Here is a 144,179-nt window from a genome sequence, read left to right on the forward strand (position 1 = left end):
TTTTGTTCTTCACACACACACACACACACACACATTGTTGTCTATATTTCTGCATATCATCCATTTATGAATGTTTGGGGTATAACGCGCCTATGTATTCATTCCTTTTAGATATGCAACAATGGGTGGATAGCTGGGTCATGTAATAGTTGTATATATTTACTTTTCCAAGGAATAGCTAGACTGTCTTTCAAAGCAACTATACAGTTCTATCTTCCAACCAGTAGACTGGGAGTGTTCAAAAATTTCCAACACTCATCACTTCCTTTTTAATCATAGCCATATAGATTCACATTTCACTAGTGAATAATGTTGAGGGGCTGTCATGGTTTTGACCTTAAAGGTCTCCTCAAGGCTGTCGGTTAGAGGTTTAGTCACCAGCCTGGGATGCAAGGAGAGGTAGTGGATCCTTTCAGAGGCAGGGTTAAGAATGTAGGATTTTCATAGTGCACCTTAAATCTACTCCCTCCCTCCAGCTTCTCTCTCTGCTTGTTGGGTGACCAAGAGGTAAGCAGCCTCTGCTGTGCACTCCCCGCTGGGATGTTCTGCCCCTTTCTAGCCCCCAAAGTTACGGTATCAACTGACCACATGCCATGATCAAAATCTGCTCTGATCTTTATTAATAATTTCCCTCTTTTTGCTGTCATGAGGCTTATCTTGTTGTTGTTTCCTGAGGTCCTTGGAAGGACAATGATTAAGATCTTCCTTATTTTTTTTGAAAAATATATCATTTATTCTTGATTCAAATGCAGCAGAAATCAAACTTGTAAACTGAAAGGGGCTCTCATAGGAAAGAGTGCTAGTAGATTTAGTGTGGTTTTGTTTGTGGCCATTTGAGTAAATTCCCAGGAGTGGGATTGCTGGTCATAAAGAAGCTGTATGTTGAGTCTTTTGAGGGACCTCCATACTGCCTTCCAGAGTGGTAAGACAGGTTTAAATTCCCACTAACAGTGTAATAGCATTTCCTTTTGGCCACATTCCCACCAGTATCTGTTATTATCAGATTTCTTGGTAATAGTCATTCTAACTGGGTGAGGTAGAGCCTCAATGTTGTTTTGATTTGGATTTCTTCTATGGCCATAGATGTTGAACATTTCTTCATGTTTTATTTTTTGATATAGGTGTATATTGCAATAAAGTTTCCTATTAGAACTTCACTGAGTATATCTTACATTTTGGTATGTGGTATTTCTATTTTGTTGTTGTTAGCCATGGGGCTTGAACTCGGAGCCTGGGCACTGTCCCTGAGCTCTTCAGCTCAAGGCTCTACCACTTGAGCCACAGCGCCACTTCTGTTTTTTTCTATATATGTGGTGCTGGGGAGTTGAACCAGGGTCTTCTTACATGCCAGGCAAGCACTCTACCACTAGGCCAAACTCCCAGCTCCACTATTTCTATTTTTTTTTTTTTTGCCAGTCCTGGACTTGGGCTCAGGGCTTGAGCACTGTCCTTGGACTTTCTCAAAGCTAGCACTCTACCACTTGAGCCTCAGCACCACATCCGGCTTTTTGCTATGTATGTAGGGTACTGAGGAATCGAACCCGGGTCTTCGTGCATGCTAGGCAAGCACTCTACCACTAGGCCAAACTCCCGGCCCCACTACTTCTATTTTTAATTGAAGATATTTTAAAGTTTTCTTTAATGCCTTGATTGTTTAAGAGCAGATTGTTCATTTCCACATCCTTAAATTTTCCTAAATTTTTCTTGTTACTCATTTGTAGTTTTATACTAGTGTTTTTTAGGAAAGATACTTCATGTGATTTCAGTCTTCATAAATTTGTTAATATTTGTTTGTGATGTAACAAAGACTGTATTCTGGAGCATGTTCTGCATAAGCTTGAGGAGAATGTATATTTGGCTGTTCACTTTAGAATGTAGTGTTTCTTAAGAAAACTTGGAGGACATTCTGATTGCTTAATTTTTATATTTTACCTATTATTTTCCTAACCAGAAACATCAAAAGACTGTCTTTATTCTGTATTGATTATGAAACAATTGGAGAGTCGATTGTGTGAAGATGGTTGATACTGGCTTTCTCTAATAGTTGTGGGAGGTAGTTTTCTCAGACCAGTTGTTTGTCTTCCATCTAGTGGCTTTCAACTTCAAATATTTTCTGTTCTCTTATTCTTCCCATTCTTGTGAGCACTTAGCTTATTTTTCCCTTTAATTAAGTTTCAAAATAAATAAAAATGTATGCATATGCTTAAATTTTCTGCTTTAAATTTTAAAATTCATGTCCAGTATATATACAGTGATGGGCAAAGTACTGATTGTAAGTTTATAGCTCAATAAATGTTCACACAAATCAATAAATTCCTGTGTAATCACCATGCAAATTGAGATATAAAACATTTTTATCACTGCCTACACGAGTTCCCCATAGTTAATCCCTGTTTGTTAGTTCAGCCATCATCAAATAATTTGACTTGCTCATTTACTTTCGCCGATGTGGCAGGCGCCGGCAGAGGAGTGAAATACCGGAGCTGTCTCTCACAGCTTGTGGTTGTGTAATTTCTCTCACGACTAGAAATTGGCCACCGTAGGACAGTTTGTACCATAAAATCTAGAAATCCTACCACTCAGAAAACCAGCACTGAGTGTTTGTGAGCACACCACTGTCCCGGCTCATTCTTCCTTCTCTTGCTGCAGTGTGGGCTGGGCAGCCCAGGAAGGCCTGCTGTCTTTGTTCAGTAGACGGTCCTTGGCTATTACGAATAAAGCTGGCATAAACGTTCTGCTTCATAGCTTCTAAAAACAAATGTGAATATTAATTTTTTGTGAATCTACTCATTTCTCCTGGGTTTATATATCCTCAGAAGTGTAATTGCTGGGTCCCAAGGTAAGAGCAGACAGATGGCTTTAGGGGCGATGCTGTGAACGGGTTTCCAGAAGAGGAGTTGAACCCCTGTGTGCTCTCTCCAGCAGCAATGTGGCCTGTTGCTCTCATCACCCTGGCATGCTCAGTCTTCCACGTCACTTATTCTGTGACACCTGGTGCCATTGCTTGGTGACTTCACTTTGATTTCCTGAAGAGTCATGATTTCAATTCATCTTCTTGCATTTATGATTCACTTGTCTTTCTTTTTCTTTGCTTTTTTTAAAACTCGCATGACTGGTCATATGCCCAACTTAAACATGTGTTTTAGAAATATATTCTGTATATACATCTTTTGTTGGCTAATGTGTTAGTTAGATGTACCTTCTTCCACTTGGTAGCTTTTCACTGATGCTACTGGCACCCACTAGAGAGAAACCAGGCAGGCTTTGGTCCACAGGCCAGACTCGCACACAATGAGTTGTTTAACATGAAGGTCCAGGATGCCAAGGCTGGGATGTTCTGACATGTCTGTGTGAAAGAGGACCAAGCTCATGGACCTTAGGACATGGCTGTTACGTTGAGAACACTGGGCTTCGTTGGGTAGCCATTTTATCCTAAGCTGCACCCTAAAATGTAATACATTCTAAAAACATTTTACATGCACAGGCTTAATGCTGTACTTGCAACAATTTGGGACTTTCAGATGTTTCAATTGTCTCAAAAATTAATTTATGTGGAAGACTTCTCCCCTACCCCCTCAAAAATGCCAAATGCTGCAGAAAGGCAAGACTGCTTTACAATTTTATATTGTTCAACAACAATTAAAAAAAACATTTCTGGCTCACTGGTTGGATATTTTGCACACAGATGATTTTTTTCTAAGTTCTAAAACAAACTGTGGTTTAAACTCAGGGGCCCCAGTGAGCATTCTCTCCCCAGGGGGACTTTATACAATAGTCAACCAGACCTTCGAGGCATCTGGCTGTCAGCTGGGAGCTCGGTCTGCAAGGGCTCCTTCTGCAGACAACCATTCTTTCTGCCTTCAGTGCTGGCACCCTCTCGAGGGCATAGAAGAACCACTGAAATGTGGTAGAATTGCAGCAGCTTTGAGAATTTGCCTGGTTTGGATGGGTGAGGGCAGGAAGAGTTGCATGGAAGTTAAGGAAAGGCTAAAATGTGCTGGAAATAAAATGGATAAGCAATAACATCTGGAAATTGATTTTAAGAAGGCAACAACTGAAAGTGCATCTGGGGAGGAGAAAATAGGACCCAGATTGCCATGGACTGAAAAGACTGGGGAATTAGAGGAAGTTCTTGTAACAACAGCGGCCGTGTGGCCTGTGATATATACCAGGAAGCAAACTTACTTTGGCTTCCTGGCCAAGAAATCTTGATTTGTATTTCAGCATGCTTTCTCAGCCGTGAAATATGTGCAGGAAGGAAGCCCAGAAGAGCCAGAAATTCCGGTGGTAAGTAAAGATGGCTCTGCTCTCAGAATACAAGAAGGGGCAGAGCAGAGATGACCTCTAACCGACAGACTGTTGGGCGGAGTACGCCAACCTCAAGGCACATCCGTGTCTTTACATTCTGCCCATCACCTCACTAAAATACTTTGTGAGTTGTGGATTGTGACACCATTAACCTGTTCAGATGATACTGGCCTGTGGTACAGAGTTGAGAACATTTTTTTTTCTCCATTCAATCATAAGTCAACTCTTGAATAATAGCCACATCTGCACTGTTGGTTATCAAGCACACCATCCCCACATTCCATAATCATTTGAAATCAGATGCAATTTTCCATATTTATCCACTCTGTGAGCCCAGCATGGTGCAGTGAGTGAACTTTGGTGTTCTCGTTAAGTCATGGAGGAGTGAACCTGTAATGCAATGTTGAGATACCCAATGAGTCTGTGCTATCGAGTCACTGGGATGACAGCAGGAAGACTTCCAGCACCGTTTGCTAGTATTTATTTATTTTCATTTTTGGTTTTTGTCAGTCGTGGGGCTTGAACTTTGGGCCTGGGTACTGTCCCTGAGTTCTTCAGCTCAAGGCTACTGCCCTACCCCTTGAGCCACAGCACCACTTCTGATTTTCTGGTTGTTAATTGGAGATAAAAGTCTCATGAACTTTTGTGCTCAGGCTGGCTTTGAATTGTGATCCTCAGATCTCAGCCTCCTGAGTAGCCAGGATTACAGGTGTGAGCCACCACGCCTGGCTGCTAATATTTATTTTGGACATTCAAAGTCTGATCAGAATCGGGCACTGGTGGCTCATACTTTTGATTGTAGATCTCAGGAAGCTAAGATCTAAGGATCAAGGCTCAATGCTTCTTGGGCAGGGAGGTTCATGAGACTCTTACCTCCAGCTAACAACCAAAAAGCTGAACGTGAAGCTGTGGCTCAAGTGGTAGAACACTATCCTTGAGCAAACAAAGCTGAGGGAGAGGGCACCCCTTACCCCCCTCCCCAAACAAACAAAGAAAACCAGATCAGAACGCCTTTCACTGTTGATGTGATGGGAACATTTGTCCAGAACCTGGTCACATCCTCAGGAGCTTCGCTGATTTCTTTCCACTGAAGTTGTGTGGCTCTTGGTAATCCTGAATCTGGAAATCGAAGGACACCATCTTGAAATTCCTATCTGTAAAGCAGTTATGACAGAAAAGCCATCTGTTTGGAAGGCACCTTTTCTTTAAGAAGAGAAACGCCACGATACACAAATGCTCCCTATTGGGAGTTACATGGGATTTTCCAGCTTTCCTATTCATATGTGGAAGTACTAGGGACTCTTCCCCCACCCCTGATTTTCCCTCGAATGTGGCTGTTATTTGGAGATAAGACTTAGGAACAGTTAATTATGTTAAAATGAGGTCATTAAAGATTTTATGATTCTTTTTTGTGAAACATTTATGATTATTAACTCAATATCCTTGTTATAAGTCTATTCCAATTTTATATTATCTCAGGTCATTTTCTTATTCTTTGTTTTTCCAGGAATTTATCATTTCATGTATGTTGGCACATATAATTGTTCATAGAATTCCTTTATAATTATTTTTCAGTCTATAAGATTGATAATATCTTTTGCTTTTTTATTTAAGTAATTTGAAGCCTCTCTCTTTTCTTTCTTGGTCAGTTTTATTAAAGGGAGCCAGTTTGGTTAATTTCCTTTATTGTTTTTATGTTATTTATTCAATTTGTCACTTGAGCCATGCAACCAGCCCTTTTTACTTTGGAGTTTTCAGATCCAATCTCATGCTTATTCCCAGGTCAGTCTTGGGTTGTAATCCTACCTAGCTGGAATTGTACCGTGTACTGCCAAGCTTGGCTTCTTTATTGTGATGATGGGTTTTCCTGGCATTTTTTTTTTTGCATTCTATATGGTCAGCTTATAATTTTCCTGATAGTATAGCCATTTCAGCTCTCTTTTGGTTATTTCTTGAGTGGTACTTTCAAAATGTTGATACCTTATGTTTTAAATGTGTCTCTCACATCTTAAATGTGTCTCTTATGTGCAGTATATTGCTGCATAAAAATTAGTTCTTCAAGCTGGGAGCTGGTGGCTCACACCTGTAATCCTAACTATTTAGGAGACGACTGAGATCTGAGAATTACAGTTCAAAGCCAGCCTGGGCAAAAAAGTTTGTGAGACTTTTATCTCCAATTAAGAACCAGAAAATCAGAAGTGGTGCTGTGGCTTAAGTGGTAGAGCGCTAGCCTTGAGCTGAAGAGCTCAGGGACAGTGCCCAGGCCCAGAGTTCAAGTCCATGGCTGACAGAAAAAAAAATCAGTTCTTCTAATCTGTATATTTTAATTGGAGTGTTTAATCTATTTATGTTTAATGTAATCACCAATGATTTATACCTATATTTTGCTTTATGCTACTTATAAAGGTTAATCCTTTTCCATCTCTTCTTCCCCTGCTTTCTTGTGCACTAAACAAGTATTTTCTAACATATTAATTAGTTTATCTCTCTTTTTTTTTTGCCAGTTCTGGGCTTGAGCTCAGGGCCTGAGCACTGTCCTTGGACTTTCTCAAGGCTAGAACTCTTCTACCACTTGAGCCTCAGCACCATTTTTGGCTTTTTTCTATGTATGTGGTAGCAAGGAATCGAACCCGGGTCTTCATGCATGCCAGGCAAGCACTCTACCACTAGGCCAAACTCCTGGTCCCTAGTTTATCTCTCTTAAAAAGTATCTGTATATCTTCAGTTATATTCTGAGTGATTTTCTTTGGAGAACCACTAACGTGTACCCAAACAATATTTTCTCTCTAGTTTTCATTATGTTATTTTCATAAAAATGCATCCATTACTGTATTAGTTTACTTAATTAATTTAAGTTCACCTTGAAGGCTCTAATGGTTGTTGTAGGATAGTTCTCAGGTTCATCTATTTTTTAAAATTTCTTTCAACAACAAGATCGTTAACTGCAGGCGTCTCTATAATGATGATTAGGAATAACTGATAAAATGAAAAACCAGCCATTGTTCTTCCTTGAAAATTTTCTTTTGAAATATTGTAGTTCTTTTCTTCTGAACCAGTTTTAAAGGTTCTGTTGTTTTAAAAACGTTTAGAAAATCATTATGCTGTAAGTGCAATGGAAAAATCCTTCTTGAATGTAGCAATACTAATAATGAAATTATGAGAATCACTTTGGCCTTCAATTGTGAAATGAATTCTTTGTGAAATCAAATCTAGATCTATAAACAATGTTTGTTCTTAAAAACTGGACAAACAATGGAAAGTTTGGATAAAGGCAGAAAATAATTTCTGAATATTGAATGGTAAGATTGTCTTTCCTAACTCCTTTCAAAAATTTTTATGCACATTAATTTAAAACTCACACATGTCCATCTGTAGATTGTTTATTCACAAGTATCTGCCAGTTGGTCATTTACCCAGAGATAGATGTCACTGAAGGTACAACTGGTAGATTCTGGAATTATAATACTCTTCCAGGAGAAAATATTATTTCCCTTGAATAGTCTTAGATTTGTAGAGTGAATCAGTTGGTATTTGCATTTACCTGGGATGCAGGAGAATGTGAAATAGTCTTGGCCCATGGAATGCCTGTGGCCATGGGTTACAGGTCCAGGGTCAACCTCACTGTACACTACTCTCAGCACGGGCATGTACATTTCCCTAGCCTGGGAAGCAGGGAAATAAATCCATTCCTTCTGACCACCAAGGAGCTAGCTGCTTCCATACGCATGTGTTAACCACGTCAGGGCCAAACATTCATTGTAGGTCTTTCTCAAGAAGATAGCTTTGCTCAAAGTCTTTCTGGAGAGTTCCTTCCTGGCTTCACTCCTTAGAAAATGCTCTCAGACACACAGTGACTACCATGAATGAGCAGCTCTTCCGTTTAAGCAAGGTATTTCTCCTTAGCTAACTAAAACAATAACTTTTTTTAAAACAGTCACATTTTAATTCCTGAATTTTACAGTTCAGCATTAATATCACCACATGTATACAAATGGTATAAAACAAGTACAGTGGTATTTTTAATACAAAATAAACATCTGTTTTATGGAAAAAACTATACTTTGTATCTACACAGACAGTCCATCTTTTCCAAACAATAGCCAAAATTAAAATGAACCACAAAATTTCCAAACAGGGGAAACTGCTTCAGTTTAAGCTACTCTGGGAAAATGGACCCATAACACATTACAAAAGGTGATCTAAAGACTATAACTGGAATTACTATTTTTTTTTAGATTTTATTTTTCCCAATGTGCGTTGTTAAATTGTAGTTTGGGGACATTTTTTTTCCTATCTCAGCATGATCTCAGATCATAGATGAGCAAACTAACATTAAAATATTTACGGTAAAACAATCCCTTTTATAAAGTCTTGCTAGGTGCTGATGGCATACACCTGTAATCCTAGTCACTCAGAAGGCTGAGATCTGAGGATCAAGGCAGAAAAGTCCCCGAGAGACTAATTTCCAATTAATTACACAAAAACCAAAAGTGGAGCTGTGGCTGAAAGTGCTAGCGTTGAGCCAAAAGCGCTCAGGGACAGAGGGCAGGCCCACAACAACAACGAAAATAGTCTTCCCGTGGAGACTTGCAAGATTGAGTATCTAGTCCCCTCCACAAGTGGAAGCTGGTATGAATTTGGTTTATTTCTTAACTATGGGGACTCTGTTTTGTAAAGTACCTAGAAAAGAAGGTTAATAGATGGCAATCCATCATTGACCATTTGTGGATCTTAACCCATAATTCTCAGGGCTTGAAATCAAGTCTTTCCTGTTCATGAAACAAGGAGGTGATAACCCAAATGACCCGTCTGATTCATCTCGACTCTTCCTGAAGGCATTTCTAAAACTAACCCAGTATGATTTCTCAGAAGTCTTGATGGCGGAGCTGCTTTTCTGAGTCTGTCCATCTGGCGGGTTACCTGAGATCTGGTTTATTTACTTCTTCCACTAGATGGCAGGACTCAGCAATGTCACATTTGTCCCCTTGGAGCAGAGTGCTTGGAAGGGTCACCTTTGCATGCAGGTCAAGCAGTTTACCCCTCCGATGCCTCTGGTTTCTATAATTACCTCAGTCCACATTCCTTCTCCTAATGCAGTTTATTTTCCCAGGCTAACAATGCCTGGAAGTGAAGACTGTGTGTCTTTGCTTTTGGCATCCTCCCTCCCTCACAGAACTGATTTTCATCACAGCTCTTTGACCAAAACATCTGCGGTTTCTTGTTTTCAGGAAGAGAAGGGAGTTTGCTCTACACTTTAAAATGACAAAGGGTAGAGCCATTCATTTGCATGAAGGGAGAGTGTGTTTGGGCCTGAGTGGAATGTGAATGCCTAAAAAGAATGAAAAGGAAAGGTATTGAGATGGGCACAACGCATGTGCTTCCTTGAAATATTAGTGGCTTGTGGATCCTTGGGGCCAAGTTATGTTCTGCTAAATTTTCATTATTGAATAATGGCCTTTTTGGCTCAGGATTCAATGTGAGTGGCATTTGGGTGAGGTTGGCTAATTGAGAGATTAGGCAGGATGTCTTTGAAGTCATGTCATTAAATACAAGTAGAAAATATTTTTCCCAGCTATCTGGAAATAAACCAGCAAGGAGGTGGTGGGGGGAGCAAAAAGAAAAGGTCAAATTGCCATAAACCCTTTTGGCTTTTGTTAAGGACATTTGTGAAAAGCGTCACTCACTCCCTGATAAATGGAGCTTGAATTACGTGAAATAATCCTTTGGAATTAAGTTAATGGGTGGTCTTTAGTTTGCTACTTTGACACTTGGGTACCAATACTTAATATTCACGATTAAATCCAAGGAGGAAAATGCTTGAAATTATAATCTTCTCTTGTCTTTGGAGAGGAATCTAGTTTCAGCCAAACTTTTCATTTCACCAACATATTTGAACCTTCCTTAGTGGAGAGCAGGGAGAGTTCCAAGTACAACTAAATGTTTACCTTTGGTTCACTTGCTGTAGAATGTGGCAGGTGTGCAGATGTGTTGCCAGTGTACAAAGACAAGGATCCTGCTTCTTCCTCTCAACAAAAGCCTGCAGAATGCAGACCTAGCTGCTGAAAAACTGTAGGCACAGAAACTTCCCAAATAGAGTCCAGTGTTTCCTGGGCCTCTCCTGTGACTCTCTGACCTTCACAGACAGATGCTCTTGTTTATAGACACCTCCCAGGAAGCTGGTCCCAAGTGCACAAATCCTGTTGGGATTTGTGAGGGTACAGCAGTGCTAAGTAGGTGGAGGCTGGTGGGTTAAAACCCGAGCTGTTCTAATTCCTCAGAAAAAGCGAGCAGGAGCAACTCCTGCCTCTCATCCCCTGTAGCCCTTGATTTGGCCCCAGAAGAGGAATACTGAAGAGAAGTAACTTGTGTACTGACAGGGACAGAGAATGAGATGAGGGGATGTTTTGAGGCTTTGATTTCAGCCAGGAAAGTTCAAAAATGCTCTCATAGCTGAGAACAAAGTCATCAGGGACAGGTCTCTGAATTTCACATTGATGGCCCTTCTACCTTACCATATGGTACACTATCTGCCTGTCTGTCTAGCTATCTAGCATGCAACGTGTATACGATATATACACTATATGTGTATGCATATACATATTCTATATCATGCTGTCTATGCTATATGTATGTAATATGTGTCATATAAATATATAATATAGTATATATTATATACTATATACTATATTATATACATAGATAATATATAAATATATTACCTGCCCATCCTGCTTCCTGCCCCTTCTGCCCTGAATGCACTCTGGACTAAAGACAAGTGAGGAGGAAATGTTACCGGAAAAGAATATCTGATGGGGAAGCCTTTGTACTCTGATTCATGACGTGCTTAGTGACTTTTTAGTCACTGGTTGTATCTTCCATGAGGGAGATCATCCTGAACTTGTGTCTAAATGAAATTTTCTCTCCTTTTCCACTGTTAGCATCACCACATGCAGGCGTTTGTGCTTGACACTTTAGACAGTGCCATATGACCCTGCATGTGCTTTGGAGAATGGCAATTTAACCTAGAGACTATTAGTAAGCCAGATCTTTGGTAACAAGCTAAACACTGTGTGTATGCACTCACATGTCCTAGAAGAAAGGCTTTGGGATGAGATGCATTTGTTAAATTTGTTCCAACCTCTATTAAATATGTGAGTTTGGAAAAGTTGTTAAATCTCAGTGAGAAGCGGCTCGCCGTGGTGCACCTCTGAATCCTGTGCACCGGCCTGTGCATTCACACACACACAGTGGGGCTCTGTGCCTGCCACACCTTCCTGCACTGACTGTGGGAGGATCCACTTCCACACAAGGGAAAACAGGGAAGCCACATTTCCAACATGCTGTCTTCTTTGTGATTTCTAGACACAGTTCATGGGCAAAATTTCTGAAGAAATTGCAGTTTCAAATGATTGCACCCTTTCCCCCAAGAAACTCTGGGCAGAAAAAGCAATGGTTACCGACAGCTCTGTGAGAGGATGAGGGGGCGGGGCTCATGACTGGGGAGGTTTGAAGCCAATCTGGGAAAAAGTCAGCTGTGTCCAATCTCAGTGAGCCAGGCATGGTGGTGTCCTGATACATGGGAGGGGTGGGTAGGAGGAGAGCTCAAGTGGAATAGCTCCAAACCTGAGAAACCCGAGGACAGTGCTCAGGCCCTGAGTTCAAACCCTGCGACTGGAGAAAAAAAAGGTTATATTCCTGCCTATTCTGTAGAAATCTACTTTCAAGATAATCAGATCAGAGTGTTACAATATTAAAAAAAAAACACAAAAAAACCCCCGTATATTGCAGGCCAGAAGGAGTTTGAGAATCTAGAGATGACACACAGTGACTTTACAGCAGAAGAGTTCAAATTCAAAGCCCTTAACATTCATCCCACTCTGCATTTCAGGAAGAACAGTTCATGGTCTTTTTCTTCGCCTTTGTCTCCTCCTCTTTCTCTTCCTCTTTCTCCTCATCTTCCTCTGTGTTACTACTTCACCTTGACTGGACAGAACCAACATTAGTAAGATGGATACTTTTTTCCCTTGTCCTCCAGTAGAGACATGAGGTAAGACAGAAAACAATAAAGACTGACTTTCATAGTCTGGACTTCTTATATTCCAGTTAATGATAAATGCATACTGATGGTATTTGGGGAGTAACTAAAATAAGTTTGGTTTTTTTCTTTGCCAGTCCGGGGGCTTGAACTCAAGGCCTGAGCACTGTCCGGCTTTTTCTGTGTGTGATACTGAGGAAGGGAACCAGTTCTTTGTGCATGCTAGGCGAGCACTCTACCACTAGGCCAAACTCCAGGCCCCAATTCAAGGTTTTTTTTTTTTTTTTTTTTTTTAAACAATTGCTGTTAAATCAAGAGATACATTTCTTAAAGGTATAGGGCAAAATTTCACTTGCATGGATTGTTTTGATGATTGCCTAAAGCTGAATCCTTTAATGAGATTCCTTGGGCTTTACAACTATGAACTAAAGGTTCACAGGCCCGCTCTGACCACATCTTCTCTCTTACCTGTGTCCTGTATCTCTTTCCGGAGCAGACTTGCTGCCAAGCACTCCGGATAGGACATCTGCAGCAAGGACTGTAAAGGAGGGTTCTGCCCTGAGTTTGAAGGTGTTATTTTTCCCAGGCTTTGATTTGTCTGGCATTTTCTGCCTGGCATTTTGTCCTTTTCCTTTGCAAGGCACAGGCGTGTTCATTGCTGACGAGGTCCGGAGGGCGATGAGGCTGGCTGGGTTTATTGCTTCTGGCAGATTCACGGTGTGATGTGGTTTTACTTCCTATTTGAGAGCATTTCTGTGAGTCCCGTTCTATTCTCCAGTGAGTCCCCCTTGCTAGCTTATATATATTAGGAAAGAAACAGTGAGAATCCCAAAGAAGGAAAGGGACTTTAAAAAGTAGATTCTTGAAAAGAGCGAGCAGTGGACCCAAGGAAAACCTAACCCTAGGAAAATGCAGTAGGAAAGACAGAGCACAGGACAGCTGCTGACATGTCAAAGTTACCTTTCTATACCATGCAGGCACTGGAGAATTGGCAGGCATCACTCCCTTGTGTGTGTGTGTGTGTGTGTGTGTGTGTGTGTGTGTGTGTGTGTGTGTGTGTTGTGAATGCTGTCTCTGAGCCTCTTTGTGTTCAAGACATAGCACCATTTCTGATTTTTGAGGGGTTAATTGGAGATCAAAGTCTCATGGGGGACTTTTCTGCTTGGGGTTGGCTTTGAACTGCCATCCTCAGATCTGTCTCCAAAACAGCTAGCATTACTGGCATGAGCCACTGGCAGCCAGATTCACTCCATTACTCTTTTTTTTCATATTTTTAAATTGTAATTAATAGAAGTGTTACATTATATTCACCAGATAGAAGGTGCATTATTTACAAACATTGATACCCTTTCTTCACTCCATTACTCTTAAAGCCAACAGTAGGTACAGTGATAACACCAGTGGTGAGACTTACAAGAGACCTGTGGGTGGCCTGTCCAGCTGTTTCTCACATTGTTTTATCTAAATTAAAGAAACTATGCAGCACAAGGTACAGGTCTGTGAAGATCAACCTGGGCTGCAGGAGTGGCCACTGTGGCTCAAAGAGCAGACACTGGGCTCTGCCATCCACGACCCAGCTTTGTGCTCAGCTCAATCCCTGAACTCTTAAATATAGTACAAGGTTCACGCTCTAGTTTTTTTTTTCATCTCTACTATAATAAAGTCACAGTAGATCATTTCTAGGAATGATCTACTATGACTATTCTAGTTCTATTTCCCTAGATGAAGATAAATTTTTGTCTTAAACAAGGCACCATTTGGATGTTGAAAAGCAGATTCTACACTTTGAGGAAGTCCCTTATCCAAGCCAGCAGTTTGTTCAGATGTTTATACTTGGTTTACATAACCATTCTCTTCTCAAGCATGCAGCTAACTAAAAAAAATATATTGCTTTCATCACCATCATTTCTATTTTGAAACAGAAAATTCTCCATGAAAAGATTCAGATGGGTGTGTGCCTCTCATGCATTGTGTAACTGCACAGTGTAACAAGTCTAACAAAACAGGAGTCACTCACTGGATACTGTATGCCAAATCTTCTTGAATGTTATCCTAAACACAAATATGTGTTACATTACTTTAAAAGAGGCTTCCACATGGCTATCTGAATGAAGTGTGTATGTGTGTGTAGAGACAAGGGCCTTAGCTGTCCTGGGTTGTGTGTGTTGTGTTGTGTAGGTGTGTTTGTATGTAAGTGCGTGTTTGTGTGTGTATTGGAGAGGTGGACAAGGATCCAAAGAATAACTGCATTTAGAGGGGAGAAATGAAATGGCAGATGTTTTGCTTCTTTTACTTGGGACTGTGATTCCCCCGCACATTTCTTTTATGTATACTTAAGGAGATCTTAAAACCAATGAGACAAACTCAAGTGCATGGGAGAGGGGGCAAAACACCTGTGAGAATATTGTACTTAGAAGAGTCGCCGCTTTCGGGCTCTGAGTTTCTAGGTTGATTGTTCTTCCAGAAAGATCAGTAGCTTGTCCTCAGGGCCTTTTGACCTTTTTCTGTGCCAACTATGTGTTTTTGAAATATTGTAGCGGTTTTTAGTATGCATTCTACAAATCCTGCTTTTTTTTTTTAAAGAATTTTGGAATGGTTTGAGGATTAGAGAAAAGTTGGGGATTAGATAGGAAGTTGTGCTTAGGTGTTTTGCAAGGGTTAACATTCACATCGCACAGCCCATCTGTCAGATCTAAGACATCAATCTTTTTTTATTGTTTTTTTTATTGTAATTAATAAAAGGGTTACATGATATTTGCCAGATAGAAGGTGCATTAATTCACATACATTGATACCCTTTCACATGTCTTGGTACCATTACCCTCCCTCTCACCCACCACCCACTCCCTGTCTTCGTTTTCCCCCCTTCCCTATCAAATTTCAAATAACCAAATACAAATAAATTCAATATATCAGATAACAAAGTGAGATACTGTAACAATATGAGATACCCAAGGGACAGCAAAGGAGATGAGAGATAACATAGTACATTAAGGACAACAATCATTCGTTATATGGCTTTTGTTTCAGTATCCTGGAGGTCCTTTCAATTAGCCTCATACTATATGGCCTTATGTATCAAGGTTTTGCTCTATTGCAGATCTCTGCTAGTAGAGCCCAAGGTTTCTACTGATTATGACAAATGAGGGAAACCATTGAGCCTAAGTTCCTTTGAGTCTGGCTTACTTCACTTAATATGATTTTTTCTAAGTCTTTCCATTTCCTAACAAATGGGTCCATGTCGTTTTTTCTGACAGCAGCATAGAATTCCATTGTGTACAAATACCACAACTTGTTGATCCACTTATCAACTGAGGGACATCTAGGTTGGTTCCATATCTTTGCTATGGTGAATAATGCTGCAATGAACATTGTTGTGCTAGTGGATTTAGTATGCCCTAGATTCTGGATGGTTGGGTAAATGCCAAGTAGTGGAATTGCTGGGTTATAGGGGAGTTCTATGTTTAGCCTTCTGAGGCACTGCCATACTGCTTTCCATAGTGGTTGAATGAGTTTGCACTCCCACCAACAGTGCAGTAGTGATCCCTCCTGGCCACATCCCCTCCAGCATCTGTTGTTATTAGTTTTCTTGATCCTGGCCATTCTAACCGGAGTGAGGTGGAATCTTAGAGTTGTTTTGATTTGCATTTCTTTTATGACCAGAGATGTTGAGCATTTCTTCATGTGTCTATAGGTCATTTTTGTTTCTTCTTCAGAGAAGACTCTCTTTAAGTAAGACATCAATTTTGACATGTTTCCAGGAAGGAAATTCTGGCCATTGTGCCCTGCTTACCCATCTCTCCACTTATCTCCTTCTCCATTCCAGAATCCCACATGGCATTAGCCCATTGCTATATGGAAACGACCAGAAGGGCCCCAGGACAGGCTCACCAATGCCTCTCACAGGCATTTATCTGCATTGATCTGCCCTTTATCTGGATTTTCCACGCTGTTCTAGAAGCCATGTTGCACAGTGACTAGCTGGACTCTGCTTTTTAGATGGAGCACTGCTTCTCTTTGCCAATGTCATTGGTCCTCCACTGCTTCCCTTTGCCAATGTCATTGGTCCTCGGGCTGTGAGCTCTGCAAGGTGTCCTCCAGTCACACTCGCAGAGGACAGCTTCAAAGAGCAGGAGAGCTGTTCTCTGGGAAGAATACTGGTGCCCTATTCAGGCAGTGGAGTTTGGCCTACATAGGTTTGGTGGTTTTCTAGTAAAGGAGTCTTGAAGCTTCTGTTCAGAGCTAAACAAGTGAGAAGCCTCAGCGGGGTAGCCATTTGGGACACTCCTGCCTTTCCAGGCCCACCTGGTGTCTGGCAGGTAGTAGGCTCTCAATAAATATTTGCTGAATGAAGGAATTTGGAAAGATGAGAGGCTGCAGAGCTGTGGGAGTACCAGCAGACAAGGCACACCGGGCTTGGCAAAGAAAAGGCCTTTGGCCGTCTCCGTCCCCACCCAGGCAGCCTTGGCAGCCACGGGGGATCCTCTCCAGTGGGTAGCTTGGACTTCAGCAGTGGTTCTTAGCTGGAAGCCTGTCCTCACTACATCACACCTGGCTACATTTCCAAGATTAATGAACAGCATCTTGTCAGGTTTAATATATCGCCCTACGGGAGTTTACTTTGACGATGTAATCATAAATTCCCCGAGCTGCGAATTACACCTTTAAGGACTGAAAATGAAGTTGTAGCAGGAACTGAAGAAATAGGAATCACTGTAAAAGGTAAAAAAGAAAAAAAAGTGCCAGTTTTGAGAGAAAACTGTAAATTTTCTAGAACATTAGGTTTCAAAAGAAGGATTACACACAGACTAAACAAAGTAAAAGTCATAAAAATTTAAAGACACCACAAAACATAACAAAAATAAGATCCTTTTTAGTTATGACAGAATTCTAAAAGGAAACTTACACCAAATTATGCCACCCAAGCAGAGTCATTAATTAACCTAATGAGAAAATATGTTCCATTTTCATGGCCAGAGCCTGTCAGGAAGCCTCTGACATTTCAAATGGGAAAGAAATGAGGTAAAATGACCATACACAGAGTTCTAAACAGTTTAAATGTTAGCTTATCAGGTCAGGAACTCCGAGGTACTTTCAATAATCTCCTTAGTGATCCCCTAAGGAAAGTTTTCTTTTCACAATTGTTGCATAAATAAATGTGGATTACAAAAGCAGTATTGGGAGAAAGAAGTGGAAGGCAGGGACCTGGCAGAAAATGAGGATGAGAATGTTAAGTAGATGCTTAGCTACTGACCTCTGGGCAGAAATTCTCCAGATGAACTTGAGCAAAGAGCAGAGAGAAAGCCAGAGCCTTCCTTTATCCTGGCCTTCCAAAGCTATATTAATCCAAATAAAGACTGAGACTATTAAAATTGGTATTCTGAAACAGAACTGCAACAACCAAAATACATCTACTTGATCTGGGCAGGGTATTTTAAAGTCAATTCTTTTCTGTTTCTGAGTTAATTATGTTATTGCCAAGATTGTCTTGGCAACCAAAACTGGTTGCTTATCTTACAACCAAAATTGCCTTCTTTTAGATTGTCAGTTTTTCTATGTTCTTCCTTCTTGAGCTCCTCAGTATCCTCAGATCTTTCTGCTACTCTTAATGAGTCTTGAGCCTAGGTAGGACAGAGGAGTGACTTTTGGACAGCTCTAGGTGCTTTCTTCTTTTCCTCCTAGAGCTGGAGCTGATAATATTTCCCAGATATTTCACAGATGTTGTTTTCCAGGATTAATGAGGTCACTGGGGGAAGAGTGCTTTGAGACCCTTAGGTGAAAAAGGTTAGAGAAGTCTGACATTATTTAGTCAGTGACACTCAAACTGCTGCACGCTCTTGTACAAGCCTAGTTAGATTTGAGGAGGAATTAGTTGGGGGTTTATGTATTTCTCCCCAAGATTACTCTTAAAGCTGAAATTGCAAAGTGGTCCCAGTTGTGAAAATTGAAACCGGAGTAGGTACAAAGGCTCTACGCCTGTTCACAGGCGTTCCAGGTGGTGGTGTGAGGCCTGGACAGGCTCCTGCTTCCACCTTCTCTGGTGACCCGTGGCTCAACCTGACCTTCTGCACTTTCAGAGGTGATAGGTGGTTAACGTGGTCTTGGCAGTTCTCAGCATTCTAGCTCAAAAATCTGAAGCCAGAGATGTTTCGTTCCGCCTATGCGTGCATCTCCATTGTACCGTGTTTTCTTAGGCCTCAGAGTCCATCAGCTCAAATCGCCAGAAGAGCTCAATAACCTGCCCACTGCTGGGCTCCCGTGCTTAGAATTTCTGATCCAGGCAGTGTAGAGTGGAGCGATGATCAGTTCCAGGGGTTGGAGGTGGGGCTCAGGTGGGTGGACACCAGCCAGTGAGTGAAGGCTCTCCACACTGAGAGCCACTGAGGGTGGGCAGGGATGAAACCAAGTCTGATTTTGGACCAGGGCATGGCTGTTTGCCGAAACTCAGTTCAGGCCCCACGTAGACATGTTCCTATCAGCACGTGAGTTTCACAGGATTCTCGGTGACTGGTCTGGATACTGGGATTTGAGAAGCCCCGCTCTTGAAGCCCCTGTACATTATTTACTTACTGTTACCTAGCCATCTGTCAGTTTTTCCTGGCATTTCAGAATGGAGAGCTTTTGGAGCCATGAAACTTTCAGCTTGATTACAACTCTGAATGTGGCCAAGGAACCTCCAAGAAGGAATCGAGCGCCAGAGTCTGGCCTCTATTCACCTCTCACTCATGTCTCATCAATGAGTCGAGTTATAAAAATGCCCAGGGACTACAATCAAAATGCCCAGGGACACTGACAAGCTTGCCCTTAACACAGGAGCGGAAAGCCCAAGGACAGACTCTGCTATTCTGTCATCAAAACACGGCCAGGCCTTTGGAGCCAGAATCGCACGAGCCACGGTCAGCCAGGTTTTGGCCCCACTGTGTAATTCTATAAATTCCATACAACAGAAATGTCAATACTGCTCTTGGCAGAGCCGGCTGGGGCTCTCTGTGTACAGAGGCAGGTGTTCAACATCAAATAACACTGCCTTGGACCTGCACAACCCAGAGAAAAATGTAAATGAAACTCAAACAGTTATGATAGGAACCAGTGGACCACCCAGTCCACATCCAGCTCCCCTCCCAGCCCCCCTCTGGCTGCCTCCCTCCCTACCCCCTTCTCTGCTCACAGAGCAGAGCTCCCCGTCCTGGGAGAGCCTTTAGAATCCCAAATAGTGATTTCCCCAAAACAGACCTCCAGTGCAGCAGGTGTTGGTGGTGAAGCACTCCTCCCCCTCAAGGGCCCATCCCACCAACACGGGGGTGGAGGGGATTCGAGGATCAAGTTCACTACATGGGCAGGTTTTTCTACAAACCTCTGGTGTGCTTGCCATTGGTTTGCATCACTCTAGCAAGTCATTCATTCATTCATTCATTCATTCATTCATGAGTACACCACCAGGATAGTGAGGAAGAAAGGTGAGACTCTTGTGAGAGGGAAATGGGTGTAAATTAGTAAACAAGAGAACAGTGTTGAGGGATCTTGGGACGAGGTGTCTTGGTCACCATTAGGCCCTGTTCGGAATTGGAAGTTAAGGACACGTGGGCACAGCCATTTGGGCAGAGCACGTTCATGGCAGCTGTGGCTCTCTCAGCTCATGGCAGCTGTGGCTCTCTCAGCTTTTCTTCTGATGTCACTCCATTCTGTTGTCCAGTAGACCTGGGAGCTCTTTATCTGCATCAGTGCCCAGTGGCCACAGGAATGGCATCGATGAGCAGAGCCCTGGAAGCAAAGCCATGAAGAGATGGGCGGGTATTGGTGTGGGTTAGTGTCTGCAGACTATCCCAGAGCTTTCTAATATACTGAAAATGAAACCCAAACTCCTCCTCAGTCCCACAAGACCTGGAATAATTTTTCCTATTCACGCCTCTACCATCTTTCTTCTCCCAGTACTTGAGCCATTCGTCATTCCATGGGACCAATCTTTTTCCTCCCTCCAGGTCTTGGTGTTGCGTTCTGCCCGGGATGCAGTTCCTTAAATCCTTCATTTCCTTCTCCCGAGACGAGATTTCTGGAGCCTCCTTGTTGAATGTGGCTCTTGCTTCCAGTAACTCTGTCATCACCCTGTTCATATCCTTCCCAGCCATTCCATTTACCAATTACAATGTAAAAGCCTACTCTGAAAGGGAGCCATTTACAGCACAAGCAATCATTCAGTTATAGCTTACATTCCTTTCTTTGGGACAGGAGTTGAGCAAGGCTTGGCAGAGCAGCTTCTCCTCCAGATCTCCCATACACATCTAGCAGGAGGTGATGAGCTGGGTGAAGCACTTGTGCCCTTGCTGCCTGGGCACAGGTGGCATCCAGCCACTGTGATGCCATCCTGGTCTCTGCAGTTGGGCTAGTTTCGCTTCTTCAGAACAGGGCGACATCAGAGTGGCGCAGAGCTTGTGTGGTGGCTGAAGGCTTCACAAGCCAAGGGTTTCTGCCAGCAAGGACCTGGGACATCACCTTTCAGAGGCACTTGCCAGGACTTCCACCTTTTTACCGGCTTGGATTTACAGGGGAGGAGACAAGGCCCCGGTTCTGAGTCTGGGATGACTCAAGGAGAGCTTGTGGGACAGAAGGTCTTACTGAGTGAATCCTTGGCTGATGCCATCAGTCACAATGTAACTGAGGAGATGTATGATTACAGTGTCTGCTGGAAATGCCTCTGTGAGATTTCTCTCTTCAGGGGCTGGGGCCTCATCCATCTTGACTCTTTCTACCTCAGAGTTCTTCTGCATCCTTCTGCAACAACTGATTAGCTCAATGTGGGTGAAAATGCCCAAAGGTCAAGATAAATCATGTTTCTGTTCAATGATTTTTATGGAACTAAGACTTTTTAAATAGTGTTTCTCCCTTGATCCACCCTTTTTCCATAGGACTGAGCAATAGCTACATAGCTTCAGTAAGATGTTGCCTTCTTCCTTTTGAGTTGACCCTTATCCAGTGCTGTTCAGTTTTCAGCCTTTGGTTGTTGGCTTTCTGGCCTTAGGGACTCATGACCCTTCTTGGAGACGCACTCCATGCGGGTAAGAGCCTCACACCGTGCTCGTGCTCTCTTCATCTGAATCATGTGTTTTGAGTAGCACTGCACTTTCCCCAGCACAGCACAATGATTGCGTGGAAGGAATTCTCAGCTACAGGTGCCAAATGCCATGTTGTTGATGTCTGATCGCCTAGCTGGAAAACTAGACATTTGGCTAGTACACGTCCATATCATTCTGGGATTTTCTGATGAGACATCCATATACTTTTTCAGGTGTTTTCTGAATGTTTCTGGCTTTGCTTGGCTTTCCTTAATTAGCCTAACTCTGTGCCGTGTTTGTGTCAAGTGGGGTGGCTTAATTGCTCATCAGGAATTGGGACGCAGGTGGAAATGAGGAAGAGTAAGTTCAGACAAAAGTTTCCAAATGCACTTCTGAAATTCTAGTTGGGGATCAGTCACTCAGCTCCTGAAGGAGTACTGAGGATTCTCAGAAGGTGATTACCATCGTCACCGATGGTAATGCAATTGTTTACCTTCCTTCCACACTGAGAATCGAAGTGCATTGCACCATGGAGTCAGTCTGGAAGTCTGAAGCGCTGATCTAGAGAAACCACATCTACCAGGCCTCCTTCTGTGGCAACATGCCTGTGTATCTTTTTCGGAGGGAGTTTGACTTAGTAGAAAATTGACTATGTTACGCTTAGAGCAATACGCCAAGGCCATGTTGTTGTTGGCGGAGCCAACCTGCCTGCAGGCAGCCTTCTGAATCTGAGGATCTGCTCTGTGTGCTGTCTCTGCTTCTAGGAAAAGTAGCTCACAAGCCCAAAGAGGAGCAGCAAGAACGAACTACACAGTTAAATATGCCAAGAGACTTACATTCCAAGCTCGTGATACTCACGTTGCTGGTGGATGGGTGACTGCTTGGCGGGCTCCATTGTGCAGCAGTTTTGAGCACTGATTGTAACAAAAGCTTGGAATCTTTACAATGTCCAGGGTGACAAATGATACTGGACTCACAAATAAAAAATTCACCTGGAATCATATCTATGATACAAGTAAGATCTCGCTCTTTTCTCTTAACCGAGGCCCACAAAAGAGGCCTTACATAAATAACCAAAGAGGACTGGATTTAAGCCAAAAATTTCTTTGCCTGCTAAGTACTTTCATACACTAATAGTGTTATCTCCATGTCTGGATATTGTTTCTCCTCTTTGATTCTAAGCATATGTGACAGTGACGAGCTTGCCTTATGCACCTTTGTTTTCCCAATAGAGTCCAGTCTAATCATTAGTAATCATTTGTCAATCGAATGGTACATTGCAAGTCCTCTTAACATGACCCTATGCTGAACCCAACGCTCCTCCTGCCAGTGTTAGGCTTCCTTGTGTCAGGAAAAGAAAGTATTATAGGAAAGAAACATCCGGATTTATTTTCTATCCCTTCTTTTCTGGCTTTTGTTCCTCCTCTCTTTCCCTTCTTCCTTTTCACTCCTTGTAGAAATGGAGGGCTGTGTTTATTTGGCTTTTGTTTTAATGGGACATTATTCTCACCACTTACATTAGTAATAATTGAATCACATTGATAGAAAGGCTTTTTTGACTTTAATCTAATATTACAGAGAGGAAAGTCAATTACTTGAGCACAACAAGAGGTCCTAAGATAAAATAAGCAACAACAACAACAAAAGGACAAGCTTTTACAGCAAGCATCTACTCCATCAATAGAGACATCCGAGGTAATTTTATGTTTTTACCTGAAGCAAATAAATGTGGAGGGGAGAAGGGAAGATATTGAAAGTAGATTAAAAAAGAGTTCATATCCTCAATAATACTGCTCTGCTTTGTGAGGCTAATGCAGTAGCCCATCCACGTGACAGCTTGGTGTGTCACTCTGCTTGCCTTTGGAAAATCTGTGTGAGCTTCATTTTTACCAAAGTTGGTAACACAGAGTCCAGCAGAAAAAGAGCAAACTTACCGACAAAATGTGACTGCATGGTTGTATATTAAACTCATCATCAGAAAGAAATGTTTAAAAACAAGATGAAAATAAATATTACCATTAGCTTGGCAGTCTTACTTGGGAGGCAATACAAATATCTAGAAATTGAGAGTAATTAAGTCATCCTAGCCTTAATTAGTTTCTTCTATTAATGGACAACTTTAAATCATCTTCAGGTCCCTTCCTCTTTTTTTCTTTCTGGAAGTCATAAATTTTGTTTGTGATGCAAATAAGACAATTTTATGTGTTAGACCTCCCCCAAAGTGTGTGTCCATGGGGCCCTGTCACTCAATTATCTCACTTGAAATTTAAAAAATCTAGCACTTATTCTACTTGATCAAATAGGAAACAAAGCACAGATCCGATTCTTTGCACATGTTGAATTTTCCACGTCTTGAATATGAAACATGAAGAGGGCCACTGACCTGTGAGTGCTCAGTCTCTGACTCAGTTTCCATTGTTGCTTCTAGACCTTCCTGCTATGGCACTGTGTAGTCTTTATTACAGAGAGCCTCAAAATACAGACCCAGACTAAACTTAAAAGTCAACATTAAATCAGAGTCTAGCCTCTGACCTTCAGTTTCATTCTGATGTCAAAAATGTGAAGAACGACCATTATTTCATCTATCCAGTTATATCTGCTCGAAGCACTTTCTTTGCAGGCATATGCTATTCTCTTAAACTGCAGGTTATAGTTTAGCTTAGGTACCCATTTAGGGATTTTCCTCTTATTCGTGTCACGTAATTCTATAATTTCTTATTGTAAAAGTCTGGCAGTTTCTTTTGAGAGTTTGGCTGGTAAATCGAGGTGCCTGGAAGGTCGCTGCTCAACAGCAGTGGGTGATACTGCAGCTTCGGGAGTTCTTGAGTTTATGAGAAGTACCGTCTCCCTTTCTACTTAGAACAGCACAAAGTTCATCTTCACATGCTCCCCAAGTGATGGGGAAGGTGGTGTTCAGGCTGAGAAAAGCTAGTCTAAAACAAGGGCTGTGGAATGGAACTGGGTCACACAGAGCATCTGGAGTTGAGGACCTGAATAATCAATGGGATAGTTAGTATTCTGGTGGGTTGTCCGTGATGTCTGCTGTTCAAGGTTTTTGGCACTAGAGGGTGACATTGGGCTTCTTCAGAAAACAAATGGCATAGGCTGGGAGTTTGGCCTAGTGGTTAAAGTGCTTGCCTAGCATGCATGAAGACCCGGGTTCGATTCCTCAGTACCACATACATAGAAAAAAAAAAAAGCCAGAAATGGTGCTGAGGCTCAAGGGCTAGAGCTCTAGCCTTGAGAAAGTCCAAGGACAGTGCTCAGGCCCTGAGCTCAAGCCCAGGACTGGCAAAAAAAAAAAAAAAAAAAAAAAGAAAACAAATGGCATCTTCAAATGGCCTACTATGAGACTCTTGCGTGGTCTTGCTTGATAACTCTGCTCCGAGTCACCAATCATGACAACATTAACTTAAAATGAACGGTATGTCAAACCCTGTGCTAGGTCTCTACAGAAATTACCTTACGTGGTACTTAGAGGGGGATTATTGCATTACTTTTTAAAATGAACACATGAGAGCCCAGGAAGGTCCAGAGCAGAGAACCCACCAGGTCTGCCTGAGGAAGAGCTTGGTTCTGCATCTGTGCTGTGTTCTAGTTCCTTCTCTCAGTAGTCCTCTCGGGTTGATTCTATTAAACAATTACAATAGAACAATGAGCTTAGTTGACAGGGCTGTGTACATTTGTGCTGCCCTTTCTCTGGAGGCAGAGTGATTGGGTACAGAGGCTCCAAGCTATTCTGTGCAATTCAGGACATGCTAATGGCTAGCTAGAACGTTTCAGTCTTAAGCAAATAGAACTAAATGTGCCTCCGTGGCATTTTAGCATCATTGCAGGTATGTTTACAATTCTGGGCGGTGTAATTTTATCTTGGTGTTATAACAAAGTGGTAAAATTCTGCTTGTCGAGACTTCTAGGGAGACAGTGTGGCAATCTCTTATAAAACTCAACGTGCATGCACTCTTGTCATAGGCTTTGAACACAGGGCCTGGGCTTTTTTTGCTTGAGGCCAGTCTTCTACCCCTTGAGTCATAGATCCACTTCCAGCTTTGGTGTGAATTGGAGATAAGAGTCTCATGGACCTTTGCCCAGCTGGTTATTAAACAATTAAGATTGTGTATTTTTGCACTGCACTTGCGGCTGTCAGCCTCCCAAGGAGGTTGGTCCTGATAGGTCTGAGCTACTGGTGCCTAGTGCACCATGTTTTTATGAATATAATCTTCTAACTTTGATCAGCAATTAAAGTCTTTGCTTTGAAGCCAGAGTGGAAAACAAATCCACACTCACAGGGTTTTTTTGTGTGTGTAATTGCTCAAACTTGGTAACAACCGAAAGATATCCTTCAGTAGTGGAATAGAGGAAACTGAAATGAGTATTACTAAGTTAAAAAAAGTAGTCCAGTCTTTAGTAGCCATGTGCTCCATGATTATAACCCAAGAGCATTCAGAATTTCGGGTCGGGAGGAATGGAAAGACAGCAGGGAAGATTTTTCTAGTAGTGGAGCTACTTAGCCATTTATCACAAGACACAGAACGTGTAACTCCAAGAGCAAACCCAAGAGCAAGGTCAGTGACTCTGAGTGGCTCTAACATGTCTTTGTAGACACATGTCAGTCACAGCACATTGGACGTGGTTGTTGATAATGGCAGGGATAATGGGCATGTAGGAAAGGGGCGTATTGGATATTCCCATACCTTGTGTTCCATTTTACCGTTCACCTAAAGCTGACTGTGTGCATGTATGTGTCTATAAATGAAACCTACCTTCATGTAAATACCTAATAAGAATCATACAAAAGGAAATAATTGGTAGTAAAATTCAACAATGCGGAAGCCCATTTTCCATTTTTGTTTTTGTCTTTCATGGTCTGTTTCCATTTAAATATATATTTGAACTCCAGTCCTGGGTGCTGTCTCTGAGCGCTTTGCTCAAGGCTGGCACTCTTATACTTGAGCTACAGCTTCTCTTGGTTGTTAATTGGAGAGAGGAATCTCCTAGGCTTTCCTGCTCTGGCTGGCTGCAAACCTTGATGCTTCAATCTCAGCCTACTGAGTAGCCAGGATTCCAGGCATGGGCCACTGGTGCTTGGGTTCATAATAATACTACCACTTGAACACTTCTTTCTCTAAACGGTCCATCCCAGTTTCCTGCTTAAGGTTAACCTATCTTTTGCTGGAGTGCACATTACATTAGCAATCCAGCTTAAGTTTAATCTGAACAGACAGCCAAAATGTAGCGTGGGAGTTTCCTAGCTTGATGTTATTGCTGAAATAACAGCCATTACTGGTACAACACACAGCCCCAGCATCCTGGGAGCTGTCAGACCCGCACACTTGGTGTTGTGGTAATATTCTACTCAACTGAGCCCAAGTCTGCAGCTAACCATTAGGCAATGCTGTACTTTGGGTCTGGAATGTCCCCTGTATAAAGTCTTGATCCCCGTTTGGCAGGGTGGGAGAGTGGAGCTACTTCAGTGGGTGGGTGGAGCCTGGTGGGAGGTTTGAGGCCATTGGAGGTGTGTCCTCTGAGGGGATCATGGCCTGCGGTCTCTTACTTTCTCTCTTTTGCCTCCAGCCATGGGGTGAGCAGCTCCTCTGCCTCACACTTCCACTGTGAGCTGGGTCACCAGCAGCCCACAAAGCAACCAGGCCAACTCTCCACAAACTGAAGCTCTCAAAAGAAACTTCCCTCTTCATTGGTTGCTTGGGTCAGGTATTTTGTCACCAGTAGCAGAAGGCTGAGACTAACATATTGTTGTTCGTTTTGGAAGCGGGAGGTTATGTTTTCTCTGAGTCCAGTCTTTGAACTTGCGCATGGATTAGATCTTTGCTCCTCTAAGTGGCCCACAGACCTGCAGATTTAGTACAGGCTTGGAGTGTGGTAAAGACAGTCAGACCAAGGGACTCAGCACCTGTACATTAGCCAAGTCTCTGAGTGGCTGATGGCACCTGATGTGGAGACTCTCTGTCTTATAAGATGAACATGAGGTCTCCCTGTGTGTGTAGCTGTTCTGGAGAAATAGAATCGTGTGTTTTCCTACCCCTGCCCCCAAATTCAATGTTGATATTACTACCACCACCAGCACCCCCGCCACCTCAGAACTTCAGGATGTGACCTTATTTGGAGAGAAGACTTATAGAGGAAATCAAGTTAAAAAATGAAGTCATGAGAGTAGACATAATCAAGTATGGCGTGTGTCTATGTGACCCGGGGCAGGCACGTGTATGGGGAGAAGGTGAAGATACAGGGAAATGATGGCAGATGCTTCTCTCACCTTGCCTTATAAGGATCCAGTCCTGTTGAAGGCTTGGGGTTAGATTTCTAGAACTGTGATGTCCTAAGTTCCTCTGGTCTGAGCCACGGACTGGGGTGTGGAACTTGCTTAGGGCAGTTGGAGCAGATGGATCTCAGTTCTGCTTTCTTTGAATCTTGAGCCACCCGCCTTTTAGAAAACGTCAGTCAGGCATTTGTGCCCTTCTGTGTCCCCAGAGTCTGCTATTGTCCATTTGGTAGTGTGCTGTGGGCAGTCCTCTGTGGACATAGTTCAAAAAGGGATACCATGTTTGCCAAACCAGACAGGAAGGAGCGAGGCGGAAGCAGCAGCCCCCCCTTGTGGAGGGCACTTGCTGAGCAGGAGTGACGAGATGGACCGAGAGATCAGCTAGTGACTGGAGATGGTGACGGCTGATTAGGAGCCACACTGAGATGGGAGAAACAAAGGGAAAATGCAGATAGCACACCAGAGAAAGCAAAAGAGGAACACAGGGAGAACCAGGGAGGAGGGGGAGAAGGCGCAAAGGACAGAGAAAAGTGAGAGTATGCAATGGCGTAGGAGATACACTCCTAGCTAAGATGGTTAATTCTGGAGATACAATCCACATGGATTTTGGAATTAGGATATTTCAGGATGCATTTCTTATTTGTTTATTTTGCATAAGGAAGCTATTGCCAGTGCAATGAGATACAACCGATACTGGGCTGCCTGATTGGTTGAAGGCCCAGGCCCAGGATCTGTAACTCTTGGCTTTAGCCCTGGTACTTGCCAGTCTAGCTGGCATGGGTGGCTTTTGGTAGTTGTAGATCATAGAGCAGAGTGTCTATGATAAGCTAAATTACTTTACATGAAGCACATGGATTTTGCATCAAGGAGTTTTAATTATAAAGCTATAAATATGTCAAAGGGATCTGACAACATCTTATTAAGTTACAAGAGTGAGCTCAAGTAGTTTCTGATGCTGGCGTGGTCCCAAGAATGAGTTTTACAGTTAGGACTTAGGCGGCCTTCCCCTCTCTCTCCCTGCCCTCCTTTCTCTTTTTAAATTCTGTCTTAATCACAGAAAATATCACATGGAAATCAATTAAAGGTAAACTTGTGAAAATCAGAATATTTCATCCAAGTAGTTTTTCCTTCCAACTCAATTCTGAAAAAAAAAATCTGATGGAATTAAATGTCTGGTATTTTAAATTGTATTTCCATTTGAAATAGCTCGTTAGCTTCAAAGTTTCCTTATTAAGCGAGCAGGCATATGCAGAGATCAGCCACATTCAGTGTCAGGAGGTCTGGTTGTGATGGTGTCACGTGAGCCATGAGAATTCTCAGAGTAAGAAAGAGAACAAAGCCCTTCCCCACACCGCTTGTGCATATAGGATTCCTGGCCTTGCATTACTCTGACCACATTGAGATCCAACATATGGTTGGATTCATATCATGTCCCATTTAATTGTCTTTTTTTTTTTTTTGCCAGTCCTAGGACTTGAACTCAGGGCCTGGGCACTGTGCTTGGGCTTCTTTTTCCCCTCAAGGCTAGAGCTCTGCCAACTGCGCCACAGTACCACTTCCACCTTTTTTCTGTGTCCCGAGCAATCGAACCTGGATCTTTGTGCATGCTAGGCAAGCACTCTACCACTAGGCCAAACTCCAGGCCCTAACTGTATCTTCTTTTGTCTTTACTTTTCTTCTCATTTTTCTGCTGGGGACAGAGTCCATGACCTTGTGCATGCTAGGTGAGTGCTCTACTGCGAACCGCCTTCCCAGCCCTATTGTCCCTTTCTAGCTGTCGCTTCCTCTCTCCCCTCATCTGTGGTCAAGTCACTGTTAGGAATATCTGTCAATCACAATATGACAGGGGGTCATGGCACAGGGAGTTTAGAGCAGGGATCTGATTTCACCATGAGAAACAAGGGACAGGGCAGGAGCTCAGAGAGATGCCAACAGCAAGCACACGCTCCCATCCCAGGCCCGTACATCCACATTATTATTTTATTCAAGTCTGGAAGAACTTTTCTAGGTCTGCAGGAATTCAAAAAGTGCAAGATACCCACAGTAGGGGAGGAATGACAGGGGCCAGGGCACGCAGTCTCATGGCCGGAAGGATGGCGCCTGGGCTTCCGGAACCCTTGTGGGAATCAGCTAGGGAACGGATTTCATGGTGTCATGGTCGCCCAGGTTCAGACTTCTAGGAGCAACCAGAAGTCTGTGACACTTGGTCTGTAAGGACCTGGTCATACGTTTATTATGAGACATAATGACCTCTTTCTAAGACAGCTTTTTCTCTCAGTGGGTCAGTGAGATGCCTTTTCTTCGTCCCCAGCCTCTAGAAAGAAATGGGGCTTAGAGGAGAGCAGATTGCCACTCTAACAGGCCAGGTCAGACACATACCCTTGGTAGGATTAACTGGAAGCCAAATGGCAAGAAGTGCGAGGTGTTTGCAGCCCTCCACCCCCCACCCAATGGCCCCTTACAGTCTCCTTCCCTCTGAATACTTATCCCCCTGAATAGGCCAAGTGCTCTCCTATCCCTTTCGCTTGGTTGCTCTTATTTATTTGAGCCATTAACTTCTAACAAATTTAAATCAATGGACATCTTCAGAGCTGTCTATTTATACACCGAAACTGACTCTGACATTGGCATCTATTTGGGGTAAAAACATTAAAGTTAGAACACTGAAAAATGACAAAAGACAAGAATTTTTTGGAAGTTGCTTAGGTATACAATATTTAAAATTAGTGTTTATATAATCAGTCTGAACATTTAGGAATTAAAAAAATTCTAAAATATAAAAATGAATTTTAAAATAGCACATATACATCAAGTCATAAGATAGTTTAATACATTTGATAACGTTAAAAGACACAAAAAACACAGCCAATCTAACCAAATTTCAGGCATGCATTTACATAAATATATTAAATTAAGAAAAATTATACACTTAAACATCCTTTTCACCTAAAAATCATTAAATCCACAGATCAACAATAAAACCAGTTCTCTGCATTTACCACTTCAAGATACAATCATTCTATTTTAAAGATAACGCAAACTCACTTGTTAGAATTTATATGCATTATACATATATTATATATTACACAGATAGCATGTATACATATGCAGTGTTTGTACAGAGAGATAAATATATATACATGGGTGTGTGCAGACATACAGATACACACGGGTGTTCTTTAGGCCATCTGTATTATCTATTACTGCTGGAGTCTAATATTGAGCTGAGTTGGAGCTACTTAGATGTGAAATAATCTTTTGCTTCCAACATGTTGATCATACTCAGAAGCTCATAACTCAGTCCTTATAAATGTTCTTGTCTTTTATGGCATGCAATCATGTAGGCACTTCAGTACATATTTTGGGAGATAAGGAGTGGGTAGATAGTAGAAGATGGGTCCAGAGAATGTTATGTCACATAACTGGATTAGATAAATCAGATGGGGCGGTCAAGATAGCAACTTTGTATATTATTTCATAGGAACTGTAACCAGTCCACACGACTATTCTGAACTATTCTGATCTTTTAAACGTGTACTGGCTTTACTCACTGTTTCAATGGTCTTCCGACTGATTTAAAGAACTATAAGCATGAACTGGTTTAGAATCTTTTGGGAATAAGGTTACACACAAACTGCGCTGACTTTTTACAACTTAAAAGAAATGAACAACTAGGAAAAACAAAATATGTTAGAAAAACTAAGGGAACTCATTAAAATTGGACAAAGTCAATCATACATAAAATCAAGGAAGATGTGGGCTTTTGCTTACTAATGATAATGACTTGATTATTTTTGCACTGTGATTGACAGGGTTTCTCTTAAGTAAATAGCTTATTGCTGTATGTGCTGGGAAATGAAGTTTGAAAAATCCCAGAGTACTTCAGCATCACTTATCTTGTTATTTTGCGTCGTTCTCAGTGGGCTACATGTCTGAACATATCCTATGACCACAGTGAGACCTGGGAAATGGTGGTCAGTTTGGTTTCTTCATAGTAGTCTTTTGAAATGGCCCCTATTCCATAGGAACAACTTATTCCAGGAAAGTCATGTCTCATATTTAAGAATATGAAGTCAAGATGTTACATAAATTTTGGCACAGACCATACCACACCTGATTACACCTTTGTTCATTCCTGTAAATGGAAACTCTAGATGAATTATTTTTTAGGGTAGAAGGAAATGTTTAAGAATTCGTTTCTAACTGTGAAGGAAAAGCTTATATTGGCCAGAAATTTTCCAGCACTGTTAATGTTTCGGTTTTTTCCCTGTACTACACGTACTATATATTTTTTTTAACTTAAAAGTTTCTAGTCAATTGAGATAACATTCCAAATATATATTTTGGAATGAAGTTGTAAGTAATGTGTATGTTCAAAACAAACAAACAAACAAAAAAGGGGAGTAAAACCCTGAATGAAAATGCTTGGCTTTATGAAATACTTGACAGGTAACATTAGAATTAATATTGAGTTTATACCAGGTTTTTAATGTGTCAGTTATTTGGCAAAGGGATCTGTAATTTATTTTCCAATTGATAACTATCCTGTACAGGTGGTACAGAGAAGCAAGGTGAGTGGTAAGTGTATCTTGGTTTCATATGTAATAAGGAATTTAAGAAAGTGCTGATCTCATAGAAGAACAAACCTCCCTATGGCAGCCAGGCAAACTGTCTCGAGGAGAAGCAGCTTTACAGAACTCTGGCAGGCTCCCATGAACACATCTCACTCTTCTAAAAAGTTACGGGAAGCCAATTTCTAAAACACATTTCAAGGAATAATGGGAATATCTAGATGCTTCTAGGCTTTTAGACATCATATTCATTATTGGAGGTGTGGCCAATTTTTACTACTGCGATGCAGAAAAAGAGAGAGAGAGAGAGAGAGCAACAGCAAACATGTATTTCAGGGATTTTAAAGGTAAGAATTTGGGTGCTGTTCCATCAGTAAATGGCACACCAACTTCCGGGAGATCTCTGCAAGTTCAAATGCCTTTCTCAGGATGGGAAAAGACTGCAGTCTTGGAGGAACTACTTGATTTAATAATCAGAGCCTTGGAATCATTACCTTCAAGGCAGTTTGATGGTGTGGAGACATTCAAAGGGAGACAGCAAGAGAGAGAGGGAAGGACACAGATGGTTTAGGCAACGTGCTGTACAGGTGCTCAGAAAAGAATTTGTTCATCAGCCAAGTACAACTTTCCGTGATATATTGTTTTCCCCCCTCTTAAAAATTTGGAGTTAGTTTCTCTTTTGTTTGTCAAAGCTAAGAGTCAATGGGAAGTTGGACTAATAGAAGTTTAAATAATGTTGGCTTTGAAAGACACTAGATACAGCATCTGACCTCATTTTTTTCAATATATATATTTATTGTTGGGATAATGTATAGAGGTGTTATAGTTAACATTTGTCAGGTAGTACTGACCTCATTATTTTATACCTAACTGTTGTAATTTACGATGGAGACAATGTCAGACATAAATTTAAAAAATTGTTGGCATATTGTTTTGTAATTACTTTCAAATAAACCAAAAGGAAGGAAATGACTGTTTTGAGACATAAATGGCAGAGAATAACTTTTTAACCAGGTTGTATGTATAAATTGCATGAGTAGATTTCTTTGCTCTTTATGAGACAGATCCAGTGATCTAAATATTGCTCTGTAATAAAATAATAATAACTACACGAAAATAAAATTCCACAAAGAAAAGGTATTGGAAGCACTTTTATCATCACTTAAGTCTTTTAAACCTTTCTTCCTTTTCAATTTAGTGATCTGTTAGTTTAGCCTTCATCTCATTCTTTTCTAAGAAAATAAGGTTCTGTGACTAGGGCGAGAGCGTGGAAGTTATAGAGAGGGGTAGCTTATCTCTGATGGCTTCATGCATACCTAGCTTCATTGCACATTCAATTGCTCAATCTTTAGAATGTACAAGGGGCTCAGTGTATACATTTGTCTTTAAAAAAATTTCATCTTTGTCTTACATATCAGCCTCATGCCAGGGGTATTTTCCTTCCATTGTAGATTATGTGCTTTACAAGTTGGGTATACTTTGCCTTTCATGTGATATACGATAGGGTTTTCCTTAGCCCACACAATTTAACTGTCCTGCCTTATCATGGAATCACTGAAGATAGATCTCTACTCATGCATGTAAAAAAATCTACTAAAAAACAAAAACAACAAAAAGATGACTGAAAGCAAAGGATCAGAGTGTTATTCATATGGCTGCATAGATCAAAATATGTGTCCATTAATTAGCCATCTCTCCTAAGAAAATAAGGAAATGATTCCAAAGAATTGACTTTCATAGGTTGAACGTCTATGGCTCTTACTACCTTCTTTTTAGACTCTTTTAGAATCTTTTCTTCTGGCAAGTCACACTAGAAAAGCCAATGGCACCTGGATGCATATGTCTCCCTAAGTTATTTCAAACATTTGACTTGGGGAAAAGGCTAGATTAAAAAAACCAACTCTGGGTCTGGCCCATTTATTAATTATAGCTTTATTTTAAATACAGCTATAATAATAAATAGTAGGACTAACAGCAATAGAACACCTTTCATTTAGGGGAAGAGAGGGAGAAATTAAATCTGTAAGAAGTAGTGCTTGATCTTTGAGGTTATACTGAATGTATAGCAGCATCCTTATTGTTTTCATTCCAGCTATGAATGAGAGAATGCGTAATAAAACTGTACAATTTGACAGATGTAGACAGCTGCCTCCCACACAAGAAGTTCACGTTTCGTTGTCACCCTCGTTGAATAAGGGACAGCTAGGTGGTACAGTCCATTTACAAAAATGGTTGTCAGGACATTTTTTTTTTAATTATAAAACTCTCTGTGATGGAATTCAGTAAAAAGGCTATGAAGAGAAAGCAACGGAGACAAAAGATTGCTGTTAACCTACAGATGCAGGCTACTGCATGGTTCACTGCAAGATTTGTCACAGTCTTGAGCCAATGGAGTGTTGGGACTAGAAGGGACCACCCCTTTTCTGGGGTAAGAGGGCAATTTGGTCTCCACGCTTATTTAATCCCAAGACTTCTCTGAATAGACTGTCAATTGAATCTAAATTGTGCAAAATTATGCATGCACTTTTTAATGCAGGCTATTGTTCACCAAGCACTGAACCAGGGTTTCTCAACCATTTCCATTTGGCATGAGGTCACTTGAAACTTAAGTAATCATATATGGAAACCAAGAGAAGTGTACTTAACCAGCGCTTCTCCATGGTGGCTCCTCTACAAATGCTTACTGTGCCTTAATTACCAACCTCTCACTTGGAAACAATAGAGAAATTTGGCTACCGTGACATTTGGTTGTTTTTAAATCGAGGCTCCTATTCCTAAGGTAAGGAGCCAGTCTGGAAGGTCCGTGTTTGCTGCATGGCATACACAATGCTACAACTTAAGATTTTTAGAGGGATGGGCGTTTGTATAAGAGGATAGGGGACCACGGGTGTGTGCTTTGGGACTTGTACAGAGAGACCTTATAATTTTGTGTAAATCCAAATGTGGAGAAGTGGCCTGGGAAGCCAGTGAGAAAAATGTCTATCCGACTTTTTGCAGTTTGAAGTTGGAATGACATGTCATTTCTTTTCAAAGCCTGAACAGAACATTTACAGGAAATTTATTGATACATTAATCAAAGACTATTTTCATGGAGTCTTGACATTAAAAGTCATACTTGCCAAGAATTTTTTCTGTGAAAAAATTGTACAAGTGACAGCTTACACAGCCAGGAGTTGCGAAACAAGTGAGCTCTTCGCCTGCCACGTTCTAATTACATAAACTCTAACAGTCTTGCTACGGTGAAAGGCACTTTACAAATGTTTAAGGCTGGAATTTTATAAGGACTGGCTGTTTTCTTGCTTTTTCATCCGTTGTTAATGATTACATGTTGGCAAAAGGACACATGGCTAGATTAGATCCACAGCACATTAAATACTGTTTGCTTTCTCACTCCCCTTCTTTCCAATTTAAGTTGGTGAAAAATGCAACTTTAGTATTTTTACAGGAGAAGGTAAAGATGTTTCATCTAAGTGATGTCTATATTATAAAAATAAAATATATAAATATGTAACACAAACCCAGTGCCTATTGTTAAATAAAATATACAATAAAGACAGGCCTTTTAGGAAGACTGATTTTAAAATAGGTTGTAATGATTTAATCATTAAGAAACATTTGAAAACAATCTAGAAATTAAGCTGAAGTGACTCGATTGCTCTGACAAATAAAAAGGAAGCGTGTAACATTGTATAATCAGACATATTGATAAAAAATGAAGATTGTAATTTTATATCAAGCTGCTCATTTAAAAATTCATCAAGGAGCTCTGAAGCATTCTCTCATAGATCTTTAATACAAAAATATTTCCTTTTTTATTAGGTCATCAGATTGCACAGTAACATTTTAAAACTCTATTAACGTTGATGTTAATCATTATTGATAGAAGATTCCTGGCAAGTAAAAAAAAAAAGTGATGAGAGAGAAATTCCATGATGGATCTGCAGTGGAATTTCTGCAGACATTATTCCACACGAGGAAGGATACACGTTAGCAACCCACGATGGGGCAGCCAGGGCGGCAGGGATGGGAGTGCGGGCGCCTCCGAGCATAGGTGGGCAAGCGTGCTGAGAGACACATGTGCTGAGGGTCTGCACATTTCTGGAACTCATTTTAAAATCGATTTAAGAAAATGAAATCAGGAGTGTGAAGCAGGATAACAGTCTTTCTTTTTAATGACAGGATTAAAAAATAAATGCCCACTGGAAAGGAATATTCCAACAGTCCCAGAAACTATACAATGTAACTTGTGAGGTCCAGCAAGTAAGATGTCATATCAATGATTTGATCAAGAATACCTGCCCGGGTCACTCTGCGGATGTTTCTGTCCACGTGTTCACACTGGGGTCCCAGGTATCCTTTTTTACACAGGCACTTGTTGGGTCTCACGCAGACACCTCCATGTCGACAGGCCGGCTCACATTTTGCTGGAAGAAAACAAGGAGAACCACAGTGTCATGTTCTCACTCTCTGTGTCAGAAACAGCACACAGTATGAGATCAGTAACTACTAGATGAAAGAGCCTGGGCAGGGAGAGGAGGAGGCAGGCAGTCTACTAGGGGTCCACAACTAGTCAGAGAATGAGAGCCATTTCTAGGGAGATCATGAGAAACATGATTGGCCCTCTGCAGAGTGGACTCTTGTCACAAAGATTTCAATCCTGCCACACCTCTGCTTCACAGGGGCCTTCGGGGAGCGGGGTCCTCTTCCAGGTAGGCCCTGTGGGAGGAGAGGTGTGCCCGGAGAAGGTGACCATCTGCAGCAGTTCCCAGGAGACACAGACAAGGTCCTGCTTCCTTTTGTGATGGGGGGAGGGGTGGAAGTGGGGGAGGGAGAGGGGGCATGGAGGGCAGCACAGCTGGGCTGAATCTGAAGAATATTCTGAGCAATCCTTTCCAGGGAATTTCTCTATGAAATTATCCTTTACCCTATTGATGGAAGAATACAAAAATGCACTGCTAGAATGAGGTAGAGATAAAGCATTGGGGATATTAATCGATTGCCATTTACTGACAATATCTATAGAGTGCAGTGCAGAATCAAGGTCTTTGATATATTTCCTTGTATTTTGAGGTGACAGAGTCATTCCACCCTTTCAAATACATTTATGAGCTAAACATGCTACTATTCATTTGGACTTTTCGTTTTTATTGGCAGAATGCTCTTGGATTTTAAGCAAGCTCCCTCCCAGATACCCACCTACAGTTATCAGTCATGGTATGAACATATTTGATCAGTTATTGATAATGCTATGAATATTAGTAAACTGCCAAAGCAACTTAAGGTTAAAATATACAAGACATGTGAATTTATGTTGATTTTTTTGTTGGCCATGGGGCTTGAACTCTGGGCCTGGGCGCTGTCCCTGAGTTCTTCAGCTCATTCTACCCCTTGGACCACAGCCCCACTTTCAATTTTCTAGAGATTAATTGGAGATAACAGTCTCACAGTCTTTGGTCTTTAGTGCCTGGGCTGGCTTTGAGCCTCTTGATCCTCAAATCTCAGCCTCCTGTGTAGCTAGGATTACAGGTGTGAACCACCACACCTGACATATGTTGATTATTTTTGTTAGATGATGTGTAAAGTAGACAGGTTGTAGCTATAATTTTGGGAAACAAATACACCAATAGAGTAAATAAAGAGAAGTACCTACAAGGTAGAAATGCTACTAAATATTAATTTGGGGTTTAAATTTTCAATGGCAGGGGGCACTTTAGTGTGTGTGGGGAAAAGTAGAAATCTAAAACATTCCTAATGGTTATTGTTGAACATATGTATTTAACATGGGTATCTTCAGCTCTTAAGTTTCTTTTTTTCTCATATTTTTATTGTAAGTAATAGAAGGGTTACATTATATTCACCAGATAGAAGGTGCATTACTTCACAAACATTGATACCCTTTCTCATGTCTTGGTCCCCATTTCCCTCCCCCCACCCCTGCCCCTCATCTTGTTTTCCCCCCTTCCCTATCCAATTTCAAATAACTAAATACACATATATACAATATATCAGATAACAAGGTGAAATACTGTAACAATATGAGATAACCAAGGGACAGCAAAAGAGATGAGAGATAACATAGTACATTAAAGACAACAATCACTCATTATATGGCTTTTGTTTCTATATCCTGGAGGGCCTTTCATTTATCAGCTCTTAAGTTTATAAATATATCGTTTTCTTATTTTGTATCAAGTATAACTCAACCATGGCACCAAATTGAGAAAATCTAATGTTCAAGGATAGAGTGACCCTGAATAAATATATCTCCTTGGCTATCTTTGATCAACAACATACCTAGTTGATGGTTCATGAGGGAGTGACAAACGGAATTTAAAAACCTCCCAGTATCCCAGTATACCTGTAGATCATTGCATTTTCCCTTTTGATTTAGTGACACTCTGAAAAACTCTGTGTGTGTGTGTGTGTGTGTGTGTGTGTGTGTGTGTGTGCATGTGTGCTTTAGCAAGAAAGCAAGCAGTAAAGCTAGGGAGAGCATTTATGGGGTGTCTGGAAAATGCCAGCCCTTGGAGAGACGGTTAGCAAACACGAAGTCATTGGTTGGTGTGAGGGCTTGAGGCTGAGAACCCCATGGAGGTGACAGAGTTGGGCAGTTCTCATTTTTTTAACCTTTAGAAAGGCCTCAGTCATGTACAGGTCTTTTATACTCATAATGAACTCACCTACGTGAACAGCTAACAATGAGAAATAGGAAAGGTGAGCATGAAGCTAACGGTACGTATCTGCACACTTCTGCACACTTGAGGACTGTAGAAACACCGGTGCTACGTTCCTGAGTCCCTCCAGGCAGCCCCACCTCTGGGCTTTTGGGTGGCAGCCGAGATACTGACCGATCCTGCAGAAGTCTCCCTCCCAGCCGGGGCTGCAGCAGCACCTGCCGGTGGGCGTGGAGTAGCCATTGCGACAAAGCCGGGAGCACTCGGATGTCAGCGTCTGTGCGGGTTGGATGGGGGCTCTACATTCTTCAGGCATCAGAGGTCTGTATCCAAAGACAAGAGATGGAGTTACATTTTCCTTGCAAGTCATTATTGGAAGAAGGCCAGGAATTCAGTATATTTACTGCTTTCAAAAGAGATCTTTGTTTCAAATGGATCCATCACTGCGTGCGCGCGCGCACGTGTGTGTGTGTGTGTGTGTGTGTGTGTGTGTGTGTGTGTGTGTGCGCACGCGCGTGCGCGTCCTGGGGCTTGTGGGGCTTGAACTCCGGACCTTGAACTCAGCCTGGGCTCTGTCCCTGTGCTTTTGTGCTCAAGGCTGGTATTCTACCACTGAGTCACAGCTCCACTTCCAGCTTTTCTGTTCTTTTTCCTTTTTTTGTAGTTAATTTGAGATAATAATCTCAGATTTTTTCTGCCCACGTAGGATTCCAATCCCAATCCTCAGAGCTCAGCCTTCTGAGTAGCTAGGATTACAAGCATGAGCCACAGGCACCTGGCAGGCAGCTCAGACAATTTATGAAAGAACAGAAAAATACAAACCAATGACAACCAAGGCAAGAATACAAGACATTCTAAGAACTACATAGTAATCAAAATTCATCAAAGGTAAGTTAATTGCAATGGTATTTTGTACATGGTAGCTAAATTTTCTTAAAGCAATTAAAGCTTCTCTGAAAATTCAGTTTACTTGGATATATCAATTGATCTCTTGTCACTGGCTGTGGCAATATCACAGGGCTGGTTGTATTGGTCAAGATAAGTACCTATTAATGAACAAACTCAGAATTCAATGATGGTTTTCATCTTAATGCTTTTTTTTTAGGTATCTTTCAAAATGATTTTTCCCTTTAATATTATTATTATTATTTTTTGCCAGTCCTGGGCTTGAGCTCAGGGCCTGAGCACTGTCCTTGGACTTTCTCAAGGCTAGAGCTCTACCACTTGAGCCTCACCACCACTTCCGGCTTTTTTCTATGTATGTGGTACCAAGGAATCGAACCCAGGTCTTCATGCATGCTAGGCAAGCACTTTAACCACTAGGCCAAACTCCTGGCCCTCCCTTTAATATTATTATTGTAATTAACAGAAGGGTTACATTATATTCGCCAGATAGAAGGTGCATTACTTCACAAACATCAAACTCATTTTTCTTGAAAGGTTATCACAGTATGATATTTGTATTACTTATTTGTGTTACTGAAGCAAAATTTAAGCCCTTTACATAAAGACCATATATAATATTTTATGTGCCTATATATCTTATGTTTATCTTGTGAAGAGAAAGAACATAAAAGTGCCAAAGAAGGCACCTTATTTGCAATATAAGAAAAGACCATGGACTTGCTCTTAAAGGCAGAGCTTAGTTAGATAATGCAAAACAATTATCTCAAAAATTAGAATATATTAATTTTTGCTTAGGCTTCAAATATAAGTCACAATTCTTGTAAATTTTTGTCATATGTATCAGAATAATCTGATGAGAGAGTTTAAAGTAATTTCTCATTATAAAACCCAGGCTGGCCTTGAACTCACAGTGCCACTGCCTTTGCCTCTCAGGGGCTGGCATGTCAGGCATGTACCATTATGCACTGCCTAGGCTTCATTAAAATTATTATCCAACTGCTATCCCTTATAGAAGAATCCAAGAAGCCCTGGAAGTCTTTCTGTGGTTCTTTTGCTTCTGTAATGCCATTCAAGCCTGTACTAGAGTAGCCAAAGCTGTTAGGGTCCTTAAGAACCATCATAAAGGAGGTGATCATTACAGGCCAGAGCTTATAATTTACTCTGCAGAAAAGTAAATATGCATGCCCTGCAGTTCTAGTTTTCTTGAGCTTGGTTATCTTGTTATGTCTCTATGGCAATATGAACAGTAATAATAATTTCACGCTTGGCCTCAAGCTGTTTCTAGTATGACTCAAAACCATATATATTACAAACAAAAATACTAAATACATAACTACTAGCTTTTCTTTCCAAGAAGACTCTCATTTTATGTTGAAAGCTCTGTGTTTTGCAACTCCTGTGGCAATTCTGAAAACTCCATTAATTTTATTCAGCCTCTTATTTAAATCTGGAAATGGTCAATTTATATAAAAGGTCCTTAAGACATAGACTGGACATGTCTCCATTCAGGACACATTAACAAACTTTTTCCATGTGTTCCCCCAGTGAGTCTTTTTGGAAGTAAGGGCATGGTTGGGCTAAAATAGACAAAAATTAAAAAAGATTATGCCAAGGAAAGTAAACACATTATCTTTCTTGCCTGCTTGCTGTTGTCAAATATCCTATATTCTCTCTATTTTTTCCTCATATTACTTTTGTTTGGGACAAGGTGGTGACATTCTGACCACCGGAAAAGCATCTATGGAAGTCTCTGAATCAAAGGTAACATTCTGTAGAAAGGTACTGTTCAAATCTCACCAGTGGCTGTAATCGTCTAATTCTGTGCATCTAACTTCTCTTCATTAATCACTGGTTTACTTTTCTTTCTGACTCATGCAAGAAAAGATAACCAGAAACAGAATATGTCAAAAGTATATTACAAGTTGATAGTGATATGAAATATGCAGGCACAGAGCTCATGTATGATTCCACAGATGCTTTACGAATGAACAGATGAATCATTTAGACCGAGAATGTAAAAATAAGTTAAAAGACAACTAGAAGATGTGGTCTGTTTGAGGCCCAGTATAGGAACATCAATTCTGTGTGTACTGGGAATAGAACTGAGGGTATGATAAGCAGGGACCAAATAGTGAAGGACACAGAGACTCTGCCCCTGCCCCTTGGCACTGAGAATGTGGCTCAGTGGTAGAGTGCTTGTCTAGCATGCCTGAAGCCCTGGGTTTGTTTCCTCAGCACCACATAAACAGAAAAAGCTGGAAGTGGCACTGTGGCTCAAGTGGTAGAGCACTAACCTTGAGCAAAAGAAGCTCAGGGACAGTCCTGAGCCCTAAGTTCAAGCCTGGGGGGGAGAGAGAGAGGGGGGGGAGGAGGGGGGAGAAGAGGGGAGAGAAGAGGGGAGAGAAGGGGGAGAGGGAGAGAAAGAGGGGGAGGGAGAGAGCCAGAAATAAATTTATTCTCCATTCTTTTGCTGTTGTTGTTCGATGATTTACAACTAGATCCTCTGGCTAGCTTTTACCAAGTATTCAAATGCATGGAAACTTAGGTTATGGAAGGAGTTCTAAGTTGTTGGCTTTGACTTGTGTTTGCTTAAGATTTTAGTAAATATCCATCTTTAGATGTCATTGTTTTATACTTGGTCTTGTATATTTAGTTTGTCAAAGACTATGAAGCTAGTCACGTAAACAATGTGGTTCCTGTGATTCTCTCCAATCTTAATGCAAATACTTGGAAAAAGAAAATTTTTTTTGAAAGTTGGTAGCTAATGTTCCTCATCTATTGTGTAAACAGAATCATCTCTCTTTTAACTATTACTCTATGAAGTCTCCCTTGATGGGAAAATTCACATGAAAGTTGCAGGCCTTACAGGTATTCCCCTTTTAAGAAACGTTAGTTCTGCTTCCTTTCCCTTCCTGTATTGAAATGAACATTTTCTGAGTGCAGAAGCTATGCACCAGATCATCTTCAAGCCTCTTTATTTCAACAACCCATACAAAACAGGGCTCTGACCTTCATCGAGCCCCTCAGGGGAAGTCACACATGGAAACACTGAACTATAACACAGTGTGGCCTTTGCTAGATACACAGATCCAGGAAGTATACAGATGCAGTAGCAGGTCACTCTGAGACAAGTGAAATGTTATCTTTTTATTTACAGTTTAGATTTATAATTGATGATGATAAAATACTTTGAGTGGCTTAAATGTTCTCTATTTATATACAGAAGTGATATTATGAACTAAGAAAATACCACCAATAAATGTTCACAAAATGCATATTGTAGTAATTTTTTAAAACCAGCACCATAAGAATGAATGTTTCCTATTGCCCCAAGACCAAGGGAAGTATATAGCCTATTGAAACTCACTGAATGAACGAAGAGTATGAAGATTTTAAAGGGTATGTCTTCTATGTGGCTGGGTAAGGATATTGGGAGAATGGGCTAGTCAAGTGAAAGCTATCATCAAAACTTAATTGCTATACTTTCAGATCATAAGCATAAAACTCAAAATACTTACATTTCTAATTGTTACAAAATTCTTCAAAGGAATAACTTGATTCTTTTTAAGTGGAGAGTTTGATGCTAACTTTAATCTTTGTAAGAAAAAGACAGGCTAAAATATCAAGGCAGACATGGCCTAAAAAGTTGTTCACTTTCTTTGTAATGGGATTAAAGTGAATGCTATTAAATTCACTTTTCTTGACAATGATTTTTAGTGAGCCCAACCATTCATCACTGGAAATGTTTGTGATGGTGACATTCTCCTTTCAACTGAAAGAGAACAGGTTCCTTTACCCATAAACTAAGGTGAAAAGGAGATGAAGCAGCATCCTTGAGCGTTATTTCTGTTGTCACCTTGAAATAGCCTTTCTCAGGAGTACCAAGGCACTACACATAAGCACCAGAAGGTAGCCTAAACAACCATATAAAGGATGTATTTGTGGAGGTTTAACTCAATTAATACTTATTTTATTGGATTGGAAAATTGTACATGGTCTAGTAAGGATCTGTTAAATGGTTTTGTTCTTCTGAACAATTACTTTTTAAGCTTTCAGACTCTTAGCTGATTGGAGTCAGAAGTAGCTTTTATTCTAACAAACATAGCCAAGAAGACCTTTGGGTTTGCAAAAAGAGAATATATCCAGCCCGTTTGCTGACAGTTCCCCCTGCGGCCCTCTAATTTAATTTGAATCAGAAAAATGTTATTTCCTCATATCCTCAGAAGACAATGACACACTGAGGGGATAGTGTAGAAAATTGCCCAACGCTCTTTAATATATCAAGCATTGTTTTCAGAGACTGAAGACATTTTCTTAGATGCCTACTTTGTCTTTGTTTACTGAGAAAACGGTTTGGCTATTTCCTGAAGTAGAGACGTTGGGAAGCACAGGAATTTATAATACATCACACACGATGGCTGTCTGTGACTGGGCTAAAAGCTAATGATGGGTGTCTCTGGGTGGTGGGATTATTGGTGGCTCTAATTTGGTGACATTTAGTTTAATAAATGAGTAAATAAATCAATAAATGAAGAGTTCTGGTGAGTTTGTGTGGAAGTACTGGAATAAGTGCTGCCTTTCAGAAGAAACATTGCAGAAATCTATTTTGCCTTTCATAAAATGTAGAAGGGTGTGTTCTGAGATTTTTTTTAAGTGTACAGACTTTACATTTATGGCACTATAAAACAAGAGGCATAGACTGTAAGTGATACTCCTTTGTAAAATGCTGGCTGGGGCCGGGAGTTTGGCAAGTGGCAGAGTGCTTGCCTAGCATGCATGAAGACAGGTTCGAGTCCTCAGTACCATATACATAGAAAAAGTAGGAAGTAGGGCTGTGGCTCAAAGGGTAGAGCTCTACCCTTGAGAAAGCCCAAGGACAGTGCTCAGGCTCTGAGTTCAAACCCCAGGACTGGCAAAAAAAAAATGCTGGTTGGGAGGTATTAGGAGACAAAACTGCCTATCACCTTTTTGGTAATCTCCTTAGCTATAATCACTGGGTAATGTGCATCACATTTATAAAACTGTTGTTCCTCCAGGCTTCCCCTCATCTTTCTAAGTTCAGGAAAACCAGGAGATGTAATCCTTATTACATTTGTTGGGTGGTCCTGGAACAGCAGCACTAGCAGGACAAGGGAGGGCCTTTAAGAAAACAACAGAATCTACCAGGTACCAGTGGCTCACATCTGAAGCCACTCCTGAGGCTGAGATTATGGTTCCAGGCCAGCTTGGGCAAAAGAGTCCATTAGACCACCCAAAAGCCAGAAGTACAGCTGTGGCTCAAGTAGTAGAGTGCCAGCCCTGAGAGAAAAAGCCAAGAGACCGTGCCAGACCCTGAATTCAAGCCCAAGAATTGGGTAAGTGCAACACACACACACACACACACACACACACACACACACACACACTATATATATATATATATATATATATATAGTTTTATGCTGCTTATACTGCAGGCATCTCATAAGGGTCTTGGAGCATATCTTCAGAGAATGGAGGACACTGAAGGCTGTAAACATTACAGTTCATCTTATGACTATGGAAAATGAGCATCTTCTAAATGTAAATCTGTTAAGACCTTCAGTAAAGGCATATGGTTACTTTTAAAGTGATATGCCTTCATGATGGTACACATCTGTAATCCTGACACTTGGGAGATACACGAGGGAGGATCATGAGTTCAAGGACAGCTTGGGCTATTTTTGCAGTACAGATCTTATCTCCAGAAGCCTCCCTACCTTCCAAGAAAACATGGAGTATTTAAAAATTATATTGTTTATTTTCAAAGTTATTATGTGACATTTTCTATTTATTTTGAAGTGGGCAATGGCACTATGTAACATTGTATGTATTACTTAAAATATTTACATCTGCAAATAGATATGCAAATCATGTTAAAGTATGAATAAAATTCTAGTTATACTAAGCTATTAAAATACATTATACAGCTGAGTGCTGTTGGCTCATGCCTATAACCCTGGCTACTCAGGAGGCTGAGATCTGAAGACTGAGGTTCAAAGCCAGCCCAGGCAAGTAAATATCAGAAAACTGAAAGTGGTGTTGTAGCTCAAAGTGGTCAAGTGCTAGTGAAAAAGCTCAGGAAAAGTGCCCAGTCTCTGAGTTCAAGCCCCATGACTGACAAAAAAAAATTGTACATGCATGTTGATCTATTCATTCAGTTTTGATTTTGATCTTGTCCCAGTGTTTTGTAAAGCATCTTCAGATGCTATGTCCCAGTTTAGTAAAGTTTTGTCACATGAAATATAATAAAGAATAAAATAAAGGTAGGCAAATAGGTGTAGATCTACTTCCCACATAATACATAGCACAGCAAGAATAAAAGGAGGGCAGGCAGATAGGGGCAAGACCCACTTCTGGTTACTGGATATGCAGAGTGATCCTAGCAAAAATGTGAGAAAAAAATGCTTCCTTGTCTTTTAGCCTTCAAACCCACCGTGCTGAATGGATTCTTTACAGGGAATATACTTGCTCATGACCTCTAGTGTTAAGAAATTCTGTCATGTTTGAAAACTAGTCCCTCGTGGAGCCTGTATCCCTGTTAATAGCTGAAAGGTCAATGGAGCTGCTAAACAGTTTGTATGACTGTCAGGGTGGCCGTGAGTGCACCACCTGCTGCAATCGGACTGCAGCTGGGTCAACAGGCACGGTGGGAATTTATCAACTTAGGGGGCCACTTGCATAAAACTTTGACTGATGAATTGGGACTCCACTGGCTTATGGTGAAAGCTGCTCTATTATGGATGGCTTTCTTTAGGATGGCAGAGCTGCCTGCCGCTCCACGGGACATATACGAAGAGTAAACAGAACTGATTTTCCCTTAGGAAGGGATTTTTGTTTTCTTTTTAATAAAAGCACTTCTTCGCACCCAGTGTTTATAAGGGTGGGCAGAAGGTGGGAGCGTCAGTGGTTGATCTTGGTCTCAGGGGAGCAGAGAATGATCATTTAGGCCTGGAATTGACATTGTTCATTTATAGACTTCAGAAGCAAATAGTGTCTGTGACCTGGCTGGGACTGCCGAGATAGAGTGAGACTTAGAACATAACAAGTAGATCAGAAGGATGATGAATAATTTGTTTTCCATATTCGTGGGGGAAATAAACCCTAGAAACATTTCAAAATTTAAAAACATCATTTAGTTTCTCCAAAACTAAAAAGAAATCTTCCATGATTATTAAGCGAAAAGCAAGCTCTGTTATATTGAAAAGAAAAGTTAGGAATCATATAACTGGAGGCCAAGAGTTTGGCCTAGTGGTAGAATGCTTGCCTAGCATGCACAAAGACCTGGGTTTGATTCCCAGGTACCACATACTCAAATGGTAGAGTGCTAGCCTTGAGAAAGCCCAAGGACAGTGCCCAGGCCCTGAGTTCAAGCCTGGGATTGGCAAAGGAAAAAAAATCCCTTAGGACCATTTGATTAGTTCTAAAAAGATTTAGTTTTAAAAAAAAAGTCAAAGGTATGACTTGAATATTTGAAAACTAGGTATTAAAAACTCAGTAAAGCTGAGTTTTGGAACTGAGAGAACTTCAAAGGTTGCGAGGTCACCTGACAATAATTCTGGAATACAAGAGTGAGCACTAAGCTGAGAAAACCTAAAATGTCTAAAATACACGAGTTAACTTGCTTCAGAGCCCTCTCCAGACACGAGGCAGAGAAAGAACGATCATCTGTCCTTTCTTTTCTTTTCCCTTTTTGATGGGCAAGGGGACACAATGTGGCCTCAAGGCCAGGGCACTGTGAAGACTGAGGTCAGTCCTAGAGACATTTTGGACCCGGTAGGCTGGTGAAGCCAGCTGGGCGACTGGCGTTGACTTGACCCCAACTCCATTCTACCATTACACACAATTAATTAATTAATTGCTCTCTCATTATGGCTATTACTGAAGGGTGTTCGGTGATCTGACATGGAGTCCGTTCATTCCTGAGCTATTTCTATAGGGAAGTGTTTTCCTTAAATAACTCCAGAGTCCTAGGTCAGTCTGAAGGAAGCCTGGCTTGGATTCTTTCATTTTTGAAATTTTCTTTTTGCTTTTATTATGAATGCTATCTTCTGATATTTATTAACAGGCTTCCTCACCATCCTTTTCTACTGTAAATGATTTGAATTTATGTAAATGATTGTGTAATTTACACCAAATTGTGTTCACAGTTTGAAATAACGTTAGAATCTCATCTGCTTTGCCCCAAATGAGATATTACATATAATTTCCTAATCCGGTCTCCCTCAGTGTGTGCAATACATATTTTAAAAACATATAACTTCACTAAGTATGAAAGAAAGCACTTATAATCTGGCATTTTCCTCCTCTAGGGTCATTAGCCGTTAGAAGTTTGAAAGTTATTATAAAACTTTATTTGAACAAGTTTGATGGCCCCTCCACAAGAATGCAGTTTGCCTTGAGTTAGATTTTTGATGACATGAAAAGTCCACCTATTGTATTTTTCAGTGGGTGAGGTTCTTTTTTAAATTTTGCTTCCAAAGTTTTAAACAGCTCTGACTTGACATCCTGAACAGTACCATGCTACTAATTAACTCGTGTTTCCAAAATAATCCTACTCACACATTGAATCATGCGCTTATGAAGAACTCCAGCCCAGCAAGGGAGAAATACTAGAATAATAAACATTGGCATCCACATTGACATAAGCATGAGACTGTCAAGAAATGCCGATGCAAACGTCAGTTTTCTCATAGTCAGTTGAATTTAGAAATGCATGCCTGTGTGCAAGGACAGTGTCTTTGGGCCTGGGCACTAGCCCCCACTCCTGAAAAGCAAACACAGACCCTAACCCTGGCCCCACGCATGACGTGACTCACCGGAAACAGGCGCCATCGTGAGAAGTCGGGCTTTCAGGTGTCACTCTGAGACCACCCTACTCGACAGGGCGCAAAGATCACAAAGCCAACGTCCCCCTGGCAACCCTGGTAATTAAACCCTAATAATGGGCTGAAGGTGTAAAATTCACCTCCACTCACTAACAGACTAAACAATCCAGATGAGGAGAGAAAGACCTTTTGTGAGGAGAGAAAATCCACTACTGGGAAGCGTGTGGACACACATCAGCTTTGACAGCATAATGGGCCCACAATGACTATTTTTATAACTAGCTGCATGGGATGAGAGTGAAATCCCAACACCTCATTATGCATCATTACAATGCGGCTGCGTTATGAGGTAACATGAGTTTGACTTCTGTTCTTTTTTTGGCCTCTCCTGGGGCTTGAACTCAGGGCCTGAGTGCTATTTATCTCTGAGCCGCTTTGTGCTCAAGGCTAGTGCTCTACCCCTGAAGTCACAGCGACACTTCCTGCTTTTTCTGAGTAGTTGATTGGAAATCAGAGTCCCAAGGTGACTTTTCTGCTCAGACTGACTTCGAACCATGATCCTCAAATCTGAGCCTTCTGTAGTGAGGATGACAGGCATTAGCCACTGGTGCCTGGCTGACTCCTGTTCTTAATGTTGTCAATGAGACTCCAATCATCACTTGTCTGACCATTTTGTGAATTTTCTCAAAGAGAACCTTGATTTTACTCAGATGGAACCCTCTCCCCACACAGATATGGACTACTAAACAGAGAAGGAATGATATCCACAAATGACATGTGATCTGAGGTGCTGCGGAGATACTTTTTGTTCTATAGCAGCCAGTGCCAAATTCTATTGTCTTGTGGTACAGAAAAGAGACAAGACGTGACCTTTTCAGGAAAGCATATATAGCTGACAACTTCCAAGTAATAGCTTTAAACTTGAACATCATCAATGCCTTTGATTCCCTTTTTTGGATGGTAAGGATTTCTTGGAAGAGACTGGAAACTCAAATAAGTGAATGCAGAAGGAACTTGAAATAGGCAGTGTGGTGCTGTGGGCAGTAATAAATATTAGTCTCCAATACTACCTGGTTGCATCTGTGAAGACCACTTAGGTTTTGTTTTATTTCCTTGTTTCTGAACTTATGACTGCATGAGCTTTTAGCAGTGTCTGATAGTTCAGCTCTCCCAGGTGAAGTTAACATTATTAATGAAAGCTCTGTGTGTGTGTGTGTGTGTGTGTGTGTGTGTGTGTGTGTGTGTACATGTGGAGAAGGGGGTTGGGAAGGAACAGGCGCAGATAAACATATTCTGCTGTTGTGCCAGTCCTTAGACTTGAACTTTGGGCCTCGGCCCTGTCCCTGAGCTTTCTTTGTGTTCAAATCTAGCCCTTTGCCACTGGAGCCACAGCACTCTTCAATACTAGTTTTGTTGTTGTTTTTAATCACTTTTTTCAACTGATTGTCTAGTCGGGTTTCCATTTATTTGTTGTTAATGTCAGGTGATTGTATGATGGGATTTCATTTTAATATGTTCATATATGCATACGATTTACCTTGATCAGATTCACTGCCTCCATCGCTCACCCTAATCCATTAAATCCCTTCCTAGACACAGCAGCAGCCTTTCCCGTTATCCTGTCACTCATGTTGTTCCCACCTTGTTCACCCTTTTTTGCTCTGTCTATCCTCCTCCCTCCCATTAGGACCCACCCCTCAAGCTGGGGCTAGCTTTGCATTCTCGTCATTCCATTTTTTTTTTTTTTTTTTTTTGCCAGTCCTGAGCTTGAGCTCAGGACCTGAGCACTGTCCTTGGACTTTCTCAAGGCTAGAGCTCTACCACTTGAGCCTCAGCACCACTTCCGGCTTTTTTCTGTGTATGTGGTACCAAGGAATTGAACCCGAGTCTTTGTGCATGCTAGGCAAGCACTCCACCACTAGGCTAAACTCCCCCCCATTCCATTTTTAAGTGTATATTAATTATTTAAAGAGCTCCCCCCTGCTATTGCACATGTGCATGTACTGTTTTATTTTGAACATGGATATTATTCCCCACCCCCTTTCTATCTTTCTCAGAACTGGGGATTTTGCATTTGCCAGGCAAGAGATCTATCTACCACTTATCACAAACCTGGATGAGCTGCAAGGCAAACATTCACTTGACTTAAAGGGATGAAAAAAAGAAACCTCACCTTTTTGGATCTATAATTTTGTAGAGTTTTCCATTGTGAGTCTGGGTCATACTTTTACTGCTTGATAAAATGTAAACTTCACCTGTTGGAGAGGAATAAAAACTTCATTTGCAGAAGGCCATTGCTGCCTCACCAGTACCACCTTTCCCTCCTGCTCTCTGCCTCTCCCCAACTTTTCCCTCTTCTCCCAACTCCCTTTTTTGCCCTCCTCTCTTTTTCTCTCCTCTTCCCCCTCCCTCCTCCAGTCTGTTCTCCTTCCTCCCAGCTCCTAACCCCACCCCTGCCCCTCACACATCCTCTGGTTGAGACAGTGTCTTAGGAGCCCACCTCATAGGGCATATGGATTCCTTTACTTCCACAAGCATTCCAGTCCAAGCAGGATGTGGACTATGGTAACACCATTCTAACCAAGCTCCCCACGTCTGTCCTCCTCTGTCTATTCTCAACATCCTCACTCGAACCACAGTCCTCCAGATCACTGCCTAATTCCAAGCAGCTGGCATTAGAGGTGTGAGTCACTGTGCCTGGCCTGTCTTATTACTTTTATATTTCAAGACTGGAAAAGCTACTTGAACAGAATACATTAACTGGATTGTTTTAAAACTTTCCAATAATTTTCATTTGCTTAGGCTACATTTCCAATAAATGGAGGCTGCATGTGTTATTCTTCAGAGTAGAACAAAGATTTGGGGGGGGACAGTGGGAATGGAGCTTGACAGACATAGTTTATACTGTACCTAATTCATCTTCTCCAAATCCCAGGATGTGACCTGAAAAATATCCTCGACAGGACCCACCCGTGCCGAGGCACAGCGGTTTCTCTTGCCATTGCTTTGTGACGGGACTTTGCTGGAGAGTTAGAAAATTCCTACAACGAAATCGTGCAGTCAGTCTATAAGGAAAGCGTGCCCTGGTCTGAAGTCCATTATGAAACGTTGAGAGTAAAGATAATTGTGGGGCTATGGACCTAGCTTTGGCCCACAGAGCATGTGAAAGATCTGTTATGTGGATAAGACACTTAGCGCTGCTGAGGCACTTGGACGGGTGCCAATGGAAGGCAGGCCTGAGGAAAGCCCTCCCCTGCCCATTCCAGAGAACAACCGGAGGGCAGTGTCCCTTCTGGGCTCCTGTAGCTGCTTAGCCTGTTCTCTACCTGCCATCCACCTGAAAATCAGGATTCTTAGTGGATTTCATCATGGGGTTCCTCATAATTACCTGCCATGTGACCTCAAAAAAAAGGAACTTTGTCCTGTGACTATCTATGTAGATAAATCCTGAAAGTTAGCAAAACTGAAAATCCTGCAACTTCCAAGACAGTTTTAGAAATATTTTCATTATCATGTAAAATAGTAGCTTTCAAATATTTATTTTTGGTGGTAAGTTTACACTGAGGGTGAAAGAAAGGGCCTAAACAATACGCAAAGTCTATCTGAAGACTTCTTTGTCCTTAGAATAATAAAAATCATTATTAAATAATATAATGTAATACATATAATATATAATTATTATACAGTAACAACAATTATTATCATTATTATCCTAGAAAGAATCTTCCTGTATAGCTTTGGCTGGCCTCAACATTAGTATCATCCTGCTTCAGTTTCCTTCAGAATTGTTTCATGCTTTTTTTAATCTATGGATCAAGCCTGTTGAAAGGCATCTCTTTAGAATGAAATTTCCAGACAGCGTAGAACGAAAGGAAGTTCTAATGTTCATGTGCATTCCGAGTGTGACCCCACAGGGGAGAAGGCCATGTCACATTAGTGTCGTGGCAGTGAGTGTGTAAGCTGATGGATCGATGTGGCATTTACCACCACACCCTGTGGTATCAAGGAACATACCCATTCCGATCTCCAAACACATAGCTTCCATATAGTCTCTCAGACTGGCAGCCTCGGTAAACAAATCCACCAACCAAGGGGCCGTTACTGAATGGCTTGAATTCTAAAAGCGAGGGCTCACTTTCTGGAAAGAAACAAAACATTTGATTAAAGGTACATCTTTCCATCGGGTTGGTCTCAGGGATGGGAGTTGAGCAGTGGATTCCCTGTCCTTTCAGCTCTGAGATGTGTCTTGCAATACAAGAGCTAGTTAGTTAGAATCCATAGACTTTGTGGAAATAGAGGCAAAATTAGAAGACCTCTGGGCAGAGTTTAATGAAATGAGAATGTTCTTCAGATTTTTTTTTGTAATTGACAGGATGCATCGAATTTCAATAAAATTAGGATATGGGTAGTTTGGAAGTCCTGGTGATAGGTTTTAAAATCTGAACAATTTGAAAAGACTTCACTTTTAACCATTGAATTTTTCTTGGTCAAAATGCGTCTGCTTATATTAAACAAACCAGACCTCTGTAAAATTATATAAAAGTTTAAAAATTAAAGTCCATATTTGTTGCTTATTTTAAAACACTGACACTTTGTTAAACCATACATTCACTTAAAATGTTTTAATCATTTTGTCTATCATTTGTGTGGCTAACAATTCCAGTAATTCCTTTTGAATTACATGTGTATAGTCATATGTCAATCTTTCCATACATGTAGGTGGAGACTTGAAAATATATGCTCATTGCAATGGAAAAGCTCTTCAGCCAGTTGCAAGTTAACATGAAAATTATTTCTTACACATTTAATGTAAAAAATGGGCACCAACAGGAAGTCTTTCATGCAAAACCTTTTAGGAAAATACAGCAATTTTGAACCACTGCTGTGTGTTCTTCACCAGCGATAAGAGAAGTTTGGATACACAGCCCCTCGGGGGGCAGCGTGATGTGAACTCTGGAGTCAAGCTACTCCTGTTCATACCTGTCCTTTATCACTTGCTGGGTGTGGTGACTGCCCTTCCGATGCCTCAGTTTCCCCATGTATACTCTGTGGTTGATTACAATGCTCACCACGTACATGGACACTTGTTCTGTGACTGGACTGAGGAAAGTTTCTATGTGCCCACCACAATGTCTGGAATGTATTAAGCGCTGTGATTTTAGAAGACATTAACATGTAGCTAGTCACACTGTAATTGGTTTCGTCTGAATCTCAATGTGTTCACAGAATTTGAGTTCATCTTCAGATATAGCCCAAATTCCAGTGAGCCTGTGGCTTATAGATTTTTTTCTTAGACCACATTACTCTTTGGTTTGCCTTTTTAAAGACACAAACACACACACACACACACACACACACAAACACACACACACACATATACACACATACACATGGAAATACCTGAAAAAAAATAAAGTAAAAATAACTGAATACCGCATGAACTAACACAGCTGCTTCATTCCTACTGTTGAATAAATAACTTTATGGAATAGGCAAATAAAAAGAGCAATCAGTTTAATAATCTTAATCTCCTATGGTCCTTGAATCATCATAATGCTAAATATATTACTTCCTTTAAAGGGAATATACATTAAAATATTAAATATACTAAGTGTTTTAGACTCACTGCTATACAAGTTTATATTTTTATGTTCTCTATAACCATTCTAGTAATCAGGTTATTAAAAATAATGTTAGATTATCCCATGACTTGTTTTTACAAGTCCATTTTGTACTGTCTTCTCTAAACTAAACCCCCTTCTAAAAATTTTTGTTATTATTTGTAATACTTAATTTTTCCTAATTGCTGCAACTACCATGTTTGGTATTAAAAAATTTATTACCTTTAAGACTTAAAAAAATTTCTCTGTATGCAAGATGTAAGGACAAGTTCTGTCTTCTAAACTAAGCAGAAATTGTCTATTTTAGTATAAGCTCTAACTTTTGAAGCTATTCAGTGATTTAAGATTAGGAGAGAACCATTCAAGCCATGGAAATGGAGCCAGAGAGAAACCTTGGCGCTTATAAGAGGTCCCACGTCTTTAAAAAGAGAGCCACTTGCCCGAGTGTCACTTGCCACTGGTCAGGCCTATATTTTTATGCATTCTTGAATGCTTGCTTTGCAGAATTTCCTTGATCATAAATTAATACACTGAAACTAACACAAAGTCAACCAAGTATGCCGACTTACCATAATCTTTGCCCTTTATTATCTGTAAGATTCGGACTGATGACCTGTTTTTTCCATTGGAATCAGAACAAAGTATGGTTAAGTTGAAGTGTCTGTCAGTGGGATGCCTGTCCACGGCGCATCTGCATGAGAGAAGAGGGAGAGGCCATGAATTTCCTCAGACTCCTAAGGTAGGCAGAAGCCCTGAACAGGCTGGCCAAGAGCCCATGAGTTCATTTACTTGGGGTTTTCTAGGAACTATTGAAGGGAACATTCTAAAGTGTTTGTGTATGCTGCTGAAATCTGATGATTCCTACAGTATGGTCCTTAGTTTCTCTTGCTATCTCCCTCCTTATGAATGTGCACGGGTGTCTTAAAACTTCTATTGGGTCAGTGTGGTGGCACATGCTTTTAATTCCAGGTACTCAGGAGGCAGACACAGGAGGATTGCAGGTTGAAACCAGCCCAGCCAAAATGTCAGTAAGACCCTGTCTCTAAAACAAGGTGGGTGTGGTGGTCCATGTCTGCAATCCCAATTACCTGACTGATGAAGGTGGAAGGCTTTGCAGTCCAGTGCCTGCCCAGGCAAAAATAGGAGACACCATCTCAAAATTGAACTTCTAAAGCAAGAGTACATAGGACCATGGCTCAAGTGGTAGAGCCCCAGGCTAGAAATACCCTGAGGACATGCCCCATTACTGAAACAACAGACAGTACCAGCAACAAAACAACAACAAAACCCTTTCCTATCTTGTTGTTAAGGAATCTCACATATATATTGACAAAGTAACAAAATAAGAATCAGTAAAAAAGAAAGAGAGAAAGAAACAAAGAAACAAAGAAAGAAAAGAGAAACAGAAAAGGACAAATTAGTGTCATCATCAACTTACATCTATTGCCGAGTATAGCATTAGTTGTTGTATTTGTTTTGTGGAATTATTATGCTTGAATGCTCAGGATTCTTTAACAAAGGCAATACGTGTTCCAGTTCAGGGAAATTGAATGGAGCTGGACTGAGTGATCCGTTGAGGTCTTTTATGCTGATCTGGGGACCTGCTGACCCTGGGTAAACCACTGTCTGTGAACTCCAGGTAGGCCATGCTCCTTTCTACTTCCTCACTGCTGGAACGGAACCTCTGACTCACTTCAAAACTGCACAAGTAACAGCGGCTCTGTGTCCGCTGGATATTGGTATCAATGACAGACTAGGGTTGCAGAAGAATGAAGTCAAATAATATAGCTGGAGTTCTTAAAAATAGGAGAAACAAGCTTATTGACATATTAGGCCAGGTAATCTGTGTGTGTGTGTGTGTGTGTGTGTGTGCGCGCGCGCGCGCGCGCGAGTGCATGCACGTGCTCGAGTGTGCATGTGTTTTGAGGGGAGTGTGAGGTGAATTACAGTGGGATCCTGGGCCTTTACCCACTGGACGGCAGTCATGTCACTCTGTCCTTAGCTCCGCCCTACCCCACCCCCAGCTGTGAAAAGCAAAATTGTTTCCAGATATCGAAAATGTTTTCCATTCAGAATCACTGCTGTAGGCCAGCAAGATTATTAATTATTCACCAACAAAATTAAATCATTTGACTATTAAATAAATCAATTTTTAAAAATGAGACTAGGTGCTTGTTCTTAAGAGACTTGAGAGTAATGTAGCAATTACTTAAGCATACAACAATTCTTGGCTCCAAATGGCTCCACTGATGACAGGGAAACTACAGGCCAGGCCTGCCAAAGTGGGAGGCAGTGCTTGGGTAGCACCAGTCTTCCATTGTCCCCTTCTAAGTCAGTGATTCATAGAACACAATGCCTGGCAGGGTCCAGGAGACAGCGAGGCTGTGACTTAAGGTGGAGCTACATCCTTCTGGAATGAGAAAATTTCTCTGCGTTACTTTTCCACTGAAGGTGGAGAGTTCTTGACAAAATAATAATAATAATGAGTTAGATTTCTTTTTGACAAAAAACAAATGGGGAAGAAAAGACCAGCCCTCCCAGAAGGAGAGTGGCCAGGGGCTATGAGCCCTTTTTGGTAAAATACTAGTTGTAGAGACGGCTTCTTGACCCTCGAAGCTACAGATTTTTAGGTGAAAAAGGAGCCAATCAGTGAACCTAAGCACAGTGGCGCTCCAATAGTGTATGTGTTATTGCCAATTTGTCCAAACCCAGCCAGTGGACATGGACAAGAGGGGGCCTTGCTGGGAGCTGGTGGCTCCTATGGAGGTGGCTGAGCAATGGAAAAGTGAGGCTCAAGGTCAACCTTGGTGGCAATGTTCACAGAATCCCTCTTAGCCCGTAACTGGACTATGGCAAGCCTGAGAGCCTAAGTTATGGGGGAGGCGGAGGCTGGGAGGGCTGCAGGTCCTGGTCCAATTGGGAAGAAATGACTATGAGGCCCTGTGTCTCTACAGGGGGAGGGCCTGGCATCCAGACAACGATGGGAAGCTGGAAACAGGCAAACTGCAATTCAAGTGTACATCCAGGCAGGAAGTGAGACCCTACCTCAAAAACTTCCAGTGCGAAGTGAGGCTGGAGGCGTGGCTCAGCTTTAGAGCACCTGTCTGGCAAGCACAGCGCCTTGACTTCAACCCTGGTACCCAATACACAAACCCTTGTGTCAAGTGAGCAGGGCTGGGTCATGGGCTGAAGCACTGGTGTCAGAGCAAAAGGAGTGAGGGGGAGGAAGGCGGAGGGGAGACTTCCAGCGCCTCTCCCTCTCTTCTGTGTTGCTCTGAATCTATCTCTGTTCTGTAAAATCATCTACAAATGAGAGGATGTGGGAGAGTAGATGCCAGGTACTGCCCAGTACTCCTGAGAAGCATCAGGGACTTAACCGTAGACAGATACTTAGCTCAGCACCCTACAGCAAGGCCCTCAACCCTTTGGCTTTACATTTTTCTAATCATTAGTTTCCTTCCTTTTCTGCTTTACTCTGTCTCTTTTCTGTTTAAGATCCTTCTGGAGGGAGGCAGAATATAAATGGTCTCCTCCGCTCCCAGCTGCCCATGGAGGCAGAGACCTGCTGTCCAGGCATCTTGCCTGCACATGGTCCACACAGCGCCTTTCCCTATTCTTTTGCACTTGAGGCTCAGGACCCCCAGGGAGGTTACAAGAAAGCTCCAGCAGGATGGTGGTGACTCAAGCTGCCCGGCATCAGAGTCCTGCTGTGTTGGGGGTGTCTGCGAGCTCTGAGCTCTAGGAATGGAATGTGACAGTCTCCTCCACATCCTGAGCCCACCTTCAGTATTCCCTGTCGAACAGACTTTAAGATCCACTGAGATGCCAAAAGGGAAATGAACTGTGGATGGGGGCTTTCATGGAAGGGGGATGAAGGGCACAGGGGATTATAAAAATAAAAAGGCTGAGAAACAGTCACCTTGCACATAGCGAACACGCAATAAACATTAAACAGCAAGAACAACTGAGCTAGTAAATGAATGAATGTGGCCCGGTTATCTTTTGTATGAATAACAGACCACAGGTGGGGTGAAGCTGTCATCACAGAATTTCTATATTATACTTCATGGTATTTTAAAAATAATATACCTAAGATTTTTCACTCTGCATCCTTTCAACTTTTCTTTTCTATATAGTATAACAAGCAGCCGGCCTGAATTCCTTTAGTATTTGTAATTTTTCCAGAGTAAACCGTTAACACTACATCATCCTGTATTAAGGGAAGCTATGTAATAAGAACTTCCAGGTGTCAGACACCCCACCTTGTGCTTTGTCTCTGGATTTTTTTTTTTACTTAGTTCTGACAGAATCCTGACAGCAGAGTTCTTCTGTAAGGGCTGTGGTACGAATGTGTTTTACAAAGTTCATGTGTTGGCAACTTAATCCCTATTGCAACTCACAATGTCAAGAGGTGAAATGCTTAAGGGGTGAATGGGTCATGAGGCCTCTGCCCTTAGAAAGGGCCTGCTGCTCATACTGCACACGTGGGCTGTTAGCCCTGGAGTGAGAGCCTAATGAAAAGACGGACTCTCTCTCTGTCTCTCTCTCTCTCCACCCCCTCTTTGTTGGTTACCCAGTCCATAGTAGTTCACTACAGCAGCACAAAACAGACTAGCACAATTCGTAAAATAATATTTAGAAGGGTTTAAGGAAGGAAACCCAAGGTTCATTATCTCTGAAAACGAGCGATGTGTTAGTTATCACCTCCAGCAGTTTGTACCGAGTAGTAATCTCCGATCTGAAGTAATTTTTTTCTCTATAATGTATCCTTTTCTTTTGGTCTAATCTGCTTCGTCAATGATTTACACAGTCATAGAAGAAAGGGGGGCAACGACTGGCTAGCCTGTAACCTGGTCTGATTCTGGAGGCATGAATTTAGGCCCTCACCCTGTCTGCTCCGTGACCCCTCAACCCCTTTCTCTTCCTAGCGCCGTGTGGTCCTTCGAAGCAGGTTCGTGTTCCTACCTGCCGGGGTCATGGAGCCCGTGGGCGAACACTTCTGGGGGCTGATTGGTGCTGTTGAAATGGGGGTTGCTCCGAGGTATGGAATAAGGCGCGTTGCATACATCCGTGTCCACGTCCAGTCTCAGCACCGAGCCTGTGAAGTCACTAGGATTGAGAGGGGGTGGCATGAATGCTTTACGTTTGGGTTACAGGCTGTGAAGTTGTGAGCGAGTGGAGAGCTATCCCCTTATCTGAGACAAAATCGTTCAAGTTCCCAATTCCATATGGTGGGACCTGAGACTGGGGACATTTGGTTCCAGATAGGACACTGGACCAAGACTCAGCTTGAAGGTGGCAGAGGATGGTGGCACCATTAGCACACTGATTGACTGACTGATTGATTTGCCAGTCCTGGCTTGAGCTCGGGGTCCTTGGGTTTTCTCAAGGCTAGAGCTCCAGCACTGCAGCCTCAGCACCACTTCTAGCATTTCTAGGTATGTGGTACCAAGGAATCGAACCTGGATCTTGGTGCATGCTAGGCAAGCACTCTACCACTAGGCTAAACTCCCTGCCCCTATTTTCCTTTTAAAATATCTGTCCTCTTCAATTTTTGTCGTCCATGAATGTTATGCGAAGGGAAGTGAAACATCACAGGAAGATGCTACCAAAAGCAGAGGTGTGGCTTGGGGCAGTGGAGGCCACAGGACACAGGCAGACGTGACAGCCATTCTTTCATGACCAAAGGAACACTGCCCCACCATAGGGTGACCCCTCTGCACTCAGCAGATACACACAGGACAACCAAAGCAAGACATTCACACCAGGTGAGGTGGATCAAAGTCAGCTCTTAACTCCCTGGCTCAGTCCCTTTTTCCTGGCACTGCTAACATGCTCTGTATCTCCAGGCACCCCATTTGCGGTGTCATTTACCTTAACCCATCCATCTCTTCCATGTCATCCAGTGTGATCATTCCATCGCCAAGGATGATGTACAGGAAGCCGTCGGGACCAAAGAGCAGCTGCCCTCCCAGATGCTTTCGGTGCAACTCCGCGACTTCCAGAAACACTCTGGATGTCCTCAGATCTACTTGGTGGGGGTTCTTCCTACATTGTAGAAGGAAAGGCAGTGGGGTCAGCAAAGATGCAGGGGGAACCGCCTCCCCCCACCCCCTGGTCCAGAGAGCAGCATGCAGACAGGAGAGCAGAACCAGCTTCCCAATAGGAAGTCTACACTTGCAGAAGTATACTATTGCAACGGAATCCGTAAAAGTCTATGAGTCCTATTCTTTGGAAGTAGCAGTGAACTTGGGGGAGATAACAGAGGAAAAGTAGGAGGGTCCATCTTTTTTTCTGTTGTTTTCTTAAAAACAAACATATAGGTAGTAGGTTTTCCTTTCATTGCTAGTGCTATATAGCTAAGGCTGTGACTTTTCACAAAAGCAAATGAGGAGATGAGGGGGAAAAGGAGATCACAAAATCTGTCTGCCCAGGGCCTTGCAGCCATACCTGGAGACTGTGTACTCCACAACTCTAAGGATGTGGTCGTGAGGCCCCCTGGCCCACCGCTCTTGGTTGGTGGTGTAAGACACGTACAGCTTTCCATTTTTCTTGTAATTGGGATGGAATGCAAGGCTTAACAATCCTCTTTCATCTCCTCCCTGCAGTCAAATGAAAAACACAAAGAATTGTGAAGTTAATTATGTTCTTTATTGTGTTTCAACCGGGACCCCAAAAGGGTTTCTTTCTTGCTTCTAGATAATCTTTGCCCAACCAACCTCTTTTCTTTCTGTCTGTCTTTTTTCTTTTTCTTTCCCTTTCCTTTCCTTGCTTACTGCACAAAAAAGGATTATAAAACATTTCCCTGTGTGGAACTCTTTAAGGACAATTTAAGAACAATCGTCTTGTTCTACCAATTGTGTGGTTATCTGTGGGCAAGAGTCTTAACACCACTTTTGTCCAGTGATTTGTGTATGTAATCTTGGGAAGCTAGGGAGACAAGTTTAAGTGTTGGGAGACATTCTTTCCTGAGTTACTAGGGTGCTTGTAGTTGATAGAAGACAAATAAAAAGGTTCATAATCAACAGTCACTTCTAATCCACATCTCCCAAACTGAAAATCCAGTGTGGGCTGCCAGTTTCCACTGTCTTGGCAATCATGTTTAGAAAACAGTTAAATTGCTTGTGTAATATGTAAACCTTTGTTTCAGCCGGAGGCACGGACATCAGCTGTCACTACGATGGTGGTCTGTGTATCACAGCTAGGTAACAGGCAGTCTTGGCCCATCTATATAGAAACGAGGTAGTTTTACACGCACCCCCTTCCCTGGCCAGGGTTTTCTTTATAGAGGGGTGAAGGGGCGGGAGGAGAGGCAGAGACCAGGGCCAGCATGGGGGTTGAAGAAACACCAGAGAGGAAAGCGGACACTAAGAAATAAAAGAAAAATCCCAAACAACTTTCTTTTGTTATTATCTGAATGTCAAGGATTGTATACATTAGGCATGCCAAATGCTATAACAATTAAAACATCATCATGTTCTTAAATAGAAAGGCATTTTATCTTTGTTTTCTGCTAATTCAGCTTGGTGAAACTCGATACGAGCTTAGCATTTGTTTTAGCCCACAAGTAGTTGAGGAATTTCTATAATGAAATCAAAGTATCTAAAATTATCTAGATCAGAGACTCAAATTTCATATTCTAGTAAGTCGGTGAACATTTTTCTCTGTAGTCTCAAGAGTTATCTACAATGGTGAAAAAAACGCTGACTGTCCATAATACATCACCTTATTAATCCCACCCAACTTCCCCACATCTGCACGACGCTATGAGAGCTTACTCCTGAAGTGTCAGAGGAGAGAAAGAATCTGCACAATTTCTTCGCAAGATCACACTGAGCGACCAATGGGAACTCTGGTGCTTGTGTCCCACTGAACAGCTCTCGTCACCAGCAGAACCTGGAACCATCTGCAGAACACTACTCTCAGTCTCTACTGACTTGAGAGTTTCAATTTGAGGAATACAAGTTAATGTTTAATAAACCTTGTAGGATTTGTTTCCTGGTTTGGAGCTAACTACGCCACTTTTTAGATATATAACATCCAGAGTGGAAGCACTCAAACTCTGATAAGTAATAAACTATTATTTATCACACGAGGACCCACATGACAACAATGTCAAGTTTTTGCATCTTGTACTATGCTAAATTTTAACTTTAGTCACTAGGGGAAAACTGTAATGACCAGGATCTTGGAATGAGCCTCTTGGGTTTTTTTGTTATGGTGGCTTTAGTATTGGCTTCGTGTTGCTATTTTTCTTCTTGCCTTGCCATTAAATAAAGATCTCTTGGCTTTCCTAGGAGACTCTGGGAGCTAGGAAGTGTAACTGAAGTTCAGCCGGAGAGATTCCCTTAGCACATTTAAGCCTCCTTGACAGAGTGCACAAGCAGACCCCGGCTGGGAGTTCATGTGTGATTAATCCCTTTCCTGAATATATTTCTCTCTAAAGCTGGAAGGGCAGGCTAAGCACTGCATGCCTGCCTGCTTTATTAGACGTTTGTATTCGTGGTAAGAAGCTTTAGTTGAAAGTCGTTCTTTGTACTTCCCAATCAAATCATTAAAAATACAATTTGGTTTGGATGAAAACCTGGTTTCAAGTTGTGCTGGTTGCTTTCCAGGAATTAGGGATGTCAAATTAACACATGCCATGAGGGCAGAGGGAACTGAGATTGGAACAAATCCCAAGGTCATGGGAGACAGTGGTCCCCTCCAGAGACCAGCTGTTGCAGGAATGAATGAAGGAGCATCGTTGACATTTATAGAAACTGAGTCAGATATCTGAACGACAGGGACATAAGGCAGAAATGCAATGTTAAAAATGTCAGTAATTCTGAAAATTTAAGGCCTATAGGATCGACGAGCTCAGCTAAAACTTAAAGTGATGTCCCGATTGGCTTAGAAAGTTGACTATTGAGAAGTTTCAATACTTCCATAACTCTATTGATGAAAAAAAGTGAATGCGTTCTATAAATGCCTCAGTCTGTCTCTTAAAGCCATCTTTACAAATTACCTCAAGGACCCCTTCCTGTCCAGAGATGAGGAAGGCAGGAAACTTTCCTGCGGGCCCAGGGATTAAGGTGCGGATAGGTTAACCTTTCCCTCAAGTCAGCCTTCAGAGTTTATGATGTCTATTTAATTAAAATATGTTACTGACAAATCATGATTTAACTTTCAAACACAAACATCTATTCTGAGGTCGAGGTCATTGTTCAAGGTCAACGTGAAGAAATATGTTGATTAGACATTAGGGGGGAACTTCTACCAGGGTCGGTTAGAGGTCGCACCCCCGCAGTGAAGCCTCGGTTCCAGGCTTCAGCAGGGCATTGTCTCAGCTGGACAGCCGGGCTGTCCAGAACTGGGAACCTGATGCTGGCAACTGGAACCAAGACTGGCTGCTGGCGAATCTCCGAAGCCCCTGCCATCCTCCTGTTATCTCGGCTCTCTCACCCCAGCTCTGGCTGTGTGTACCCACGGCCTTGTTCTGCTGTCTGAGGCCCGATTCCTAAGGCTCTCTTCTCTTCACTTTGTTTCAATATCTGGCTTTAGAGGATCAACAGAAAAGAGAAAGAATGAAAAGCCCCTGTGGCAACGCCCAGACTCTTTCCCTGACTGCGTTCCACGGCTTCTCTTCATGCAGGCTCGGAGTGAATGGAACTGAAACCAGGTGCTCCATTAGAAGTCTGGCATCAGGACCTCCTGTGAGGCACAGGTGGAGAATGAGCCTTTAACGTCTAGTGGAGCCACGCTGGCTAATGAAAGGGAAGAAAGTACCCGGAGAGAACGACACGTCGACCACTCCTAGTCCGGGGAAGCAGGCCTGTGGAGCACACTGCCTCTGCCATTCTGCTTGTGAAAACTTCTAACCAGGGCCCACAGTGTGCACTGTCATTTTCCTGTATATTCATGTTTCACTTTGGACTTCATTATTCACACGCAGCACTGTAATATTGTGTTTCTGGGAACACACAGACAACGTGGCTAAAATTGAACTGGAGGCCAGCTGGGTGACACCACACATGAAGTTCTGTGACTGCAGCCCGGCCCTTCCAGCATCATAAGCTGCCATTTCATCCTCCCTTCTGCTCTGGTCAGTTCTCCCAATACTGTGTCAGCTCTGGACAGCCTACACCTACTACAAAACTGGATTGCTGCATGACTTAAAAAGTATCTCTACACACTTAAGAACTTTGAGTCTGACCCGTGTTTCACAGGAAATCATTAATTCCTCCTTGAGGACGTTTAACTCCGTCTTCTCTCATTCAACTCCTTAGAATGAATTTCATGGGGTCCACAGTAAAAGAGATGAACTCCCTCTCAAAAGAAGAGTATTGATGACTCTAATGTAAATATAAAACCAAATCTACCCCAGACCACCATTGCTGGCTTTGAAGGTGGAGGAAAGAAGATAGAAACCAGGAAAGTCATATGGCTTCTAAAAAGTAGACAAGGAAAGGTAGCTGGCTTATCACCTGCAGCCTCTAGGAAAGAACCAGGCTCTGCTGACTTGTATGTTAGTACACGTGCCACATGTTGGCCTTTGACCTAGAGCCATGACAGCATATCTTATTTAAAACCCCAAAGTTTGTGGTACATTTTTACACCAGCAATAGAAAACTAATACAGTCTGGTATTGTTTCTGACAATTCTGCTACACGTCATTTCCTCACTTCTAAATGGCACGTTCCTCGATGACTTGGTGAGTCACCAAGTCTTCTCTTTCCATTCACAACACCGCAAAGCATAGACAGGTGAATGACAATGAAGGAAATGCAAGAACTTGCCTTAGAGTGAAAGTATGTCTTAGAGACAATTACAAAACAACACCACCCTGTTCTGACATTAATTCCTTTGGTTAAGCGACCAGTAGGGGCTGTTACTCGTTCCTCAATGCCTGAGGATGCTCTCACTCTTGTTGAAACTCTGCCTAATCCATCAAATAATTTAGTTTCCACATAACATAGCTCCTTTCCTTACTGTGGTCAGAGGAAAGAAACCTGGGTACTAATATAAAAATCAAAAGCTATGCAGAAGCCTGATGTCACTAGTGGTCAGTTCTGCAAAGCCCACGAAGGCCATTGTAAAATATTTCCATTTTCTTCCGGACTTAATCCTTCCCTCCATGATTACCATGCTCTGTTCATTCTTCCACTCCCTTAAACTCTTCTTTCAGGGTTTCCCAAACCCTTTTGTGAATGATGCCAAGCTTTAACATAGTCAACTGATGAACTCATTACATATAAAGCAAGAAGCATTTCTTGCTAGATTATTGACTTAACCTATGTACAGTCTAGTACCCCAGCCTCAAAATAGAGCAGAACACTCAGAGATCTTTGCATGGAATTTGTGGGGTTACTGAATGCGAGGGGGTGTGTGTGGGCGGGGGTGGGGGTGGTATAAATGAAAACTTGAGAAATAGTCATGTTGTAAGATTGTTCACACAGCTCAGGATGAAAATGACTGATATGAGAGACCACATGACCTTCCAAACACCATTTGAAATGAAAACAGAGTTGTGACAAAGGACAGAAGGGTTAAGTGCCATCAGCACATTCAATTGGTTGAAAAAGTAGTAAGACTTTCAAGGAGGGTCTGTGACTGTGAAGGAATGAGTTGTGCATTTCGATCTGATGAGAAATGCATTCCCATTCTGTGGAGGGTCCTCTCTCACTCTCTGCCATCCTACGCCAATGAGGACTTCAGAAAATTACAAGCCTGGCAAGGAAGATTTGAACTTATATTTAGCACCAGGCTCTCAACACAGCTTTGATGAATAACTCTCTGTACTTCCTCCAGATATTGGTGTGGTGTGTGTTATGAATAGTTTATCGATGATTTCTGAGGCTTAAACTAATGGGAATCATTATTCTGGGAGTCAAACCACGTATCTTAGGCTGTGGCAGGAATTTACTTGTTTTTTTTTCTAATTTGTTTTAAAAAATATAATGTTTATATATTCCCAAGTTAAACATAATGCAATGTATTTAGGAAGCAAAGACAAGAGTTCAGAGAAACAAGTCAAGTCCACCAATTGCTGTATTTTTGAATGTACTGATGGTAAATCACAATGACATTTGTCCCGCACCAAAAATAAACCGTACATAAAAGGCACTTCCAAGATTTATGACAGAAAAAAATGCATTTACATAGTGGCAAATAGCTGTGAAAATTACAGCAATCCTAATGATTATAGCTGGTGTTTATACACACAGCACGAACTGAATCCTGGGAAGATGGTTGTGCTCCCTTCACCTCTTCCCTTCTCAGGAACTCTTCTTAGAATAGTTCTCAAAGCATACATCGTTAACATATTGCCAACTCTACAAATATTGGGGAAATCGCGTTAGAAAAATGACATAATTCCTTTGACAAAGGGCAACGTGGAAAACACGTTAACATCTTTTAATGTTGATGATCATTTTATCATTGATTTTACTCTAGGGGTAAGAATGATATAATCTATTGTCTTGCAACTTAGAAATGTTTCTCTCAAAAGACTTTAAGATAATAAAGATGAAGAATTCCTCATATCTTACTAGTAACCATTTTAACAAACCAAAAGGGTACAAAAGTTAATATAATTATTTGGAATACTATATTTTTCTAGTGAAGAACCAATGAAATAATATAGACGCACAGAACTTCATTTCCCATTTTAAAGTTAAAAGTGCCAAGGTATAGTCTGATTATTGTTTTAAAAAAGAAAACTCAAGAATATAAAGTATCTTTCCTTCCTACTTCATCTGATTTATACCTTTGTACATGGAAAATATATTGTTTTGGCCAGAAAATGGATTTAGGATCATTTCGACAAAAGGAAAAAAGTCATAATATTAAACATAAATGCTTTTAACTGCAGCAAAAGGGTACAAAATTGTTTTTAGTGAATTTGACCTCTTGCTTTTATAAAGTTAGGTTTTTTTATGATGTGTAGCTAATACAGTGGTCATGCAGATAAAAGCATTATCTTCACATCATTGCGTAGAAACACGACACGGATACACCCATCACATTTTGCTACTCTTGCCATTATGAATTTCCTATTGTTACTCTAAATAAGAGCTCAAATTGACTTATATGAGAGCACACATTAAGCAATTAAGTCAGATTATTGCTTTGAAAAGGAACCTTGAAAAAAAGAAAGAAGGAAAAAGAAAAGCCCGAGCAGCTTGGACCACCAAGGAACACTAATAAATTTAAGGAAATATGAGGTTTCCTTCATGTGACTTCTCTTGAAAAGTTATGCAATAGATTGCTGGAACTTCAAGGTCACATAAAAATTATGGTACTTTTAAAATTATTTTCTTGAGCTGGAGTTTGTATTAACATGATTTATATGTCAATTAAACTTGCAATTCACCAAAAAAGAAAAATCAGATTCTTTGAATCTTTCACATTTTCATTAGCCACTAATTTTGCAAAATGATCTAATATAGGATTCATAGCAACTGAGCACCCAAAATACTTAAATATAAGCATTTGTTTTTTATGCTGGAAAATTAGTTCATTTTGTTGTTATTGATGTTTTGTGTCAGTACCAAGGGTTAAACTCAGGGATTCAAGGTCTTGCTTGGCTTTTTCCACTCACGACTGGCACGTGAGTCAAGTCTACTTTTTTTTTTTTTTGCCAGCCTTGGGCTTCAGCTCAGGGACTGAGCACTGTCCTTGGACTTTCTCAAGGCTAGAGCTCTACCACTTGAGCTTCAGCACCACTTCCGGCTTTTTTCTATGTATGTGGTACCTAGGAATCGAACCCTGGTCTTCGTGCATGCTAGGTAAGCACTCTAGCACTAGGCCAAACTCCTGGCCCTAAGTCTCTACTGTTTGAAAATCATTTTTACTGCAAAGTATCATGAATTACAAATCAGTATTTATAGAACTGCACTTCCCCATTTTCTATAATCAGGAAAATCTTGCTATGAAGATTAAGCCAGGGTGGGAACTCTACTCGCCTTTTAGACAGGAGAAACTCTAGATAAAGTCAAGGTTAAAGACCAGAGATGGTGTCAAATCAGAATGATTGCAGGATTCTGGACTTCCTAAACTCTAAAAAGGAAAAGGAAGTGAGGTGCACCCGAAACCTTTCCTATGTCCACTGGCACTGCACCCCATCCATTCACCTTTCCATGGCAGTTCTTCCAGTAGAACACTTATCCCCACAGGTTTTAATATGTGGAGTAGAAATGTTACTTTAAATATCTAGAGTAATATGATTTGGAACCAAAAGGCTGAATTCTGCATTCTTAGTTAACAAAAGGAAGGATCAAACCATGAAACACGGGCGAGTGTGTTCTAGGACGTCCCTAATTCCATCTACATTTCAAAATGGACAAAATGGATGACAAAGAAATGCTTCTTGTTCGATTTCCCCACATCATCCCTTGGAGTCAAATTCTAAACCAGATGCAGTATTTAAAGAAGTTTTGCTTTCTACGTCTCAGTCTCCATCTCTCTCTCTCTCACTTCCAACACCATCAACATTCTTACTCATCTTAGAGCTTGCTCTCAGATTTCAGCCCTTTACTCGGTCATGGTGCAGTTGTTTCTGCATCATCATACCTCAGATTCCCACTATTTGTATCATGGCATTGAAGAGCATGGACCTAAGATTTTAGAACACCTCAGTCTGCAGGTTGACTTCTTACTTGCTGCCATTTAGATTTTTAAGGTCTCTCTGCCTGTTCCCTCACTTTGAAATAAAAAGCCTTTCCTACCATGTCTGTTGTGAGATAGTTTAGGGGAGAATCTGGAACGATAGGGACAGTCACCCGTGTGCCATAGTCTGTGCTGTTGGGGTCCAGTTGGGGCAGAAGGGTTTCTAAAGAAGTGTGACTATACGTAAATGAACAGTTCAGTTTTGGAGAGGATTGTAACACTCAAGAATGAAGTGTTAATGGGAAAGAATCTCCGTGTGTGTGTGTGTGTGTGTGTGTGTGTGTGTGTGTGTGTGTGTATGTGTGTGATTTAGTTCAGGCTCGGGGAAGACCTCCCCCTGCAGATGGACACTCAGATGAGAAGGACCTGGAAGAGATTCAATTCCAGGGAGATAATCTGGGTCCTGAGCAGGATTCTTTGAGAAAAGAGGAAAGTAAGGGAACACATAAAATCTGGACAGTCTGACTCTTGCTCTCTAATGATTCGGTTGTCAGAACCTGAGTGCGTGGGTAAAGGTATGTAGGTTCTTGTGCATGGTTGAGGGGTAGTTTGAATCCTCCTCTTTTTGACCTTGGGGAAATCATTTAACACTTAGGTTTTTTTTTCTATTCTAAGGCATTATAATTTGTGTTTTACTGCTGCTTTTTGAAAAGTGAAAACCACAGAAAGCACAACTTAAAATAATAAGCTTTCCATTGTCATGCTCACATAACCTCCATTCCTAGTCCTTGCACAGTGTTATTTATTTTTATCATTTTACTTTATTGCTTTAATAACAAAGCTAAACTTTTTGATTCCTAGGTTCAAATTATTTCATTGGGAATCCAAGACCCTTCCAGGGTTTTATTTCAAGTTCCGTCCAGAATACACTTCAGTGCCTCCTTGGCTTTCACATTCTGGTGCCTCTACTTAGAAGGCCACACTTCCCTCTACTTTCTCTGGAAGAACTTACTGATCTTTAAAGGCCCAACTTGTACTCTCCTACTAAGTCCTTTTTGATTGAAGCTTAGCAGGCCTTTCCATCTTCCTCCTAGCATTTTCCATGTATTGCTAGGCCCCTACATTATTGCTCCCATTTTGTATTGATTCTACTGCAATACCTCCTCCATAACAAAAGAATCTCGTGGAAAACACATTTTAGTATTCTTTGACTCTGCCCAGGACCTATACTGGGTATATCTGCAACTCAGATGGGTAGACCTGTGGCATTCAAATACAAAAGACCTATACTTCTATTTCATGTAGTATGCATATATGTTCTATTTCACATAGTATATATGCTTTCACTCCATGCTTTCCTTTTTAAAAATAATGACATCAAACAGATAATTTTAAAAGATCTGGAAGTGGTACTTAAGGCTTCAGTGAAAAAAGAATGTAACAAAAAACATGTGTGGTTTGAATTTGTCAGAAACCATTATAAAATACCTTTTTCTAATACTGTCTAGGAGTGATTTACAACATATTGGTGTAAAATTGTTTTCAAATTGGAGATGAATCCAACTTCAGACAACAATTAAAGGTAATTATTTTCTATTCTGAGTTTTAGGAAATAGTATACTTACCACCATTTTTTTTCTCATGATGAATGTATAAAAGCAGTAATGTTATAGTCTAGTTTTGGAAGCATTTCTTAGAATAAATGTGGCTAGAAAACACCATGTGTTAAAGGATAACACTAGAAAATTTGTTATTCTTTGTAACTACTTGCCTAGAATTTCAGAGCAAAAACACTAATAAAAACCCCATCATTAAGTCATCTGAATAATTTTCTTTGAAATAAACTAGCAAGTGCAAAAATATTTATAATGTACCACATCATCTATGTGCCTTTCCATTGCTCAGGCTTTGGATTAAATTTAGTGAAGTTTCTTGTTTGCTACGAAGGACACCACTGGTGTGACATAAAACACATTAGTCTAAACCCTTGAGTCAAACTGTCTTTGCAAACTATCCATGTGCTGAGGTAGTTTTAGTCTCACTGGCAGAAACAATTGCATCATCTGATACAGAAGTTTTTGAAAAGATTTATTCATATTTTTTTGCAATCAAAACTCTTGAAAAGGACTGCATCTGTTACTGAAATGGGGTTGGTATCTAAGGCTCCAAATAGTATCTGCCTTTTCATATGGTATGGGCCATGGGTGATATTTACTATAACACATGGTACTTGAAGAAATAAGCACTCCACTGACATTTAGTTATGGGTTTTGGGGTGCTTACTCTAAATTCATAAAAATTTCTATGGCCTTCAGCCAGACCCATGCACAGACCCATGACAGCTTTGGCAGAGTCGTACACACAGGGAACTGAGAAATTCTGTGCCTATGAGAACAAAATTTCAACCTTTCTATTCCTGCATATTATGGCTTAGGGTGATACACTTCCTCATTCCTCCTCTTCTGCAACTGTTTCATGTGGCAGATCTCACCCAGTGTCTATCAGTTGCCCGGGACATGTGTCTTATGGAGTATGAAACTGACAAGAAAAGGGAACAAAAGATTCTCAGTTTCTCCAACTACCTTCATTAAAGCTATAATATGTAGGCATAAGTTCTAGCATATAGTCTCCCAATTTTTTTTGGCAGAAATATCAAACTTCCTGCTTATCAAGGGTGGGTAAAACCTTCTCTCTGCACAGGTGAGCCTCTCCCTAAGAGTTGCATGAATTATGCATGTCACCGTTTGACTGGTGACAAAATAATGACACGAAGAGGTGGGTAGGAAAGAAAAAAAGAAAGAAGGGATGAAGTGGAAAAGTTTAGAGGGGAGGAAAGGATGAAGAAAAGGAAGACAGAAAAGGAAGGAAAGAAGTAAAAAAAGGAAGGAAAGAAAAAACTGAACAGAATACTCACTAGTTGTACAAAAGGGCCCTCTGCCAACACCACACTAGGGACCTTCTAGCAAGCCTCCCATAACTCCTTTCCAATTCATATTGCTACTTAAGGGCAAAACAAGCAAAGACTCTTTCTCAGCAATATGCTGTTCCAAGATTGATCCACTTTTGGGAACAGAAGCTGCCTGGAGGAGAAGCATGGTCTATGTCTAACTTTGTGTTAGTTTATTGTGCAATGCTTGTACAAGACAGCAGAATTTAAAGTCAGTCCTGATTTTGGAACAACATTTCTTCAAATGTGTTTGTACGCTACGATTTTGGATGATGAATGGATGCACTGTCCCTGATTATTAGAATTATACAGCTAGGACATGAATCCTGGTTCTGTCAGCCTCTGAAATCCAGTGGGTCTTACAAAGGCAATCTTCATCCCCAGCAAGGCAGAAAAGGCTTTGGCAAATATCAAAGCAGGAACTTTCTCTTTGATAAAGTGGAGATGGTGTATAGGCCAGTAGGAAAAAGACGTCCAAAGGTTGCAAATTATCTCTAACCCTGACACTGCCAGTGTGCCTTATAGCTCTGAGCGGGGAGAGTGACAGAAGTATGTGACGGATGATGAGCAATGTGTAATCAGGCCAAGTCCCCACTGAAACAAAGGTTCAGAAGCTTCTAGCTTCCTCCCGCCCATATAAATCATAGAACTACAAGCACATCTAAGGCTCCAGAAAGCAGGAATCTTCTCTGTGAGAAGTGAATCAAGGAACTGCCGTAATCTCTTTCTATGACCGATAGCCAAGGGTAGCACCATTTCAGAGGCGTCTGTAGATTGATTCTGCTTTGTTAAGAATGCTGTGGCTTATGTTGAGCCAGTAAAGAGCTTTCTCGTTTCTTTTCATTCAATCATCTGTGTTTTTAATAACCTTTTAGAAATGGACATTAAGTCTATACTTGGAGGTCCCTGTTATTGTAGGAAATTTTTTTAGTACAATTTAATTTGAATAGACAGAGAACTAATTCCTTTTAGGAACATTTTCTAATTTCCCTTAATTCTAACATACCTTTTAATTCCCCCCATCCAAATTCCAATAGCATCTTTAGTATCAAGACACTCTCATCTTTTTTGAGAAATATTGACTTAACAGTACTCAGGCACTATTTGAACCAGTTTTTGTTCTTCAACAACTTTAATGTATTTCTACTTTTTTTTAAACCTTGTAACATTTGTCCCTAAGACTATGTCTCCATAATTTCTTGGCTCTGAAAAAATTCCCCTTTTTAAAGTTTGGTGTCATAATAATACTTCTTAAAGCCTCTAGGGAGGATAGTGAACTTAATTATATTATGGCCACTGCAATTTGGTAGGCCAGCCACACTCACTTCCTGAACCAAGTCCTACTCGACTCAGAGCGAATCCAAGAGCAACCTCTATGTTCAGCACCAAACTGTTCCAAGAAAGCAGTTGTTTATAGTATTGAGAAACTGCTCCTCAAAGCCACATCCAGTGTAACGTTCAGTTGGCAAAAAAGAAGGTTGTATGTTGTTCAACAGGGAAATCTGCCTCATTCGACCACCCAAGAGGGCAGCAAAAATAAGTCACCTAGTAAAGGTGGTCTTTATACAAAGGTCAAACAGAACTTTACTGGAAACTTTGGGCAGACTGGAAAGTCCAGGCTTAATATAGTGAACTGCAGAATTTAAAATGTGCTCCAGTTTTACTGTATAAGGATAGCTTCTTGCAAGATTGATGCATGCCCCATGGTGCTTAAAAAGAAAAGGGAAAATTAAAGACAACAACAACAACTAAAAACAGTGATCTAAAAGGAAGACAAATGAAACAAGATGGCCGGTATCCAACATTGCCTCCCAATCCTAACAGGGCCCTAAACTGGCCCATTCTTATTCCTGGTGTGTTTATGTGTGTGTGTGTGTGTGTGTGCATGCGTGTGTGTGTGTGTGCATGTGCACATGTAGATCCCCCCCTTTGCTTTCTTTTGTTGATAGTTACCTATAGAGGCAGCTACCTACGACCTCAAAACTAGGAACTACGATTTACTTTCAGCTTTCCAGGTGGAGTCTCCAGTTTTTGATTGCTCTGACCTCAGACTGTCGCTGTCTACTCCACACTGGTGAGCAGCTGGGATTACGCCCATACCAGGCCCCAGGCTTTCTGATGCTAGAGTGGAGCAGAAGGTAGGATGGAGGCAGGAGACGATGGACGGGGAGCACCATCAGTCCACATTGCCTGGGATCCTTCCGTGATGAACTATGTTTCGTGTTGGTCATTTCATCACTGTCACCAAAGTCTATGTCAGGATGCAGAGTCCTTCACTAACCAGTTAGGAAAAGTGGTTAGATTCTTAGTGTGCAAAAAAGCAGGGTGACCATGTGTCCTGGCTGTCCTCGATCTGTGTTTTAGTCAAATTATGCAGAGCTTCTCCTACATTCTCAACAATATTTTAACCTAATAACAAATTAAGGAGAACCTTATTTTGATATAGACTTCGGATGATTGAACATGGGCAAAAGGAATTCCCTAAGTACACTTTTGCATGAAAACTTCAGTTTTATGTTATGTAATTAAGGGGGCCAAAAGCTAGTGTTCAGGAAATGCCAGTGTCTCCTCTCGTGGCTTATGGTTCCCACAAGACACTCCGGATGGCAAGATGAGGCAGTTAGTGACATGGCAGCCACTTTCTGACACCAGAGAGAGCAGGTTTTGAAGAACCTCGTACAGTACATAAGGTGGTAGACACGCAGAGACAGTGCTCTGTGAATGAGAGATGTAGCCAGGGGACCAAGATTCTCATGTACCTTGGATGCGAGATGGCTGAGAACAATGTTCGGGGTGGGGGGGCGAGAATGATAGATGGGCTGACTTCAATTGAGATGCATTGTACACATAAAAAATGGATATTACATTGAACCCCCTTGTCTGACTATTTGAAAATAATAATAATAATTAAATAAATAGCATATGCAAAACAAGGAGGTGGGTTTGAAAGATGTATACAATACCTAAATATTTAGGTGTGCCAATCTCTGTCCTCAGTCGTGCTGTCATTTAAGGTGGAGAGCTCTAGAAGCACTCCAAAGAACCCAGGCTATTTTCTTTTGACTAGTATCACCTATGGACTCTTGAAAATAGTCTTTTGCAAAGATGTCCTAAACACTTCAAATATCTAAGACAGGTGTTAGTGGCCTCTCAAGAGGCTGAGATCTGAGGATTGTAGTTCAAAGCCAGCTCAGGCAGAAAAGTCCCTGTGAGACTCTTATCTCTAACTGACCACTCAGAACTGGAAGGGAAGCTATGGTGGAGAGGGTGAGCTTTAAGCAAAAGAGCTCAGGGACAGCACCCAAGCCTAAACTGACAGAATAAATAAACAAACAAATAAATAAATAAAATATCTAGGATATATAAACTATAAGTGTGTACTAATACGTACTAAAATGTGTACTAAGAGAAAGCCAACTTTTTCAGGTGGTCTGTATTTTATTAAAACATTCTTGTAGAAATCATATTGTAATATTTTCAAAGGTTTAAGGCAACATGTCAGACAAGAGAGCATTGAGAAGTATGAACTGGTTATCAGCAAACTTTTTCTTTAAGAGCCAAAAAGTAAAAACTTAAGGGGTTAGGGGTCATGTAATCTGGTGGTAGCTATTCAACTTTACTATTGTAGCACAAAATTTGCCACAGATAATACATTCACAAACTGTGTTTGTGTTCTAATAAAACTTTATTTATACAACCAAGCAGTAGTCAAGATTCAATCTGTAGTTTTTCAACCCCTAATCTAAACATTATCATACTAGTATGTCCTAAGTATACTTTACTTTGGCCCCTAAACTATACAATATCCATATATGTGGATATAGTTAGTATAATTTATCACAAGTCATACATTCAATTATTTGAGTATAATCTTAAATTTAATTTCCAAGGATCTTTGTAACCACATGTATTTTGCTAACTCCTTAATATTCTTAAAACAGAAGAGTTGTAATTAGTCCTGTCTTTAAAAAAAAAACAGAGCTCAATTTTTATAGTCAGAAATGCCCCTGTAAATATATTGCATTTGTTTTTTATTTTCTATATAAAATATAGATTGTGGACTGAGATTAAGGAAAGATTTTCATCTTTATTCAGCCTCACCCAGGAAGTGGCACTGTGGCTCAAGTGGTAGAGTGCTAGCGTTGAGCTGGAAAGCTCAGGGACAGTACCCAGGTTCAGAACTGAAGTTCCATGCAACTTTTTTATTTTAGAAAGAAATTAAGAACAATAGATTGGATGTCAGTAGTCAACAAAATTAAGAAAATATTAGAATTATTGAAGGAGAATAAAATCTTATGGCCTAACAATGGATCTTGATTCTAGAAGCTGTGGGCTAGACTGCAAAATTAGAAACGTTTTCTACACCAAAATCTCACCACATTTTGCTTTTCTTTCTGCGTAATAATTATCTGTTCATTTCTCTCAGAATTCAAAGCTTCCTGAGCTTTTCTCTTTATCAAAATCTATATTTGAGGTGTCATTTTCTTCAGGAACATTTTCATTTTAACCGACATCATGCTAATTTTAAAAACTGGCTGGTGATCAATCTTTAAATACACATTTCATAATCTTTTCTTTTGGTTATAGCATTTTAACTTCTTAGTGTCATTTAAAACAAAAGGATCTCATCTTTCTTGTTTTACACACAGCTGAAATATTGAGTAGTACTGAAATATAATAATAGTAAAGTAGCATTGAGAAATGAATGAATGCATGGCTTTCTTTCTCTAATAGAGCAGTTTGAGACTCGCAGGAAAATTGTGTGAGAGATATGGAAATTCCCATGTATCCTAGCACCTTGTCACACTTTTTGTTTTACTATGATATTTGGGGATATTTTGATGGAAATAAATCTGGCAAACCATGTCAACTTTCATTTTGTTTTTATGGAAAAACATTCTATTTCCTTTGGCTCTGAGTACCTGGACACCCAACAGGTACTCTTGGTCTGAAGTGAATCTCTTAGTCATGTTGTCTAGCTTTCCAAGCATGTCATGAAGTGCTTTTCTGCCTTGCTGCTTACTCTGCTACCAATTCTAGTGAGTTAAGTATCAAGTACCCCTCCACACTCACATACTTTCGACTACACAGAGCTCTTGCTAGGCTGAGAAGACTGAAAAACCAAACACCATGCTTATTGCATGATGAAAATTAAGTTCATACAAAAAATTCAGTGTTAGACAGCCTTCAAGAAATTTTTGTTATTTTTCTCTCCAGGTTTGGTTTCCTCAATTGTAGAATAAAAGAACTAGGTTAAAAAGACTCCAAAGGCCCCTTCTATTTCCAGAAGTTCGGATTTGTCACTCAAGCATATGGTACAATAATGCAATGCAATGCAGTTTGAAAGCTCAGAAGCTATTTTTGTTCAATGTCACTTTTTCAACACTGTCCCCAAAAGCTGATGTTGAAGTCTGATTGCTCAGAGAATGAAATGTGAGCACACGAGGTCCACAAGCTCTGCAGAATTTTGAACTCTAAAAAAACCTTTGAAAAAGCAGAAGTTATGTTGAATGCTAGTGGCTCATGCTTATTATCCTAGCTACTCTAGAGGCTGAGATCTGAGGATAGCAGTTCAAAGCCAGCCCATGCAAGAAAGTCTATCAGGCTTATATCTCCAATTAACCACTCCAAAGCCAGAAGTGGTGCTGTGGCTCAAATGATAGGACACTAGTTTTGAGCAGGGTAGCTCAGGTCCTGGAGTTCAAGCCCAAGACCACCATAAGAAACAAAAGCAAAAAAATTTTTTTTAATGGATTTGGTGTATTTCCTATATCAATACAACTACTTTGAATGGTTGTATTGTTGATTTATCATCTTTATTGATTCCATTTCATCTGAAATTTTGGATCATTTTCTGTAGAAAAGTAAAGTTTTGATAATGAAGTACCTTCCTTTGATATGTGTGTGTGTGTGTGTGTGTGTGTGTGTGTGTGTATGTCTAGCTGTGTATGTATATATAGACATATATACACACTATATAATATATATTATATGGACCATATCAACACAAATATGAAACTTATTGAGTCTCAAAGGCCTTCACATAAAGGAAATGAGTTCCAATATTTAGTTAACAAGAAGTTCCTGTTCCTAGAGATAACTGGAATGTGTATGCATGTAATTTGCAGGTCAATGTTGAGAACGAGATAGCCACACAGTCTTGATGTACTCTGTAAACAGGGAGGCATTTGAAACTACCAATCAAGTAATCTGGGACTCAAGTCCATTTGCCTCATGTCTTACCTCTTTCTCATACTATAAATCTCCCTGTGAACACTTACCATCTGTTTATCATCAACATACAAAGACAGATTTTCGAGACTTTCCTTAGTATCTTTGGCTCAGTTAGACAATGTGCATGCAATACACATTTGCTCCATGAATGAACTCATCAGTGAACAAACCAGTGTGTCAGTGAATGCTCACCTTATAGCCATGTCTGCAGAACTACAAAGCACATGTGTATTAGTTTCTGTGCAGAGGCCCCTGGAAGATGTCTGTATTGTATAATTCTTGCCCATTTTTGGATCCAACCAAGTGTAAAATTAGTAGCTAGCTTCTGGATCCCAATGGAGTTTCCATGGTAAAGAGCCAATTTGAAAGGGTGAAAAAAATGATTTCCTCCTCACTGGACATAACCATGGGGCAGAATGGACATAACAAGGGGTCAAGGTGGTAGAAATAAAGGTCAAGTTACTCCTACTTCCTAAGTGAGCCAATTGAATGCTGCTTTTGGAAGGAATGGGTATGACAGACAATGATACAGGATACCCTAAAGAAAACCACTAAATATTTTCAGTAAAGCATTGCCAGAGCAAAGGCATGCTTTTAGGCAGAAATGCATAATACATAATACATACTATACTCCTCTTTAAAATCAGTTCATGTAAGACAAAACTAGTTTTTTATTAAAAATAAATTCACTTCTTCCTTTTGAATGTTTATGTTATATACTTGCATTAATTTTAAGAACGTGCTTAAATGTGACAAAGGCTGCCAGGGAGAAAACAAATAACCAGCTCTATTTTTTTACTTCCTCATTGTTGAGAGATAAAATAAAAACACACATTTCCTGGGTAAAGTCAAGATTTGTGCTTTCCAAAACTTTCTCTTATATTCTCCTTAAGTGAATAATCAAGCACAGATTTTAATATGCTCATTAAACATGTTGCAAAAGCACGCTTCCAGGCTCAAGGGGTATTCAAGAACATCTTACATATTTCAAAATGTAAAGAAATAATGACCATATTTCACATTAAGTACTCTACAGCCCATTAATCATACTATCATGACTCAAGACAAATTAAAACATGTCATACTTGCTTACCAAAGTTAATTAAATTGCACAGACTGGAGCTCAACTGTATTGAATAAAAGTGTGAACTTTAAAGCTACAGGGTATGAAATATTCCAGAAGTACATGTACAGTACTACAAACTGTTATCCTGAGATAATTCATATTCTCTATTAACACATTTGGGGGCAGTTTGCTACATACTTCTGTTATTCTTGCAGATTTGGCTGAGAAGTCTACAGTGACTCACAAGTAAATGTGATTAATAGATGGAAGTTAAATAGAAATTTCACAAAGTCTTTCAAAAGTAGGGAGAAGACTGCCGTGTGTAGAAGTATTTCATATAAGGAGATAAGCCACTTTGTACAACTGAAAAGTTTAACCATTCTTCTCAACCTTCCTGCTGTTAGGGCTCTGTGATACTGACGCACATTTGATTGTGCATCTAGTGTGGGTGCCTGGGTCAACGTGACTTTAAAAATGAGATAGATAGCTAGGGGCTAGTGGCTCACGCTACTCAAGAGGCTGAGCTTAAGGACTGTAATTCAAAGCCAGCCTGGGTAGAAAAGTCCCCGTGAGAAACTTTATCTCCAGTTGGCCACTCAAAAACTGCAAGTGGAGCTGTGGCTCAAGATGGTAGAGTGCTAACCTTGATCAAAAAGAGGTCAGGACAGTGCCAAGGCCCTGAGTTCAAGGCCCACAAATAAAAAAAGATGAGGCAGATAAAAACCTGTAAGAATAAAGAGAATTCTGGGTGATCAGCTATATACTAGGCCAATGGAAAGCTTTGGCATGTTGCTTTACTACCCTTCAAAGTCTCAAACATACATCTCACAAGCAAGCTCAGTAACCAGAAGCCTGGAGTGGAAGGAAGGCAGGAAGGAACCTTGAACACATAGGGCCTTGAATCAGAGCCATTCTGCCTCTCCAGTGAGTGGTGAATCTGCATTGCCCCACAGCCTGGGATCCAGGCATACAGCATCCCAATTGGTCCTGGGAAGTCAGCAAAGTCAGCGGCCTGCCTTCTCAAGGTGGTACAGGCTGCGAGGCCCAGGTCAGGCGTACTGAAGCCTGGGACATTGGGGGTCTGTTTTTTAATTATGCTGTTCTGAAGTGGGTTTCTGTTTTAAACTCCATTCTTAAGTAAGGAGAAGCTACCAAACCCCAGCCGTGAGCAGCAGAGCAGCGGTAGCAGCGCTGGGGTGTTTTCCAGAGAAACCAAATGGGACCAAAGCAACAGCTCCGGCCTGCCTTCCCCCTGCAGAAGAGAGGGAGGACTGCACTGTGAGGCCAGCTTGAGCAAAGAGTGAGGGAGAGTTCACCTCAGCCAAGTCAAAGTCGGGCACGGGGATGCAAGCTTGTCATCCTAGATACACAGCAGTCCAAAGCCAGCACAGACCAGAAAAGGGAGGCAAAGGTCTGAAGAACTAGAGAAAGGGCTGGAGGCCTAGCTAGACATAACCTAGCAAGTACAAGGCCCTGAGTTCAAACCCCAGAGAAAAGGGGGTGTGAGGGTGACAGAGAGAAGAGAGCAAGAGGGGAGAGAGGGAAAGAGAAAGAGAGAGAGGAGGAGGAGGAGCAGGAGGAGGAGAGGAAATGAAGGTGGGGGAGAAAGACAGCCTGAGAGATCAACTGGTACACAGCAGCATGACACATCACTAGGGGATGATCAGATTGTCCTTACATTCTGTCACCTACCTCCCGCCCACCCTGTTTTGGATATCCTTATGGCTCTCCCTGACCACTGTCTCTTTCTCTTCTTCAGGCTGAAGCACTCCGATTTTCGTGTGGGGAGCAGGCTGCCACCTTCATTCCAGGTTCTGCCCTTTTCCAAAGGAAGACTGTGCTCAAGGCCCAGGTTTGAATGATAACTGGACAGCAGGTGTCCCGGGCGTGACAATGCTGAGCATGCTGTAATGGCTAAATACTGTCAAAGCGTTTTCATGTAGACGTTTTGACCTAACAAAAACAAACAAAACCTCTGTCCATATATTCAGTCTTCGTTTGTGCAGAATGAACACTGACTATGTAGGGTGGGGTGAAAATAAGCCAATAGCTTATGGAAGGTGGGTAGTTTCCAGATTTTGAGTTGACAGGTGCCAGTGGCACACGCTTGTCAGCCTGGCTCCTCAGGAGGCTGAAACCTAAGGATAGAGGCTTGAAGCCAGTCCAGGCTAACAAATCTGAATGACCGTTATCTCCAGTTAACAAGCACAAAGCAGGAAGTGGAGGCTTTGAGTCCAGGCACCAGAACTGGCACCAACCGTAACAACAAAAAGATTTTGAGTATATTTATCATTTTCTTGAGTAAAACCTCTTCAGACTATCCAAGACTGATAACTAAATTCTATTTTAGAATTATATTTTCAATATCCAAAGATAAACAGCTGAGAATGGGGTACTTAAGGGTGGGAGGCCTTTTATGCTACATTAGTTGTATAACATGATTATTACACTTACAACACTAATGCCCCCAATTTCTTTCCCTCCCTCTCCCCCTTTCCTTTCCTTTCCCTCCCCCCTTCCTTCCTTCCTTCCTTCCTTCCTTCCTTCCTTCCTTCCTTCCTTCCTTCTCGCTCTCTTTCTCTCTCTCTCTCTCTCCCTCTCTCGCTCTCGCTCTCTCTTTCTTTCTTATTTGGTCACTCATGGGGCTTGAACTCTGAGCCTGGGCGCTGTCCCTGTGCTCTTCAGCTCAAGGCTAGTGCTCTGACCCCTGTGCCATAGCACCACTTCCAATTTTCTGGTGATTAACTGGAGAAAGAATTTCACAGACTTTAGTGCCTGAACTGGCTTTGAACCTCGATCCTCAGATCTCAGCCTCCTGAGTAGCTAGGATTATAGGCATGAGCCACCACACCCGTGCCACCAATTTAATATTTTCCATATCACTTAAAGATTGCCCCTGCTCTGCTGATAATTCTTTGGGTTGCCAACCATTGGGGTTCACTTAAAATATTCACCATGTTTATATACATTCTTGAGCAACTATCTTTGGTTTATAGGAAAGAATTTGCTGATCTCTTTTCTTTAGCCGATGAAAAATTACTGAAGCTATATTTCTGCTGCTTTGACTGCTTATTGCTGGTCTTCTGAAAAGAAGCTTAGACTGCCTGGCTTTGTTTATGCTACAATTTGAAACAAAAACTAAAGAGATTGTAGAAGTCAACATTTACTCTGTGCATTCTTATCTCTAAACATTGTCTGATTGAAAATTAGGTGTGTAACTTTTAGGAAAGGCTTATCTTCAGTAATATTTCACTGAGTACACAGTGACCTATGCATACATAGGCATTTTTTGATAATATGTAAACTTTGGAGACAATTCTGAACCCATGGACACTTTTCTTTTCTTTTTTGATTGGCTGTGGGGCTTGGGCCTGGGCACTGTCTTTGAGCTCTTCAGCTCAGAGCTAGTGCTGTGTCACTTGAGCCACAGCACCACTTCCCCTTGTATGAACGAATTTGAAACACTAGCCCATTTTATGTCAGCCCACACTAATTAGAGCTAAAGATAGAAATTACGGCCTCATATACAATCTAACTACTGGTGGTTGATTAATAATTCTTCATATTTTATATCCTATACACCATTTTCATCTAAAACTGAATCTAAAGTCCTAGGTTTGTTATCCCCTCAACACTCCATTAAAATCTTTCTTCAACTAAATATTTGGCAGTAAATAAATAAATAAGTGAATGAATGAATTCTGACACAATATCTTCATTCATTTCTGATGCTGGATATTCATGCCATGACAACTTATCTGTTTTATGTGTTTGTAAAAATAGTTTCCAGATTTCCTATAAAATTTCAAGTGCCACAATAAATTCAAATTAGCAAAATTAGAAAGATTTCAATTTTCTACAGTATCTTTTGAATGTTATCCAAGGTGGTCATCACTGAACCATGATTTGTTTTGAACTCATTTCTCTTGTATTTAATTAGGTGTTTGTTATTTAAAATTAAATTGTAGAATTAAAATACTTAGCGGTATGCTAAAAATCTGTTAAATGACAAATGTGTAGCTAACCGTCTTCTAGGGGAAGAAGTCTCATTTAATATGATATTCAACAATGTGACTAACTGCCTCCCAGAAATTTAGAATTAGCTGTGCAAAGGTTAGAGAAAGTTAAAGGTCGTCACCTCAGGCAAGAGGGGCCAGCTCCCTATGAAGTTTCTAGCAGACCTGCTTCCCTAGGGCACATCATAAAAGTAATTTACTGACAACTCACCTTACCAGGGGTCACTTGGGGCCTCCAGTTTTCTGGAATTTACTTTTAAGAAGCATGATTAAGTAGGGACAACTACTGGCCCCAAAGTATTTATGCTGAGAACAAATGTCTGTCAGAATTAAATTCTTTGTGTGTGGTGGTTTTAGACTTACAAAGATGTGTGCCCTGATGAAAAGCACATATATTCTATTCACCAAATTAAATCTTAGGATGAATATTGGTTAATTGATTTATTAGATTTTTACAAAATGTTCCAGAAACCCAAATACTCAACAAGAGAGAGAGAGAGAGAGAGAGAGAGAGAGAGAGAGAGAGAGAGAGAGAGAGAGAGAGAGAGAGAGCGCGCGCGCGCGCATTTACCAACTTAGTTACATGCTTCGATCTTTTCTGTTTTAGTTTTCTCTCACACTGGAGAAAAGTGCATTCACATTATTTCACAGGAAAATGAAGATGCCATTTAAATCAAGCCAAAAGAGTTAGCTTAACAAAACTGCTACAAGAACTATTTCCTGATTAAAACCAATCTCCCGCTTTTCATTATGTCTTTTAAATAATTCTGACATGAAATATTTGGTTTCACATTCAGTAGAGTTGGCTCTGTGCTTGTTGAGAAAAAATGGTGCAAAGTTAAACTATCTGTGCATAGGATAAAATTAAAACAGATCCTTTGACACTGTGTGTGGGATACAGCCTCATGGACACAGAGTGAGGAAACGAAGCTGGGGCTTTCATTTGCACAGCACACATCTCTGTAATAACAGGGGACGAGGCATACAATTTCAAGGAACACCCACAATGAAAATTATTCTTTCCAAACAGAGAATTGTTTTGGAATAAGTTAGGTTAATTGGCACCATGGGAATTCTTTCAAGGAAACACAGAGCACATGTGCAAGGGAAACGACTGAGTGCTACCCTGTTGCCCAAAGGCACTTCCATAGATTCAGACACAGGTAGAGAAGGAGGCAGCTCTTTGCCAGCCTAACAGCCACACTGAAAGACGGATTTGTTAGATGAGATTATTTGTTCCAATGCCAGCAACCAAGATGAGATCTATGGAGGATATTTGGGACTTGTCTACTTCTGAAACTAAATTATGACTACTTCCTCAGTGAGCTCATTATTTTATAATTTAAGGTTAAAAGTTTCTTTAAGCAACATTTCCATGTCCTCCTTTATTGAAGTCTATATTTTTATACTCCATTATCATTTACATCTTCATTGACTACAGGACATCTAGATTTTTTCCCTTTCTTCTAGATTCAATCCAAAGTACAATTGTTCTTTTGAAAGTTGTCATCTGTTGGGTGCAGTGGCTCACGCCTGTAACCCTAGCTACTCAGGAGACTGAGATCTGAGGATCTTAGTTCACTGCCAGCCAAGCACTAAAGACCTAGAGACTCTTATCTCCAATTAACAACTAGAAAACCAGAAATGGCATTGTGGCTCAAGGGACAGGGTGGCAGCCTCGAGCTGAAGAGCTGAGGGGCAGTGCCTAGGCCCAGAGTTCAAGCCCCATATATGACAAAAAATAAAAAATAAAAAAAAATTTAAAAAAGAAAGAAAAGTTGTCATCTGACCTCCTGTCCCATTTTATTTTTTATTTATATCATTTCTCTCTCCCTCTCTCTCTCTCTCTCTCTCTTTCTCTCTCTCTCTCTCTTTCTTTTCCATCAGTCCTGGGCTTGAGCTCAGGGTCAAAGCACTGTCCTTGGACTTTCTCAAGGCTAGAGCTCTACCACTTGAGCCTCAGCACCATTTCCAACTTTTTTCTATGTATATGGTATCGAGGAATCGAACCCTGATCTTCGTGCATGCTAGGCAAGCACTCTACCACTAGGCCAAACTCCCAGCCCCAGGGATCTCTTTTTTAAACATGCATTTTCCCAGGAGTAACAAAGATGTATATATCATTTGAACAGTTTTGGTTGCGCTTACCATTTTCATGAATTAGCACTGACAAATGGACACTGAAAAGAACTCTCTTTTTTATTACAACTGAAGCTTCCTACTATTTACCTTCTTTCCGCAGAGTCCACTAACTATATTGTGATCTCAATGTACCGGGTTTCAAAATTGGCACTTCATAAAGATGAGATAGGCTGTGTGTTTGGTGATGCATGCCTGTAAACCTAGTTATTCCGAAGGCTGAGATCTGAGGATCCAGGTTCAAAGCCAGCTCAGGCAGGTAAGTCTGTGAAACTCTTAACTCCAATTAACCACCTAAAAACTGTAAGTAGAGCTGTGGCTTAAAGTGACAGAGTGCTAGTCTTGAGCAAAAAAGCTCAAGGACAGTGCCCAGGCCCTGAGTTCAAGACAACAACAAAATAAAATGAAACACCATGTGTAGGTAGGGAAAAATTTCTCAATATTCCTTCAAGTAAGGACTTACTGAAGTTAAAATTGGCAAAGCTTCATTTTATTGACCATGTCCCTCTGCAGATGAAAACGCAAGGGCAGAACTGGACATAAGTAGATGTTTCTATTTGACCTCCAAATTCCCACTTCCCTCCTTGCTTCTCCAAGTCTACTCCAGCACGACCACTTCTGAGCTTGATGAAAAATTCTATGGCAGAGTTGGGCGCTGGCGGCTCACACCTGTGTAATCCTGGCAACTCAGGAGGCTGAGATCTAATGATCAAGGTTTCAAAGCCAAGTGGCCAGGAAAGCATTGAGACCCTTATCTCCAAATTACCAGAAAAAGCTAGCAGTGGAGCTGTGGCTCATGTAGTAGAACACACCAGCCTTGCACCAAAAAAAAAAAAAAAAAAAAAAAAAAAGCCAGAGACAATGGACAATGCCCGGGCACTGAGTTCAAGCCCAGTACTGGTTGGTACACATGCACACAAAATTCTAAGTCAGACCGTGTCACTCTTGTGTTCTAAAACCGCTAATAATTCTCCATCTCACTCAGAGTAAAAGCCAATGACTGAGCAGAGTCTCTAAGACCCTCCATGACCCAAGGCATGCACACAGATGATCAGCTCCACCGTCACCTCCTGCGCCTCCAGTTCTCTTCCTCTATCTGCTCCAGGCTGCTTCCTCCCCTAGCACTCCAAGCACCAGCCATTGTGAGGCTGCTTCCTGTGGTCGCCCTCCAATCTAGTGCTGGCAAATTACTATGCTGTTATGCCAACTGCCAAGAGTTCAAGGTGCTCTGAGTTACTGTTACTGCTTTGAAAAGCTCACCTGGAGCAGTGATGGCTGCACAGAAAGCAGAGAAGCCTGTCTGTCAGGGTGACAAGGTACCCAGTGGGCTCTCCCTTGACCGAAATTGACTAACTTTAGGCATCATAAAAGCCCCACACTCCATGAAGCTGGGTAAGCATGGAGTCACTCATCTGTGTCTCTGGACCAGAATTACCTTGGACACAAGGACGCAGAGATCCTGCCAGGTTACATACATCACACAGTCAACGTGTGCCAAAACCAGTGCCCTTGCTTTCGCAAGGGACAGGAGCTGTTGGTGACTTCAGCCACACAGGGGTTAGTTCTCACCCAGCCCCGACCCAGGTGCTAAGTACAGGAATGTGGATCCCTGTGGAATCCAAGACCCTGGCCACCAAAGCTGCAGACAAAAGTGACTTAAGAGCCCTTCTAGTCCATTAATTCTTCCCAGGGAAGAATCTCATCCAGACATACCCAAGAGACTTCCATCTTTTTGTTTGCTTGTTCTTTTGCTCAGAAGTTTTATGTATATTGACATTTAATCCAGCCAAGAATCTTAAAACAACAATAAACCTCCTCAGACAAAGAGACAACAGGTGTAGTTGGCAATTAAGGAAGTATGCCAGCTATTGAGTTAAAGCCTTTTTGAGCAGAACCAGTCCCATCTCTGCAAGTAGCAGAGGCCTGGGGCCGTATACACAGAAGAATTGGGTGTAAATATATTATTAACATCCAGGGGTCATCTGATATTCAAAATCCCTAGAGACGTAAATAGAAGCTTTCATGGTGACAGGGAAACTGCTACATGACTTTTTCATGCGCTACATGACTTTTTCAACTTCAGGGCGCAGGCTGGAGTCCAGTCATCCCTAGTCACTGATAACTTAGGACAGATGTTTGGTGACCTGTGCAGGGAAGGGCAGAAGTTGGCTCAAATTTTGTCTCACTTTTCCTGAACAGGTGTGTTCACATCACCAAAGATGTCTGTGCTATGTGTGTGGGTGGGGGAGGTCTAAGAATTTAATCAGAGTCAAATTTGTCCAGCTTTATTATCTTCAGAGTACCACTTTTCCAGTTTTTTTCCTAACTATGCATCTTCTGTTCATTCATAGCACTCATACTTTGTACGCCTCCCCCCACCCTTTACAACAACAAAAAGAAATTCCTCTGCCATTTCTAACTGAAGGGTAGTGGAACAGCAGATCACTCTCCCTATCTGGAAACAGCCTGAGGCAGATGCCTTTTATTTAGGTTTGTGATCTTGTTTGGATCAAAGGTGCTTTAGGCCAAAAGGGTCATTTAGAAACAGCTTAATAGAATTAAAAAGAAAAAGTAAATGATTTGGTTATTGTTGAAGACAGAGCCAGAATATTTGATCATTAGATATTTGAATGATCTTTTCTCAAGAATTTTTGTGACCATATTTAAAATTTTAAGATCCATGTGTGTGTGTGTGTGTGTGTGTGTGTGTGTGTGTGTGTGTGTGTGAGTGAGTTCCAGAGTGCTTGATTCAGTTCTGATTAAATAATTTCAATTGCTACAATTGATGGAGTTCTATTTAATTCATATCTTGTCTATTTTTTTGTCCTTGTCCTACATAGATACTAAAGTAATTAGAAACTATTTTCTTCAAATACATTGTTTCCAACAGGTTTTCCATGGTTTGGACTTTAGGCCTGTAGATTGTTTAAAGTGAATGATTGGATGAACTTTCAGGTAAATTGTGTATGACACACCCAGATGGAGTACAATGAAATTCTATTGAAGGATTAAAATTTTATCACTTGATAATAACTGAGCCCCAGAGTGGGGATGTGCCCTGTCACTCGCAGGGAATCATAAAATTCAGTGGTGCTGGAAATTTCTGTGATTTAGGAAAATTTTCCTCAAGCTTTTAATATGATAATGTGCCATTGGATGGTCTTGATTAACAGGCATCTTAGTTTTCAAAACATGCTGGGACCGAGAAGTAGAATAATCATTTTAATTTCTAGCCAGTGATTTAGTTTTTTAAAAAATCTTTCAGGTAAGACTTTATGACAGTTTGGTAAAATCATAGATTTTATAAACTTTTAAATCACTAAATGTCAACAGATGAATACTGTCAATGAATATGTTTTGATGTATTGTAGTAATTTAAATATTTCTGTATGTTTATTGTTCATATATAGTACATTTTATTATGTATATCTAGTTAATATGTAATGTAAAATTATGGGTTATAGATTTATCATGTAAATAATGAGATGAAAGAACTGTTAAGAACTATATGCCATATAAGCAAATTCTCCAAGTTGGTCATGGAAGGCCAAAGAGCAGATGTGCATGTAAGACTTCAGAGACTGTCTATAAAATATAAGCTAATGTGATGGGAAGAGGTTCTGCTTTGGTCTGAGGGCTGAGAGGCAAGGAACTAAGGCATCCAGCTACTCATTCTTATTCCTGACTTCATCACATTGCATGGGTAAGTTTACCATTATTACTGCGTATAGTTCAACTTCAGCACCTTTAAAAAAAGCCCTTGTCTGACTTCATGGTTTGTTTTACTGATCAGCTTTTTAAAAAACTAATTTGTTGAGTAATGCACTCTTAGTAACATGACATTACAAATTAATTTTATAGTGAATTTATCCAATTGCCCCTTCCAATTTCTGACATCCTAAATCTCTGACCAATAGTTGCTCATGGGTTAAAAAAGAAAAGAAAAAAGTGCCTTCTTAGTTTTCAGCACGGGTATATTTCCTTTGCAAATCCTACAATTTATTAACTCTATGGCAGATTGATAGAAACCACGTTCCAAAATAAACACAAAAAAGTCCTACATTACTATAATATCCAGGTTGCGAAAAAATCTACTATGAAAGCAGGCAAATTATGATTAAATGCTGAGGCAGAATTCCTGGGTGAACTGCTTTGTGCTTAATCATCATGAGGCTGGTAGTCTGAGAAACTCCAGGACTGCGGGGGGGGGGGGGGGGGGGGGAGGGAGAGGGGGAGGAGGGGAAGAGGGAAGGGGGAAGGGGGGAGGAGGGAAGGGGGAGGCTTTTTGATCCTGAGATACACAGGAATACCCTATACCTCATGTCAAACGGTGATGTACAACGCAGGTGTTAGTTCTCTTGGGGACACATCTCAGACTGTAAACAGTAAAGAACTCCCCCCTACCCTCGCCGCCACCCTGACCCATGTACATCCATTAACTTGGTTCCTGGGGACTGTCTCATCATTTTGGTGTAAATGCCTTTCCTTCCCATGGGGTTATAAGGATTACAGGGGTGCTCTAGATAAAGATTAACCCAAGTTTCTGCTTGAAAATAGATTGTTCTGATTAATTAGAAGTAAGACCAGAGGGGCTGGGATGTAGCTCAGTGGCAAAGCACTTGCCTAGCAAGTGCAATGTCCTGGGTTCAATCCCCAGTACCAAAAAAGAAAAGACCAAAAAAAATACAGTTAAAAAAAAAAAAAGAAAGAAAGAAGACCAGAGACCATGTCTGTAACTAGCCACTCAGGAGGGTGAGACAAGAGGATCTCAGCTCAAAGCCAACCCGGGCAGGAAAGTCTGCAAGGCTATTATATTTAATAAACTACTCAAAAACAAAACAAACCCAAACAATAAGAGTGGAGCTATGACTCAAGTGGTAGAGCCTTGTTCAAAAAAATAAGCTCAGGGACAGTGACCAGGCCCTAACTTCAAGAGGGAGGGAGGGAGGGAAGACCTCTGTTAATAACTGAACTTGCATGAAGACAATAGTACTGAGTTGTATCATATACTTGACCTGGTTAAAGGGTAGATTTTAAGTGTTCTCCCTGCCCCACCCCCCCACATGGTAGCATCAGGAAAGAATTACTAGATATTTTTCAGTCTCTGCCCTATGCCATTTAGAGACATCTCTGTGATGCCTGATATTTTCCTGTCATGAGGGAATGTGGCCAGTAGAGAGCCATGATAGCTGACATCAGCAGATCTTCCCCGGTCCAGTCAAATATGCAGAAGGCAGGGCATAGCATATCAGGAGAGATACTTTACAAGGTACCATGGGTCTTTGCTTGCTTCGCATTTCTTGGTTTTTCACTTAAATACATGATTACCCTAAAACTTCTCAGATTTATAGCCTCTATTTCCTTTGCCCTTCAAGTCTTGGGTAAATATAGAGACATTAATGTAAGAACTTTCCTCACCTCACCCATGACTTATGAGACCTAACTCAGAGGAGAACACGGGCCTTTCTCTGCTCAGCTGGAGAAACTGACATTGAAAATGGTGGGGTTTCTAGGGCATTTCTGTGGGAAGTTTCAGTTAAGCACTCAGTTAAGACAGATGGGCTCAAAGCTCTGTCACTTCTACCATGACATTGACAATTGCCTCAGTCACACACTTTACTTCCAGATTTAAATTATGTTTACGTTTTTAAATTGTATGGTTTGGAACCAAAATTCTAAACTGCTAAAATTTTTCCTATCATTTTTCAAATTTCTTTAATGTTTATTCCATCAATACTTTCTGAAGTCCAATCAATTCTCAGTGCTAATCTGATATGTCCAAAACTTTTAAAATGGTGTGCAGTAGACAGAAACCTTCAAGAATAGTGCTGCTTGTATTAGAAGGTTTTATAAATATCTTATCTTCTGCTTTCCAGTCAAACGTATGCTATGTTTCTAAAATTACTTTGGAAAACCAAATTGTTTCTCACTTCTGTTTTGACTCCTTTCACCCAAGCAAAATCACAACACCATCATTTCATTAGCTGCCCTATGACTATAAGTCAGACAGAAAAATATGATAGGCTAGGTCTCTGACAAAGTCCACCTCAAACAGACCTTCCACCCGGTGGCTCGATGGCTCCTTAGATTTCACAAAACTTCCAATGCTCATAATTATGTGAGTGATTTACAGGCATGTGAAATCAGAGGCTTCCCAGGCTGGGCTCCCCAGGCAGACCCCCATCCTTCTCCACATGCCCCAGGGGCTGCCGGCAGCAAAACTACTGGCTCTCAAGAGCCCTACCTCAATGCGCTCAGTCACCCGAACAGCTTTTAGCCTTATGTCCTCTCCTCCCCTGGTGAAAGGACTCCTTCAAAAAGTATCTTTTGAAGTGAGAATCCGAGTAGATAGAGAAAGACAGGGGACCTGTGACACTTACTCCAGTTATAGACACATCTCTGTGTTCTGCCTGCTGCGTGCTGCAAGCTAGGAGTGGTGAGGGCGTGGCCCTCTCTGTTCTTAGCCCACCTGTGAGAACTCAGGCACCAGGAATAGTGCTGCTAGTTTCCTGCAGGGGTGGCGTCCCTTGGCTGGCAAGTACAGGCCCTCCCTCCTGCTCACATGCCAGGCTGGAGATAACTTCTGGGTCCTTAGTAATCTGGGCTCTTTGGGGGAAGTTATGCTATTGTACCTTCCAGGATCCTGGTACTTATTAAGAAATTTGCTGATAGAAATAGTAACTAGGTATTTCAAGAATACAACAGTAACAATTTCGACAACAAACTGCACCATAATCTGAAATGGGAAACATAAATAAAACAATAAAAAGGAGCAAAAAAAAATGAATGGGTAATTTACTAGTTAGAATTCCTTCCTTCTTGCCTGCCTGCCTGCCTGCCTTCCCTTTATTTGTTTGGGGCTTGAACTCAGAGCCTGGGTGCTGTTGTTGTACCACTTGAGCCACACCTCCACTTCCTACATTTTGTGGATTTCACTTAAGAGTCTGATGGGCTTTCCTGCCCAGGCTGACTCTGAACCGTGACCCTCAGATCTCAGCCTCTTGAGTAGTGAGGATTACAGGTGTGAGTTCCAAGTGTCCAGCTAGAATTCATTCTTACAACATTTGTTTTCAAAACTTCCTATCAAATGCCTTCATATTTGCACAGTTAGTTCATCTCCTTTCTCAAATTATTCAAAATAGTAAGAACAAGCTGAGTGGATAACAGACAGTACAGGGACAAATGACATCCATGTAGTCACAGTGGTCATGCCAGCAAGAGGACCTGGTTTAGATCAGGTAGAGAAAATGCATCTTGTTCTTTGTGTAACTGACCTGAGAAGTGTGGCTCAGTCTGAATTGGAGGTTTTCAAAGTATTTACACATTAAAATTACTGTCCAACGCTTTATGCCTGGCACCCAACCCTATTCTGCTTAATTGGAAGTTTGAATTTTTGAAAACTCCCAGGTATTAGATTGACCAGACAGCCATTCTTGAGAATCACTGGTCTCCCTCTCCCAAGGGCTTTAGACAGAAGAAGTAGATTCTAGTACTTGCCAGAAGTTCTGAGTTTTAAAAAAATCAGATATACTCAACTTAAACATTGCAAACCATTACAAACCACCAAGTATCTTCTAAAGAAACATACTATAATTTTTTTCTTTCTGAGATTATACAGCAATGATGCATTTTGTGCGTGTGTGTGTGTGTGTGTGTGTGTGTAGACATTAGTATTTGTTTATCATTTTGGTTCTTGGGCTATTCTTTGATGTCAGTATTAATGATTAGTTTACATAAGGTCACCAAAACTCTAGCAAATAATTATATATCCTGGGTCTTGTACTCAAGGTTTGGGCACTATACCTGAGCTTTATTGTTCAAGGTTCTACCGCTTGAGCTACCCCTACACTTTTAGATTTTTGGTGTTTAAATGGAGATACTAGTCTTACGAACTTTCCTGCTGGGGCCAGCTTTGACCTGTAATTCTCAGCCACCTGGGTAGATGGAATTATAGGTATGAACCACCGATGCCTGGCTAATTGCTACATAGTTTAAAAAATGTATTTCTTGTTTACTCTTTAATTTGAATTCCACAGCTCAGTTCTTATAGTAGAGAAATACTTTATTCCTTAGTGTATGCCTTTACAAGTTTCGATAATTCTAGCACTATGTTAGGCCCACAGGATCCTATGGTCTCTTAAATTTTAGACGGCACAGTTTGGTCTTGTTTAAAGGTGAGACATCACAATTTTAACTCTAGTTAGGACTCATGTCCAAGTTCTTTAACAACTGGCTCTTTGCCAATGACCTTCCACTCAGCAGTTATAGGAATTTCAGGTCTGGTACAAGTTTAAGTTCAGCCAAGCCCTTTGGCCACCAAAAAAAAAAAAGAATCATTTTTACCATGTGGGAAAAAAATCACTATCAATTCATAAAGGACAATTGTCAGACAGCATCCTTAATGTCTAAAAGCTAGTATTTCTAGAAACTTTTACCATCACAGGTTCTCCTTTATGTCTGATTTAATAGACTCCTACTCTTCATTAATCTCTACTGTGGTTCATATAATTTTCAGGATCTCCTTTGTGGTTTATATAATTCTTATTTCAGGCATGTAGAAATTGGATCTTGTATGTGTTATTAACTTTGTGAGCTGGCTATTGCAACCAATAAAGTTGTTAAGCAAATTTATACTCTCTCTTAGAAAACCTAAAGAATAGAGAAGAGGTGATAGGTATAATATTTTTTTTGAAAATTCTTACTTGCATCTCTTACAAAAGAATAATAGTTGGTGAACACAAAATATATTTCACAAACATACTGACTATTTGTCTATCCAAAAAACAACCCCCAAATCACTCACTGTATAATAGATATAGAAATGCTTCTGCCTGCTAACCTTTTGAGTCTCTAGGGCTAGGAACCAGCTCATGGATGTGTTGGCATTTGCTCCATTGCCTGCAGGAGCCTCAGTTTTGTTTGTTGGAAAGATTAAAGGTGCCCTGGGGCTTGAACTCAGGGCCTACACACTGTCCCCGAGCTTTTGTGCTCAAGGGTAGAACTTCACCACTTGAGCCACAGCTCTACTTCCTGGGTTTTTTGTGGGTTTTGGGGGGCTGTTAATTGGAGATAAGAGTTTCATTGACTTTCTTGCTCCAGCCAGAACAGGAAAGATGTGATCCTCATGACTCAGCCACCAGCACTACCCTCTTTTAATGCTTCCAAGGGCTGGAAAGAGAACGAGCTGAAGTTTCCGGGGAGCATAATCTACATTGGCACATTCAGAATATACACTCATACCTAGGGCATAGATTCCTCACCCGCTGACATCTTTAGTGTCGAACACTCAGAGAACTTACGTATTACACTTGAAAGTATGTCGTATCAGTTACTAGAATAATGGATTTTTGAAGTTTAAGCTCCAGAAAAGCTCTTCTGGAGAAAAGGGCCAACAGTTCTACAGGATTTCTTAAAGATTTGGCCAAAATCTACTGAGCTCCTTGAGGCCTGCAGTATAAACATACCACAGAAAAGGCACTGTTATACCCTGCCTGTACAATTTTATTATGTGATGAAATGTCTCCATGTCAGGACAAGCCATCCCAGTGAAGCTTTCAATCACAAGCCCAATGAATGGGTGTAAAGTAAAATAGAGAGACTCTAAAGCAAAAGGCAGCCAGCCATTCTTTGGGCAGTTAAAGTAGAAATCCGTTTTATTATTTATTATGCCAGTATTCTGAACCCCTTTTGCATGTATTTGTTTTTTGCATTATTTCTCCTCTTCCTCCTTTTCCTTTTTTTCTTCCTCCTCCTCCTCCTCCTCCTCCTCCTCCTCCTCCTCCTCCTCCTCCTCCTCCTCCTCCTCCTCATCTTTTCCCTCCTTCAGTAGTACTCAGGTTTATAGTGCCTCATACTGGCCTGATACACCACCATTTGAGTCACATTAAGTCCCCCTTTTTTTTTTTGCCAGTCCTGGGCTTGAGCTCAAGGCTAGAGCTCTACCACTTGAGCCTCAGCACCACTTCTGGCTTTTTTCTATGTATGTGGTACCAAGGAATCAAACCTGGGTCTTCGTGCATGCTAGGCAAGCACTTTAACCACTAGGCCAAACTCCCGGCCCCAAGTCCTTTATTTTTAAAGAATGATAGCTTTCATTGTTTTTCAAGAAGATCTCATGGTTTTAACCCTGGCCAGCCTGGACTGTGATTCTCTTATTTAATCTGAGTACTGTTGTTTTTATCAAGTATTTGAAAATATACTTTAAAAAGTGAATTGGATATGTGTGTTATGGTATATATCCTTCAACTCTGCAATGCTTTTATGGCTAACAATGTAAGGAACAGATTGTAATGATTAAACTCAAAGTGCTAGAATCACCCTAAATGTCTCACAAGAAGGTTTAAATGTCTCAAAAGGTTTAAAGTTTAAGTTTTTGAGAAAACTTTGCAAATCTGGGAAATCTCAAGATATACTGTTAAGTGAAAAGAAGAGACTGAAGAGACCACACATAAACACACATATGAAGGGACACACAGACAACCTATGTATATGTGATTTTTATCTCAATTTTGTTTGAAAGTTCCTTGAGGAAAAAAGAAACAGTAATGGGTTCTTGTTTTCACATTTACTAGCATGTGCTTGTATGTTTTTGTAAGACAAATATTCATTTAATTTTAATATAAAAACTAGAAAGGGCCAGGAGTTTGGCCTAGCGGTAGAGTGCTTGCCTAGCATGCACGAAGACCCAGGTTCAATTCCTCGACACCACATACATAGAGGGGAAAAAAAAAAACCCGGAAGTGGTACTGAGGTTCAAGTGGTAGAGTTCTAGCGTTGAGAAAGTCAAAGGACAGTGCTGAAGCCCTGAGCTCAAGCCCAGGACTGGCAAAAACAAACAAACAAAAAAACTAGAAGGAACTATATCAAAGTGTCCATTGTTAATCAGTGGGCTCAAAGAGAAAGGTCTTTTTTCCTCATTTGCTCATTAAACCTTCCTGGGCAGGCTTGTATCTTTATCTTAACATCTGGCAGTGAAATATCAGGAAGCAGCTCGACAGGTACTTATTGAACCCTGACATGCAAAATATAAGTGCTTCTTTCTGATTCCTTGCTGTAATTTCCAATGAGAAGTTTTACTGGAAGAAAGTTTAAACCATTGAATTAAGAAAGATATGTCCCTCAAATGATTTGTCTTTTGCTGCCAAAGTCCTTTGCTATAAGAAGTCTGTTTGTTTGTTTATATTTGTTTGCTTTTCCAGACAGGGTCTTATTCTATAACTCACGCTGGCTCAGACTTCTGATCCTCCTGCTTCAACTTCCTAATTCTGTTTTTACAGCCACCAAGCCGAGCTAAAATACTTACTTTTTTATGTTGAGTTTGACACTACCATATCACCAGCTTGAGGCTGGGTGGTTCAAATTCTACGGCATTATCTGAATTCTAAGTGACTTATTCTACTGTTTCCTAGTGTAGAGGCACTAACTAGATATTAGGAACTTATCTGCATTTTTTCCTGACTTTGATGATCTTTAAGTAGAATACAAAGATAAAGGAATTCATTTCTATAGAAGACACGACCTTCCTTTCATGTTTTCCAGTTAGAAAATAAAAAGAATAAACAGTTTTCCCCAAATCACCCTGTTACTTTCTTTCAGAATATTCATGAGCTGTTAAATGTGTATGGATGTTAGTAGGGCCACAATGTATAGTGTAGTGTTATTTCACGCATGCAGCCAACAAGCTTTATTCACACGTCTAGATTATTTAGCATGATAATCCGAGTGAGAGGTGGAAGAGAAGGGAAAAGGTGTACTCACATAAATAATTGTAGATAAAAGTATTTGACTTACCTGCAAAACAATGTACGTGGAGATCATAGCATGAGAAACATTTTACATGACCCATTCAAAAACAGATATGATAAAAATAATAATGTGAAATTGTCAAAATAACCAAAAACCTTCTGGTATTAGCAAACAGTGATGTTCAGTCAGATGCTATGCCCACTAAATATTTAAACAACCCCTTTACAAAATCAAGTCAGTTTCTCAATTTGAAAATTACACAGGGAAAGAATGTTAAACTATCCATGGAATGGCACTTCCTCAGTTGTCAGAAAATAGCACAAACACTGAATATGAGAGCTCCAGCTAGCAGCCACCACCATTGTTCTTTCACACTGCCTTCCTTTCTCCTTCAACAATCTTTCTTTTGTCATAGAGAAATAACCTCGTGAGGAAAATAACTCTACAAGAAAAACCAATGTTGCCACTGCAAAGATAAATAAAAATGTAAAAGCCAACCTTTATTCCACTTTGAACAAGTTTGTGAATATCCAAATAAGGCTCCTTGAAAATGTCTCCTTCGGGGGTCAGAATCTTCACGTAGCCTTCTTTTTCCAGAATAAAGAGCCGATGAGAGCCGTCCCCACAATGCAGTGCGCCCACGGGCTGCCGCAGCCCACTGACCACCTCCTGGACACAGAAGCAGTTGGGCTTGTGCTTCCTAGACAGAAGAAGAACAACACTGACAGTAAGGCGTTGAGATGAAGGAGGGGGATGCACTCACCTTCCTTTCCAAAATCCCTCTCTTCTGGAAACCAGTGGTTTTGTAAAGGTACAAAGGTAACATGCCGAAGCACCTTTGTGTGATTCTTATAAGCGATTCCTTTCAACGTTTTAATGGAAAATAGTAAAATGGCATTCTCTCAGAAAGTAAAAGTGAGGATCCAAAACATGAGTATTGAAATTTTTCACCAGCTCATTATCTCATCTTGCAGTGACTATAATTAAAATTGGCTTTTACTGACAATAATGAACCCTTACAAGAAGGGACTGAGAAAGTTCTAAGATCTACGTATAAAAATTTGATTCGCTAATAATAATTGTACTGAATATTTCCACAGCACCATAAGCTTACAACAATCATAAAATTCAAGCTTAAAACTATGCCCATAAAATTCATGTGAGTCATAGAGAAGCCAAGCTCGTAATGTGGGATTAGTGGTCTAAGTATTAAAAGCATTTAAGCTATGATTTCAGAAACGCAAACTACCCAAAAGAAAGCACTAGGCGTTTGGGGAATAGAGCTGACTGCTGAACATTCGAAGCATGCAGAGTTGAGTCACTGTTAAAACCACAGTTTTGTCACTTTTTTATCTCTCTCTCTCAAGTCTCAAGAACATTTATGTGTATAGACCTGCTGATCTCTTCCGCTTTGTCATATTCTTCCATTTGGTCCAAGTAGTTCGATGCTGGCCCTCTGACTTGTTTTCTGGGAAAATCTGGAAAGCACAACCCACCATCTTTTCTTGCATAGTAAAAGCAAAACTCTTCAGCTGTTGTTTGAAGAAAACCTTTAAAAATAAAAAGGTGAAAAGACTCATCAGGGAAGTGATGCTGCAGCTCAAGGGGTAGTCTTGAGCTGAAGAGTTCAGGGACAACACCTAGGCCCAGAGTTCAAGTCCCACAACCGGCCAAGAAAAAAAAAAAAGACTCGTCAGAAAAACAGTGTTGCAGCCAAACTACCTTGCTTGGTGTACTATTTTAGAAAGCATATGAATATTCTAGGATAAGAAGAAGTGGCAATAGGAAGAAAGGAAGAGTTGGAATTGTGTGAAGGCAGGGAGTGCATGATTTCTTCTGTAACCAGACAGAAAGAAATGGAGAACTGCAGCAATGGTGATTTTGCACTGCTTCATTACAGGCTCATGGGAAGCGCTCGCCAGGTCAGCTGTGAGAGACTTGCTAAGGCTGTGCTGACGTTCTGAGCTTCCTCAGTGAGCACAGTGAGCTTGCTCCCTCACTCTCTGGCATTTTCCCCTACAAAATTACTTCCTGAAAAGGACAAGTTCAAATCAAGGAAGAGGCTATCAAGGGCCAATTTGGGGTATTTTCTAAGTCTTAAAAGAGAGAGGAAAGGAGAGAAAACAGAGTCATCATATTCAATGTGCACATGTGGAAATGGAGGGCAGGGGCAGGGTGGGGCAGATGGGGAAAGATGACAGAACGGGGGACGTTGATCAAGACTCACTCACACACTGACACTCTGACTTGAAACATCATTAAAAAAAATCTTTGTAATGACTGACTCACTGTGTGACCTTCAAGTGGTGAGTAGAGGTTAGCACTAAGGCCTTTGCCTTTGTTCCCAAAGACGTAAAAACATTTTTCCTGTATTTTACTTATTAGATGATAATGATTTTACAATTCAAAAATTATAGTTTAGGGGGGCAGGAGTTTGGCCTAGTGGTAGAGTCCTTGCCTAGCATACATGAAAAAAGACCCAGGTTTGATTCCTCAGTACCATATCCATAGAAAAAGCGAGAAGTGGTGCTGTGGCTCAAGTAATAGGGTTCTAGCCTTGAGAAAACCCAAGGACAATGCTCAAGCCCTGAGCTCAAGCCCAGGACTGGCAAAAAAAATTATAGTTTATAAATGGTAATTTGTCATTTATTCTATATAATCTTCTCAAGCAAAGAAGCTGGCATATCACTGAACCAAAATCCCTGGAGAGGGGCAAGCAGCGGGAGTGTTACTTTTCTTTGAAAAAATGCAAGCCTTAGAAATTGGCAAGAGGACCTTTATTTGTCTTGAGCAAACTACAAAAGGTAACTTTTCTCTTTCCATTCTTTAATGGCTGAACACTCATATGACAATGGCCTGCTGGTGGTAATCAAATCTCCTTGAGTAACAGGAGAAGTAAAGTTCAAGTTTGTTTTAGCAAACCATCTGTACATTCCAATACTGCAGTCTGCCAACCAATACCACTTCAGGAGAAAGGAATGAGCAATTCTAGTGGCTGATATCATTTTAAAAGGACTTATTAGCTGGGGACAAAAAGAAGGAAATGAGAAATCACTTTCAAATAGTCTCTTTTGAGATCATATTAGTAATCCAGGCATAGCTTGTGGTTCCACAGACACTATGGATATCTTAACAAATTATAAAAATACATTAACAGTGAACTCCTTCCTTGCTTATCAAGCCCAGGTAACATGAATAACCTCAGTGTGAAGGAGGGGGCTCTCACTAGAGACCTTTACTACAAAATGGGTACCTTTTCTTTACAACTGTGATGTAGGAAATGAGGTAAATACTTTTTAAAGTGGTATTAGTAATGTTCTCCTGAAGGATCTGATTTTGCTGTGCACAATGAAGAAGTAGACCTATTTTGTTGTGAGGATTCAGGGCATTTATTAACATTTCTTGCAAGGGAAGATAGAAACCTTATGCTGCTCCTTTAAGAGTAAATGCACTGGGACTGGGAGTTTGGCTTAGTGGTAGAGTGCTTGCCTAGCATGCACGAAGACCCGGGTTCGATTCCTCAGTACCACATACATAGAAAAAAGCCCGAAGTGGTGCTGAGGCTTAAGTGGTAGAGCTCTAGCCTTGAGAAAGTCCAAGGACAGTGCTCAGGCCCTGAGCTCAAGCCCAGGACTGGCAAAAAAAAAAAAAAGAGTAAATGCACTGAGGTGTGGCTTATTGAAGGCAAACTTTCAGCCCATTCTGCATTAGTAGAATGTGATGAGGTCTGTGCATTTTCAATGCCCAATAAGCTTTTGTTTGTTTGTTGTTGTATGTGTATACCAGTCCTGGGGCTTGAACTCAGGACCTGGGCAATGTCTCTTAGTTTTTTCACTCAAGGCTATATCCACAGCTCCACTCTGGCTTTTGGCTGGTTGTTTAGAGATAAGATTCTCATGAACTTTGATCTCAGCCTCCTGGGAGGCTAGGATTACCAATGTGAGCCACTGGTGCCTAGAACACTACAAAATAGGCACATGTAGAGAAAGTATCCCTGGGAACATTCTGTATTCTAGACTTTTCTTTCTCCACATGCATTCCTCCTTATATGTGCTCACCATGGAAAGGAAAGAGGGGAGGACGGGGGGGGGGGAAGAGCCCCAGATCCCTGTGCAGAAGGGGCTGCACACAGAGCATGTTCTAATGGAGCATCCATCCATGCACACTGGCTTGCTGTTCCCGGGATGGACAGGACATCTGTGTAAGGGATCTGATGTAGTTAGGAGCCATTGTGGGTTCCAGAAACTCAATGCTTTCAAACTCTTGACCTTGGCCTCATTAGCGACAGGATTAAGCCAATTGAACTAATTGGGTGCAGACCTTTCACACTACAATAAACCAGGGCTGCAGAGACGACGGACGAAAACCATTATGATAACAGGTAGAAAGAAGGAAGGAAGGAAGGCAGGCAGGCTGGTGAATGGGGGGGAGGCATTAGCAAGCCCTACACTGAGAGCATTATGCCACCTTTTAACGAACAACAGAGTTTCCACTCTGCTCATTCAGGTGAAAGAAAAAGTCTGTGGGATTGGGAACAGAGATCCTGTGTCATTTTAATGTCATTTCAGCACTTTTTTCTTTTGGAAATTTTGAGATGCTAGCTCTCTGAAGAATAGTAAGGTTCCTAAACTTCTTCTGTATTCTTACTTATATTAATTTTTAATTTTATTTCCTGTTTTTAGGGGAAATTGGTGGATCATGATTATTTCTAAATTAATGTCTAGAATGAACTATATTTCAGGCCATCAGAGTATTTAGAAATGGCCAGGCTTTCATTAGACTATGAAAGCAAAGCAAGGGGATGGGCTCATTTATATATTTATTTATTCACATATTGAGCAATAGAGTGAAAAATGACTCTCTCTCTCTCAATTCATTCAAACATTACTTTTTTCTTTTACAAAAATATACCCCATAGGATGACTTGCTATTCAAGGTTTTAATTTCTAGAAAGAAGAGGCCATTTGCAAGGGAACTGAAATATGTTGACAACTTTCTTGCCAAAAAAAACATTTCAAAGTAGCTGTTTTCCACAATTTTGTGAATTTCGAACTTTCAGGAAAAGTAAGCCATATCATTAAATACACTTAAAGAGGTAAAACTCTGCTAAGCACAGTGGCTCACGTCTGTAATCCTAGCTACTCAGGAGGCTGAGATCCGAGGATCGTGGTTCAAAGCCAGCCCAGACATGGAAGACAATGAGACTGTACGGGAAGTGAGGCTGTGGCTCCAGGGATAGGGTAGTAGCCTTGAGCTGAAGAGCTTAGGGACAGGGCTCAGGCCGGGAGTTCAAGCTCAATGACCCACAAAAAAAACCCCAAAACAACAACAAAAACAGTAAAACACCAACAAACTTGCTCATATAGCCATTTCTGAAAAACTAGTATTCTGGAAGTCTAAAGACACTTCCCTGTTGGCAGCAGAGGGTGGTGTGTGTGTGTGTGCATGTGTGTGTGTGGCCGGTTCCCACCTCATTCTCTCCACTTTAGGAAACAATATCTGCTTCTCAAGCATCAGACTGCCTAACACAGCCACGGGCCAGTGGTTCATGTCTGTAATGCTAGCTACTCAGGAAACTAGGATCTGAGGATCAAGGATCAAAGCCAGCCCAGCAAGAAAGTCCTAATTAACCAGCAAAAAGCTATAAGTAGAGCTGTGGCTCGAGTGGTGGAATGCCACACTTGAGGGAAAAGCTAAAGGAAAATTCCCTGGCTCTGAAGTCAAGTCCCACTACTGGTATGCTTGTGGGTGTACACATGCACGCATACACGTGTGTGAGCACAAACACACACACACACACACACACACACACACACACACACACCTGGCTAACAAATTAAAGGATGCAGAAAGTACATGATTACAGCTCACTTTGGGGACGTGCATGGAGGCGCATGGATGGGACCTAGGAAGGGACAGCCCTGTCTGCTTGCTACTGAGCCTTTGCCTTCCAGTATCTAGAAGGCACCATGCACTCGCTCCGCCTTGAGGGGGAGCCTTCATCTGGTTGTCTTTCCAGGCAGCCTGGGTGGCCACCGAGAGCACTTGACGTCTTGATGCACTTCAGCAGTTTTACACATATACAAACTTGGGAGAAAAATAAATGTATCATTCGTCACCACATATGTTGACCTGGAAACTGACATGCCTGCTTGCAGGACTTGATCTGGATTGTCAGTGAGGCTTTCCCTCTTGGGTAGATATTGTGGGGGTTTTCTGAAATAACTAAATACATATAGCCCCCCACCCCATAGAGGAGTCTGCACAACTAGCGTATTGGGTCTCTCGAAGGGAATGGAAGGGAAATGGAAGGGTTGCTATCTCTTTCAGGGTGTGATGGGAAAGGCAGAATTGAAGATGGGAAGTTGGGTCAGGAACCTTTCTGGTTTATAGTCTGTTATCGCTTCTCTCCAGGCCACTGAACAACCCTGACCCACTCCGCTGTGCTTTGGGGAATGTGGTCAAGACAAAGAAACCGCTGGGTTAAGAAAAGTCTTAGGAACGTGGCTGTAGTTTATAAAAACAATAATAATATTTTCCCATTCCATGGATTTAGGTACACCTCGTGCTATACCCAAAGGGAGTAAGCTACTAGTCAAAATGTTTCTTTATTATAAAAGCACTTATAAGTGAATTCTATTGACCATAAAAAATGTCAGGGAAAAAGAAGCATTAAAATGTATAGAGTTAAAAAATAATCTCTTGTCAGGTGTTGGTGGCTCATGCTTGTAATCCTAGCTGTGAAAGAGGCTAAAATCTGAGGGTCCTAGCTCAAAGCCAGTCTGGCCAGGAAATTCCACAAGTCTTATGTCCAGTCAACCATCTGAAAGCCAGAAGTGGAATTATGGCTCAAGTAGTAGAGAACCATCCTTGAACACAAAAGCTAAGGGTTAGCACCCCAGGCCCTGAGTTCAAGTCCCAGAATCAACACTGGCCAAAAAAAAATCTCTGAAGTACATCCTACAGTTCTTAAAAGCTTGCTTTGTGTGACGTTTCCTAACTAAACAGAATTTGTCTCATTAAATTTGTTTCTTCCTGTGTTGATTCTTCCAGTTGAAACAACAACAACCCAAGTTCACAAGGTTTTGCTGATAAACTTAATCAAAGCCTACGGATGCCTGTGTTTATCAGAGTCTGAAATACGATGACCGGGTATGTTTGTAAGACACAGGCACAAGCTTCTGCATTTATCCAGCACCTATCCCTGTACTCACTGAATATGATGGGGACTCAGAGTTTATCCTCTATCTACACTTCTGACCTTCACGCAGGTTTCTGAGGCTGAACCCTGAACTTGTATATCACATATCATATTTTGAGATTCTTAGGCATATTTAATTTAAAGGGATATGCATCAGCTGTGTGTGTATCAATATGACTATGGGAGGGAATGAACACTCCAACAATAAATTGTATTAGGTAGAGTGTATGCTTAGCATGCTCTAGGCTCTAAGTTCAATCCCCAGGTCAAAAAAATTTTTAAATCAATTTATACCGATAAGCTAATGTGTACAAAGTCAGTCACCTGTATTATTGCATGTGTGTGCGTGCGCACACAGGTCAATACTAAGGCTTACCCTCAAGGCCCTGTGCTCTCATGTGGCTTTTTTTTTTCACTCAAGGATGGTACCATACCACTCGAGCCATACCTCCACTTATGGCATTTTACAGGTCAATTGGAGATAATAGTTTCACAGACTTTTCTGCCCATTTGGCTTTGAACCAGGATCTTCAGATCTCAACCCCCTGAGCAGCTAGGATTACAGTATAAGTCACAAGTGCCCAGTTCTATATTATTGACTGAACAAGTAACGTAAGCCATTGCCCCACCCCAACTGTAGACTGATACTCGAGTACTTTTTCACAGCAATAAAAGTTACTTAGAAAGTAAAACAGGCAACCCTCCCATTAAAAGTTGGGCTAAAAACTTAAAGAGAGACTTCTCTGAAGAGGAAGTAAGAATGTCCTATAGACCCATGAAGAAATGTTCTACATCTCTGGTCATAAAAGAAATGCAAATCAAAACAGCTTTGAGATTCCACCTCACTCCAGTTAGAATGGCCAAGATCAAGAAATCTAGGGGTTAGGGGTTTGGCCTAGTGGTAGAGTGCTTGCCTAGCATGCAGGAAGACCCGGGTTCAATTCCTTGGGACCACATACATAGAAAAAATGGAAATGATGCTATGGCCCAAGTGGTAGAGTGCTAGCCTTCAGCAAAAAGTGTCTAAGTATAGTTCTTAGGCCTTGAGATCAAGCCCCAGAACTGGCAGAAAGAAAGAAAGAGAGAGAGAGAGAAAGAGAGAGAGAGAGAGAGAGAGAGAGAGAGAGAGAGAGAGAGAGAGAGAGAGAGAGAGAAATCTAATAACAGCAGATGCTGGCAGAGATGTGGCCAGGAGAGATCGCTACTACACTGTTGGCAGGAGTGTAAACTTGTACACCACTATGGAAAGCAGTGTGGTATTTCCTCAAAAGACTAAACATAGAGCTCCCCTATGACCCAGCAATCCCACTCCTTGGCATTTACCCAGTCATCCAGAAACAAGGACATACTAAAGCAACTAGCACAACAATGTTCATTGCAGCACTATTTACCATAGTAAAGATATGGAACCAACCCAGATGCCCCTCAGTAGATGACTGGATCAAGAAGATGTGGTATTGATACACAATGGAATTCTATGCTGCCATCAGAAAGAATGACATTGCCCCATTCATAAGGAAATGGAAAGACTTGGAAAAAATCATATTAAGTAAAGTAAGCCAGACCCAAAGGAACATAGGCTCAATGGTTTCCCTCATTTGTAAAAATGAGGGAAACCATTAGTACACATCTAGGACTCTCCTAGCAGAGGATTACAATAGCTCAAAACCTAGGTACATAAAGTCATACAGGATGAGACTAAATGAAATGAATTCTAAGATATGGAAACAAGAGGTTTATCTTGTGTGATTGTTGTTCTTAATGTATTACGTTATTTCCCTTCTCTTTTATTGTCCTTATTATGGTTAATCTCATGTTGTTACTGTATCTGACTTTGTTACCTGGTATTATTTGAAATAGGGAAGGGAAGGGGGAGAAAACAAGATGAACGAGGTGGTGGGGAAGGGAAACAGGGACAAAAACATGAGAAGGGGTATCGATGTGTGAGAAGTAATGCACCTGCTACCTGACAAATGTTACTGTAACCCCTCTATACATTATTTCGACAATAAAATGTTTTTTTTAAAGAAAGTAAAATGGGAATTCTGAGAGGTGATTGCTCATAAACAAGCACTGAAGAATAGCTGTCTTAGCAGGATATAGTGCACTAGTTTATTGATGTATTTTACCTGGAATATGGCCTCGGCAACTATAAAAGAATTCTTTGCAGTAGTCCGGGCAGAGCAGGGGCAGCGCTAGATCTCTTTCCAGGACGTCTCTCTCAGGTGAGTGGAACAGGCTCTGAGAATGTGGTGAGCAAGGTGCACACTTGAGTTCCTCCAGCAACTTCCCACACTCTGTGTTGTTGGTAGAAGAAAATATCTGAAAGCCAAAAATATCAAAATGGAACTTTTTTTTTTTTAGATGATGAGGTTATCGCAGGTTGTCCTGAAATCACATAAGTCAAGGAAGTTCACTTCAGACTATGACCCTTTTTCTGGAAAGAGTCATTGTGTCTCTTTAGAAAGGATGTCTTGGTGAGGACTCCAGGGGTCTTTGTGTGGTCCAGAGGGCACACACGTGCTTCCGGCTCATGCAAATAAAGCCTATGGCTCTCGCTTTCCAGAGTGGAAAACTAAAAGGCAATACCACGCATACCACTTTGTATTTTATCCTTTCAGTTTGCCTTAAAATACACACTGTGTTGTATTAACCTTCAACAATTCTAAATACCTTAACCCAACTGTATTTAAGCACAATTTTTTTAAAGAAAAGATATGGTTTATTTATGTCTTAGGTGGAAACCTGTTTTACCTGAAATTCCTAGTATGATAGTCTCAAATCTACATGTGCATAACATTTTAAAAAAATTCTACCAACTTTCAATCTGCAAACTCCAGGGGGAAAGTTTTTTAAACTGCCTTTCATGTTCTATAAAAATACCCGAAACTGAATTAAATAGGTTTAAGACCAAATTTTATTATTCATTATATCATAGCCAGGAAAAATTTTCTAACTAGCTCCTCAGGTATGTTATAAACATGAATAAACACAAGAGCTTAATGAAAGTGCTTTTGTATAGTGGTGACTTTTAAAGGAAAAGGCATACTTTTAGTATTATTTTTTTTTCAATGATATGTCTTTTATTTCAGTAAGGCCAATTAGGAACTTACTGATTGATTGGCCTTAGCAATGCATAAGTAGAATAGGCCTTGACATTGGATTTTGAAACTCTAATCAAAGTTTTCCTTAATACATAGAGAAGACAGTGTCATCTCAATATTTGAGAAAGAAAATGTGCTGTCTCAACTAAGCACGGATTTTTTTCAGAATGTGAAATAATATAAGGTGAGTGAATTTTATATCTTTTCCCTCATTTCATCCAACTACCTTTCTACCTAATGGCTTATTTGGAACAATGCACTCAAAGTAAAAATTTTAAATACTAGATCATTGAGGATAACATTGCATTACAAGTTAAGCTTCTAGTTAGAAGAAATCACATGGCTGTAAGGCAGGGATATGATATTACAGAGATCATTAAAAATTGGATCTAGGGCCGGGAGTTTGGCCTAGTGGTAGAGTGCTTGCCTAGCATGCACGAAAACCTGGGTTCAATTCCTTGGTACCACATACTTAGAAAAAGCCAGAAGTGGTGCTGAGGCTCAAGTGGTAGAGTTCTCGCCTTGAGAAAAATCCAAGGACAGTGCTCAGGCTCTGAGCTTAAGCCCAAGACTGGAAAAAAAAAATTGGATCTAAAGGAGCAAGACAACTTAAAAAGATTGAATACGAACATGCTGAAATCTAATATGCAGTACTTAAAAGTCCAGTAAAAAGTACACTATCTCAAGGGGAAACAAAACCAACTATATGGTATACTAGAATTACCTACAATATTCAAAAAAAGTTCTTATGAGTCAGTTATAGTCCCATTTTTATTTTATCTATTTATTTGAATGACAATTGGGCGAATACTTCCAAGTTTTGTAAACGGAAACACACCAGACAGTGAGAATTTGCATTCCAAGAATGTTTTAAATGTCTTTTATTCTCCATACTCTGGCAAATCTCAACAGACCTGTTCAATATTAATAAAGTTCATCTTGGTTCTGTTTATCAGAGAGCAATCTACTCAGAATAAAACAACTACAGACCATTGAAGCCACCTCTTACTGCCTGAAACTGGATTGTAGTGTTTTCATGGAGGCAATGGATGCTTCCTTGCTGACACAAAATGCTCCCCTCATCTATTGTGCCAGCTGCTGTTTAGAATGAGCTTGATGTTAGTGTCTGAAGAATTTGATCTTTTACAACTTGGAATGTGTCCTGGCCACAAGTTCTCTCACCAAACGTTTCAGAAAGAGGACCCAGGAAAGCAAGTATTGGAAGTCATGTATAGTAGGATTGTTTGAGAAGTTGCATGCTGTTCGGGCTCAGCGGGACGGGGCTGCAGTGTATACCTATTTGAAGATAGAGACATCATTCTGCTTTGGTGTCAATGAACCAATAGTCTTACTGAAGTCAATTAAACTGACTCAGCTCAAGCAAAAACACTGGCTTAGACAGATGAGTAGTGGTGTGTTGCGGGGCGGGGGTGGGGGGGCTGTTTTTTCTTTTTCTTTTCTTTTTTGCCTATGTGTCTGTGTTCATACAGATCGTTAGCTTTATGTCTAACAATGCCACCCATCTTAAGAAGAAATGTAAGCCAATTTCCTGTTTTGATTTTTTAAGAGCCAAATACAAAAACCATCAAATTATGGTGATTAAAACTAAATATACTTTGGAAATCATGTAAAACTTTGAAACCTCATTACAGCATGATTGTGGCTACTGCTAATTTGGAACATCTGGGAGGTCATCCTTTTAGTCTCTGCCTACTCTGAAAGTGAAATACATAGAAGAAAGGTGAGATAAAGACTAGAATACAAAATAAAGGCCTGGCCTATAGCTATACCTTATCCATAAAAAGTTTAAAAAAAAAGACAACAGAAACCTTCTGTATTTCTCCTTACTTACGGGAGCTAAATAACATAAAAAGGCACCCACATGGGTTCACTGAAGGGACAGGAGGAGAAAATACATGACAGTATATTGAGACATTGCTTTAAAATGGCTGGGTACACAGAAAGTTATTTCTCAAACATCATATGCCAACAAGGTTGTTCAGCTGTTGGGTAGAACACATGCCTCTCTGGACTGTAGTAGTGGATTATGTCACTACAGAGTTCAGTTTCAATTTTAGGCTAATATGTAAATAGATCATTGTACTAAGGCAGCTGTTAAAGGGACCTCAGGATGAGTTATTTGTTTAGTTTTGGATGTGTTCAACAATAGCCTTTGTCCCTGAAAGAGCCAGAGCAAACACATGATTGTAAAAGGGCACACTTGAAAACAATCACTTCTCACCATCCCTTGACAGCTTTGGCTGTGAAACCACCCAAGGTAGGGAGAACTTCTGTGCCTGTTTGGCTACAAGTTAAGTTTTAGAAATGGGAGTATTTCAGTTGATTACAGATTCCGTGTAGCTGATGGGAATTAGTTCCTTTTAACAGGCTGCACATAAGAGCTGCAAAAATATTGCAAAGACATGTTTGTCCTAAATTTTGGCAGTACTTATTTTTTATGGTAGTCAACAATCTAGAATACATTACATGATGGAGATACACAAGGATGTAAAACGAGACTCTATCATGTCTAAGGAGTTGAACTCAGAGGTAGCTCATTAAAGAAAACATGTTAGTGGAGACTTCTTTGCATAGCCAAGCATGCTCAATATTCCTATGGAGTTTGATGCTATTTATATGTCTTAGAAATTTCTTCCCTGAGGAAAAAGCTACTACTGCAGTTTCTAGAAAAGCTTCAGCAATGAAAAAAAAGGAAAAAGTTCCCCAGGAAATTTTTTTTCCATAAACAAAATAGGGTCCTTTCTAATGATCATCTTTTCTCCTGTACACACGTTAGGAAATAAGACCCTAACATACATTATAATCCAGGAAGGCTTATGGAAAAAAGGGGAACACTGATGTTTATTATAAAATAACATGTTTTAAAAACTATTAAAATTTGAGAACTCACATAGGTCAAGAATGCCTCTGCACAACGATATCCAATCTCTGTTTTGAACAATTTGAGTACTGTTGGTTTATAAACCTCTTGCAATGGAACCAGCAAAGCCCTAGTGGACCCAACTTAATTCAGACACACTTTCCCAAAGAGTAGGGGTTTGTTGGCTATTGGAAACGCATAAAAACAGAAAGGAATTTGGATAGCTGGCATGGCAGATTGCTTCCTGAAAAAAAAAATGATTTCCTTAAGAGAAAAATCAAATACATACTCTCAAGGGATTGACTCCCCCTCCCCCTCCCATGCCACCTCCCACCCCTGTCTCTCCCAAGTACACTGATATGGGAACCAGGTTCTCATTCTGCATGTTCCTGGAAGGTCCCAGGCATCTCGGGACACCCGAGGGACCTCGAATGACAACGATTTCTAAGCCTTCTCTGAATTCCCGGGTTCTCTGGCACTCTGGTGTCTGGGTGGAGGGGTGTGGAGGGGAGGGGGGCGACCTTTAAGAAATCTGCACGCAGCCTGCTCGGTCCCTTCCTTCGATTGGAGCTTCATGACTTTGTTTGGCATCAGGAGGACCTCACAGGGGAGCTGGGAGTCGGGGGAATAAAGGGCGAGCGAGCCGCGCTGCGGCGGCGGAAAACCTGCGGAGAACCTGCGCGCGGGCCCCGCGCGCTCGGAGGGAGGCGTGGGCGCCGGACAGGGCCCGGGCTGAAAGGCGACCATGTTCTCTAGTTTCACCCATTAGTGAACCAACTAACAAACACAATGGTGTTGTTGTTATTCTTTTGCCATCGGCCCCGGGGCTCCGTGTGTGGGCAGCAGTTTAGTGGGGAGGAGGAGACGTCGACCCCTTTTTGTCCTATTGATTTTTTTTCCTCCCTCCTATTTGCATGACTTGAGCAAATTAAATGATGCAATATGGCTTTTTTGTTACAAAACAAAGTGAGATACCACCCAGACACATATGTGGATGCGTCGGGGCCGTTTACATGAGAATAGAGGGAAATCCACCGTGAATCAGCCTGGGTATTGCTTTTTTCTTTTCTTTTCTTTTTTTTTTTTAAATATATGATGCCTGGGTTAGCAAGACTGAAGCCCAAGTTTTTCCAAGTCTCTCGGGTCTTTGACAACTGCCAGGAATTCTTAATTAAAGCCTAAAATGGGGACCGGGTGTGTGTGGGGGGGGGTCCGGACACCTGGCGGTGGGATTCACGCGCGGGGATTGGGCACGAGGGGCTCGGGAATAAAGACGCCGCCCGTCCCCGCACCCAGCCCGTGCCACCTCCCAGCGCACGCTCCTGGAGAAGCCCGAGCTCGTCCAGGGGCGGCGGCGCCGCAGGGCTGGGACCGCCCGGGGCGTAGGGGCTGCGCGTGGAGAGGCGCCGCCGGCGGGGTGGAGGGGGTCCCCACCTCCGGGACCTTCCCCTCCCTCGCGCCGGGCACGTGGGGGACAAGCGCACCCATCTCTTCACGCCGGCATCACAAGCCGCGCACCCCGCGGCCACCTTGGCGCCCAGCCCCGCCGCCGCCGCCCCGTGCGTGGGGTGCGCGCCCCGCGCCCCTGCGGCCCGGAGCTGGGCCGACCCCGGCCGGGCGCGGGCACCGCGGGGACGCCGGGTCCCTTGATTTTGTTTCTTTTCTTTTTTTTTCCCCGGGGACCAGGCGAGCCAGCCCAGCGCCCCGACCATCCCGACCGCAGAAGGAGCCGGCGCCCCACAGCGCGCGCCCGGCCACCGGGGCGAGTTCCCCGAGCCGCCCGGCCCCCCGCGCCCCGCGGCCGGCCGCGCCTACCTTGTTCTCCAGGCGGCCCAGGCCCGGGCCGGCGGCGTGCGGGCAGCAGGACAGGCGCGGGTAGAAGCCGCCGCACAGGACGTCGCCGCCGGCCAGCGGCTCGAGCAGGGACAGCAGCCGGCGCTCCCGCCTCCTCAGGCGCCTCGGGGGGCTCCCGCTCAGACAGCGCCGCCTCCGCGCGGCGCCCCCCTCGCCCCGGTCTCCAAACTTGGCCTCCCCCTCGAAGAAGCCCAGCGCCACGGCCAGCAGCAGCAGCTTGAAGGAGAGCATCTTGAGCATGGTGGGCGCGCGCGTGCGGGGGGACCCCCGCCGAGGGAGGTGCGGGGAGCCCCGCGGGGTCGGGGTGTGCGGATGTCACGGCGCGCGCCGGGGCGGGTGGCCGCGGGGGTCAGGGGCTCGGCGCGGCCGCGGCGAGGCGGGGGGCCGGGGCGGAGGGGGAGGAGGAGGAGGAGGAGGAGGTGCGGGCGGCGGAGGCAGGAGAGCGGGGGACGCGGCTCATAGAGGTCCCCTCGCCCCGGGAGCGGAGCTGTTAGGTGAGACAGTAGCCGGCACCGAAGGGCCGGCGGTGGCGGCGGCGGGGCGCGCGCGGGGCCGCGGGAGAGGCCGGAGCGGACGCGGCTGCGGGAGGCGCCGCGGGGTCCTGGGCGGGCGGCGCGGCTCCGCGCGCGGCTCTCATGTTTCGTCCGCTCTTCTCTTCTTCTTTTTAACCAGCGCGCGGGGAGGCGCTGCCACCGCGCGCCCCTTGACGTCACCGCTTCCCGCGCACCCCCGCCCGGGCCGCGGAGGGGGGGAGGGGGGAGGGCAGGGGGGCGGGGAGCCCCGCGCGCCGGCCTCGCCGCCCCCCCCTCCGCGCTCGGGGTCGCGGGTGTCCCCGGCCCGACGATCCGGCTTCTCCGCGGCGCGCGCCCCGGGCTGGGAGACCCGGGGGATGCGGGGAGCGTCCCGGCGGGGAAGGCCCCTCCCAGCCCGCACCCCCGCGGACCCCCCGGCAGTCCAGGGGGGACAGCGTGGGGGCGGAGCCCGCGTCGGTGCCGCGGCCCGGCGTGGAGGCTGCTCCGAAAGGGGGCACCGGCCCTCGGGGGAGTCCCCCGGCGGGGTCCGCTTCCCCCGGAGCGCGGGCCGGGTGAGAGCGCGTGGGGAATCCCGCGCCCCGGGGAGGGCGGAGCGCGGCTCCGGGCTGCCCCACGCACGCACACCCACCCCGGCCGGCGCGGAGACGGGGTGGCACTCCCGGAGGGAGAGTCCCCCGCGGGCGTGCCGCGCCCGGACCGCGCGCAGGGGCCCCGCCAGCTGCCTCCCTCCCGGCGGGCGTTGTTCTCCCTTCCTTTTTCTTTTTTTGAAGATGTCTTCAGGATAGAGTTGAACCTCCACATCACTGGACCCCCACACACAAATTGGCACGGGGATGGGAGCCCCGCGCCCACACAAATGTGCCCTTTTCCCAGTCGCGTACTTAACAAGGGAACTGCCGGCTGGCGTGGTGGCAGCCTCGCTGTCAGCCAGGGGCAGAGAGCAGGGCTTGGCCAGCCTAGGGACGGGTTGAGGCGGATTAAGGGACTGAACCAGCTACCTTGAAGGGCGTGGAGTGGTCTCCTGGCTCTTTCCCTTTCTAGACCTGGGTTTATGGTGCAGGAGTAGAGCTAAGGTTTTTCCTTTTCTTTTTCTTAGAGAATATCCAGAAAGAACCACACGAGAGGATATTTGGGTCAGTCCCCAGTCAAGGTAGGGCCTGGAAGACACACTCAACGTGGTGAACACCTCTGCGTACATGTGACGGTCAGTGTCACGTTCTCTGACACTCCACCTGCCTGGATGCTTTTCATATAACTCACCATGAAGACTTTAAAACTTTACACTCAGTTGATGTGGGGATGCGTTTCCAGGTTCAATCACTTACACAATTTCATCCAGTTCAGTGACTTTGGAAACTAGACCCAGTCTAAAGTGCCCTCCATTCATCGAGACTCCCCCACCCCCCACAAAAAAATCAGCTTTATATTCTTTTCCCCAAATAAAGATCCTTCAGAAATCATATTTCAGCAAATTCATATTCGTAGTTTAGGGGCAAGCCTTCTTTCATTGTGGAAGTCAAGGGCTTGGCCCCCGTATGAGCTATCTCAGTTTAGCACCATGGATAGAATTTCTGAATAACAGCTTTATAGTAGTAGACTGACTTGGGATTCTCCCCCCCCCCCCACACACACACCCAATGGGGAAAATGGAAACACAGCTAATTCAACAGTATAATTTCTTAGGAATCAAGAATGGGCACTGGATTATTTCCTCGGATTAAACCTTGAAAGCTCCTTTGGAGATCTCCACTGGGGAACAGCTCTCACACACTTAGATGTGGACGTTATGGTTAGCCAGACTTCCAGAAGTTGTGAAAAGAAGGGACCCTTTTCAGGTCAGATTCTTCTCGAGGAACTGAATTGGACATTTTTAGCAAGGTTGGAGCTGCACCAGGGGTCATTCTTCCACTCACATCACTGGAGACGAGCCCATCCCACAGACCTATGGAAGGCTGCATGCCTGCTGTGGATGAATGAATGAACTATCCTCGTGAACACATGATCAGAGATACAATGTGTGATATAAGTTGAAATTGACCTCCTAGATAAAGCTAAAAATACTATCTTGTAGGGGAGTTATTTATGTGAGCAAATATGTGTATATATAGTAAGGTGGGTATATATTTATGTATTAAAAGTAGGGCAACCTTAAAAAGTAAAAGAATTTAGGACAATTCAGATTTGGTAAAGATTTAAAATAGAGCTGTTTGGGGTTTTGACACCATTTTAATCTATGGCCTTCCCAGAATATGTACTATTTGATTCCATTTCAGTAGATTATTGAGTGCTAGTCATGGTGCTCAGTAATAAATGTAAACTGTAAGGATACCATTTCCCTGTCTCCAGATGGTTACTAATTTGTGACCTGGTATGGTCACAAATCAGTTTATGTTATAAATGCTATGAAAGAATTGTGAAGGTGGAGAGTAACAAGATGTTCTCTTTCAGGTTAGGTGACTGAAGAAACGTCTCTGGAGAAAATCACTCTGAGAGTTTATGAAATGACTCCACCTGCCATTCAAGGTATACGAGTGCTGGAGTTCAGAATAGAATTCTCTGCATTCAAGAGAGAGCACAGAATAAAGTACCTAAAGGAAGAAAAGAAAGATCAGAGGTCACATTCATCATTTTGTAGTTTATTAAGTCCAGGTAGCTAATGAAGTCAGTTGTCACTTACATGTCTTTTGCTTTTGTAAGTACTCTTTCTTCTTTCCTCTTCTATCCTCATCCATCTTTGCCTCTTTCTTTAAATCTTGGTATAACACACAATCTCCTCTGACCATTATTCTCCTCTGGAGGGTCCTCTGACCATTGCGTCTTATTTAGCAAGCATGGATATGGTACATTGATTTTCCTTTGTGCATTGTTGAAAGTCATCAGACTTTCCTAGGTGTGAACTGAATTTCAGCCAAATTAAGAATTACGTCTTAACTGAGTCTAGTTCAGTCTGGTGTGGTTACAGTGATCAACCTCTCAATAAATGCTGCGGACTGTCTGGCCTTGTTTGATGTGATACATTTTGGAGGTTAAAATGGAAGGAATGTTTACATTATAAATCTTTGTTAAAGAAAAGAGAAGGCACAATGCAAAGTGTTCCCTTGCTAAGAAGTTCAGGTGTTCTGAACTTGGACTACCATGTAATCCCACACAGGCGAGGCAGTTCATGAGGCCAGCAGGGGGAGAAACAGACGGGGGGGGGGGGGGGGGAGAGATAGATAACAGGCAGGGAATAGAGATCGAAAATAGGGAGATAGTAGAAAAGTAGGTAGATTTAGACAGTAGATAGATTTTTAATTAATTAGTTATCTATAGACATATAGATAATAACTGTAACATTATCTAACATACTCTTTCTTTCATTTAAAAGTTAGCACCTCTGTGTCAGACCCCATTTTGAGGACTAGGGACACAGAAGGGAGCAAACACTTGTTCTAATGGTTGACAAATTGCTACAGAATGTGCCAAATGGTGTTAAGTGCCACTAAGAAAAGGAATCCTGGGGAAAGAGGATACAGGAGTGAGAGGAATAACATTTTATCGACATTATCAGGGCAAGTGTCTACTGAGAGAATCTTTAGGCACACATAAAGCAACAAGCCACATGCAAGCCAGATATCTATAAGCACAGAGGAGAGCCAGTCAGAGGGAACTAGGTAAGCATGCTTGGTATGTTCAAGGATTAGCAGAGAGAGGCCTGCATGCCTGGAGCAGAGTTGACTGAGAAAATGACAGGAATGAAGTGAATTCGCCTAGGCCCAAAATGTAGTAACTGGTGGGCTCCGTTGCAGACCTAAGTGTATACTCTGAGTGAGATGGGTTTTGGCCAGGAGTCAGATCAGAAGTGAGCTGTTCACTATTGCCAAAAAAGCAAATGAAGTTTAAGGAATTGGATAACAAACTGGGTGTCTTAAGAACTGGAAGGGCAAGAAGAAAACACAAAGAAAAAGTCATGGCAAGAAGCTATTTCCAGACCCAGAGATGGAGGGAAGAGTTGGGCTGACAGACCTACACACACAAAGAGCAGGAGAGGATGAAATGCAGTCAGTTAGCAGAGAGCGAGAAGAAAGCATGTTGAATTTATTTGCAATACACACCAAAAAAGTCTCTTGTTTTTTAAAACACAGATAATAATGGTTGATCACTGTTTTCTAAATTCTGTCTGGCAATCTGAACTGGCATCAGTTGCTAGTTATTTTGTAAAACTGGAGATATTTTTTTCCTGGAACTCATTTTCTTCTTTCATTGACACTACTGATCAGTTTTTTTTGTTTTTTTGTGGGTCATGGGGCTTGAACCCTGGGTCTGCGCTGTCCCTGAGCTCTTCAGCTCCAGGCTACCACCCTACCCCAGGAGTCACAACTCCACTTCCTGTTTTTTACTGATTAATTGGAGAGTCTCATGTTCTTTTGTGTCCAGGCTGACTTGGACCCGTGATCCTCAGATCTCAGCTTCCTGAGTAGCTAGGATTACAGGCTTGAGCTACTGCTCCTGGCTTGTTTTTTTTTTTTTTTAACCCCTTAAGTTTGTCTTCCCTTCTTTTATCAGCTCCAATCTTAGTGGGGTTTCTTCTAATTCATTTGTATACGATTCCTCACTCTCTACTTGCTCTCTAAATCTTTATATGTGCTTTTATACCCAAGGCTTCTGCCTTGCCCTTCTCTTCTTAGGACATCTACTGGACATTTCTGCTTAAATAGCCAAGTTAGTATTCAAGCTCAGCACGCCCCTCACTTCTAAAGCTGCCATCTCACACGCACCCCTAAACTGAACGCCACCTCCCTTCTAAAGCTGTTTCCTCACAGGCACCTCCTGCACCTGAAGAGTAGGTCCAGACTTTTACTCCTCAGTTAGCAGGCTTAAGAACCATCTTCACTGCCTGTTACAGATGATTCGCTGTTACTATCTGGAATACCTCCTAAATATTGCTCAAATCATTCATCTCTTCATGTTCTCTCCACTTCTTTCGTTCAGCATCTAAACTTTTTTTTAAAATTGCAGACAAACTTAAATATAGTGAAAATGTATGGATCACTCAGCTTTACCAATTTCCAACACTCGGGTATTCTCGTCAAATCTCATACCTCCACTGTGTTACTGCAAAGTAAGTTCCCGATTGTTATAATCATTTCATTAGTAAAGGCTTCAGTATGCATTTCCACCATGTAAAGGTTTTCAAACGCATAGACACAAAGTGTTTATCATAGTAAAGCATGATTTCTGAATACCGCTTTCCTATTTCCAGTAAGTGTTTACATTTCCTTGGTTTTCTTTCTTTTTTTTTAATACTCAGTTACATTCGGGTTCAAATCCAGAACTAAGTGAGACCACACAGCATTTGCTTGACAACACTTTCCTTGCTTCTTTAATTTGGAGAATTTCCCCACTCTCCTTTTCATCCATTTAGTCACTAAAAACTGTAGAATCCTTTACATTGTGGCTTTACTCTCTGTTGTCTTTAAACTGCTTCTCTATTTCTGTATCTTCTGTAAACTTAAAGGCTTGATTTGAAAAATTTCAAGAATGTTTTGTTGGTGGTTTCTACATTGTATAAAGAAACATGTACTGTATGGCTCGAGTCTTTAGTGTTATTTTATTACAAAGATTGCTATAATCTTACAGTGATTCCAACTGCTATTGATAATCGTTGTCTAGTATATTACCAAGGATCTGGCATCTCTTACCAGATTTATTATAACAACTTAAGGTTTTCATGCTTATTTCAGTTCCTTAACTCCATTGTATACATTACTACCGTCATTTCATGTGACTTTCTTGCAGAAAATCCTTCAATGGAGTTTTTAGTCGGTTCAGAATAAAATCCAAACTCTGTAGGAAAGACATGCAAGACATCCATTTGTAAGTGTTTTCAGTCTTCTCAAGGTAGAGCTGTTACACAATGATGGCTGGGCATTTATGGGAGTGGAGGAAGGAACTGATCAGCAATTGCTGGGTGGGCAGAAGCAGGTGTTTTATAATAGTGACATGTCGGCGACCCAGAACCAGAGCCTCCTGAGAAGCAAGGGCTGTGTTCCATACTCGAAGTGAAGGCCGGTGCATTGAGCCCGGGGAAAGGAAGTTAGGAGAACAGCACAGGATAGGGACAATGGCCAAGTCCACCATCATGTATTTACTGAGGTGGTATTGTCCTCAAGACCCATTCTCATCCCATTTTCTCTTAAACTTACTATGGAGATATAATTATACTGTAATTTACATACACTATTATTATAGTTAGATAACTGATTTCTTTGAGTTATCTTCCATTTATATTTAAGTCATTCATAATTCATTACAACTAGGCTATTTTGTAATTAACTCATCCCAAACAATACCATATAGTGTTTGTCTCATTGTGTTAGGCACATTGTATTTAATTCAACAAAAATCATTACTAAATGTAAGACTCATAGAACAGCCGTACCAACTGGTAGATGGCATCCGTGTGAGTTTCTTACAGATAAGTGTCTTTACTAAATGGCTACAATTTGTTGTTAATCATGAGTGAACCACTCTGGGAAATTGTGTCACCTGCAGCCAGGTGCAGACACAGTGTTCTGCCATTATCACTCCAGTCTGTTTAGCCTGACCTCTTCCCTGTGGGTTTGAGTCCTCAAGGCTCTGTGGATGCTCCCACTGAACCGATTTGGTCTCTGCCTATTGACTGGAGTCTGTCAGTGGGGACTGGGCTGGAGCCCTGGTACCTGTAACAGGATTTGCTGGACTGGATTTCTCAAAATAGCTGAAGATTGTGTCTCCCCAGATGGCATCTTGTTGGTCCATCTTGCAGGAAAAAAAAACCCACCATCTAGTGGTCATTTCTTAATCTGTGATTTTTACAGCATATGCTAAAGGTTTTCTTTAGTAAATGTTGATTTCTTACAACATGTGAATCTGCTGCAACACTGTGATTTGCAAATGCATTTTCTTTTCTTGGAACTGGAAGGGTGAGCTAATGGGACAGTGGGTGGGTGTGCAGGAACGGTCCTTAATTATAAAATAATGGAAAACAGCCTGCATCATGACATTACCTCATGAACAGAGTGGTCAAAACTGAGATGACTCAGTCATTAATAATGACATCAATTGAATTAATGCTGCATCTCAGCCCTCCAGAATAACACTTACCCCTACGAACAATTCATACAATATGGAAGATATGATAAATCCACAGAATTGAAGCCCACACACCTATAGAGTTACTTTTGTAAGCATTAGGTGTTTTGGAAACTAAGAATTAATTTCTTGGCATTGACTCATATCAAGACCACCCTGTAGAAAAGTTTTAAGTCCTCAGTGAATACTTGTTTTTATTTTAACAGTGTGGCAACTAAACTATCAAAACACATTTTTACTTATGTTTGAATGAAAATATATTTTAACTCTAGATGTTTTAAATTCAAGAGTAGTATAAAATATTAACTTATTTATTCAATGCAAGCTACTTTAATCAAGATACCCTTAATCTTCATAGATTCGAAGATGTGTATGATTTTGGCAACTTGACAGTCTTCCAAAACACTTCTTTAAAGATATGAGAGATAAGCATAATACCATTTCAGTAAGATTAAACTTAAATATATGATCATTTAACTATTGTAAAATAAGTATCTCAAGCATTATTTAGAAAAAGTTGTTCTGAAGAAAGTATTATATTATAAAAATCTTTATTGTGAAACCTTTAAATGGATTTTGAAATACTATTTAGCTATTTCATCTAGGAGATAAATTACATTCTTCTGAAAGACTTTTCTGACAAATTAAGACAAAACCTTAGCATTTAAATATTTGGGTCAAAGAAATGTAAGGAAACAGCATGTCTTATTCAATAGAATATGATACAGTGAACAGTTATTTGTAATGGTGCAATTTAAGAGCACAACTTTCCCTGATTCCAAAATTCATAGATTGTATAATTCTTTTATTTTCAAAATATGTAGCATACGAACACAGAAATTCTTGGGGTTTTTTTTGTTGTTGTTATTGGAACAAGGTCTAAATTTTATGCCCTGCCCAAGGGCATGGAGTTCTGCAAGCATTTTCATTTGTTATTGGCTGCAAACACCTGGCAATTTTATAGACAGTATAGATATTTTTATATACATAAGCTTAGAATACATGTTGGGCATAAGGGAAGGCTTTCTTTTTTTTAAATCTATTTGTATTTCATATGACCATAAGTTTTACTTGATTCAGTCATTGGTGTTTGGGTTTGTTTTCCTTACATATAAGGCAATTATCTACTTAACATATCAGAAAAATGTGTATTTTAAGTATCTTTGAATAGTTATAAGTATCTACTAGCTCAAATGGAACTCAGGATTCTATATCCTTTAAAACAGTATATTTTCCTTTTTATTAAAGTATAAAGAAAGACATTATGAGTTTTTTCCTTGTGAGTATAAATGTAAAGCACACTGAGACCTACTTTGTTTACCTATGAAAAATAATTCTGTCTTATAGCCATGTGCTCATTACTTACTGGTTTTAAAAGAAGGCTTAAGCAGACTAAAAAACTTCCTGAGAAGAATAAGTTTGTTTCCATCTTGAAAAAGTCACAGATTCATGCATGAAGCCGAGCCCAAAGCCAGCACTTACACCTGGAAGCGTGACAGAGCCCCAGAACAAAGCTGTGTTCAGTTGAGAAAGAGATCTTTTAAAAATGTGTTGATCTTGCAGAATGATGGATGTCAATTTAAAACCTCCTTGGGGACTAATTGAGATTGTATTGTTTCATTTCAGGGAAGCATCTGTCCGTTGAGTCAACCTTATCTGTCCACCACTGAGTTTTCCTCTACATCTCTGTTGGAACATTGTGAGTGTCTCAATTTCTCGTGTGTGTGTGTGTGTGTGTGTGTGTGTGTGTGTGTGTGTGTGTGCTTTGTGCTACATGTGCTGGTCCTGGGACTTGAACTCAGGGCCTGGATACACTGTCCCTAAGCTTCTTCCTCAACCAGCTTTATTTCTGGTTTTCTGGTGGTTAACTGGAGATGAGAGTCTCATGGATTTTCCTGCCTGAGCTGGTTCCAAACCGTGATACTCAGATTTCAGCCTCCTGAGTAGTTAAAATTATAGGCATGAGCCACCACCACCCAACTAACATTATGGCTTTAATCTGAGGAATGAGAGGGCTTATAGATTCATGTATACATCTCATAAAATAAGGACATAATAAAATGTAAAATATATGAACTATAAGGTTTCATTTGTATTATTTAGGCTTTTTTTTTGGTCCTTGTCTGACTTAGGTATCAAGGTGACACTAGTCTTATAAAACATGTTTGGAAATATTCCCTCTAGCTCTATTTTTGGGGGAGGAAGAGTTTAAGAAATTGGTGCTAATTTTTCTTTGAATGTGTGGTAAAATTCAGCTACAAAGTCGTTTGGTCCTGAATGTTGGGATTTTGGGGGGTTGTTGTTTTTCATTTTAATTACTGCTTCAGTGTCTTCATTGTTGGTCTCTTCAAGCCTCCGAGTTCTTCCCAATATAATCTTAATAGGTGGATGTTATCCACTTCCTTTCGATTACACAGTTTGTTGTCACATAATGTTATAATAGCCTCTTAGCATCCCTTTTATTTCTGAGGCATCTGTTGTAATGGCTCCACTTTTATTTCTGACTTTATTTATTTGAGTCTTCTCTTTTCTTTTTAGTCTAGTTATGGTTTGTTGATTTTTGTTTTTCTTTTTCAAAGAGCCAGTTCTTGGTTTTATTGATATTTTCTATGGTTTTTCTATTCTCTATTTGATTTATTTCTGTTATGATCTTTATTAGTTCCTTCCTTCTACTAAATTTGGGTTGAATTTCTTCTTTTTCTAGCTTGAGTCAAAGTGTTAGGCTCTTTGTTTGGGTTGGTTTTCTTTTTAAAGTAGACATTTATCAAAAACTTCTCTCTCGGATTTCTGTTGTTACGTCCCAGAGGTTTAGTTACATTATGTTTCCGCTGTTACTTGTCTCAAGGTATCTTTTACTTTCTCCTTTGCTTTCAGCAGTGTGTTGTTCAGTTTAACCATGTGAATATCTTTCACAAATGGTACACAGAAATCCTTAGTAAAATATTACCAAACTAAATTCAGTGCATCACGAAGATTTTATATCATTGTCAAGTCGCAGAAAACTCTGGTTTAACAAATGCCGCTGCCTCCTCTTCCCCCTCCTCCTCCTTCTGTAAAAAACACCCCAGAACAGAAAAAACAAGGTCTTACTATGTAACTCAGGCCCATTACCATCTAGTGACCATCCTGCCTCAGCTGCTTCAATCTGAAAGGAAATTCTCTTTCTTCTTGATGCTGGGAGTAAGGTATGTTTTTACCAATGTGGTGTGGGTTACTCTGTCTGTCTTTGGAAGGGGGATACTGGGCCTTGAACTCAGAGGACAGCGTTATTATTTTGCTTTTGTTTTTAAAAAAATCAAAACTAGTACTGTGTCACGTGAGCCACACCAGTCAAAAAAATGGCAAAGGTCTTAAACACCTCCTTCCTAAAGAAGGTTTAAAAATGACCAATAGGTATATAAAAATGTCTTTAATCTTTGAGGCAGTGTTATGAGATATGCTATTAAGCTCACTCTGAGATCTTACCTCATACTCATAAGTATGGCATTTTAATTATGCGCAGTCTGGTATTTTGCTGCTTATTGGAGATGAAGCCTCACCAACTCTCCTGCCCAGACTGGCTTTAAATCCTGACCTCAGTCTCCTGAGTAGTTAGAACTACGGATGTGAGCTGTCCATTCCCATCCTGTGTCCTTACCTACCCCTTACTAATACTTTCATGATGGAGTTGTACCATGGTTCTATTTTCTCTGGTTTTTGTAGTTAATTATTTATCTGCCCATTGCTAATTAGCTAATAGTATCTATTAATGAGAATGTAGAGGAGAAGTGAGGCCATCGTGACATTGTGCATTGTGAGTGTTAATACTTCTTTTTTTATTGAGATAGATGTTGACGTCCATCCGCATAAAGAAAAGAAAGTGATGATGGAATTTTTAGAGGACACAATACAGTATCATAAATTTGGAGAAATAATACTCCCTGGTCCTTCATTGTTCCTAATGGAGTTGGTGAAAAACTATGAAAAACAGAAGGATCTCATTGTTTCATGCTCCTTCATTAATGGCTGACAGCTTCAGTCTGGTTTTATATTGTTCTGCATGTCAAGAGTCTCAGTGTGAACAGGAATGGATCAGGAATTCCCAGGGGAGGTCAAGAGGCCTTTAAAAAAATTACAGTGCAAACACGTAGAATTCTTTTTAATGGACAGTCGTTTTACAAACAGTCTTAGAAGCCAATGATGAAATAAATAATAAATATATACACATCTCAAGGGGGACAAGTGACCTGACTGAATAGGAGACAAATGTGACTAATAGTTTGAGAGTGAATTTTATTGGGTCTCTTTGAGTTCTGCGTCACAGAGATGGACAAATGGATCCTGTCATGACATGTTTCCATGTGTCTCACTTCTAATGTCGGTGCATCAGGGCAGCAATCAAACAAGAAGTTATTTACCAAAAATCTTGCACATAAGCACAGAACACAGTTTCATAGATGCTGTCGTCATGTTGTACATTAGATAGCAAACTCTTCTGATCTGGAACTCTTTTAGTGCTTTGAGTGTTTTGTGTTCTGCCAACCCCCTGCCTGTGTTCCTTCTGAATGAAGTCCTTCATAATAGAAGGCCACCAACGTTTCAAGGAGAATTTAATAAACAAATGTTTTCTTGGCCAAAATAAATCATATTTCTGTGCTATGCAAACAATGAAAAGAATTAGGAAGGGAGATGCTGACGGCCTGCTGGACCAGGCCTGAGTCCTCTCGCTGAAGCCCTGTCCACCCACAGAATGCCCTGGAAGTCCGCGAGAGGAAATTAATGCACCACCCAGAGCACACAACATGAAAATGTGCTAAATTGGTAGTTGGGGTCAAAAGAGTTATTGGAAGAGAATTCTTTCAATGAGAAGCTAACCAGAGTTTGGTTATATAATTCTTCTATAAACTTTTGTTTTCCCTTCTGAAAGGAAATTATGTTTTTTCTCAGAAAGAATAATGGTGCCAGTTAACACCCCCAGAGCAGCATGTGAATGCACTTACGTTACTAATAGTTATTAATTTTATTTTCTGATTACAAAAGAATGATGGGCCTCAGTGTAGAAAATGCAAGACACCCCAAAGGAAACAAAAATCAAAAGAATCCTCCTCTCTCCCCATTCTGTGATTAAAACAAAACAAAACAGTAACATAAAAAGCCAATAATGTGGGTCCCTGTCTTACTGAAAATTTATTTGACAGTATTTTATCAGAGGGATGGGTAGAAGCATACTAAACTTTTTTTTTTCTTTTTGGTGCTGATACTGGAGTTGGATCACAGACCCTTGTGTGGCTTTCTTGTGTATGGCTGATATACCACCACTTAGAACACGCCTCGAGCCTGGCATTTTGCTGGTTCATTAGAGATGGAGTCTCTTAGACTCTTCTGCCTGACTTGGCTTCAACTCATGTTCCACTGGGTCTCAGCCTCCTGTGTAATTAGGGATTCTACGAGTGAGCTACCAGCACCCTACACTTGATTATTTTTTTTTAAACTTGATACCTCAACACTTGTAAAGAAGAAAAAGTGGCATTGCTGGCTGTCAAGCGCTTCCTGTGCTCTTCCTTAGAATTGCCCTTGGAACGGATTTATCAGTGTCTGCGTAGAGGAGCAACTGTGCTTTAAAGGCCCAAGGAAAGCTGTTCTCTGTGAGTCAGAAGCCAGTGGCCTACATGGCAGTTCTGCTGTGCCCCCGGCGGGTCCTGAGCTCCCCCTGGACCCCGCTTCCCCGGGCTCTGCCAGGTGAGAGGAGACCAGTGCACTCTGCTCCCAGGGGCTGCACTCATGGTGCCCACCTTCCTCCCTGGACACCAGGGGAGGCATCTGTGTGTGTGTGTGTGTGTGTGTGTGTGTGTGTGTGTGTGTGTGTGTGTGTGTCCCTGAAGGTGTCCTTGAGGGGTGCCCACCTTCTCAGCACCGGCTCCCTCTCCACCAGGGCTGTGCCAGGGCCGGGGCAAGGCAGGGCACCCCTGAGAACGGCAGGGGGTGGGCTCCCGTGGGGTGTCCCAGCCAGGCCAGAGCCTGCCACCCCCCACGCCTGGCTCCTTGGAGGAGCTGTTTTCCTGGATGGCAGGGTGGAGAGACCGGGTCGCCTTGGAGAGCTGTGGCTGGCGGTCACCACTGTGAGCTGGAAGTGTTCTGTGGAAAGGACGACGATTCCACTGCCTCCCATCCGGCTTGAAAGGCAGGAATGTCCAGAGACCCGGCAGGTCATCTTGTTTAAATTAGCAACACCCTGACAAAACTAAATTGCTTCATGAAGGAAACCATTGCCAAGCACGAGTTGTTTTCTTTTTTCTTCTCAGGTTAATTTACACTTAACTCACTGAAAAGATGGGTCATTAAATTTCTCTATTAAATGAACTAAAAGTCATCTATCCATTTAAAGTTGGAAAGAATACTGACAACTCCTGAACTTTGGAACACTCCATCTTAATTGTTTTCTTTTCTTCAGGGGTCTTTAATATGCAAAGAGAAAATTTAATCTTGTGGTCACCAGGCACATTCTCAAGAAGCTGTTTTATTTAATTACTTTTCTTTTTGCTAGCTTGAACCCTTTTTTATATTGTATCCACACAATACCAAAGACTTCTATTTTCCTTTTGATACTTTCTAAGCATAATGGGGGCTTTTGTTGTTGTTTATTTTATTTCTTTATTGTGATTTTTTTTTTGCTTCAAGCATTAGTGGGAGTTTTTGACTCCCCCTTTTGAGCTGTTGCCTTTTTCACTGTGATTGTACTACCCATATCATTTTGCCATTTTTTTTCTTCTTCTTGTATCCTTATATGCAGTTCCAATTAAGGGAAATACCTAATCTCTATCTATCTATCTGTATTGATATATATTTATAATATTGTAAATACTTAATATTTGTATGTTATATTATTTATATAATTTATCATTTATATTAAATATTAAATATATATTTAATAACAAGAATGCTCCATGCCATTTTTTTTTAATCTGAAATTTCCTTTGCAAGCCAGCATTCAGAAGAGTTAAGTAATGTTGATCTTCACTGCCCACATAGAGGCCAGGGGCTTCACGTTGAGCCAGGCTATGATCCAGACCCTGTTCGAATTGTGTCTGGCTCCACTAAGACTGTAGAAGAAAGAACAATGGAAAGCCTAACCGGGATTGGCGAACTGTCAGCCTTCACCCCTTCATACTTGTTAATACCTACTAACCAGCCCTTTTCATGTTAGCTATTCCAGTGGGAATATGGTCTAATTTCATTGTGGGTAGGTTTAATTTGCGTTGCTCTAATTCTTGAAGCTGCAGTGACTTTCTGAGGTTATTTCTATCTTCCTTGTTTTGATTAGTTTGCCTCATCTTCCCCGCCCCGCACTGCATGCATTATGAACGTATTTATCCTTACTAGTCCATAAGCTCGTTTCTCCAGTTTAAAGTTTTTAACATCTCATTTATTTCACTTTTTCAAAAGATTGCTTTCAGTTTTTTTGTGTGATCTAGGGCAGTAATGAAATATATGAGCATCTTTCCACATAACACAATTTTTAATGAAGGTCCAGGGAAAGCTAGTATTCCAACTTAAATAGCATAACATTGTATGATATAAAGACACTGTTGTGAAGATTTTCTGGAACGGGATTATGCCTGCAGTTCTAGATACTCGGAAGGTAGACACACAAGATTGTGATTTGAGGGGAGATGAGGCAAAATCAAAAGTCGAAAAAATAAGCTGACATGGAGGCACACATCCTAGGAAAGGCAGAACGGGGAGGGTCCTGTGTGAAGCCAGGCTGGACAAAACAAAAGAGACCTTATCTGAAAAATAACTCAAGTGGCAGAATGCTTTCCTAGCAGGTGAGAATCGCCGAGTCCAAATCCCAGAACCCGAAACAGAACAAATACAAGACTCTTCTGACATAGGAAAAACGTTTTATGTATGTGAAATGTTTTCTATGTTTTTATTCTTTGTATTCAAACTCATTTTGATGGTTACTTTCTCTTACATGTACTTCCTTTTCAGTTAAAATGGTCTTAAATCAAATTTTTTTCGACATGAGAAAAAAGCCTTTATATATGTTAAATGATTTACATATTGCTATTCCTAATCGTTGAACTCATTTTGAAAGTTGCGTTCTTTACATGTTAGCAGGCTCAATGAATTTACAAGAAAAGGAAATGTAACCTCTTAGTAGATAAATTATGTATATATTTCCTAGAAAGTTACTTGATACAATCATACATTGTCTGGTTCCTTAGAAAAATTCAGTTACATAACTTTCTATTGGTTTTCTTTGCCAACTAGTCAGAGGAAGTGTATGCTAACATGCTTGTTAAGGATATTTTTCTTTAGACATTTCTGTCTATGTAAATAGATAGAAATTTGTTCATTAGCGCACTATGTATGATCCTTATGGCTTACAGTTTTATATTTTGCCACTGACACCATGCACATTTTATTTTATCTATTTGTGGTGTTAAGTTTTGAACCAAGGGCTTTGTGAATACTGGGTAAGTGCTCTATTACTGAGCTACATCCCCAGCTAGCATATATGTTAAAATAAAATCTTAAAAACCATAACTTAGGGCTGAGGGTTTAGTCTAGTGGTAGAATGCTTTCCTAGTATGCATGAAGACGTGAGTTCAAGTCCTTGGTACCACATACATACATAGAAAAAGCCAGAAGTGGTGCTGAGGCTCAAGTGGTAGAGCTGTAGCCTTGAGAAGCCCAAGGACAGTGCTCAGGCCCTGAGTTCAAGGCCCAGGACTGGCAAAAAAAATCATAACTTAAAACTCAGGACATTGAGAAACTACTGCCCAAACTTTCACTGACTTTTAATTATAACAGGGGCAACAGTTATTAAGTAGGGCATGAAGCTGGACATGAAATATACTGTTTATCTTGGCAAGCCCACTTAAGTAAGAGACATTCCATAAAAATCTCTCTTCTTAAGTATTTTGACTTCACATGCATCGTATTTCATAAGCATGCCAAATGCAAAAATATCAAAGATTTTCACCTAGTGTGTTTCATATTTCACTTGGAGTCTGTGCACGACCAAAGGAAAACTATATTGGCCAGGAGCTGGTCTGCTGTACTGTAGAAGCATGTGGGGGTGTGGGAAGCGTATGTTTTGAGTTGGTCCAGGACAGACCGAGATCTGGGAGTGCGTAAGTGTTGTGTAGCTCCATCCTTCCATCACACAAACCTCTGTTTGATGGTGTGCCATCCTATGAACTTGCCAGAACCACTTTGTGAAGTAGCATAGCATATGGGAGCTCATCCTAAAAGTAATGATGTCTCTTGAAGGTTACTGGCAGGCTCATGAATCCAGAGAATGGGTAACGACCTTGAGGATGACTGCATAGGAATGTTTTGCAGTCTGGCCTTATATTTTTTTTCAGGAATTCTCCAGGACAAGTCTTTGGCTTTTATCTCATCGTTCTAAACTTCGACAGGCCATCTCATTCATCTTATTTTTTTAATGAGAATTTATGATACTTTCTGCAAAACTGTGCTTTGTGAGACCTGGAAGGGATAAGTTCAGATTCCTAAACCGAGTCTAGCCATCACATTCCTCTAGAACGAGGAATTCTTCACTTTTTTTCCCTCCTTCCTCTGTCCAAGAGAAATTCAACTATTAACAATTTATACTTGATGTAATATGAAGTGCCGGCTTGAGAGAGAGAAAAAAAATCTCATTTTCCTGCCAGGTTGGAAGCCTGTGCCATAATTTCCTTCATACATCATGTATATGCCGTCATAGAAAATCATTTAAGTCTCTTTTCATTGCATGTCACTAAATGATGATATATATATTTAAGGAAGCTTTTTATTGAAGCACAAATGCATGCAGAAGTCTCAAGTGTATAGCTTTACAGTGTTTCAAGACTAACATACCAGCATTCCAGAAATCCTTCTTGCATATCTCCCAATTATTATTTCTCTATCACCTCAAGAAGGTAACCATCAGACTGACTTGTGACACCACCAACCAAGTTTTCTTTTGAGCTCTCCATACAAAATTGTATGCAGTAGTTACATTTTTGGTGTTTGGCTATTCTGCTTAAGCATTACCATTCTCAACTCTACACATGCCACTTCTTCTCGAAGGAGTTTGCTCATTTCCATGGCGACAGGCCATTCTAGGACAGTCAGTCATAGTGTTGGTCTCATATAATTATAATGGCCCAAATTTGAAATTCTCAGAGCCTCGTGCTGATCTAGCCATTGAAAGGTCATGGCGCGAGCTAGGCTCATGTGTTTGTAGTGATGCTGGTGCAGACAAACCTCCTGCGTTGACAGTCATATGAAAATATGGCACATAATGGATGTACTGAACATGGTATTTGATAATAACTATACTGCTGGTTCATGCGGTTGCCACACTACATTTTTATTATATTTTTCTGTATTATGTATTTATATATTTTATATACTACATTTATTATTATTACTGTTTGGGGCTATACTCTTTCAACTTTAAAAAAAAATATTTACTCAGGAGACTGAGATCTGAGGATATTGGTTCAAAGCCAGGGCAGGAAGGTGCATGAGACTCTTACGTTTCCTAGTTCCATTTTCACCTATCAACATTGAATTTTATGACTGCATTTGCTTACCCTTCTCTTTTTTTTGTGGCCAGTCCTGGGACTTGAACTCAGGGCCTGAGCACTGACTGTCTTTGGGCTTTCTCAAGGCTAGCTCTCTACCACTTGCGCCACAGCACCACTTCTGGCTTTTTCTATGTATGTGGTACCGAAGAATCGAACTCAGGGTTTTGTGCATGCTAGGCAAGCACTCTACCACTAGGCCAGGACCCTTAACCTTCTCTTCATGTGTCTGCTCCCTACTCTTGACCTCAGCTTGCCTTAAAAGTCATGTTTCAGCTTCCCAGTATTCATTTTGTTAAACTGTAAGTTTTTCAAAAGAGTTACATCATTGGAAGTGATAAAAATATGTAAATTATGGTAGAGACACCATTAAGGAATAGCTGAACAATTAGATACCACCAGTCATATAACTTGGGAAAACCTGCTTAGAGATGTATAGCTACTCTGAAAGTTGTAAAGTCTAAGCATTCCCTCCTCTTACGTGAGATGATTTGATGTTATGAATAATCTGAAGTACTACAGAGCATTTACAGCATCAACACTGAGCTGATCTTAACTGTAGATTGTGGTCTGTAGGTGTAAGGGGAAGCCACAAAACTCCAGTCAAGAAAAGTGGAAGAGGCAGTACTGATCAAGATGCTTTGTTTAATGGCATCTCCTTTGTCTAACTACTTAAACACAATTAAAAAAAATTTAAAGACCATACAAGAAAAGTCATAGTCACTTTAAGATTTCAGACACATCCCCACAAAAATACCCTGCAATGTTTGCCTTTTCCATGCTGCATTACAGCTTTCTGGATTGAGTCTTGCACATCCTTTCTCAGGACAATGTAAAGTAGTTCCCCACTGCCCCTTCTCTACAGGAGGAGTGTGTGTGCTTCGAAAAATTATCTTCAAAAGTAAGAAATATTTTCTTATTTGAGAAAGATAATATTAGAAATATACAACCAATCCTCATTCCTTTTTAGGAAAGGGTTAAAAATAAAAGAAAAAATAAAGAGACTGATCAGCTCACAGAGTTTAGGCTAATTCCAGATTTCTGATCTTTCCATTTTTTTTCTTTCACTTCAAGGATTTTACTTGAGGATAAGATTCTGGAAATTCAAATTGGGGAGAGTACACAGAAATTACTCTGAAACTTCAAAACCAATTTAAGATAAACCAAAAGAGAGAAATAGAAAAATAGGGTCAACTTCTCTTTAGGAGTGCTGCCACATTTGATGGAGAAAGGACTTGGTACCCTCTGAGACATGGTCAGCAAGAGACCCAAGCCTCATATTTACAATCGATTACAGTATATTTTTTAATAGTTTTCTTTTCAGGGTGATGTAAAGAGCAGTTACACTTACATAGGGTCGTGAGTACATTTCTTGTCGAATACTGTGACCCTCCCCCCACATTTTTCTCCCACTTTCTCTCCCTCCCACCAAGTTCTAAAGCTCATTTCCAATTTATTGTCTTGTGGCTATTGCTGTTATACTATCTTGATTATTAATTTCTACTTCCTCCTCTTACCACTAGGGAGGTGGTGAGGAGCAGACATGAGAAACCCAGGTGGTCAGCTCACTGGAAAGGCCAATGCTCCGAGCAGACCTGCTCATACCCATACCTGCTCATCTCCAAGCTCATTCTGGAATAAAATGTAAGCCACCCCACTTCACTGAGCCTCAAATTTATTTGCTCTGTTTTGAGATAGGCTCTCATGATATAGTCCAGTGTAGCCCTCCCAGATTGCAGTCCTGGGATTGTAAGTGTCCATCATGAGATGTAGCTGAACTTCATAATCTTCCTTAAGGCCCCAGTGACATCTGCAGCTCCTTCTTGAGTTGGCCGTTCCTTCAGAGATCTCAGTTGTCAACAGAGACACTCAAAGTAAAGGAAGTTATGTTCTGAAGTAAGAATCACTACAGAGGTTTTATTTTGTCATCAGGAGCAGGAGGAGGAACACCACTGGATTTCAGCCTTTCTTTTTTCACTGCTAACTAGGTGATTTAGGGATTAAGTTTCAACTTCTTTGAATCTTAATATTCTCATGTGTAAAGCACAGTAGCCAACCTCAGGTCTTCACTACCAATGCACTGGGGTGTAATTAGTGCTTGTAAACTTTGAGCTTTTGATGACACACTATAGTAATGGAACATATTATTAAACCTAATTACAGAATACATGTGTGTAAAATGCACTCAACATGACAATATCTTTCCCTGAAGACAGAGAAAGAGAGAAAGTTATTGGAGAATAACTAAACAGACAAAGTTGTTCAGAATCTATCCCCATTATAAAAGGTAATGCAAAGACCAGCTGGAATTAGGTATTAGTTGCTATAACACAACCTGTTTGGCAGAGAGAATTCTGAGATAGCAGCATCTTTCTTTCTTGTCATTATGTTATTTCACATGACAAAGGGATCTGGAAGCTGTAATTAAGGTTATTGATCAGTTGATGGTAAAATAGGGATTATCTGGGTGGGCCCCAATCTAATTACATGAGTTCTTTTAAAAAACAAAGTGTGTTCTTGGTTGGCAATAAAAGGAGGAGCTATAAAGATGCTCTCTGCCTGGCCTGGACAAAAGCAAGCATACTGTGAACTGCCAAGGGGATACATGGACAGGACCCAAGCCTGACCTCAGTGATAACACGAAGCCAGCAAGGAGAGGTGGGTTTCAGTCCTGGGACTCCATTGTGCCAACAGAACTTTGAAGTGGATTTCCCCAAACTCAGCAGGCCCATGAGAGGATCTGAGTCTTAGGGACCTAGTTGTGACATGTAAGACTTTAGAGAGCTATGAGCTACTAAAAGGCGCTTTAAGCCTTTCTACTGTTGGGAATGCGTTCCTCAACCATGGGAAAAGCCAGAATGGTGCTGTGGCTCAAGTGGTAGAGCTGATCAAGATGCATGGCAGTCCTAAGTCGGCATGGCGCAATGAAACATCTTTGTGCAACCATTTAATGTAATGAATTTAATTAAAAAATAGCGCACAACAACATTTTGAAAAAGGCCTTGTAGGACCAACTGTTTTGAAAGAAAGGAAACATGTTTGCGTATCACATGATTGTTACTCGGGTTTCCTTAGACAAATTCTTTCTGTTGTCAAAACTTTTACTCATAAATAACAAATTGGACTTACTGAAAGTCTATCTTCTCCTAATGGTTTTTTTTTTTTTTTTGCCAGTCCTGGGCTTGAGCTCAGGGCCTGAGCACTGTCCTTGGACTTTCTCAAGGCTAGAGCTCTACCACTTGAGCCTCAGCACCACTTCCCGCTTTTTTCTATATGTGGTACTGAGGAATCAAACCCGGGTCTTCATGCATGCTAGGCAAGCACTTTAACCACTAGGCCAAACTCCTGGCCCTTCTCTGAATGTTTTATACCTTGTCAGGGTGGGGGAACTTTTCTGAACCAAGTTCTCACTCTGTGACCCCAGTGGCCTTGAATTTGCAATCCTTCTACCTGAGCCTCACCCATGCTAGGATTCTAGAAGTGAATTACCATGCTTGCTCTGTTTTTTGATACAAGAGTTGCCCTACAATGAAAGAAAAGGAAAATTAACAACATAAATGAAAACTAGTGTGGTTCTTTTCTTACAGTTCCTAGCATTGATCTTTGCTCTTTTGTTCTACATATTCAAGGTCAGAACCTGGAAAGTTGAAGAACAGATTTAAAAGGTTAGTAGCAAAGCTCTGTGTCTCCTTGCACAAGTTAAATGATGGCCGTGATATTCTGTTCAACGTGGACCATGCCACCACTGGTTCAGCTCCCAGGACATCCAAGGTCTGAGTCAGCTCCCACTCATCCTTCTCCCTAATCCCCCATCTCTCATGTTTCAGTTGCCAAATTCCTACAAATTCATCTTTTCTTTTTCCCTAACCCCTCTGTCCTTAACTTAACTCAAGTCTTTGTTATGATTTTTCAGATTGGTGCTGCAGCCTCTTAGGGTATCTGCTTGCTGATTTCCCATCATAATCCGTTCTACAAATCACACAGGGCTTCCTCCCTCTAAAGCACGTCATACCTCTAGTCTGGACTTCCTTCACTCAAAGATTTTCACTTATCTCCTTTAGCCGCAGAGTAAAGCTCAAAATTCCTTGCTTTGCTCTTAAATTCCTCCACAATCCAGCTCCAGTGATCTCCTTACCTTATTTATTCTTCCCATGTTTGCTGTTCTTCAGCTGGCTTAGACTTCTATGTCCCTTGAAATCTAAATTTTGGAATCACAACTGAATTGCAATTATATCCAGACTCTACAAATAACTGGGTTTGTGAGCTTAGACATTCTCCATCAACTTCATTTTTGTCATCTGTAAAGTGAAAATGATAATGTCAGTCACGGAATGAAATATGATAAGCTGCGTAAATTTGGGGGCACAAGATAGAACTGGATAAATGATAGCTTTTGCTATTTTTTCTCTCTTCTATTCTTACCTCCTCTCTTTTTTCCCCTCAGTCTTATTTGTACTCAATTCTAATTTTCACACTAGGTATTTGGTTTCTTTCATTTTATGCATTATGTTCTCTCTGTCTATCTCTCTCTGTGTCTCTCTCTTTCTCTCTCTCTCTTTGCTAGTTCTGGGGCTTGAACTCAGTGCCTGAGCACTGTCCTTGGGCTTTCTCAAGGCTAGAGCTCTACCACTTGAGCCACAGTACCATTTCTGGTTTTTTCTATATATGTGGTACTGAGGAATCGAACCCGAGTCTTCATGCATACGAGGCAAGCACTCTACCACTAGGCCAAACTCCCAGCCCCTCCCTGTGTTCTCTCTTATTGGGAAGGCTCAGTCCAACAATTCCACCTATTTAGTCCCTAACTATTATCCAGTGTGGTGACTGCCCCAAATCTCCCACACTGGAAAGGATGGGCGGGCTAATCTAACTCTGGAACCCCTTCATCAAAGATGCTGGTTCAGGAAACTTGATCCAGTCCCCTGGCCACTGGAGAGCTTGCCAGAGGACAGCAATGCTGCCCAGGGCCTCCGGTTTTTAACGATGCAGATGCCCTGTGTCTTCTTTGGGCTTGGCTCTATCTGGATGTGATATCTGATACTAGGGCCCAACAGAGATGGAAGGTAGAGCAATCCATGAAGGAAGTTGGGTTCTCTGGTCTTCTCCTTTAATGTCAACATCTTTTCAGACTTAAACCTTGTCTGGGGTCTTTGCTCTTTCTTTCTGAATCATCAGAAGGATACTAAACGATGAAATGTCTTTCAAGACTTAAGTTAAAATACCACTTTCTTGATGACACGGCTCCCAGGTTCTGAAGGTCGTGTGAATGTGTGGTCTTCTCTCCATTCTGGCGGGGCAGTGTTGGGCCCCAGCCTGGTCCCATCACAGTTGCTTTGGAGGAAGAGAGGCCCAGACATCTTTCACGCTGGACAGGGCTCCATGGTGCTCGCACATTTCACAGCCAGCTGTTGTTCTCTGGGCTTTTGTATGTTGACTTTCTGAATAGTTTGGAAGTAAGCCAGTCATTTGAAAGAAGAGGGAAAGTGGCTCAGCGTCATAGATGTATATATCACCATTTAATTTTTCTTCCTTAAGAATATTTTTAAGACTGGAAATGTGGTGTAGTGGTGCAGCACTCTCCTACTATGCATGGAGTCCTGAATTCAACTCCTTAGTACCACAGGAAAAGCCAGAAGAGGTGCTGTGACTCAAGTGGTAGAGTGCTAGCCTTGAGCAAAAAGAAGCTCAGAGACAGTGCCCAGGCTCTGAATTCATTAAGCCCCAGAACAACTTCCCCCTCCCCCATAAAAAATTTTAAAACTCAACTTTCTGAAGGGAAAGATAGTTCAGCAGGCTCCCTGGAAGAAGAGAACCTAAGACTTGGAATGTAAGCCAGGAAAACAAATGAGGTCTATGGGTTCTGCTTGATGAAAACCTATCATCCATAACACCATGAGCTAGCCCAAGAACTAGTATTCTTGTGACCTAACCTGCGACATAGGGTATATGTTTGCAGGCCAGGAGGATAGAAATGGTAACAAGTGTTTTGTTCTTAAACACAAGGCTCAATAAGCTTTATGGTTTTGTTATAGTTTGAGCCCTATCCCTATCATTGTGTTTTCAGATTCCAACACCAATGACCATGAAGACAAAATATTTAAATGCTATGATTTTATTTCCACAGAGAGTCAACTACTCCTTAACCTATGCCCTTTATAATTTTTTAAACTCTTCATGTTATTTTTTTTCCTTCAAAGCCAAACTCTCATCATTGCTAATAACATGGGTTATTTGGAATGGAATTTCTTTCCTCAGGGCTTAAAGCAAGACAGGTTACAGGTGGTAGAGTCTAATCTCCAACACTTTGTTTAAATGTGTCAGTGTCCGAAATAGATTTGACGTAAGTTACCTTTCCGTGTCTCTTTCAGCCTCCAGTGTTCCAATGTCACATATCTGTCATTCCACAGGGGTTTCAGAAGAGACTTGAAAGAATGAGAGCATCAGAAAACCTCACCAGGAAATGTGTGCAAGGAAGCGAGCAGCTCTGGACGGTTCCAGGAAGGTGAGCCACGCATGGAGGCCCTGTCTCTGCTGTAAGGATTGGCGCCCAGGTGGTGAAGGGACTGCAGCCTCTCCCTGTTGCTGTGCACACTGGGGGTTTGGCCCAAAGGAAGCTCAGCAGGCCAGGAGAGGGAGAAGGGCGTGGGTTGCCTGGGGGCACGAGGGCTCATTTCTAACTGGGCAGGGCTGTGAGTTATGACAGAATCTCAGCAGCTGCTCTGCTCTAAAGCCAACATTGCTTATTGCCCCCCTGGCCGGGAGCCCAGAGCAAGGCCTTGCCTTCTTAGCTGTCTGCCGGTGGACGGGTTTTTCAGGGGAGCGCGGTCAGGTACCCGCAGCACCTACGGTCAGTGGACAAAGCACAGCAGTTACAGACCTCCAACTGTAAGAAGACCTCGATTGTTCTCGACACTCATCTCCCCTGTGTTTGCCCCTGAATAAGTAGCTACCTCAGTTTGTTTTGTTACTCTAGTATGTTTCTGGCTTGTCTCAGCAGATGCTTTTTGGAGTGTGACTATGGTTCAAGGTATCTGTCCACACTCTGGACACCAAGAAGCAATGAATCAGTGACACAGGTAGCAGCCGAAGGTCAAAGGTAAGGGGCAGAAACAGATAAACAAGGTAACGAATGAGTAAACACCGGATATTTAGATGGGGGACGGGTTTGCAGCCCGTCAGCAGAAAAAGTCACTGTGACTAGATGTGTTTCAAAGTTCAAGACTTTGGAAGGCTAGAAAAGTAGTAGAGGGCCTTGCCTTGAGGATTCACTGCTTCACAGCATTTAAACTCGCCGCAGCTTTCAGAGCTCCCCTCCTTCCGTACTCTGTAAAAAGGATTTCCTAGATCCCCCAATATCAAGAAAGTCTCACTCTGAGACCTTCTGTAGCCCACAATCCCCAAATCCAAACACTTCTGAAAACCAAAAATTTTCTCCTCAATCATTTTGGCACAAGCTAATTAGCACCAAATGGTGTGAGGCTATAACCTTTATTTATTCAATTTATTATGAATATTTATATATTTTACTGCGGATCCATTAATGTGTTTGACTATGGGAGACTGTTTCATACCCTGTGGGTTTAACAGACAGTATGAACATTGTAGTACTACTGTGTTTACTGTCGTGGTACTTTTCTAAAAAATAAAAAATAAATGCACAGTTTCAAAATGCATCAAGTCCCAATCATCTTGAGAAAGGGTTGTGAACCTGTCTTATCTAGACTTCTTCTGCCTAGCTAACATTTTTCTTCTCCCTAACCAAGAATGATAGCAGCACCTTGTCCTACTCATTCACTCTACCCAGAAACCAAGTGCTTAATAAATATTTGCTCAGTGAATAAATGAATGCTTTTACCTGTAAAGTACCCAGTGTTCTAGGATCAGGCTGGGGAGAGGCAGATCTTGGAAGAACTGAGGAAAAGTCTAAGACTGAAATAATTATGCAAGCAAAGTCACAAATGGGGGAGGAAAAGAGCAAGAAAAAATCATGTATTGAGAGGAGTGATGACCAGCTGGGTGCCAGGATTTAGGTTTGTAATCCTGGCTACTCAGGAGTGATACCTAGAAGATGAAGGTTCAAGGCTGGGCCTGGGCAGAAAACTTGCTAGACTCCATTACCAAAATAATCGGTGAAAAGAAGGGTTGGGGTGTGGTTTAGTGATAGAATATCTGGCTCTGAGTTCAAGTCTCAGTGTTGCCATAAATATAAATAAACAAGAAAACAAACAAACAAAAACTGGAATGGTAGTTTGAGGGAAGGAATGAGATGCAGGAGGGCAAAGCTGAGAAGTCCAGCGAGTCGTGGCAGAGGATGAAACTGGACAGTGAATGCTGGTTTAGGAGACCTGTTGAAGTGTTTGGACTTTATTCCCTGGGCAAAGAAGACTGATGAGTTTATGAAGGTATCAGCTCTTTTACTCCTGCCAACAACGTGTGAGGTGGGTCTGTTATTCTTCTTTGCAGTGAAGGAGTGTGAGAGGCATGGCTGCCACCCAGGTGGCCTGGCTTTGCTTCTTTCTAGAATGAAGGGGAAAACATGATTTTTTTTGGTGGGAAGAAGGTGTCTTGAGGATTGAATCTGGGGCCTCTTGCATGCTAGGCAAGCACTCTACCATTTGAACCATGACACCCATTCTCTTCTTTTTCATTTTCTTATTAGAACCTGCTTATTGTACAAAATAATGGGTTTCACTGTGATGCTGGGGAAAACCCTTTATGAGGATCAGGAGGCCTTGCTGAAGACTAGTCATCACCATGAGATAACAATACTACCCCCTAGGGGCTGGGGTCCTCTGGGGAGGCGGAGTCATGTGTTTGGTCTCTAAAGATGCTAATGGGCTTTGGTGGTTTTCACCATCTGAGATGGAGTTTCTCTCCCTACCAGAAGTCTTGTTAGTGATTTCAAGGGCCTTTGCTGCAGAGATGATGGATAGGTAAAGCCTGAGCAGCTGAACACAGGACAAGCATTAGACAAAACCCTGTTAGCCCATGAGACTGTTTCATATACATAAAGACTATTTGGGCTGTGAACCTCGGGTGTAACGAAAGTCGTGGAAAGTCATGGGTGTGTAGATGGTGGCTGTGAGAAATAGGGCTAGGCTTCTAGAAGTGGTTAAGGAATACACCATTAGAAGAGTTTAAAAGTCACATTCAGACCTTTCTATTGCTTTATCAGAACCCGTTGACCTTTAGCCTCTGCCTCGCAAGCTGAAGCATCTATCTGGAAGAGGGGTCTGTTTTCCTAAATCTATCTTGCACAAGCAAGAAAAACTGTATTCCAAAATACAAAATGGCTAATCATATATTGTAGTTTACATATGATAGCTCACCACTTCAAGTTGTGAAATCACCCCCGGTGGACAGTGGCACATTTCGTGGGCCAACATGGTGCTCCAGCTTCAATCAGTGGATGGGTTAGTTGTATCCTGCATGCATCATACAGATGAACACAGAGCTAGACATTAGCAAGGGAGACTTGAAACATAGGGAGTTTTCCTATGGTTTGGTTTTATCTACCAGAATTAGTAGTAGTCTAGATTTTTCAAAGCACGCGGGTAGAAGAGCTATTAAGGAAAAAATAATGCTGGTGGTTATGGTGCATTAAATTTAAAATACCGTAATGGAAGTTTGGACAACTGAGATTAGTTAAGTTCGTCAGCATGGGAAGTCCTTTCCTGGGAAGCGTGTAGTTGGATTCAGTGAAAATCTCTACCCATAATTCTAGTTTGCAGGTTTCTTGCTGAGACCTTAGCCTGAACATTTGTATACATCTGCAAGTACAGCAATAAAAGGACCCTCATTACATTATTGGGTTAATAATGTGATGAGTACATAGCTGAATGTTTAGAGACCATTAAAAACATTACAGTTGATCTGTTTCTGAGATATTCTTTCTCCAAAGGAGAGAATTAACCAGCCAGAAACAAAATCAAATGCTATGCTTTTGGCTCCTTGTAAAATTCTTCTAATGCAACAGTAGTTTTAAAGAAAGAGCTGGATGCCAGTGTCTCACCCCTATAATCCTAGCTACTCAGGAGGCAGAGACCTGAGGATCACATTCTGCCAGCCCAGGCAGAAATGTCATAGATTTCCAATGAACCACTAAAAAGCTGGAAGTGGAGCTGTGGCTCATGTGGTAGACCACTAACCGTGAGAGGAGAAATCTAAAGGATAGTGATCATGTCCAATACAGGTGCATGTGCGTGTGCATGTGTGTGCGTGCATGCGTGTGCACACACACGCACATAGACTAGATTAAAAGAGAAGAACACAGAAGTACAGAATTAGAGTCACAGCCTGTGAGAGCCCAAGCATGGACAAGGACAAGGGTCAGGGTTGGAGGTCATATGCTGGAGGTTTTGCACGTATCTGAGTGCTTATGAAATGAAAAGAAATGAGAAAAAGTAAAAGGGAAAAAGGGGCCTTACAATGCATACCATCCAACAGTATTTGCGGTGAATTTCCTTTTGGAAAGAACTCCTAATGGAGAAAAGACACATGAAAGCAATGGAGTTTCACCACGCCTGCTAGGGAGTGTGAAGGAAATTCTTTGTTGAAGACATGGCACTCTTACTTTTGCAGCAACCAGGCAGAGCCTGAGGAGAAGAAAGACCCTATAAGCTGGTAGGCGAGGCCTTGGCAGAGCTCATTCCCTGCCTGGAGCCTCCCACAGGAACCTGCCTGCCACCTGCAGCAAGAAGCAATAACAGCAACTGAGACCTTTCCATCACAATGCCCCTATTTACTGCCCAGAGGCCCCAGCCAGAGACAGCTCTGATGTTGACTGAGTGGGGAGACGACTGGGGGAGAAAGGGGGGTCTGTCAAGAGAAGAAATCCAAAAGAGTTTCAGAGCAGGACAGTAAAACACTTATGCTCCGTGGTACGCTTCTATAGTTCTAGGCTCAGTTCCCTGGGGAGGCCTGGGGCCTCCAGAAACCTGGCCTGCAGCAGAGACCACAGGCTTAGCTCCCTGCTGTCCTGCCTGGCTCTCCATGCAGAAAGGCGATGGGGCTTTGGACTTCCTGGCTCTGCTCTACAATAATGCCCAGGGATCCAAAAGAGATGAATGGCATGAAACTGTGAAGGTAAATAGGACATGCCCTGCCTTCTCCGTGCAGAATGCTCGGTGGAGAAGCAATCTTACAAAGGGAGCTTTATTGTATCATAAGTTGAGTCCCACACATCGCAAACGTGATGGAGAGGGGTGTGAAGAAGATGGGGAACTGGGTCTTCAGTGACTGCAGCCAGCCTGTTTCATTCTTGAAATGGACAAAACAGCACAGTGATAATGAGTGTTGGCATTGAACCCATAGGGCTACTATGAGAGCTAGTGTTGAGGGAGCCACTGGCCTTACCCCAGGGTAACAGGAGCTCAGGGAAGGCGGAGGGATGGAGGTGGGGAGGGTGGAGAAGTAGCCAGGATGTCCCCCTCCCCCCTCGTTAACTCACAGACAGACTGGGTCGTGGGGTCTGAAGGGGGGGCACTGGAAGAGGGAGGCTGTGAGAGTGATGGAGGGTGCCTTCTGTAGATGCAGAGCTGCAGGGACACTCCAGGAACCAGGAGGCTGTTCTTCTTCTCCTTCCTCCACTGCAGGCTTTAGCACTGCTGCTCTGTGTTACAACCTGAAGTCCTGGGCCAGTTTTGGGAGTGAGTGGCTGACACTGTGGGTCCTTGGTACTGAGACTGACACCCTGGACACCCTGGGGAGGAGGCAGCTGCTGCAGTAGGTGGCTGCACCTAGGGCTGGGGTTGAGGCTCAAATGGTAGAGTGGGAGGCCCTGTGCTCAATCCCCTGTATGGCCATCCCTCCTTCCCTCCCTCCCTCTCTCCTTCCCTCTTTCTTTTCTTCCTTCTACAGATCGAACCCCAGGCCTCATTTCCAATACTAAACCACGCCTCCTATCATCTTCTCTTTAAGATATTTTTTCTCTTCTACCCTCCTTTTTTCCTTCCCTCTCTTGCTCTCCCCTCTACTACTCCCTTTCTCTTCCCTGTTTTCTCCTCCCCCCTTCACATTTCTCCTCTTCCCTTCATCTTTCTCCTCTTCCCCCTCTCCTTTTCCCTCTCCCCCCTTCCTTCTCACCCACTTTCCTCTCCACTGTCTTTCTCCATGCCCACCCTCTTCCTTCGATGGTGTTGGTTTTTGTAGTTAACTGTATTTGATCCTCCAGGGTGACCGGCATTCATTTCTAAGTTATTATGTAAGAAGACGACTCCGGCTTTTGGCCTGTGAGCAGCATCTGGGTGGCAGAGATCTCACCTGAGCTGACCCTCTCAGCCACCCTTTAGCCTTTGCTGCCTGGCCCTGTGGCATCACTTAGGAGGAAAGTGAGGTATGGGTTAACCCAGGACTGTGAGAAATCTGAGGCCAAATACTGCACTTCTTGGCATGTGCTGTGCTTAGAAACAACACCGTTTTTCTTCCCTTACTGTCATGACTGCTGGAGCACAGGAGACAGGGCACTCAGATTTCAGGACACCGGGGGAATGAAGACAGTTAAGCAAATATTAGTTCATACGTGGTGATCCTCTCTTTTGTGTACACTTTAAACTAAAACAACAGCCTCTTAGCAGAGTGGTTGAAGTTAAAGTGTTCTGACACACATTTCAAAAAAAAAAAAAAAGAGCATTTTGAATAGCAGCCCACCTCTGTGCTCTACAAACCTCCCAAAGTCCCAGGGTGAAATTAATGTTCTCTCAAGCATCCGCTTCTTGCACTGGTACAAAGTGAAAAAGAATTGAATTAGCTATTCAGTGACACTGGAATTGTAAAGGTGATAAGAGGCAAAGGAAATGGTGCCCTGCTTGGCTAACCCAAGGGAGTTAGTCAATTAATGAGCAAATACTGGACCTAAAGAGACCAGGGTCATTATTTTTATTACTGTTCATTTTGGTTTGGATAACTGAAGAAGATGAAATGGAAAAGAAAGGGGGAAGGAAAGAGCTGGTCGCGTCTGAGATGGGAGACCACATTTCTGTATGACTAGTCATTCTAGAGAAAATATTACCTTTGTGCTTTTGCCAATGGGAGTATGCTCATTTGTGATTCGAGATTATTTATCCTGTTATGGTTGTTTGATTTTCTTTTTAAAATTCTTCCTTTAATTTTTTTTTCCTCTTCAGTACTTAGTTTGCCTTCAAACTCCAGTTGAGGCACATGGCTGCATCACTTTGTGGCAGACAGAGGTCAAGGTCAGCCCTCAGCTTTATGACCAAGGTTATATCCACATCTTCCCACAGGGAAGCAGATACGTGCATTGCTGACGTGGAGTTAGGGCGGGAGTAAATAAGGTCTCTCCTTTGTATACAGCCAAAAAGAACCCAGTGCCTTTCATTGTATATCAAGCCGAGGCATGGGCATGGTAGCCCATAATCCAGAAAGGATCTTTCCATCCTGAGCTTCGCAGAGAGCTTGCCTCTGGGTCTGGGTCAAAGGGTTGGGCCATTGGAATCTCTTTGCAGTTGGAGCCTGGCTCCAAGATAGACCCACAGCATCTCCAGACACCAGAATCATACCGAATCCTTGCCTTTCTAGAGATGCACAACTGCCTGGAAGTTTTGCCTTTGACCTTGGCTTTCTCTCTTTTCCTAGAAAATACGTACTTTGAACAGCACCAGAGAGAATGGAGGAGCTCAAGGAGGACTGCAGTCTTACAAAAGCAAGTGCTGAGCAGGTACATAATGGGATTTTAGTTTTGTATAATTCTGAAAAGACTCGCCATGCTCAAGAAGGTTCCCATGGCCTTAGGAATTTCTGCCTCTAATAGCTGCAAATCAGAATGTGTTTCTCAGACCCACATTCACATCGTTCAGCCTTCCCCCACACTCCAGAGCTAGACTGCGCTCAGTGCTCGTTTTGTGTATGTGGAATGGAGTATGTATTTCATACTCATATGGGGATGG

General features: G+C 41.6%; 1 protein-coding gene and 2 long non-coding RNA genes across 3 annotated transcripts in view; 2 read left to right on the plus strand and 1 right to left on the minus strand.

Annotated features, from left to right (window-relative positions):
- The first annotated feature begins 32,221 nt into the window (after positions 1-32,221).
- Positions 32,222-37,459, plus strand: LOC150047473 (uncharacterized). The gene is made up of 4 exons (XR_016539442.1): positions 32,222-32,591; positions 36,064-36,230; positions 36,424-36,594; positions 37,399-37,459. It is a non-coding gene; the product is annotated as an uncharacterized LOC150047473 (long non-coding RNA).
- Positions 36,217-112,372, minus strand: Hhip (hedgehog interacting protein). The gene is made up of 13 exons (XM_090356897.1): positions 112,029-112,372; positions 106,358-106,550; positions 98,421-98,577; positions 97,526-97,727; positions 60,742-60,893; positions 60,166-60,339; positions 59,257-59,400; positions 54,861-54,982; positions 52,685-52,808; positions 51,581-51,711; positions 50,844-50,925; positions 39,093-39,241; positions 36,217-36,668 (listed from the first exon to the last, which is right to left on the minus strand). Exons 1-13 carry the CDS (start codon positions 112,305-112,307, stop codon positions 36,475-36,477), a joined length of 2,103 nt encoding a protein of 700 aa, XP_090213023.1. The 5' UTR covers positions 112,308-112,372; the 3' UTR covers positions 36,217-36,474.
- A 24,904-nt stretch (positions 112,373-137,276) lies between these two features.
- LOC150047475 (uncharacterized) overlaps positions 137,277-144,179 on the plus strand; it is a 9,578-nt gene continuing 2,675 nt past the window's right edge. Inside the window, exons 1-2 of the long non-coding RNA XR_016539403.1 lie at positions 137,277-137,371; positions 143,869-143,950. This is a non-coding gene — a long non-coding RNA (uncharacterized LOC150047475). The remainder of the gene's footprint in view (positions 137,372-143,868; positions 143,951-144,179) is intronic.

This window comes from Megascapheus bottae, chromosome 23 (genome assembly GCF_031878675.1).
Source record: "Megascapheus bottae isolate mThoBot1 chromosome 23, mThoBot2.hap1, whole genome shotgun sequence".
Taxonomy (NCBI): Eukaryota; Metazoa; Chordata; class Mammalia; order Rodentia; family Geomyidae; genus Megascapheus; species Megascapheus bottae.

Coding starts and splice junctions, on each gene's coding strand:
- Hhip (XM_090356897.1), bottom strand. CDS start 112,307: ATGCTCAAGATGCTCTCCTTCAAGCTGCTGCTGCTGGCCGTGGCGCTG. Junction 106,551..112,028: donor TGGGCCGCCTGGAGAACAAG/GTAGGCGCGGCC, acceptor TTTGGCTTTCAG/ATATTTTCTTCTACCAACAA. Junction 52,809..54,860: donor AATAAAGGGCAAAGATTATG/GTAAGTCGGCAT, acceptor GTTTCTTTCCAG/AAAGTGAGCCCTCGCTTTTA.